This window comes from Coregonus lavaretus (assembly GCF_964263955.1).
Source record: "Coregonus lavaretus genome assembly, chromosome: 23".
Classification (NCBI taxonomy): domain Eukaryota; kingdom Metazoa; phylum Chordata; class Actinopteri; order Salmoniformes; family Salmonidae; genus Coregonus; species Coregonus lavaretus.
Window position 1 is genome coordinate 12,448,327 of NC_140010.1, and position 104,407 is coordinate 12,552,733.

General features: G+C 43.6%; 7 protein-coding genes and 1 pseudogene across 14 annotated transcripts; 6 read left to right on the top strand and 2 right to left on the bottom strand.

The window, feature by feature from the left end:
- Positions 1-5,017: 5,017 nt before the first annotated feature.
- bcl10 (BCL10 immune signaling adaptor) lies at positions 5,018-10,200 on the top strand. The gene is made up of 3 exons (XM_084188349.1): positions 5,018-5,389; positions 8,403-8,691; positions 8,898-10,200. The coding sequence occupies exons 1-3, from the start codon at positions 5,339-5,341 to the stop codon at positions 9,344-9,346; spliced, it is 789 nt and encodes a 262-aa protein (XP_084044475.1). The 5' UTR covers positions 5,018-5,338; the 3' UTR covers positions 9,347-10,200.
- Positions 10,201-19,553: 9,353 nt separating this feature from the next.
- Positions 19,554-38,501, top strand: LOC311150803 (afadin- and alpha-actinin-binding protein-like). 3 transcript variants are annotated; one of them, XM_084188336.1, is made up of 14 exons: positions 19,554-19,743; positions 23,559-23,677; positions 23,847-24,019; positions 24,269-24,481; positions 24,774-24,884; positions 25,144-25,279; positions 25,438-25,513; positions 25,638-25,830; positions 26,681-26,852; positions 27,110-27,249; positions 28,112-28,285; positions 32,880-32,997; positions 33,105-33,261; positions 36,819-38,501. In XM_084188336.1, the coding sequence occupies exons 2-14, from the start codon at positions 23,635-23,637 to the stop codon at positions 36,985-36,987; spliced, it is 1,875 nt and encodes a 624-aa protein (XP_084044462.1). In that variant the 5' UTR covers positions 19,554-19,743; positions 23,559-23,634; the 3' UTR covers positions 36,988-38,501. The 3 variants fall into 3 exon arrangements, with proteins under 3 accessions (XP_084044462.1, XP_084044461.1, XP_084044463.1); XM_084188335.1 differs by having other exon boundaries at positions 19,596-19,743; positions 28,109-28,285; XM_084188337.1 differs by having other exon boundaries at positions 19,596-19,743; positions 28,109-28,285; positions 36,828-38,501.
- A 4,402-nt stretch (positions 38,502-42,903) lies between these two features.
- On the top strand, positions 42,904-44,127 carry LOC311150820 (guanine nucleotide-binding protein G(I)/G(S)/G(O) subunit gamma-5-like). The gene is made up of 3 exons (XM_084188357.1): positions 42,904-43,046; positions 43,484-43,647; positions 43,854-44,127. The coding sequence occupies exons 1-2, from the start codon at positions 42,912-42,914 to the stop codon at positions 43,607-43,609; spliced, it is 261 nt and encodes an 86-aa protein (XP_084044483.1). The 5' UTR covers positions 42,904-42,911; the 3' UTR covers positions 43,610-43,647; positions 43,854-44,127.
- Positions 44,128-44,185: 58 nt separating this feature from the next.
- On the bottom strand, positions 44,186-47,173 carry LOC311150819 (sterile alpha motif domain-containing protein 13-like). Of its 3 annotated transcripts, none has more exons than XM_084188354.1 (5): positions 47,112-47,173; positions 46,504-46,601; positions 45,709-45,751; positions 45,492-45,603; positions 44,186-45,382 (listed from the first exon to the last, which is right to left on the bottom strand). In XM_084188354.1, the coding sequence occupies exons 3-5, from the start codon at positions 45,744-45,746 to the stop codon at positions 45,233-45,235; spliced, it is 300 nt and encodes a 99-aa protein (XP_084044480.1). In that variant the 5' UTR covers positions 45,747-45,751; positions 46,504-46,601; positions 47,112-47,173; the 3' UTR covers positions 44,186-45,232. The 3 variants fall into 3 exon arrangements, with proteins under 3 accessions (XP_084044480.1, XP_084044481.1, XP_084044482.1); XM_084188355.1 differs by having other exon boundaries at positions 46,500-46,601; positions 47,112-47,151; XM_084188356.1 differs by lacking the exon at positions 46,504-46,601 and having other exon boundaries at positions 47,112-47,161.
- A 1,087-nt stretch (positions 47,174-48,260) lies between these two features.
- On the top strand, positions 48,261-49,601 carry fuz (fuzzy planar cell polarity protein; the record flags this gene model as incomplete). The annotated part of the gene is made up of 1 exon (XM_084188346.1): positions 48,261-49,601. The coding sequence occupies one exon, from the start codon at positions 48,261-48,263 to the stop codon at positions 49,599-49,601; it is 1,341 nt and encodes a 446-aa protein (XP_084044472.1).
- Positions 49,602-64,191: 14,590 nt separating this feature from the next.
- Positions 64,192-82,301, top strand: LOC311150806 (alanine aminotransferase 2-like). Of its 3 annotated transcripts, none has more exons than XM_084188340.1 (12): positions 64,192-64,337; positions 64,847-65,038; positions 74,143-74,232; positions 74,468-74,576; positions 74,805-74,938; positions 75,160-75,403; positions 76,400-76,479; positions 76,585-76,721; positions 76,878-77,052; positions 77,766-77,921; positions 79,610-79,722; positions 79,999-82,301. In XM_084188340.1, the coding sequence occupies exons 2-12, from the start codon at positions 64,901-64,903 to the stop codon at positions 80,087-80,089; spliced, it is 1,467 nt and encodes a 488-aa protein (XP_084044466.1). In that variant the 5' UTR covers positions 64,192-64,337; positions 64,847-64,900; the 3' UTR covers positions 80,090-82,301. The 3 variants fall into 3 exon arrangements, with proteins under 3 accessions (XP_084044466.1, XP_084044467.1, XP_084044465.1); XM_084188341.1 differs by having other exon boundaries at positions 64,852-65,038; XM_084188339.1 differs by having other exon boundaries at positions 64,192-65,038.
- A 7,189-nt stretch (positions 82,302-89,490) lies between these two features.
- Positions 89,491-90,610, top strand: LOC311150813 (complement C1q-like protein 3; the record flags this gene model as incomplete). The annotated part of the gene is made up of 2 exons (XM_084188348.1): positions 89,491-90,108; positions 90,431-90,610. The coding sequence occupies 2 exons, from the start codon at positions 89,491-89,493 to the stop codon at positions 90,608-90,610; spliced, it is 798 nt and encodes a 265-aa protein (XP_084044474.1).
- A 2,059-nt stretch (positions 90,611-92,669) lies between these two features.
- Positions 92,670-95,583, bottom strand: LOC311098877 (N-acetyltaurine hydrolase-like; annotated as a pseudogene). The gene is made up of 4 exons: positions 95,308-95,583; positions 93,721-93,947; positions 93,294-93,432; positions 92,670-92,880 (listed from the first exon to the last, which is right to left on the bottom strand). The product of its transcript is annotated as an N-acetyltaurine hydrolase-like (transcript).
- Positions 95,584-104,407: the final 8,824 nt, after the last annotated feature.

Genomic DNA, 104,407 nt, shown 5'->3' on the forward strand with positions numbered 1-104,407 from the left:
TGGCGACGCGCACCGTAGTCTTGGTGCGGGGAGCAGGAACAGGCTGGGCCGGGCTGGCGACGCGCACCATAGGCTTGGTGCGGGGAGCAGGAACAGACCGGGCCGGGCTGGCGACGCGCACCATAGGCTTGGTGCGGGGAACAGGAACAGGCCGGACCGGGCTGTGGAGACGGACATGGAGGTCTGGAGCGAAGAGCTGACACAACCCGTCCTGGCTGAATGCCTATTTTTACACACTCTGTGTGAGGCATCAGCACAGGACGTACAGGGCTGTGTACTCGTACTGGCACAACAGCACGTGACACTGGCGCAGGATATCCGGGACCGAGGAGGGGTACTGGAGGCCACGAGCGTTGAGCCGGCACACTCCGTCCTGGCTGCATGCCCACCTTAGCACGACACATGCGTGGTGCTCGCACAGGACGTACCGGACTGTGCCGGACCACTCGCGGCACAGTACGCAGCTCTGCATACCTCGGAACCTGCCCAGTCTCACGCTGCCTAGCCTGAGTACGGGGAGTTGGCTCTGCTCTACCTCTAGGCTCCGCCAGCCTCCCTTCCAGCCCCCCAAACCCGGTGGCCTCCTCTCCTAATCCCCAAACTCGCCCCGTAGCTGCCTCCAGCAGCCCCGTCGTCCATGCCGTGTGCCCCCCCTAAAATTTTTTATTGGGGGTGCCTCTCGTCTGTCCGACGACGACACTGTTGGCGCCGTACCTCCTCTCTCACCAGGGCTTTAACTTTAGCCCATGGCCCTTTGCCCGCGAACATATCCTCCCAGGACCACCATTGACCCACCTGGGGCATCGCCAACCTCTCCATCTCCTTACCCGGCGTTTGCTCCTGGAAACGCTGCTTGGTCCTGTTTTGGTGGGATCTTCTGTCACGATCGTCATAATGATTGGACCAAGGCGCAGCGTGATATGCGTACATCTTTTTAATAGTGTACTGGCAACACGATACAAAATACAAAACAACCAAACGAAACGTGAAGTCCTCGGTTAACAACACAAACCAACACGGAACAAGATCCCACAAAACACAAGTGCACAACAGGCTGCCTAAGTATGGTTCCCAATCAGAGACAACAAGCAACAGCTGATTCTCGTTGCCTCTGATTGAGAACCACCCCGGCCAACCTAGAAAACACATGAACTAGAAACTGAACATAGAACACAAAACATAGACCCTACACACCCTGGCTCAACATATAAGAGTCCCCAGAGCCAGGGCGTGACAGCTACGCCCATCACCCCACTGGGAATCGTCAATACGGCTGGCTAGTCTATCTTCAAAGAAGCATCGTCAAGAGCGAATGGAAGGAAAATCAACTCTGTAGTTCTGTTCAGGACTACACGACAAGTCATCGGAGACCGGGCAACTACGAAGAAGAGATCAACAGTAGAAGACTTGTTGGAACCTTTTTGAACAATCATAGCCTTACAAGCGTGCAGCGAGAAGGCCCAACTTCCTTTCATTGCCACATTCATGATTTCTTACTCAAAGAGGGTGGCGGTTCGTGTGCAAAGTATATGGTTACTATAGAGGAGAGTAGTTTCCGAATGTGGCAATGTTAAGTGTATCTCTCTCTCTTCCTCTCTTCTTTAACAAGCATCAATGTTGTTGTCATTCCGCTAGGGACCTGTTTTCTCCAGTCAATAACCGGTGCAGAGTGTGGATGTTTATCCTGTGTTCGCATTTAATTAGCTAGTAAATAAATAATTAAACCAATTTGTGAAGTGCTGAATCATAAGTAAGGCTCTGGTTTTTGCAGATGCAAGGAGGTTACGACTGTTCAGAATGATGATATTATACGAGGTTATGATTAATAAGTTGACTGTTAATAGATGTGATAGGTAAAGACCTTTTAGAGTTTAATTCAGGAGATGGTAACTCTTTAAATAACTGCTCTCGTGGTGCCCCGGATCCTAATTAGTTAATTGTTACAACAATTAAACATAGTTAGTTAAATAGAGATAACAGTCTTGAGATTAATGTTAAAGTCACGTCATGACAGCTGTTTGTATGTGGCTGCTATGATAGTGAACTGTGTTTGCGTCTGATCAGGGGTGTATTCATTCTGCCGATTCTGTTGAAAAACATTTCTTAAATGGAAGCAAATGGAACGAAACTGGGATAAACTTACCTGAATTTGTCCAATAGAAACTTGTTTGCAACTGTTGGACTACTGATTACACCCTAGATCAGCTAGATGCAGGCAAGATTGTGCAAGGCGGTATTGAATGTGTCAATGTCTGTCACCTTTATTACTCAAATTTATCTCAACCTGTGCACCTACATTGTAAACTTTCATTCATAGGCTAGGTTGCAGCAACCTCATGATGGGTATAGGGAACATGTGAGTATTATGTAGTAGCTTAAACCTATCGATGTTACATTGAGCTGGGTGAATGGAATATGAATGACAGTCATCCAACAAGCTGTAATAGAAATAAGGACATGCTCATACATTATTTTTAAAAATCCTCCCTCATCTTAAATGTCACCGACCGCCACTGGACCATAGGTAGTGAGAAGGTGGCTTGAACATACTGAACATTTTTATGGGTCAGACTGACACCTTTTATAAGGTACACAGGAATGTCTGGAGTGGCTTTGCATCCGTTTTCAAGATGTGATTGCAAATCCAGTTTTATTACATAATTTCTATAAATGAGTTTTCCCCATTTTGGGTCCCTTTCCTTTCGCTGCATGCAATGGGCACTCAGAACAGGAACATAGTGTTCGTCTGGTCTGACATTCCCCATTGCTGACTCGTCAGTAAACATGGTCTGCCGCTAAACACATGCTGCTAATCACAATACATTCTGGTCTCTAGGCTGTTACCTAATACAGAGAAGAGAGCTAGTTGTGTTTTGAGGGAGTTTAGTTTGTTCACATTTTTATAACCCTTCCCTGGTTTGTTCCTGTGAGGACTGTAAATTGTACTGCTCTCATGTCATGGAGGAACACATTTTCACACCAAGCCTGTACTGTACTTAGAGTACATAAAGACAGTACTACATGCAGTGAAGCTGCCCACCTATTTGTTTTACTTCATGGATAAAAGTACCCAAAATGGATTGAGGGCAGATTCCCTCACTCAAATTATTCTGTGAAGAGTTGGAGGAACATCAACCTACCGCAACAGTGACAGACAAACATTACATTTCAGGGCATGACACAACAAGCCTAACAACAATAACCTCAGGTAATAGGTCCTCAAAGGAGTACTGTAATATCATGATTAAAGAGAACTGGCAGCTGAAAGCTGAGAAGGCACAAGTTGTGCCATTTTGGAATTTATTTTTTGCCTTCTGGAATGTTATGTTTGGCTTCTCATGCAAAGCGGTTCACCTGCAATAAAAGTTGAGGAAACACCACTGTCCTCTGCCAATACCTGCTCTTGTTGGCTTCCTTCAACCTGGTCAGAGCTGTAGCCTACCCACTCTTTGTGGGCCCTATAGTAAACAATTATATTTGTTTTTTGGTTGGGTTCTGAAATAAATATATTTTAACACAAATTATATTTTCTACATGACTGCTTAGTCAATCTGGCATGTGTTTTCATGTTGCCAAGGCAAATTAGATGTATACCAAGCCTAGATGTGTTCTCATAGCCCTAGAATAGCCTCAGACAATTAATAATCTCCTCATAATGTGTTGAGCAGCCTTTTGATATTAGACCTCAGGCGCGCTGTGTCATCATAACTAAATACATAAACAGTTATGAAGACAGGCACCCTCTCAGCAACTAAGCAACAATAATACATATAAATCTATTAAGTAGGCTACACATGTATTAAGACTTAATTAATGATGCATGTATTAAATGAGTTGAAGTATATAATGGTGTTATGATGACAATAATATTGCCTAGTCATATCAAGGTGCAGCAGCTAAGCTACTCTATATATACTAAACAAAAATATAAACGCAACATGTAATGTGTTGGTCCCATGTTTCATGAGCTGAAATAAAAGATCCCATAAATGTTCGATACACACAAAAAACGTATTTCTCTCAAATTTTGTGCACACATTTCTTTACATCCCTGTTTGTGAGCATTTCCCTTTTGCCAAGATAATCCATCCAACTGACAGGTGTGGCATATCAAGAAGCTGATTAAACAGCATGATCATTATACAGGTGCACCTTGTGCTGGGGACAATAAAAGGCCACTAAAATGTGCAGTTTTGCTGTTGGCAGAGCATTGAATGTTAATTTCTCTACCATAAGCCGCCTCCAACATCGTTTTAGAGAATTTGGCAGTATGTCTAACCGGCCTCACAACCGCAGACAACTTGTAACCACGCCAGCCCAGGACCTCCACATCTGGCTTCTTCACCTGCGGGATCGTCTGAGACCAGCCACCCAGACAGCTGATGAAACTGTGGGTTTGCACAACCAAAAAATTTTTGCACAAACTGTCAGAAACCATCTCAGGGAAACTCATCTGCGTGCTCTTCGTCCTCACCAGGGTCTTGACCTGACTGCAGTTCGGCGTTGTAATCGACTTCAGAGGGCAAATGCTCACCTTCAATGGCCACCAGCACGCTGGAGAAGTGTGCTCTTCACCAGATACTGACTGTTTTTCTAAAGGTTTCTGTGACCAACAGATGCATGTCTGTATTCCCAGTCATGTGAAATCCATAGATTAGGGCCTAATGAATTTATTTCAATTGACTGATTTCCTTTATATGAACTGTAACTCAGTAAAATCTTTTAAAAGGTTGCATGTTGCGTTTATATTTTTGGTCAGTGTAGAATAAACCTACCGGCACTTATCTCAGTGGCACTGATATGATAGCATATTGCTTAGTGTTATAGCCCCATCCCAAGGTCTCTTTATGAAATAAAATTATATTTATTTATTTTTTTGCAAATGTTTAGTAAAAAATATAATGATAATAAAATAATTAATTAAATCGAACCGCACATAAATGTTTATGGTAATTACATTACATTATTTGAACACTCGAATATGCTGTTTATCACCAGGGGAATGAACTGTTGTGTTGCGCTAGTTCTAGTATCGTTACTGAATGGAAAGCACTCATTGTTCACTTGCACATACATGACTTGCGTAAACCCGTCCATTGAATCAGGAAGTAATAATTTGCAGCGGTTCCTTGATGAGAAATGTTAATGTACTAGGGCAGTCTAGAATCTTTTGTTTTGTATCGGCAAATATAGGCTATTAGAGTTGCGCACTGGAAAATATAATATTCGTGGACGGGAGCCTATCTTTTGGTGTAAGTCTTTTTAGTGCGCCTTTTTATTCTCGGAAAGTACCCGGAAGACTTGAATTTGACACCTTGGCTAAGGTAGGGTAAGTAGAATGGATGTTCCTCACCTGACAGAAGATGAAATGGCAGATATTAAAAAAGAGGTAAGTTGCCTTTTTGTCTGACTGTCAATTCAACTGTCAGGGAGGCTGTTTTACAAGAATGATTTGCCAGAATGTTGTTAACTTATAGAGATGGGAACTTTAAACGTAGAAATGCGCAAAATGAAGAAGTGAAAGTAACCAACTTATGCCACACCCTAGCAGGGCCGACCAAACTGGGGCACTAGGGGGGCCCCGAACCCAAATTAGTTTGAATTTTTTTTATATATATATATTTTTTGGAAGTCAGTCAGGGTCTCAAATTAATGTTGAGAGATATCATAGTAGAACACACAACATGCAATTTCGAAATTTGGTAGTTCATTAGCAGTTTTCCTCTTGTTATTTCAGTCACAGACAGTCAATCAATTAGCCCCTGTCAGCTAACATGTTATAGATTGCTAAGTAAGTTAGTGTAAACATCTATCTAAACCTTGTAGTAATCATGGCCAAATTACTGACCGGGAACCCAAGGCACGTGCCCAGGAGCCCTGACCTCCAGTGGGCCCCCATTGATTTAGTTAGTCACTCTCACTCGTTTAGGGCCCCCAAAGCCCTGCACATATTCAAGTTATTAGCCTTCCCACTGGGCACAGATGTCAGTTCAATGTCTAGATTTGATTTACATTTGGTTGAGTTGTCAACCAACGAGAATTCAATGGGAAATCATCAAAAAATGTCACCATGTCATTGGATTTAGATTAAAAGTTGGGGGAAGAAGACTAAATTACCTTACATTGATGGATTTTTAAAAAAATAATCCGTTTTCCACGAAGATTCAACATCTTCACATAGATCTTTTTGGTTGAAATGACGTGGAAACAACAATGGTAAATGTTTTAATAAATCTTGAATATGGGTAATCAGAATGTGTTCTTAGGTGTCAAATTATATGGCTACGATTGGATTAACGTTTGAAGTGTAATTTTATGATTACTTTAAAAATATATATATATATATATATTTCAAGACCCTAAAAAGCTATTGTTTACCTTTTATATTTCTAAATAAATAATGTCTATTTGTCCGGCCCGTGGCCCATAACTCAAATGATGTACGAAGCCCAAAGGTTTGAGCACCCATGCTCTATAGGCTACCCCATTTTTACAGAAGCCTATATGTGTGTATAGTGTAAAAAAGTTATTAATGTGCATATTATACCTAACCCCTTTCTCATAATGATCAACAAAGGCATACAGTGAGGGAAAAAAGTATTTGATCCCCTGCTGATTTTGTACGTTTGCCCACTGACAAAGAAATGATCAGTCTATAATTTTAATGGTAGGTTTATTTGAACAGTGAGAGACAGAATAACAACAAAAAAATCCAGAAAAATGCATGTCAAAAATGTTATAAATTGATTTGCATTTTAATGAGGGAAATAAGTATTTGACCCCCTCTCAATCAGAAAGATTTCTGGCTCCCAGGTGTCTTTTATACAGGTAACAAGCAGAGATTAGGAGCACACTCTTAAAGGGAGTGCTCCTAATCTCAGTTTGTTACCTGTATAAAAGACACCTATCCACAGAAGCAATCAATCAATCAGATTCCAAACTCTCCACCATGGCCAAGACCAAAGAGCTCTCCAAGGATGTCAGGGACAAGATTGTAGACCTACACAAGGCTGGAATGGGCTACAAGACCATCGCCAAGCAGCTTGGTGAGAAGGTGACAACAGTTGGTGCGATTATTCGCAAATGGAAGAAACACAAAATAACTGTCAATCTCCCTCGGCCTGGGGCTCCATGCAAGATCTCACCTCGTGGAGTTGCAATGATCATGAGAACGGTGAGGAATCAGCCCAAAACTACATGGGAGGATCTTGTCAAGGATCTCAAGGCAGCTGGGACCATAGTCAACAAGAAAACAATTGGTAACACACTACACTGTGAAGGACTGAAATCCTGCAGCGCCCGCAAGGTCCCCCTGCTCAAGAAAGCACATATACAGGCCTGTCTGAAGTTTACCAATGAACATCTGAATGATTCAGAGGAGAACTGGGTGAAAGTGTTGTGGTCAGATGAGACCAAAATCGAGCTCTTTGGCATCAACTCAACTCACCATGTTTGGAGGAGGAGGAATGCTGCCTATGACCCCAAGAACACCATCTCCACCGTCAAACATGGAGGTGGAAACATTATGCTTTTGGGGTGTTTTTCTGCTAAGGGGACAGGACAACTTCACCGCATCAAAGGGACGATGGACGGGGCCATGTACCGTCAAATCTTGGGTGAGAACCTCCTTCCCTCAGCCAGGGCATTGAAAATGGGTCGTGGATGGGTATTCCAGCATGACAATGACCCAAAACACACGGCCAAGGCAACAAAGGAGTGGCTCAAGAAGCAGCACATTAAGGTCCTGGAGTGGCCTAGCCAGTCTCCAGACCTTAATCCCATAGAACATCTGTGGAGGGAGCTAAAGGTTCGAGTTGCCAAACGTCAGCCTCGAAACCTTAATGACTTGGAGAAGATCTGCAAAGAGGAGTGGGACAAAATCCCTCCTGAGATGTGTGCAAACCTGGTCGCCAGCTACAAGAAACGTCTGACCTCTGTGATTGCCAACAAGGGTTTTGCCACCAAGTACTAAGTCACATTTTGCAGAGGGGTCAAATACTTATTTCCCTCATTAAAATGCAAATCAATTTATAACATTTTTGACATGCGTTTTTCTGGATTTTTTTGTTATTATTCTGTCTCTCACTGTTCAAATAAACCAACCATTAAAATTATAGACTGATAATTTCTTTGTCAGTGGGCAAACGTACAAAATCAGCAGGGGATCAAATACTTTTTTCCCTCACTGTACCCTTCATCTAATTATTCTTTGTCCACACATGTTTACCTGTCCTTCAGTACAGTTACAGTATTGTCATCAGCAGTCAGTCCTCTGGTCACACACACTTGATAAAACACATATCAACTAATTGTGTCCCTATATAACATACAGATTGTCCAGAACCCAACCCTCAACACTACACAAAACACCCACAGTTTCCATCTTGCTCTTCTCTGTCCAGGTCCTAACGAGGATGCGACCGTACCTCTGTGATAAGATCCGGGTCGACCGCCATTTTGACTACCTGCGCTCGCGTAAGATCCTGACGCGGGACGACACAGAGGAGATCAGCTGCAGGAGCACGCAGCGCAAGCGGACGGGCATGCTGCTGGACTACCTGGCTGAGAACCCTCGTGGGCTGGACGCCCTGGTCGAGTCCATCCAGCAAGGACGTACCCTCAACTTCATCATCACCAAGATCACTGATGAGGTGCAGAAAGTGAAGAACGAGAGGATAGAGGCTCTCAGAGGTATGTTGTGTGTCTGTGTGTTGTTGTTTATTCTTTGTTTGAAGTCATATAATGAAGGTACTGCGGTGAACCACACTTGAGTGACGAGTAATCTTGCCTGAGACCTGAAGATTTGTGTTAGCTCCCTGAGCTAATAGGCTTTAGCTCAGTGGGCTAACACAGTCTTAGTACCATTATCATGACCATCTCACATTGGTCCTATACAGCAGGGGCATCCAGTTCCTCCTCGGGCTTCCTGCCGACCCAGGACACATCCGGGGTCACTAAAGACCTCTCCAGGACACTGTCAGATGAGTCCAACCTGACATCCACCATGCCATACAACAGAGAGGGGAGCCCATCCACCTCTGACGCCCTAAGATCCCTCAACCTGCCCACTGCCTCCAGCCAAGGGAAGGAGGTGTCGTCATCCATGGGAGGGGGTAGCATGGCTGTGTCTTCATCCCAGGCCTCGTCCACACTGCCCAGGCCTGGAGACCCAGGGGCTCCTCCCCTGCCGCAGGAGGCCTTATCTAACATGGATGCTGGACCACATGGGAGCACGGCGATCAGCGGAGGGGACGCCAACTTCCAGCCCCTGAGGTCACGCTCAATCACCCCCACTTCCACGTCATACAGGGACTTCTCGCCTCGGCCCCCACCTAAATCTTACTGAGGACCGCCCCTTGCCCTGGAATGCCTCCCATATCATTACTCATCACAAACATTCACTCTTCAATTGTATTGTGTTTGTACAAGTGTATGTGTTTTCTCAATGGTTTTAGTTCAGTGATACATCAAACAAATACCAACTCATAAAGTATGTTCCATGCCTTAAATTTTACTCTGGGTTATTAGAAAGCTGGACAAACTTATTTTGGATTCAATGAAGAACCGTACAAGTAACTACTTACTAATCATGTCTCAAACATAAGCTGTACCTTCATGAATTTTACTCTGCTCCTATCAAGTCCTCTTTCATAAGATGCCCCTTACCCATAGAGAGACGGATTGAGACATAGGTACATTTTATTCTGGACTTGGACTAAAGTTGTAGGTCATCATTCTCCATCGACACTGCTGCTCATCTCCTTTCCTATGAATTATGGGTGTGTGAGTTCTTAATGAGAGACTGGCATCAACATGCCACACCATGGCAGCTACAGTAGAGATGTGTCCTTGTAAGGAGCCCAGAGCACCAGAAGACAACTTCTCTGTATTGACACATAATACGGGAATGAATGGTTCAGCATATGCATTAAGGCACACAAACTGTAGTCACAAACTTTGGTAGGCCTACACTGAAATGGTTAATGTTTTTACTCTAGACTATAGTATTGATATACTATAGATACATTTTCTTATTGTGAAAGTGCATGAATGTGTAATGTGGTGCAACGATGTTACTTACTATCAAAAAGTTCACTTTAATACCTGCTATTTTGATAATTGATGTACCAGTACTTTTTATATTTGAGATCTTGAAAATCTAGGCCTTCTATAAATAAATCAAAGGAATATGAGACACAGGAGACATTTCCTGTAAAGTATGTGATTCATTAATGTTTGTTAAAGATGGATCATAGAAATACATTCTATCCTTATTTTCTTAAGTTTCATCATGATTTTATGAGAATTACATTAGGCAATAACATGAATGAAACTTAAGCTGATCAGTCGCAGACCTCAAAAGTCAGTCATTTTTGTTAACGTAGGCCCACTGTATTAGAGAACTCTGTTTTGTTTTGGAAAAACAGTTAAACCTTAGAATGCTGCTCGAGAATGACAGTCACAGGGATTGAGTGTCTCCTTGCCTGTTCTGTCCGATGTTGACAGAAGAAATTAGCTTTTTCACATGTTAAACAAGCTGCTCTGTATAGCGTGGGCAGGTGCTTCTCTGGAGTACAGTTAAGTAATAAACTGTCGCCATTCCACTTATGTAAAAAAAAAAAAAATGAGTAGGCATAACCTACCAAAGTGTTATGGTGATGATGATGAAGAAAATGATGAAGATGTTGTTTATTTATTATTATAGCTGCTTTCCCAATCAAAAACCCTGTATTAACACTGAGGTTGGCGCTAAACTAAAGGACAGGGCTACGCACACAGGGCTATCGCAGACAACCCTGAGGCTACGGCTGAGGACAGGAACAAGTACAACAAGTCCCAGTATGACCTCCGCAGTCATCAAACGAGCAAAAGGACAATATAGGAATAAGGTGGAATCATATTACACAGGCTCAAATGAAATTGTATTAGTCTCTGAAATTGTATCTGCTAAATATACAGTGGGGAAAAAAAGTATTTAGTCAGCCACCAATTGTGCAAGTTCTCCCACTTAAAAAGATGAGAGAGGCCTGTAATTTTCATCATAGGTACACGTCAACTATGACAGACAAATTGAGAGAAAAAAATTCCAGAAAATCACATTGTAGGATTTTTAATAAATTTATTTGCAAATTATGGTGGAAAATAAGTATTTGGTCACCTACAAACAAGCAAGATTTCTGTCTCTCACAGACCTGTAACTTCTTCTTTAAGAGGCTCCTCTGTCCTCCACTCGTTACCTGTATTAATGGCACCTGTTTGAACTTGTTATCAGTATAAAAGACACCTGTCCACAACCTCAAACAGTCACACTCCAAACTCCACTATGGCCAAGACCAAAGAGCTGTCAAAGGACACCAGAAACAAAATTGTAGACCTGCACCAGGCTGGGAAGACTGCAATAGGTAAGCAGCTTGGTTTGAAGAAATCAACTGTGGGAGCAATTATTAGGAAATGGAAGACATACAAGACCACTGATAATCTCCCTCGATCTGGGGCTCCACGCAAGATCTCACCCCGTGGGGTCAAAATGATCACAAGAACGGTGAGCAAAAATCCCAGAACCACACAGGGGGACCTAGTGAATGACCTGCAGAGAGCTGGGACCAAAGTAACAAAGCCTACCATCAGTAACACACTACGCCGCCAGGGACTCAAATCCTGCAGTGCCAGACGTGTCCCCCTGCTTAAGCCAGTACATGTCCAGGCCCGTCTGAAGTTTGCTAGAGTGCATTTGGATGATCCAGAAGAGGATTGGGAGAATGTCATATGGTCAGATGAAACCAAAATATAACTTTTTGGTAAAAACTCAACTCGTCGTGTTTGGAGGACAAAGAATGCTGAGTTGCTTCCAAAGAACACCATACCTACTGTGAAGCATGGGGGTGGAAACATCATGCTTTGGGGCTGTTTTTCTGCAAAGGGACCAGGACGACTGATCCGTGTAAAGGAAAGAATGAATGGGGCCATGTATCGTGAGATTTTGAGTGAAAACCTCCTTCCATCAGCAAGGGCATTGAAGATGAAACGTGGCTGGGTCTTTCAGCATGACAATGATCCCAAACACACCGCCCGGGCAATGAAGGAGTGGCTTCGTAAGAAGCATTTCAAGGTCCTGGAGTGGCCTAGCCAGTCTCCAGATCTCAACCCCATAGAAAATCTTTGGAGGGAGTTGAAAGTCCGTGTTGCCCAGCGACAGCCCCAAAACATCACTGCTCTAGAGGAGATCTGCATGGAGGAATGGGCCAAAATACCTGCAACAGTGTGTGAAAACCTTGTGAAGACTTACAGAAAACGTTTGACCTGTGTCATTGCCAACAAAGGGTATATAACAAAGTATTGAGAAACTTTTGTTATTGACCAAATACTTATTTTCAACCATAATTTGCAAATAAATTCATTAAAAATCCTACAATGTGATTTTCTGGATTTTTTCTCCTCATTTTGTCTGTCATAGTTGACGTGGACCTATGATGAATATTACAGGCCTCTCTCATCTTTTTAAGTGGGAGAACTTGCACAATTGGTGGCTGACTAAATACTTTTTTCCCCCCACTGTATTACACATATTTAGCAGATGTTATTGCGGGTGTTGCAAAATACTTGTGTTCCTAGCTCCAACAGTGTAGTAATATTTAACAATACACAACAATACACACAAATCTAAAAAGTAAAAGAATGGAATGAAGAAATATAGAAATATTAGGAGGAGTAATGTCGGAGTCCGGAGTATAAAAAGCCTATATATATAAACTACCAGTCAAAAGTTTGGACACACCTACTCATTCAAGGGTTTTTCTTTATTTTTTACATTGTAGAATAATGGTGAAGACATCAAAACTATGAAATAGCACATATAGAATCATGTAGTAACCAAAAAAAAGTGTTAAACAAATCAAAATATATTTTATATTTGAGATTCTTCAAATACCCACCCTTTGCCTTGATGACAGCTTTGCACACGCTTGGCATTCTCTCAACCAGCTTCATGGGGTAGTCACCTGGAATGCATTTCATTTAACAGGTGTGCCTTCTTAAAAGTTAATTTGTGGAATTTCTTTCCTTCTAAATGCATTTGAGCCAATCAGTTGTGTTGTGACAAGATGGGGGGGGGGGGGGGTGAAACTGGCTCTCATGAGGACCGCCACAGGAAAGGAAGACCCAGAGTTACCTCTGCTGCAGAGGATAAGTTCTGTAGCGTTACCAGCCTCAGAAATGCAGCCCAAATAAATGCTTCACAGAGTTCAAGTAACAGACACATCTCAACATCAACTGTTCAGAGGGGACTGTGTGAATCAGGCCTTCATGATCGAATTGCTGCAAAGAAACCACTACTAAAGGACACCAATAAGAAGAAAATACCTGCTTGGGCCAAGAAACACGAGCAATGGACATTAGACCGGTGGAAATTTGTCCTTTGGTCTGGAGTCCAAATTGGAGATTTTTGGTGTCTTTGTGAGACGCGGTGTGGGTGAACAGATTATCTCCGCATGTGTATTTCCCACCGTAAAACATGGAGGAGGAGGTGTTATGGTGTGGGGGTGCTTTGCTGGTGACACTGTCTGTGATTGATTTAGAATTCAAGGCACACTTAACCAGCATGGCTACCACAGCATTCTGCAGTGATACGCCATCCCATCTGGTTTGGGCTTAGTGGGACTATCATTTGTTTTTCAACAGGACAATGACCCAACACACCTCCAGGCTGTGTGAGCGCTATTTTACCAAGAAGGAGAGTGATGGAGTGCTGCATCAGATGACCTGGCCTCCCAATCCCCCGACCTCAACCCAATTGAGATGGTTTGGATTGAGTCGGACGGCAGAGTGAAGGAAAAGCAGCCAACAAGTGCTCAACATATGTGGGAACTCATTCAAGACTGTTGGAAAATCATTCCAGGTGAAGCTGGTTGAGAGAATGCCAAGAGTGTGCAAAGCTGTCATAAAGGCAAAGGGTGGCTATTTGAAGAATGATAAATATAAAATATGTTTTGATTTGTTTAATACTTTTTTGGTTACTACATGATTCCATATGTGTTATTTCGTAGTTTGGATGTCTTCACTATTATTATACAATACAATTATTGCATAATTAGTATACAATTATACAGTGTCCAAACGTTTGACTGGTACTGTATATATATATATATATATATATATATACATACAGTGCATTCGGAAAGTATTCAGACCCCTTGACTTTTTCCATATTTTATTACAGTACAGCCATATTCTAAAATGGATTTTTTTTAAACAATTCCTCATCAATCTACACACAATACCCCATAATGACAACGCAAAAACAGGTTTTTAGACATTCTTCAGTAAAAGGCACATGACAGCCCGCTTGAAGTTTGCCAAAAGGCACCTAAAGGACTCTCAGACCATGAGAAACAAGATTCTCTGGTCTGATGAAACCAAGATTGAACTCTTTGGCCTGAATGCCAAGCATCACGTCTGGAGGAAACCTGGCTGTCACGACTTCCGCCGAGGCTGCCTCCCCTCTTTGTTCGGGCAGGCTTCGGCGTTCGTCGTCACCGGCTTACTAGCCACTGCCGCTCCATATTTCATCATTCCATTTGTCTTGTCTTGTCAATTACACACACCTGGTTCATATCCCCTCATTAGTCTGTGTATAAGTGTTCCCTCTGCCCCCTTGTCCTTGTGGGTGATTGTTATTTGTGAGAGTAGTGTAGCTCGGTGGAGCTACTCTCCCCTTTGTATTGCCGGAGTAGATATTTCCCCTGTGCCTGTATATTGTTGGAGTATCCCATACCGTGTATTGCCAGGGTAGATGGTTTCCCCTGTGTCTGTTTTCGTGTGTCGCTATCCAGCGCATTTGTGTACGACGGAATAAACTCTGTATTCTGTGATTTACCCTCCTGCGCCTGACTCCTTCTATCACACTCAACACACTGGCACCATCCCTACTGTGAAGCATGGTGGTGGCAGCATCATGCTGTGGGGATGTTTTTCAGCGGCAGGGACTGGGAGACTAGTCAGGATCGAGGGAAAGATAAACGAAGCAAAGTACAGAGAGATCCTTGATGAAAACCTGCTCCAGAGCGCTCAGGACCTCAGACTGAGGCGAAGGTTCACCTTCCAGCAGGACAACGACCGTAAGCACACAGCAAAGACAACGCAGGATTGGCTTCGGGACAAGTCTCTAAATGTCCTTGAGTGGCCCAGCCAGAGCCCGGACTTGAACCCGATTGAACATCTCTGGAGAGACCTGAAAATAGCTGTGCAGCGACGCTCCCCATCCAACCTGAAAGAGCAGATCTGCAGAGAAGAATGGGAGAAACTCCCCAAATACAGGTGTGCTAAGCTTGTAGTGTCATACCCAAGAAGACTCAAGGCTGTAATCGCTGCCAATGGTGCTTCAACAAAGTACTGAGTAAAAGGTCTGAATATTTCAGTAAATGTGATATTTCCGTTTTTTTTTTATTGATAAATTTATCAAACATTTCTAAAAACTTGTTTTTGCTTTGTCATTATGGGGTATTGTGTGTAGATTGATGAGGATTTTAATTTTTTTTACATCCATTTTAGAATAACAAATAATAGCAAAATGTAGAAAAAGTCAAGGGGTCTGAATACTTTTCGAATGCACTATATATTCACAGTAATGTTCAACCTCTCCTTGTCCCAGTCTGTAATCCCCACATGTTTTAAGATGACCACCATCATTCCTGTCCCCAAGAACTCTAAGGCTTCATGCCACAATGACTACCGCCCTGTAGCACTCATATCTGTAATCATGATATGTAGAACACATCAAATCCATCATCCCAGACACCTTCCTAGACCCACTCCAATTTGCATCCCGCCCCAACAGATCCATAGACAACGCAATCTCAATTAAGAGGAATAGCTATGTGAGAATGCTGTTCATGACTACAGATCAGTGTTCAACACTATTGTCCCCTCCAAGCTATTCACCAAGCTAAGGACCCTGGGACTGAACACCTCCCTCTGCAACTGGATCCTGGACTTCCTGATGGGCCGACCATAGGTGGTGAGGGTAAGCAACATCACCTCCGCCACGCTGACCCTCAACACGGGGGTGTGTGCTTAGTCCCCTCCTGTACTCCCTGTTCACCCACGACTGCGTGGCCACGCACGACTCCAACTCCATCATCAAGTTTGCTGACGACACGACAGTGGTAGGCCTGATCACCTGCGACGATAAGACAGCCTACACACTATTTCTTTTTTGCACTGTCTATATGCACACTCACAGGGCCCTACACACTACGCACGCTGATACTCCAACACAGATACAAACACTCATCCCATCATTTGCTCACACACATATAATATCCACATACATTTATACTCTACACACACCCACTCACATACAATCTTCATATACGCTTCTGCTACTCAGTTTATCATATATCCTGATGCCTAGTCACCTTACCCCGAAACATATCTACCTCCATCACTCCAGTATCCCTGCACATTGTATATATGGTATTGGAACTGACCCTGTATATAGTATGTTGAATTACTTTATCCTGTTCTTCTTATTATTATTTTTATATCTCATGTTTTTTTGTTCTACCTTGTTATTGTTAGTACTACATTGTTATTGATTCCTGCATTGTTGGGGTTAAAGCTAGCAAGAAAGGCATTTCACTGTACTTGTGCATGTGACATAAAAAATACAAACTTAAAACTGTGAGGCAATGAAGTGGCATTTCACTATTATGGAAGTCTCTAGAATTAGCATGTATAAAATATAAAATATTTTTTTCATATATAATCTGAAATTGTTTGTGTTACGCAGAATTTATATATGTATCTATTACATGCAGTGGCGATTTTAGCATGTAAATCTCTTGGTGGGGCAAACAAACAAAATATGTTGGGGATGCATGCCAGCAAAGCCACTACACAGCACAACACTAAACAATACATTAATTGTACTGTAACGGTGACAAACTGCCCACAAACTGTTAGGGCCTACATAAAGCTGTCTCAACAGCAGAGTCCCAATTGCAGTCCCAACACCTTATCACTGCTACACCTGGCTATCAGCGGAGCCTTGTCTGGCAGCGAAACAGTTAATTCAGCCTCATTTACTGCCTTTTAAATAAACATAGCTGATATGGCTGACTTGCTTAAACAAATGTGGTTTCTACTGACAATTAAGATGTACAAACTATGGCATAAGGGGATGACAAGCAGATAAGAGGAAATCCGTAATTTCGATTAAGACATTAATGAGCGAGCTAAGACGGACATAGTCAATATAACTATTTGTTTAGCACTTTTGCAATGTACAGCGACAGAATTCAGAACATGGGCTGTTCTTACAGTGTTCTCCCTGTACACCAAGTCAGAACCGTAGGATAAATAAATGGGGCATATAAGCAGACAATGAAAGCTCTTACAATATTTGATGATTACATTTCTCTAAAACAGGTTATAGGCTATATGTGCACCACCAAGTCAGAACAGTAGGCGAAATTAAGAGGGGAAAATAGACCAAATTATTAGGGTGAGGCACATGGGCTACTAACAGCTTACTACACAACATACACTTAGCATTACTTTCTTAGCTACAGTATACATATCTCCCTGGCATTTTACATCATTTATACAGTAGCGTACAATATATTTTTGGACTCACCTTGTTGTGCTGTGCTCACTTCAATAGGAAGGTGGCGCGGCAGTCCTTCGTGGGCAAATTTTCTCTTCAAACTTTGTAATCAAAGTCTGGCATTCTCTGGATTGATGGTGCTTTCAAGACAACTGGGAAATCTGAACAAAACTAGGTTGAATCCTGATGACGTCAGTGATCTTCAGGTCGTAGCTCTAGAAAGAGACCAGAGTTCCCGACTTACAATTCCGAGTTGGATGACCATTCAAAACATATTTTCCTAGTTAGAGCTTGTTTTTTCCCGAGTTCCCAGTTGTCTTGAACTCATTGAAATCAGATTTCCCAGTTCCGGGCTGGATTGACAGCATGGCCAATGTTGAATGTTTATCATTTTAAATTTGGAAAAGAGACCCTTAAACCCAGAATTGGGACCACAAACCCACTCCACTGAATAGCAGGCTAGTGATTGCTTTGTAATGCTTGCAGATAGCCACTGATTCCTTCCAAACCACTCATTGTTGAATTTGCCATTTCCAACTTGTTGTGTAATGTTTATGTCCAATGGCCGATGAGCACCGACATGTTTTATCTATAATTTCTCTTCATATGACAAGGATTAAAAAGGATTTGCCAGTAGATTGTCGACTTGATTCATGATGATGACTGCTAGCTAAGATTTTGAAAGTATGATGTTGACATGATCAGTCCAATTAAAGCTACTGTAGATATAACGTGATTTGACGTCATTTTATCTGTGGCCAATGCCCTTGAGCCTTCTTGGACGGGCACTTCTCATGTAACTCTATGGCAGCACCCAAGGGGCTTGCATTTTTCGAGCTCTACTTTTAGATTTGGCAGTAACGTGGTGTCCCCATGAGTGACAGAACACTGTGCCAATCACGGCGCAACTAGAGAACATTACCGACCCCTAAGTTCCGTATTTTCCGCTGGCTGTCCCACCACCACAGAAAGCACTGCGCTAGGCTGAAACACCTGCATTTTGGAGCTGCCTTACTCAAGAAAGCAAAAAAGAGATAATGTTGTATGCGGCTGTATTTATGATTCATCACTCCAGAGAACGCGTTTCCACTGCTCCAGAGTCTTTACACCACTCCAGCCGACGCTTGGCATTGGGCATGGTGATCTTAGGCTTGTGTGCGGCTACTCTGCCATGGAAACCCATTTCATGAAGCTCCTGACCAACAGTTCTTGTGCTGACCTTGCTTCCAGAGACAGTTTGGAACTCTGTGGTGAGTGTTGCAACCGAGGACAGAAGATTTTTACACACTACTTGCTTCAGCACTCGGCAGTCTGGTTCTGTGAGTTTGTGTGGCGCAGCATAGCCGTTGTTGCTCCTAGATGTTTCCACTTCACTATAACAGCACTTACAGTTACCGGGGCAGCGCAGAAATTAAACGAACTGACTTTTTGGAAAGATGCTATCCTATGATGGTGCCACGTTGAAAGTCACAGAGCTCTTCAGTAAGGCCATTCTACTGCCAATGTTTATATTTTGAGATTGCATGGCTGTGTACTACATTTTATACACCTGTCAGCAAGGGGTGTGGCTGAAATAGCCGAATCCACTAATTGAAGGGGTGTCCACATACTTTTGTATATATAGTGTATAATCACTCATAGGTAGGCTAAATGCACCTGACAGCATTCCTAATTTGCATAAATGTCATTGGGACGTCCAACTCTGACGTCACCCCATTGAAGTTGACAGTTAAAACGGTTAAAAAAAACTGTTAAATGTAAAGGTAAGGGTTAAGGTTAGGGTTTAGGTTAGGGACTTCCCAAGGGATCATATATAGCCCTAACCTTTGCATAAATCGTCCGTCAAAGGAACGAGGGTTGTGCGCATGATCCAATACAGCGGATTGATACTGGTTGCTTGACAACGCGCTCGCCAATGACGGTGGTGTTTGTTTTGAAGCTAAGAAGAGGTGGACTTAAAAAAATCAACCTTTGCCAATGTGGGCTAGTTTGGTATTCACTGTCAAGAACTACTTAGTTAGCTAACTATAGCTAGATAGAGACGCATTTCACATTGTAGCCTTCTTGAATTGGCATCGAGTTGGTTTGGCAGGCAGGCTAATCCAATATAATCCATCACTCCACGTCGGACCCAAAATCAAGTGAGTATCCACATTAAATTAACGCCGGCATTCAGCAATGACATGTCATAGCTAGCTAGCTAGCTAGCTAACTTTGTTAGCTACAAAAATATTTTGCATCGTTTCATCAAAACCTAGCTAGCTACTAGTACTCCAGCAGCTAGCTAACGATACTGATACTGTAGTAGCTTTCTACATGGCTAGCAAGCTAGTTAACTAACTTTAGCTAACTCTAACTTAATTTTCTAGCTAGCTAACGTTATCTCGCGAAGTGTTTACGTTTTCAACTGAGCACCTGTTTGTTTACTGATCTCACTTGCAGCATCGCAATAAGATGATAAAAAAATATCGTTTGGTGTGTTGATAGTAACGTTAGGCTATAACTGTATATTCACCCAATGTCTGATAATGTCAACGCTAAAATGTTTGCTTCTTGTCAGTTGCCTGCTCTTATTGAATTCAGATTGCTTTTTGGACATAACATCGGGACATAACTGTCTCTTATCTGCACTCACTCCCATTTAACTTTGCCCTATGTCACACTTTAACCAAAACAAGGGAGTTACAGAGCCACATCCACTCACTGTGCCTCCATCTGAATTTAGCTTTGGGACACAACCAATAATTTTGGACACAACATTGGGAGTCTGTGTATTAGGGAGTCCAACCAACACAGACTCCCAATGTTGTGTCCAAAATTATTGGTTGTGTCCCAAAGCTAAATTCAGATGGAGGCACAGTGAGTGGATGTGGCTCTGTAACTCCCTTGTTTTGGTTAAAGTGTGACATAGGGCAAAGTTAAATGGGAGTGAGTGCAGATAAGAGACAGCTATGCAGCCTGGGTAAATGGATAAGGACGCCACATAGCTACTACCACTGTGGCTCGATTTACCTTCTACTCAGGTGCTATCACATGCAGTAGCAGTGCGTGGTTAAAATCACTGAGGAAGCCAAGCCGGTAAAAAAGCCATATTACACCCTATGTTGTGATAATTGCGTTGTTTGCTCCCATTCGTTCATACACCACCGTGATCAAATCAAATGTATTGGTCACATACACATGGTTAGCAGATGTTATTGCGAGTGTAGCGAAATGATTGTGCTTCTAGTTCCTACAGTGCAGCAATATCTAGCAAGTCATATCTAACAGGTTCTACAACAAAAACCTAATACACACAAATCTAAGTAAAGGAATGGAATAAGAATATATAAATGTATGGATGAGCAATGTCATTATCATTATCAGAGTGGCATAGATAGTTTGATGCAATAGATAGAATACAGTATATACATATGAGTTGGTAATGCAAGATATGTAAACATTAAAGTGGCATTATTAAAGTGACTAGTGTTCCATTTATTAAAGTGGCCAGTGATTTTCTAGTCTGTATGTAGGCAGCAGCCTCTCTGTGCTAGTGATGGCTGTTTAACAGTCTGATGGCCTTGAAATAGAAGCTGTTTTTCAGTCTCTCGGTCCCAGCTTTAATGCACCTGTACTGTCCTCGCCTTCTGGATGATAGCGGGGTGACAGGCAGTGGCTCAGGTGGTAGTTGTCCTTGATTATCTTTTTGGCCTTCCTGTGACATCGGGTGCTGTAGGTGTCCTGGGGGGCAGGTAGTTTGCCCCTGGTGATGTGTTGTGCAGACCGCACCACCCTCTGGAGAGCCCTGTGGTTGTGGGCGGTGCAGTTGCCGTACCAGGCGGTGATACAGCCCGACAGGATGCTCTCAATTGTGCATCTGTAAAAGTTTGTGAGGGTTTTAGGTGACAGGCCAAATTTCTTCAGCCTCCTGAGGTTGAAGAGACACTTGTGCCTTCTTCACAACACTGTCTGTGTGGGTGGACCATTTCAGTTTGTCAGTGATATGTACGCAGAGGAACTTAAAACTTTCCACCTTCTCCACTGCTGTCCCGTCAATTTGGATAGGGGGGTACTCCCTCTGCTGTTTCCTGAAGTCCACGATCATCTCCTTAGTTTTTTTGACGTTGAGTGAGAGGTTATTTTCCTGACACCACACTCCGAGAGCCCTCACCTCCTCCCTGTAGGCTGTCTCATCATTGTTGGTAATCAAGCCTACTACTGTTGTGTCGTCTGCAAACTTGATGATTGAGTTGGAGGCGTGCATGGCTACGCAGTCATGGGTGAACAGGGAGTACAGGAGGGGGCTGAGCACCCACCCTTGTGGGGCCCCAGTGTTGAGGATCAGCGAAGTGAAGATGTTTCCTACCTTCACCACCTGGGGTGGCCCGTCAGGAAGTCCAGGACCCAATTGCACAGGGTGGGGTTGAGACCCAGGGCCTCAAGCTTGATGATGAGCTTGGAGGGTACTATGGTGTTGAATGCTGAGCTATAGGCCTAGTCAATGAACAGCATTCTTACATAGGTATTCCTTTTGTCCAGATGGGATAGGGCAGTGTGATGGCGATTGTATCGTCTGTGGACCTATTGGGGCGATATGCAAATTGAAGAGGGTCTAGGGTGACAGTTAAGGTGGAGGTGATATGATCTTTGACTAGTCTCTCAAAGCACTTCATGATGACAGAAGTGAGTGCTACGGGGCGATAGTCATTTAGTTCAGTTACCTTTGCATTATTGGGTACAGGAACAATGGTGGCCATCTTGAAACATGTGGCCAGCTGGTCTGCGCATGCTCTGAGGACGCGGCTAGGAATGCCGCCTGGGCCGGCAGCCTTGCGAGGGTTAACACGTTTAAATGTCTTACTCACGTTGACCACGGAGAAGGAGAGCCTATAGTCCTTGGTAGCTGGCCGCGGCGGTGGCACTGTGTTATCCTCAAAGCGGGCAAAGAAGGTTTGCTGCACCCGGACAACCCACAGTTGAGCTCAGCTCAACGCTGATTGGCTAATTATTTTATTTAAAAAATGTAACAAGGGAGGCCAAATGCTTGCTGGCATCAATCAATCAAATGCTACGGCGGCAACATGTTATTCTCTTTTGGTCCAGACAGCATCAGATACATGGGCTACACATACTGAGACAGAGGGGCGCTGTTTCCCTCGCGCGGTTGATTTCTCCAGTGAGATTCAGCCACTTGCGAATTGACGGAAAATTCTGAAAACGCAGAGAGAGACGAAAGATACATTATTTTATAATTTACACATTTTTATTGGTCAAATATTTGGGAAAGCCTGGCTTCCCTTGGCATCCATGAATACATGCCACTGATCACGTGTTGCCCAAGACTATCAAGACAGTCGGGTCTACTATACTTAAGTCTACAATGGAATGCACACCATGTTTAAACAGAGCACAAGAACTGCCCCAGGGGCCTATTTAAAGCGGAGTTGCGAGAGTGTAGAATGTGGTTCAGCTTGTTGCACCAGGAAAATCTTAGCATCATATTATAGAGTCAAAGGGATCTGACCAATGGAAGGATCATACTGAGGAGGCCCTCTTGAATAACGTGTCTGCAGTTGCGTCTATTGTTAAAGCTATTTTTCTCAAACTATCTTAGCATTTTGAATTCAGTGACATTGTTAAACCTTGCACACACCACACAATGGCACTCCTGTGTGTGTGTGTGTGTGTGTGTGTGTGTGTGTGTCTAAAAGCCTCCCTCTGGCATACAGTCACACACATTAGCCCAGTTGAAGTTAACATGCAAACCCTCTTTACTCAAGCTCAAAGTATAATTCTACTACAGTCCAGTGTAACAGCCAAGGCCTGAAAGCCCTACCCCACCCACCCCCAACCCGTCCCATGCTGGCACGTCACATGGATGATGTTTAATCCCGCATGGTGTTGAAGAATTGACCCAGATTATCCTGCATTAGACTCTTATGTCATTGGCTTGCTGCTTGATGCTCTATTTTAGGATTGTGTTCCAGTGAGAGGAGCCTCCGGTTGGTCTGTCTCACGGATGATCCCTACTGTCCTGACGCTGTGTTGGCATGGAAGACTGGTGGACTACAGCAACTATAGAGCCATCAATAGGTAAGTTAATTCAAATGGGGTCTCTGATGGGGAATTGTTTGTTTGATTTTATGGGATGTATCTTTGTGCCCTAATTTTAGAACAACATTTTAAGCCTCTTAGGCAGCCTGTTTGCGTCAACTCCTAATGTATCAATTGGTTGTTATCTCCATTTCCCTACTGTGTTTAGAAAACCATGAGATCTCCGGCATAGCAAGACTGATGATGTCCCCCTCGAGGCATCATAAAAACCTTCCTACAATGCACTCCTCCACAATGCCACTGTCTAAGAGTTCCTACAATGTGTTAAGTGCCTTCTGCACTGAGGACAATGTTCCCCAGTGTATCTCTTACATCAATCAGGTACTGCACCATTGAAATGGCTATTATATAGGCTACATTTAGAAAATCAATACTTTCCCAATACTCTGTGAAAGTAGCATTGTGTAATGTGCTGCTTGCTTGTTTATATAGCCAGGTATCACTATTCTTTTTCACTACTTGATTTGAGGTTTTGTGTATCTGAAGCTTCTTCATTTATCTCATGTAGTATGCACTGAATCCTCTAAGCACTAACCTATTTGTCTGCTCTCTTTTTTGGGCCTTGTACAGGAGATGGACTCTCTGGGGTTCTCCTCAGCCTGTATTGAGGCCAGCTCACCAGAGGGAAGCGGGGGGCTGAACACGGTGCCAGCTCTGAACGGCATGTATGAGCTGCTCCAGATGCAGCGCCGCAGCCAACGCAGCCTGCAGGAGCAGGAGACGGAGAGTCTGAAGATCTCCAGCGCCCTGGAACACCTGCAGATCACCAACTCCAGACTCAAGGTCAGGCAGTCTTTCCCATAGATCGTTTTCCAGACAGGGTGTATGTTGTCAATAGAACACTAGCATGGGGAGCTAGGTTGGGGCGCCTATAGAATGATAGGAGAAACACTGAGACGGGGGGTTACCGCAACAACACTGCCAGTCATGTTTCCGATGTACAGTACAGTGACCTTGGGTGAAAGGTGCTTGCTTACTGCTTATAGTAGAACTTGTTATGGTCTTGTCTTAGTCAAGGTGAGCCCATTCACATACACTAGGCTATATAATGTCAGGTACATTTGTTTGTTCCCAGGATCAGCTGGAGCTCTCTAAAAGAGAGAAGTCGGGACTGCACGAGGCAGAGAGGCAGCTGCAACTCAAAATCAAGACTCTGCAGAACTGCCTGAAAACCGAAAAAGATGAGGTAAAAACGTTGTAATAAAATTGTTAATCATTGTACTGTATATTTAATGATGTGCTTATGTAACTGCAAGCATCCATGGGAAATGTAGTTTGTGTGTGAGCCTGTAAAATCATGTCTGACAACCCTAATCAGGGTCGTGTTCAGTAGGGCACACCGTAGCAAAGCATTATGCAATGGAAAAATAATGTGTTCATGTTGGACAAGTTCAGGTAGTACCTCCCTGTTTCAAAATGTTTTCTCCCTACTGAACACACCCCAGGTGCAGAAGCTCCAGAGCATCATCGCCAGCAGAGCCTCTCAGTACAACCATGACACCAAGAGGAAGGAGAGGGAGAGCACCAAGCTCAAAGAACGCCTCAACCAGCTACTGGTGGACAAGAGGGATAAGAAACTAGGTAGGGGTGCTGGAGCATGGTCTCAAGACATAGTTTCCTCCTTATTCCAAAGGTTGTTGGAAATGTGAAAATCTTTGCAACCAAGTATCCTTTATTTTTATTTTTATGATAATGTAGGTCTTTATAACAAGTCCCTCATTTTCCTTTATCTCTACTAGCGATTGATGTATTGAACTACTTGGGACGGGCTGATGGAAAGAGAAGCCAATGGAAGACTGGAAAGGTGGAGGCCAGGTAGCAACACTCATCTATCTGAACCATGTCTGTTTTAAGTGCATTCAACTCTTAATGCAACAAATCCTACATAGCTTTGCAGAAGCCACTTTGATGGGTGTGTGTTTATTTGCCATTACTGTAGACATGAGGGGGAGATGTACAAGTCCCTGCTGAGTGACTATGAGGGTCGTCAGAGAGCCCTGATGCTGGAGAACGCTGAGCTGAAGAAGGTGCTGCAGCAGATGAAGAGGGAGATGGTGTCCATTCTGAGTCCTAGTCCTAGGAAACCCTGCTCCAGCTCCAGAGGAGACCGTGTGGAAGACAGCCTAGAACAGGTACAAACAATATCTGAGTACCAGTAGTCCCCTAGGTTTTTATTTGGGTTTTTTATGTGACAATACAGTGAGCGCCAAAAGTATTGGGACAGAGATACATTTAAATAAGAATAGAATATGTTTCTAAACACTTCTACATTCATGTGGATGTTACCATGATTACGGATAGTCCTGAATTAATTGTGGATAATGATTGAGAAAGTAATGAGTGAGAAAGTTAGACACATAAATATCATATCCGTAATCATGGTAGCATCCATATGAATGTAGAAGTGTTTAGAAACATATTCTATTCTTATTTACAAAATGACACAACATTATTTACCATTAATTTCTATTAGGCACAAAATAATCTGAAACAAACAGCAAATGCATCCAAGAAGTTTGTGGAGTGACAGTCTTGATATAATCATTGCGTGCTAGGAATATGTGACCAAATACTAAACCTTTGACTACTTTAAAACACATAAGTGATTTGTCCCAATGTTTTGGTCCCCTAAAATGGGGGGAGGGAGACTATGTACAACATTTTTTGTAATTTCTAAACGGTTCACCCGATATGGATGGAAAAAATAACCTCTCACTCACTGTTTGCACATTTCAAATTCAAAGTGCTGGAGTACAGAGCCAAAACAACAAAATATGTATCACTGTCCCAATACTTTGGAGCTCACTGTAGATGGATAACCTAATTTATTTTGATAATACTCTTACAAATGTAAATCTTGAATTGCATCTTCAGTTATGTAGTGCCTATCCCAAGCTCTCTAAGCACTTTACATTATGGATGGGAGTGACATCTGGCTAACATTGTGAAGATAAGAAGAAGTGATAATTGTTTTGCCTTCAGGCCGGCTCAGACAGGGATAAGGAAGTTGGCGACTGCAGTAGAGAGACCCTGGACCAGTCATGTGACCACGCCAGGGAACAATCCTGTGAGCACGCCCGGGAGCAGCTGACCAATAGCATCCGGCAGCAATGGAGGAGACTGAAGAGCCACATGGAGAGACTGGACAGCCAGGGTACAGACATCATCACATCACCCATATTATCATAGAAGTTGACAATAAATCTGTAACTCAGTAGTTATCACTGGTTTTCTCTGGGCATTAACTGGTGTTACATGTAGGTACTGTAAATTACCAAATCAATGTATGGCTGACTGCCATAAAATTACTACCAGTACTGCTGCATTTTAAACTATTCTGCTGCCAAAAAATTATATATTTTCTCACAGGGAGCTTTCTTCACCATTGATCATAATGTGTTGTATCATCAGCCTTACTGGTGCAGCAGAGCCAGCAGCGTGCTGGTAAAGAGCTGGTCCCTAGACAGATCCATGAGGAGGAGATGGAGAGGATGAGACTGGAGGTCCAGCAGTGTAAAGACTTCATCCAGACCCAGCAGCAGCTCCTACAGGTTAGTTAAACCCACAACGCAACACAAGGCTCTCTTTTCAAACCGAGCTACAAATATCTACAGTACATCTGTTTTTATTGCCTTGAATTTGAGCCTTACTAATCTTGTTCCCAGACACTTCTGACCAAATGTGTGAAGAGTCTGGTGGACCAACGCGTCGAACTTGGCCTTCGTTAGCCAGTACAGAAAGACCGGGAGAATGTCCTGGTGCATAGGCATTGGCTTAATCTACCAACCAATCATCTCCCACAAACACCTTCACACTAACCCTCCCCCGTACACTAGCACACCACAAGCACAGAGCCACGCCTCGCAGTCGTGTGATTCGCTAAAATTAAATGATGACAAGTACTTTACTCAGTAAGGTCACTTCCATGGAATTCAATGGTATAATATATAATAATATGCCATTTAGCAGACGCTTTTATCCAAAGCGACTTACAGTCATGCGTGCATACATTTTTTTTTGTGTATGGGTGGTCCCGGGGATCGAACCCACTACCTTGGCGTTACAAGCGCCGTGCTCTACCAGTTGAGCTACAGAGGACACTCCCTCTAAGGCCAACTGTGAACCATTGATGTACCAGGGGTGTAATCATTAGTTCAAACAGTCTTGTAACTAAAACGAGAGTTAGTATTGGACAAATTCAGGTAGGTCCCTCTCCATTTCATTAGCTTCCATTTTAAGAAACGTTTTACAACAGAATTGGTGTAATGAATATGCCCAAGGCTTATATGTGCTGTGCGCAATAGCCTGGGATGAGGTTAGTCTAATAGACCCTTACAGGAGTTATTCAGTCAAATGTTATGTCTGTTTCCTCTTCCTCGTGTGTGTCCACGTTTGTCTGTGTGTGTGCAGCAGCAGTTCAACTCTCCCTGCTATGATGATGAGACTGCTGCTCTTCTGAATGACTGCTACACTCTGGAGGAGAAGGAGCGTCTCAAAGAGGAGTGGAGGCTCTTTGACGAGCAGAGGAGGAACTTTGAGAGGGAGAGAAAGAACTTCACTAAAGCTGCCATTCGCCTTGGACATGAGGTATCCATTTTATTTTTGGGAAGTTCTCAAGATGGAAGAATTACACTGCTCAAAAATATTAAGGGAACACTAAAATAACACATCCTAGATCTGAATGAATGAAATAATCTTATTAAATACTTTTTTCTTTACATAGTTGAATGTGCTGACAACAAAATCACACAAATTATCAAATCGAATTTATCAACCCATGGAGGTCTGGATTTGGAGTCACCCTCAAAATTAAAGTGGAAAACCACACTACAGGCTGATCCAACTTTGATGTAATGTCCTTAAAACAAGTCAAAATGAGGCTCAGTAGTGTGTGTGTGGCCTCCACGTGCCTGTATGACCTCCCTACAACGCCTGGGCATGCTCCTGATGAGGTGGTCTCCTGAGGGATCTCCTCCCAGACCTGGACTAAAGCATCCGCCAACTCCTGGACAGTCTGTGGTGCAACGTGGCGTTGGTGGATGGAGCGAGACATGATGTCCCAGATGTGCTCAATTGGATTCAGGTCTGGGGAACGGGCGGGCCAGTCCATAGCATCAATGCCTTCCTCTTGCAGGAACTGCTGACACACTCCAGCCACATGAGGTCTAGCATTGTCTTGCATTAGGAGGAACCCAGGGCCAACCGCACCAGCATATGGTCTCACAAGGGGTCTGAGGATCTCATCTCGGTACCTAATGGCAGTCAGGCTACCTCTGGCGAGCACATGGAGGGCTGTGCGGCCCCCCAAAGAAATGCCACCCCACATCATGACTGACCCACCGCCAAACCGGTCATGCTGGAGGATGTTGCAGGCAGCAGAACGTTCTCCACGGCGTCTCCAGACTCTGTCACGTCTGTCACATGTGCTCAGTGTGAACCTGCTTTCATCTGTGAAGAGCACAGGGCGCCAGTGGCGAATTTGCCAATCTTGGTGTTCTCTGGCAAATGCCAAACGTCCTGCACGGTGTTGGGCTGTAAGCACAACCCCCACCTGTGGACGTCGGGCCCTCATACCACCCTCATGGAGTCTGTTTCTGACCGTTTGAGCAGACACATGCTGGAGGTCATTTTGCAGGGCTCTGGCAGTGCTCCTCCTGCTCCTCCTTGCACAAAGGTGGAGGTAGCAGTCTTGCTGCTGGGTTGTTGCCCTCCTACGGCCTCCTCCACGTCTCCTGAGCCACTTGTTGCCCTCCTACGGCCTCCTCCATGAGCTGCACTACCTGAGCCACTTGTGTGGGTTGTAGACTCCGTCTCATGCTACCACTAGAGTGAAAGCACCGCCAGCATTCAAAAGTTACCAAAACATCAGCCAGGAAGCATAGGAACTGAGACGTGGTCTGTGGTCACCACCTGCAAAACCAGTCCTTTATTGGGGGTGTCTTGCTAATTGCCTATAATTTCCACCTGTTGTCTATTCCATTTGCACAACAGCATGTGACATTTATTGTCAATCAGTGTTGCTTCCTAAGTGGAAGTTTGATTTCACAGAAGTGTGATTGACTTGGAGTTACATTGTGTTGTTTAAGTGTTCCCTTTATTTTTTTTGAGCAGTGTACATTTTGCCAAGTTGTCACTTAAAGGCCCAGTGCAGTCAAATTCAATTTTCCTGTGTTTTATATTATTCCATACTATGAGGTTGGAATTAGGGCTGTGGCGGTCAATACATTTGATTGTCAAGCAAAAACCTGACCGTTAATTAAGATAAACACATTTAGCATCTTCTGGCTTCCACGCATAGCCTACAAGCCACTGATGCAGACCTTTGGAACATCTACCATCTAAGAAATCAATGTAATATAACCTACACCATCACAATAAATCCATTATTTATTTTAGATAGGTCTAAAAAAAACATGAAGCCTGTTTCAGAAAAACAGAATAGCATACTCTGAGTTATTCAACAACCTCTCCCTCAATGTGAGCAAGACAAAGTAGCAGATCGTGGATTACAGGAAAAGGCGGGCCGAACATGCCCCCATTAACATCGATGGGGCTGTAGTGGAGCGGGTCGAGAGCTTCAAGTTCCTTGGTGTCCACATCACCAACAAACTATCATGGTCCAAACACACCAAGACAGTCGTGAAGAGGGCACGACAACACCTTTTCCCCTTCAGGAGACTGAAAAGATTTGGCATGGGTCCACAGATCCTCATAAAGTTCTACAGCTGCACCATCGAGAGCATCCTGACCGGTTGCATCACTGCCTGGTATGGCAACTGCTCGGCATCTGACCGTAAGGCGCTACAGAGGATAGCCCAGGACCTATATACTAGGCGGTGTCAGAGGAAGGCCCAAAAAATGGTCAAAGACTCCAGTCACCCAAGTCATAGACTGTTCTCTCTGCTACCGCACGGTAAGCGGTACTGGAGCGCCAAGTCTAGGACCAAAAGGCTCCTTAACAGCTTCTACCCCCAAGCCATAAGGCTGCTGAACAATTAATCAAATGACCACCTGGACTATTTACATTGACCCCCCCCCCCCCCTCTCCATTTGTTTTTACACTGCTGCTACACGCTGTTTATTATCTATGCATAGTCACTTTACCCCTACCTACATGTACAAATTACCTCGACTAACCTGTACCCCCGCACATTGACTCGGTACCGGTACCCCCTGTATATAGCCTCGTTATTGTTATTTTGTTACTTTTTATAATTTTTTTGTTAAGGGCTTGTAGGTAAGCATTTCTACACCTGTTGTATTCAGCGTATGTAACAAATAACATTTGATTTTAGTTGCCCTGATCTGGCTATGCCATATGGCTGTGGGCTACACTAGTTCATATAGCAGAAAAGATTTGCTTAGAATTCCGTGGCATTAAGCCTCCCAAGTGGCGCAGCGGTCTAAGGCACTGCATCGCAGTGCTTGAGGCATCACTACAGACCCGGGTTCGATCACGGGCTGTGTTGCAGCTGGCCGCGACCGGGAGACCCATGAGGTGGCGCACAATTGGCCCAGCGTCGTCTGGGCCAATTGTGCGCCTCCTCAAGGGGGAGGGTTTGGCCAGCCGGGATGTCCCTGTCCCATCGCGCTCTAGTGATTCCTGTGGCGGGCGCATGCACGCTGACACGGTCACCAGTTGTACGGTGTTTCCTTTGACAAATTGGTGTGGCTGGCTTCCAGGTAAAGCGAGCAGTGTGTCAAGAAGCAGTGCGGCTTGGCAGGGTCGTGTTTCGGAGGGCGCATGACTCTCGACCTTCGCCTCTCCTGAGTCCGTACGGGAGTTGCAGCGATGGGACAAGACTATAACTACCAATTAGATATCACGAAATTGGGGATAAAAAGGTGTTACATTTTTTTTACTAATTCCGTGCCATTATTTTATAGTATGAATAATACAATTGAACAAAGCTGAATAAAATAAAAAGGATATTGTCTCCAAACGATTTGAGGGAGTGCGGACATGCGGCTATTCTGTGTTGAGCGGTTAACCAAGAAATAGGTACTCCTATATGCTTAATTTAGAGTTATTAATGTAACTTTAGTTGTTCTACAAACGTTGGGCTATATGTTTTGATTTTTAATACATTCTAAGGCTGCATGGTGCGACTAATGATGATTTGAAAAAAGTCGCATGAAAGGCATGAGCTCTGTTAAGTTTTTTGCGCTGGCTGTACACACTTCATCAGTCTCTCATTCACAATTTGACAAGCACTTGATAATGCCTTACATTTCCGGCCTGCTAATATATAATTCACAAGTGATATGCTAATATTGTCACCCATCAAACTATTCTTGATTTAATCTTGTCTTTACATAAACCAAATAATATATATATATGTGTGAAATGTGTTTTGATTTAGAATGGACCATTATTATTATGCACGTCTCGAAACGGGCAGGGGAAAAAAGTCATCTATGCACTTAAATAGTAAATGGAGGACGCTATTCCCATGGTTCATTTTCATGCCATCCTGTTGTAAAGAGAAGCAATGTGCTTAATAAACAAATATAGTAGGCCTAGCCTATAGAAAGCTGATGAGATCCTATTTTTAAGAGTCCATCACTCTGTTTTCTCACGTAATTGCATAGCCTATAGAAATGTTGCGCAACATGAGCTCATGGGCTCTCATGAAGTGTTTGATTAGATTTTCAATTACATTTGCATTGATGTCAGAGTGATTAGAGGGACAATAGAGTGCTGAGTACCAGGCAGTTAGCAAGTTTGGTAGGCTACTAATGACCATCAGCAGCATCAGAGCTTGGAGAAGCCTAATTACCGTGACGTGGAATTTGTCTGCCATCAAGACTCGTGACCGCCAGTGTGGCAGTAATACGGTCACCTAACAGCCCTAGTTGGAATAATACTGTAAAATTGTGATGATGCCCTTTTTAGTGTAAGAGCTGTTTGAAAAGACCACCTGAAATTACAGCCTGTTTTGGTGGGATGGTGTAATCACCAGGCGGTAAATGAGTTAATAGACCAATAAAAAATAGTTCCAAAACAGGAACAGGTCATTTTCAGTTTCCCACTCCCAGCCAGTCCTTGCAAAATTCTTGTTTCAGAAATTGCTATTTTTGACCATTTTAATGATTTTGACTTTGAGATTTAAAAAAAAAACATCTGCATTGGACCTTTTTTTAATGCATTTTACCCATTTCCTCCATTGTGTTTCCACAGAAAAAGGCTTTTGAGGAAGACCGTGCCTCGTGGCACAAGAATCAGTTCTTGAACATCACTCCATTTGTGGACCGAAAACGACATTCTGCATCAGAAACTCCACGTGCCTTATCAACCAGTAAGTCATATATTTATGCTGCAGCATAGAAAAAAAAAAGTACATTAATATTCTGATGTGTGGTTTGTTTTATGCATGGTTGGTCACAATTGTGTTTTCCTTTCTAGGTAGTGAGCCCGAGATGAGGATCCCATCCACTCCAGCCAGGCTGACCAAATCCCGGACGTACGCTGCATTCTCCACTCCTAAAGCTGCCCCTGTCGCTGGCATGCCCTCCACAGCTGATCTCTACCGCACACTACGCCTCATACCAGACAGCAGCAGGTGCTCTATCCCAGCTCGCTATTGTCATAAAGTCGGTCATTTAGGTTTTTGACACATTTTAGTGATTTAGCAGACGCTCTTATCCAGAGCGACTTACAGTTAGCGAGTGCATACATTTTCATACTGGCCCCCCGTGGGAAACGAACGGCGTTGCAAGCGCCATGCTCTACCAACTGAGCTACACGGGGCCATACACGTGTTTCAAGTTTTATTAGTCGTATGTATGGGATACGCATGGTATACATCGTTTAACGAAATGCTTACTAGCAAGTTCCTTCTCGAAATTGCAACAACGATAAGAAATAATAAAAGATAAGAATACGAACGTATAGTAAATGGCTTAGTGTCAATCAATCTAATGTATTTATAAAGCCCTTTTTACATCAGCAGATGTTACAAAGTACCCAGCCTAAAACCCCAAACAGCAAGCAATGCAGATGTAGAAGCACGGCGGCTAGGAAAAACTCCCTAGAAAGGCAGAAACCTAGGAAGAAACCTAGAGAGGAACCAGGCTCTGAGGGGTGGCCAGTCCCCTTCTGGCTGTGCCGGGTGGAGATGATAAGAGTACATGGCCATTAAGGCCAGATTTTTCTCCAAGATGTTGCAACAGGTCAGTACATCAGGAGTAAATGTCACTTGGCTTTTCATAGCCGGGCATTTCGAGGTTGAAATAGCAGGTGCGGTAGAGAGAAAGAGTTGAAAACAGCAGATCTGGGACAAGGTTGCACGTCCGGTGAACAGGTCAGGGTTCCATAGCTGAAGGCAGAAGTGTTGAAACTGGAGCAGCAGCACGACCAGGTGGACTGGGGACAGCAAGGAGTCATCAGGCCAGGTAGTCCTGAGGCACTGTCCTATGGCTCAGGTCCTCCGAGAGGTGAGAGAGAATTAGAGGGAGCATACTTAAATTCACACAGGACACCGGATAAAACAGGAGAATAACACCAGATATAACAGACTGACCCTAGCCCCCCGGCACATAGACTATTTCAGCATAGATACTGGAGGCTGAGACGGGTCGGGAGACACTGTGGCCCCGTCCGACTATACCCCCGGACAGGGCCAACCAGGCAGGATATAACCCCACCCACTTTGCCAAAGCACAGCCCCCACACCACTAGAGGGATTTCAACAGACCACCAATCTACTACCCTGAGACAAGGCTGAGTATAGCCCACAAAGATCTCCTCCACTGCACGAGCCCGAGGGGGCGACAAACCGGACCGGAAGATCACGTCAGTGACAACCCTCCTAGGGATGGCATGGAAAGCACCAGTAAGCCAGTGACTCAGCCCCCGTAATAGGGTCAGAGGCAGAGAATCCCAATGGAGAGACGGGAACCGGCCAGGCAGAGACAGCAAGGGCGGTTCGTCGCTCCAATGCCTTTCCGTTCACCTTCGCACCCCTGGGCCAGACTACACTCAATCATAGGACCTACTGAAGAGATGAGTCTTCAGTAAAGACTTAAAGGTCGAGACCGAGTCTGCGTCTCTCACATGGATAGGCAGACCATTCCATAAAAATGGAACTCTATGGGAAAAAGCCCTGCCTCCAGCTGTTTGCGTAGAAATTCAAGGGACAGTAAGGAGGCCTGCGTCTTGTGACCATAGCGTACGTGTAGGTATGTACGGCAGGACGAAATCGGAGAGATAGGTAGGCGCAAGCCCATGTAATGCTTTGTAGGTTAGCAGTAAAACCCTGAAATCAGCCCTAGCCTTAACAGGAAGCCAGTGTTAGAGGCTAGCACTGGAATAATTTACATTTACATTTTACATTTTAGTCATTTAGCAGACGCTCTTATCCAGAGCGACTTACAGTTAGTGAGTGCATACATTATTTCTTTATACTGGCCCCCCGTGGGAATCAAACCCACAACCCTGGCGTTGCAAACACCATGCTCTACCAACTGAGCTACATCCCTGCCGGCCATTCCCTCCCCTACCCTGGACGACGCTAGGCCAATTGTGAGCCGCCCCATGGGTCTCCCGGTCGCAGCCGGCTACGACAGAGCCTGGATTCGAACCAGGATCTCTAGTGGCACAGCTAGCACTGCGATGCAGTGCCTTAGACCACTGCGCCACTCGGGAGGTTATAATATGATCAAATGTTTTGGTTCTAGTCAAGATTCTAGCAGCCGTGTTTAGCACTAACTGAAGTTTATTTAGTGCTTTATCCGGGTAGCGGGAGAGTAGAGCATTGCAGTAGTCTAATCTAGAAGTGACAGAAGCATGGATGAGCTTTTCTGCATCATTTTTGGACACTTTTCTGATTTTTGCAATGTTACAAAGATGGAAAAAAGCTGTCCTTCAAATATTATTGATATTACAATAGAATAAGCTGTGTGTGTGAGAAATGTCAATCAGTGTCTTAAACCAGTGCTGGGAAGTAAATCAAATCAGTAGGATAATCACAAATCAAATTTTATTGGTCGCATACACATATTTAGCAGATGTCATTGCGGGTGTAGTGAAATGATTGTGTTCCTAGCTCCAACAGTGCAGTAGTATCTAACAATTCACAACAATACAAATCTAAAGTAAAATATAGAAATATTAGGATCAGCAACTCGGTAGTGAGTGTTGCAACCGACGACAGACTATTTTTATGCGCTTCAGCACTCGGCGGTCCCGTTCTGTGAGCTTGTGTGGCCTACCACTTCGCGGCTGAGCCATTGTTCCTCCTAGACATTTCCACGTCACAATAACAGCACTTACAGTTGACCGGGGCAGCTCTAGCGGGGCAGAAATTTGATCAACTGACTTGTTGGAAAGGTGGCATCCTATGACAGTGCCACGTTGAAAGTCACTGAGCTCTTCAGTAAAGCCATTTTACTGCCAATGTTTGTCTATGGAGTTTGCATGGCTGTGTTAAAACAGTATGTAAACATTATTAAAGTGACCAGTGTTCTATTATTAAAGTGACCAGTGTTCCATGTCTATGTACATAAGGCAGCAGCCTCTAACATGCAGGGATGAGTAACCAGGTGGTAGCTGGCTAGACAGTGACTAAGTTCAGGGCAGGGTACTTGGTGGAGGCTATTTAACAGTCTGATGTCCTTGAGATAGAAGCTGTTTTTCAGTCTCTCTGTCCCAGCTATGATGTACCTGTACTGACCTCGCCTTCTGGATGATAGCGGGGTGAACAGGCTGTGGCTTAGGTCCTTGATGATCTTCTTGGCCTTCCTGTGACACCGGGTGCTGTAGATGTCTTGAAGGGCAGGCAGTGTGCTCTCGGTGATGCGTTGGGCTGACCGCACCACCCTCTGGAGAGCCCTGCAGTTGGGGACGGTGCAGTTGCGGTAATACAGCCCGACAGGATGCTCTCAATGGTAGATCTGTGTAAGTGTGTGAGGGTCTTAGGGGCCAAGCCGAATTTCTTCAGCCTCCTAAGGTTGAAGAGGCACTATTGAGCCTTCTTCACCACACTGTCTGTGTGAGTGGACCATTTCAAATTGTCAGTGATTTGTACTCCGAAGAACTTGAAGATTTTCACCTTCTCCACTGCAAGGCTCTCTTTCCATGTGTTTTGTGATCAACCCTTGTTTGTGCTTTATTCCTCAGCTCTTCCAGAGGCAGTTCAAAGCGAGGGAGCTGGCAGGAGTTCAACAACTTCCACAGTAGAGAAGATCCTCGGGTCAGGTCCAGGGACAGATACGGAGGTGGAGACTGCTGCAGTATCTTCTCGCTAGGGTCAGAGGAAACAGCCTCACCTGAAGACACACTCCAGTGACATATTACTGTGACTCAACAGACCACTCAGATGGCAGTCCATGGCCGTGTTCATTAGGCACCAAACAGAAGAAAATGGACTGAAACGGAAGGACTACCTTGATTTGTCCAATATGTCGCACTCATTTTCATTTCCCATTGGGTGCCCTAATGAACATGACCTATGTTTCAACGCCACCACTGTCTCAGGATGAACAGTGGTACATCGGTGTTCACCAAAACTCGATTCAATCAGAGAGCACTTTAATGAACATGCTGATTTATTTTTCTTCTTTATTTTATATTTCGATTTTTACTAAGCAAAGCATCTCCAAGTCTCTAAGCTTTTGTGAAGTGGCAGCCAAACCTTAATTTGGGTAAATCAGGGTTCTGCTTCCACCAATTCGGTGCCTTTTGATAACTGTAACTTGGTCAACTTTTGTCACATAACTTTAACATTCTGTCACATGTTAATTTTATTTTTTACACTTTTTCCCATCTCAAGAGGTGTTACATTTTACAAATTATTATAGTAAGTGCTTCAGTGCCAAATAAAGTTACAGGGTTGACGATGTCATCTTATATCAGCCATAAATCCCCTTGTGACGGGGAATGGAAGCTTGTTGTGTGCAACAGGGAGTGGCAATTGAATGCAAGCTTCACAATTTTTTTTATTGTTAAAACATTTCTAGCCTGTATCTATGTGTAACAGGGTTGACTTGTTACGCTCGACCCGCTCAGTCTTCCACTACAAAACACCAGAAAATGGCCAAAAATAATAGAACCAGGCCACCTGCTTTTACACTATGATTACTATTAGATGTTCAATGTTTCTTTAGATCTTTTTTTTTTTTAAGGATTAGTTTCACTATTAAAATGAGTTCAGTTCACATAACAGGGTTGACCTTAAAATGAGGGACAGACAAATGAATCACTAATCACATTAAATAAATAATAATATTCAGAAATGGCTGTCAAAGCAACAATAACTAGGGCTTTACAATGATGGTGAAAACTTGGAGAAATGTTGGGGCTAAATGGGTTAAAATCTTCCGAGAAGTTACTGACGGTGCATGGAGGGATATATCAAAATGCTGAATTTTGGCACTTTAGCAAGTCTTTACTCATATTAAAAATAGCATTTATTTTATTTTCCATGCTATGTTAAAGAGCACTTCATTTAATATAACTGGGTTCTAAAATACAAAATGAGTGCACAATTTCTTCTTAAACAGAAAATCCACTCGAACTATCTTTCTGTATTTTTTTTCATTAGTCGACTGTTGATACGGTCCCAAAATGTTTTGCATGTGAAGTTTAAGATATTGGACTTTCAAGAGACTCAAAAGGCACTATTTTCGTGGAACGACCCAGATATTTTCCAATTTGGGAAAAGCTACTGCCTAGTCATGAATGTTTACACATTGTTTTCTCTCCAGATCATGAATATTATTTTAATGAACTTTATTCTAAATGTTTAAAATGTAAAGTGATATGCTGCTCTGAAACTGCAATAAATGTATTTATTTTTATATATCTGACATCTCTTCAACATCTTGTGCTTGGTGTTTGGCACCCCTTAGCGGTTCATGACAGGAGTCATGAAGATGGCGCCGTACTGTATGGCTGCCGTCTTGCGAGCTCCGACCCAACTTTGCTATTATGTAATTATTTTGGCATTTTATCTTTATCTTTTTTTTGCACTAAATGTATCCGTTATCACTTCTTATGATCGATAACTTTTGAACATCAAATCGTCAGTTACTAACCTAAATTCTGGTTTCAACTTCGACTCATCTGCTCTGGGCTCTTAGTGTAGTTCCGACCAAATTTTCGGGCTACCTAAGAGGAATAGCCGGTGAAAAAGAGGCAGGAGAGGGAGTCCTGGCGAGATTAAGGCAAAGGGAAAACCGGCCACCTCTTCCCTCCATTCTATTGGCCAATAGAGTTAATCTTGATAATAAGATGGATGACCTCCGATTGCGGATTTGCTTTCAACGGGACTCTGGTAACTGCAATATTCTCTGCTTTTCTGAAACATGGCTGTTGTGGAAATTCCTTTAGAGGGACATTCAAAGTCAATCTTAAATTAATCATTGTTTATAGTCAGCGCGCTGGAGAGGTTCCAACCAACTCAATGCACCATATGTACGTACACATGCGATCAGGAGCTCTTCCGGGGCAGTCCCGTTAGATCTCTTGTATACAGACAAGTTATATTTGCATGATGTAGCTTATTCATTCATAATTCATCATTAACGTTTGCTTCATTCATGTGACCGACCAATACTGGGTCATGCATGTGACAGACCAATATCTCACGAGGCTTCTCTCTAAGCTGAGACCTTGAAACTGAGATATTGTTCTCAAAACAAGGGTCTGGGCGTACTGCCAAATTGCAGATACTAATAGTGAGGATTCGTTCAATCAGTCACTTGCATGAACACAGACAACGGTATTAGAAAAGCACAAACATAGAACACAGAAATGTATAAATAGAAAAGCACCAACAATTTTCCATCACATGTTTTTCGGACAAGATACCCCCCATGTTTATCCAACTCAATGGATTCACCGAGCGGACAGGACATTGGATTCAGGGAAATCGAGAGGGGTATGCCTCTTCATCAACAGCAAATGGTTTGCTGTCTCTAGCACAGTGGAATACCTGATGGTCAAATGCCTATCCTTCTACCTTCCGAGAGAGTTTTCAGCTGTTATCGTGACTGCTGTATACACAGAGTATACCAAACATTAGGAACACCTTCCTAATATTGAGTTGCACCCCCCTTTTGCCCTCAGAAAGGTCTAAATTCGTTGGGACATGGACTCTACAAGGTGTCAAGCGTTCCACAGGGATGCTTGCCCATGTTGACTCCAATGCTTCCCACAGTTGTCAAGTTGGCTGGATGTCCTTTGGGTGGTGGACCGTTCTTGATACACATGGGAAACTGTTGAGCTTGGAAAAACCCTGCAGTGTTGCAGTTCTTGACACAAACTGGTGTGCCTGGCACGTACTACCATACCTCGTTCAAAGGCACTTCAATATTTTGTCTAGCACATTCACCCTCTGATTGGCACACATACACAATCCATGTCTCAAGGCTTAATAATCATTCTTTAACCTGTCACCTCCCCTTTCATATACACTGATTTGAAGTGGATTTAACAAGTGACATCAATAAGGGATCATAGCTTTCACCTGGTCAGTCTCATGGAAAGAGCAGGTGTTCATGTTTTGTATACTCTGTATATTCCGCCTCAGGACACGAAAAACAACAAGCTGGCACATAACGAACTGTACAAGGCTATAAACAAGCAGGAAACCATGCACGCGTAGGCTGCTTTTCTGGTTGCCGGTGATTTTAATTCCTCATTATTTAAAGACACGTGATGCCAACTTCCATCCACACGTCTCCTTCGTCACTAGGAGCGATAAAGACCACTGTTATTCTACCCACAAGCAAGCATACAAGCCCCCCTTTGGTAAATCAGATTATGACTCTATACTCCTGCTTCCTTTGAAGTGAAAACGTGTTTTTAGAATTTGTTTGCAAATTTATTGAAAATGAAATACTGATCTAATTTACATAAGTATTCACACCCCTGAGTTATTACTTTGTAAAAGCACCGTTGGCAGCGATTACAGCCTTGTCATCTTGGGTATGTCTATCAGCTTTGCATATCTGGATTTGGGGATTTTCTCTCATTTATCTTTCAAGCTTCCATGAGGCGGCGCACAATTGGCCCAGCGTCGTCCGGGTTAGGGGAGGGTTTGTCCGGCCGGGATGTTCCTTGTCCCATCGCGCTCTAGCGACTCCTTGTGGCGGGCCAGGCACCTGCAAGCTGACTTCGATCGCCAGCTGGACAGTGCTTCCTCCGACACATTGGTGCAGCTGGCTTCCGGGTTAAGCGAGCAGTGTGTCAAGAAGCAGTGCGGCTTGGCAGGGTCGTGTTTCGGAGGACGCATAGCTCTCGACCTTCGCCTCTCCCAAGTCCGTAGGGGACTTGGGAGAGGCGAAGGTCGAGAGCCATGCGTCCTCCAAAAATCAATTTTAGAATAAGGCTGTAACGTAACAAAATGTGGAAAGAGTCAAGGGGTCTGAATACTTTCCGATTGCACTGTATGCCTCATCACAATTGTATCTCGGAGATCTATGGACCATTCCTTGGACTTCATGGTATAGTTTCTGCTCTGACATGCGCTGTCAACTGTGGGACCTTGTATAGACAGGTATTTCTTTAAGTCTTCTATGATATCATGGCGGTCCGCAAACAATCGTTTAAGTGCATGCCGCCACCTACTGTGCTAGAATGTATGATCAATCATGATCTGCCCAATTCTGTACTACCATGAAAAAAAAAAATTCTAAACCAAATAAATCCCTAACTTCTACCACACCCTCCCCCAAAACCATTCAACTTTATATCATGCTGAAACACTCCACCCTTAGGATTGTTCAGCATGTCAACAACCATTTCAACAGTAACATCTGTTACCCCCAATATCGCTTTCGCAGTCTCCACAATAACCTTCAACCTGCCATTTCTTCTTTCCACAACCCGAGTCATATTGATAACCTTACCAATAAAAGCGTCCTTTGACACCACACATTCATGAGCACAAGATTTCTGAACAGGCCTCGAAACCATGCCAAGACCATCAGAAGCACCAGCCCCGACAGTAGGTCCACTTACTACAGGTACATCCATGTAAGCTCCATCAGTCCGCACTGTAGTTCTACCAATCTGTTTTATGGCCTCTGCATATGATACATCATATTGACTGATCCTTTATCTTTGAGCCTCTCTCTTTACCTGGCATCCACCAAATGCTACACTGTTCTCCCCACAATTACAGCACTTAACCTTCACATTGCTTCCACATTCACCGTAATCATGTGCTCCTCCACACTTGGCACATCTTTTCTTTCCTTTACACTGAGCAGCTACATGTCCCATTCTTTGGCATTTCAAACACTGCAGTGCATATGGGACAAATTCTCCAACATTGAAACTAAGGAATCATATCTGTACTTTTCCCGGCAAGACTATCTCAAACCTTAGCATCACTGATAGCTTTCACTTCTTTGACTTTATTTCCTACTGATCAACCTTTTGGCCTCAATCACTCTGCCTCCCTTCACATTTTTCACATTTTCTTTAACCAGGTACATGGCTTTTAATCTTCATCCCATTAAGTTTTTCCATTTTCTAAATCTTCCTTTGCTGAGCCTGGCTACCACACAATATTAACAATCCACCAACTTTTTCTCCATTTCGTCTGCACTACTCGCAGCCATTTCCCATTAACCTCTTACCACATTTATGCAATAGCGAAATAAGATTCAACAATATCAAACAACTCTCACTTGTGGTCAAACAATCGGTCTCATTAGTTTCTAGTTGCCTCCTTACACCGTTCAACCGAGAAGTGTCTTGCTCTCTTCTTTCTAAGTCATGTCCAAACAATTTAATTGACTATAGGTGGACTCCAATCAAGTTGTAGTAATGTCTCAAGGATGATCAAAGGAAATTGGATGCACCTGAGCTCAATTTGGAGCGTCATAGCAAAGGGTGTGAATGCTTATGTAAATTAGATATTTCTGTATTTCATTGTCAATATGTTTGCAAACATTTCTAAAAACATGTTTTCACTTTCATTATGGGGTATTGTGTGTGTGTAGATGGGTGAGAGTAAAACATATATTTAATCAATTTTGAATGCAGGCTGTAACACAACAAAATGTGGAATAAGTCAAGGGGTGTGAATATTTTCTCGTGTTTATGTTCTACTTTAATTTATAGTATATTTTTACTACTGATCTTAATTACTGATTGCAAGAAAGGCGTTTCACTGTCCTTGTGCACGTGACAATATTTTGAAAGTTGAGTCGCGGTCGATTACTGAGCCACACTGCGACTGCGCAGTAGATTCAAAACCGGATGTGTGATCAACTATGCGATTTGTCTCCGCTTCTTTTCTACAAAATAGCAAAGATGTCTGGCTCATCAAATCTCGTTGCGATGAAGAAAGTTGTCCAGCAGCTGCGTTTTGAAGCGAGCATCAACAGAGTGAAGGTAATAATGTATTTCATACTCAAACATACTTGATAAACCTGCTTAGGGAAACTAGTCAGTTGGCATCAGTATCTAGCTAACAGTGGCTAATAGCTAGCTAAGGGCGTGGATCTAGGCACAGAAATTGTGATCTGGCCATGAAAACCTAATATTTTGCTAAATCATCTCCAATGGAATTGTTAGTTGTTGGTTTTAGAGGCTATTGGTCATTACTGAGTGTTGCCTACTGCCCTAGGATCATTCGCCCCAGCACTGCTGGCAGCAGCCAAAGCCTAATTTAAGGGTCTGTGTTCACACCTGATAGCTAATATTGGCAACACCCATTCAAGGAGGATATTGTAGGAGTCTTATAGCTAGCAATGAGTGCCATGTTACCCGTTGCAACAGGCAGACCTTTTTGTTCACAGCTATATTCCTGTATTATGGCATCTGTTCAGGTGTCCCAGGCAGCTGCAGACCTTCAGCAGTTCTGCATGCAGAATGCCCTCCAAGACCCCCTGCTCACCGGGGTCTCCTCCAGCACCAACCCCTTCAGACCACAGAAGGTGTGCTCCTTCTTGTGAGACAGACCCATAGGACAGACCAACCACAGCATTATTTGGTGAGTCTCCTCTCTTGTCAAAACAAAAACGTTATTTTCTGGTTTTGTGTACGTAGTCCTTCATTGGCCTGGAATCCAAACGGAATCAGTGAAAATAAATGATACAGAAACAGATTGTGTGGATTGCAGACTAGTATTTGGTTGCAATTCAGAGAAATGCATGTGTATTGAATGTGCTTATCTCACTGTCTGTTCCTGTCTTGCAGGCCTTCATTTTGATGCTACAGGGAAAAAGTTGACCTCAACACTGCTCCTCATTGCCCACGGCATTCCACTGCCACAGACTCTCATGAAGTGTAGAATAACATGTCAGGAAGACTTGCCATCTATTTTCAGCAAACTACCTTAGAGGAAATGATGAGGTTTATTTTTCATGGCACAGGGTGGTTTTCAAGTAAATTATTGTGCCTTTTCTATTTTATTCATCATTGATCTTGACTTTTTGTATTTAGAAATTAAAACATTCTTCTTTCTCTACTACATGATTGTATTTACTAATCGTTCTTGGGTCGGACTAATAGTGGTATCTCAAATCATTAAAGATGCAAGTTGTTTATTTCATAACAGAATGCAAACCGAGCACCTTAACAATACAAAGGGAAAGAGTACCACTTTTGATAAAAACATTCATATCCAAAACAATTTCTAAAAATACATCCTTTTAAGATGAAAGAATATGGTCTTAATATGGTAATTAAGGAAATCGAAGAACAATTATTAACCTATATTCCCCACCCCCACGTGCTTAAAGATGCAGTCCAGGATCTTAAGCACAACAAATTCGTAACATATGAAATGGATGACGTAGTACCCAAAACGGGGACCCGTTTTGGCTTGTAAGCACCACTTTCAAAACTACAGGCTGAAATTTAACAAAAGTTCCCGAAGTATCACTTTAACTAGATCATTGAAGTACATAATGCTTAAAGATACAGATTTGATCATGTAATATTCATAGTGGCTTATTAGGGAAAAAATTCACAGTGATGGAGGAACAGTAATTCTAAGACTATGGTGCAAACACGTACATTTCCTCCAACTAATTACCATGCAATCTTATCTGAAATCAAACTGTGTTCAAAAGTTTGTATATACTGAAAATATCAATAAGACAAGGTTAGGACATTTATCAGCAAGTCAGACATCTAGTGCACCTTTGCGTCCATATGAAAAGGACCATCCCCTAAATAAATCAATTCGGTTGAATTTGCTTCAGCAGCAAGCTTGATTAGAATATTTTATATTACAATGTACTTTGTAAGACCTGTAAAAAAATCATTTTTTATTCAAATAAAGGATTCAAGTCCTTGTTTACTTTCATAAACCAATACCATCACTCCGTTAACTAAAAACAGTATGATCACTGCCATGTCTTTGTAAATTAACTTCACGGCGCACACCATTTGGCATCGGTCATCACTTCAAGTAAAAGAACATTGACTTTGCATAAGGATGCAAATAAGTTTTCTAAGCACCATCATCCTCTGCTGTCCATAAACGTCTTCGGCCTGGTCTGTCCGTACAGCCTCTCACCCCTCCTCCATAGGTGACTGTCCTGTTGCACATGGAGGAGCATGGAGTGATGCTATGATGCATTAGCATTACTCTTCAGATGCTGGGTCTGGAGTGGCTTCACATGGTACTCGTAGATCTTCAGTGCTGGACCCAGTTTGATGGACAGGCCTGTTAGGACATCGTTCCGCGTCATCAGAAGCAGAGACTTTCCGTCGATTTCCTACGAAAAGAAGAAGGGATTGGGAAGCTCTGACCCACGAGAAAGAGAGAGAAGGAAGGAAGAATGTGCAACTTGCAAGGTTAGTAAATGATATGTTCTGTTCATTTACCTGGTCCTGGAAAGCAGTAGCCTGCTCTTGAAATCCTGCAGCTTTGAAATAGTTAACGACATCAGTAACTGCCCAGTCTGCAGGATCCGGCAGCTGGCCATTCTCCACCTTACTAGAAAGACGGAGCAGACAGGAGAATGGGTATAGGGACAAGGCAAAAGGGCATCAATCTTATCCCTCATCTATAGCCTCGGAGGGAAGAACACCCTCAACTTACGGCTTGGCTTCCACTGATCCATTGGTTTTGTTCTCCATTCCAGCTAGTAAAAGAAAAAGAACAGTTAGATTTGTAGAAAAGAGAAAACACAAGAATCTAATCCAAAACTAGATTAGGTTTATTAAATAAACCCAAGGTCTGTCATGAACTGAATACATTCACTACTTGCATGAAGTTTGTTCAATATAATAGGATGTGTTGAGAGGTTATCTGGAAATGGATAATTGGGTTTCTGAAACCTTCAACTACAGAGCATCTGATGTACTGAGTGTTGAATAGAGATGCCAGAGTTGATTTGGAACAAAACAATTCAATGATGCAATACTGACATGCATGAGTACTCAGTTGCTAAATAACATGGATGTGGAGAACTTGATACTGTTGAAATACTAGGGTAAAAATGCATAGACCATTTAATGATGCCCAAAAAGCAAACAGTCTTCAATGGATGATGGATATGGGCCATAGAGGGTATACATAACAAACATGGAGGATATGATCATCACTTCACAGTAGTGGGCACACTGGAATACAATGAGAGGTCTATGGATTCATTAGTTGTGGATTCTGCCCTGATCAAAAGCCATGGAACCCGTTGCACTCGGATGAGTCAATTTCAAAGACAGAGGAGCCATTTAAAGTCCCCTTATCTGCATTCTTAGAACTTCCCTATTCAGTGAACATCTTCTACATGACCATGTGGTTATATCATGAGCTGAGTAATCCAGAATTTACCCAAAAGCAATCTGGCTGTATTTGTGAAGCATTGTATATACTTTAGTATTAGCTACCTACAGTCTTGGATTTTCAGCAGTTTATCTTTGGAGGGCCAATTTCCACCAGAAACTTCACTCTCACAGTTCTAACTTTAGACACTGCATTTCATTCAGGACCTATGCACATCAGTGGAAAGAAAGATTGCGGATCGTGATGATATTGTGGACATTACAATATAATATTACAATGTGTAACATAAATCAGATGCAGCATGAAATATGCAGTAATTGAAGAATGTGTATTCATTACAATCTTGGAATAAGGAAAGCGTAATTCAGGCTACTTTATCTATTACTATAGCTTGCTACCTTAAATTATATTATTGACACCATTAACCTGAGCATGTCTTACTGACTTTAAATGTTGTTTTTTATCTCAATTCTAACATGTTATTCATTTTGCCAATAATTATGTGTTGCTAACACAGGGTTTCCCAAACTCGGTGCACGTTTTGGTTTTTGCCCTAGCACTACACAGCTGATTAAAATAATCAACTAATCATCAAGCTTTGATAATTTGAATCAGCTGTGTAGTGTTATGGCAAAAACCAAAACGTGCACCCCTTGGGGGTCCGAGTTTGCGAAACCCTGCGCTGTGTTCTGCTTCAGTCTATATTTGACACTTACCTTTTTATTGTTTATTAGTTGGCTTCGTTGATAGTTCTTCTGACAGCGTAAATGAATATCCTGTTTATTCACGAATGTCTGCTTGGCGCTGGGCCGTTTATTTGATCTATAAACCACCTAAACTGCTCAAACTAATTCAATTACTCTGTTCTTATGTTGAAAGGATCTGTGAGTCGGCATGCGCCGCCTAGACAAGACGCTCGTGAACAGGCACAACATTCTCGAACCTGACTGGCCAGTTCACGAGAGGCAAAGCCGGAAATAGGAAGAGGGATTATGCAGCCGTAAACACTGATCTGAAGTCAGTTTATTTTATTTATTCTCCAAGTGGTAAATTCGGATTGGGGTATGGTAAACTGATTTAAGATCTGCTTTAGAGACATCATCTGATTGATTGAATGAATGGATCATGTGAGAGCTGCCAGGGCCAGTTGCTGTGGAAACGTGAATGGAGTCAACTCGTTTCGTGATGGAAGCGATTCAGCAAAGAAAAAGTAAGAGGAAAAATACATTAGATAGCTTGCTAGCTATTTGCCGGCGACACGTTCACATGCGCCCTTTGGTAGAATAGCTAGCTAGCTACCAAGTTTATTTCGATAATTTTGTTCTGTTTATAGTGAAAATGTTATCACTAACGTTAGCTATGTTAGCTAGCTATGTTGCTATCTAGTTGACTTGCAAACAATGAAAAAAAATAGGTAGTATTTTGCTTGTTTGCTTAGTTATAGTAACTAGCTAAATGCTTAAAAGTTGTCTGCAAATACACATCTGCGACATGTTTGCATGACAAGTGATATATTGCCCCGTGTAGCTCAGTTGGTAGAGCATGGCGCTTGCAACGCCAGGGTTGTGGGTTCGATTCCCACGGGGGGCCAGTATAAAAAATAACAAAAATGTATGCACTCACTAACTGTAAGTCGGTCTGGATAAGAGCGTCTGCTAAATGACTAAAATGTAAATGTATATCTGCTTGTGTGCGTTCAGTAATTACTATCTGTTATATACATTCTTGTTGCAGGCAACTGCTCTTGTTTTCTTGCAAGTGTCCCATAACCATGGACTAGAGCTGAATCTTCTCCATCATTAAACCAGAGGGCCAGTCAGTGGACGGTTCAGGAGGACAGCGCCTAGCCTGGCCACCCAAGCCATATGATGCTCCAACAGGCAGGCTCTGCGCAGCTTCTCTGCCTCACTGCCAACAGCGGGGTTCCCCTCTTTACCCGGGGGGCTTCTAAGCAACTCCCCTTCTCCATCATCGGCTCCCTGAACGGTGTGCACATGTTCGGAGCGGGCCAGGGGGTGGTGCTGGCTGGCTGTGAGACTGACCGTGGAGGCCGGGTGGTGTGGAAGGTGTTTCAGGACAGCGTGATGCTCATAGCGGTGAGCAGCGGTGGGCAGGCCCAGCAGGGAGGTGGTGGTGCAGGAGAAGGAGACCTCCACTTGCGGCGCTTGCTGGAGAACGTGTGGAACTGCATGGTGCTGGTGCTGGGGCAGGACGAACTGGCCAGTTTGAGGAACGTGGAGCGGCTGAAGAGGGACCTGCGCTCCTGCTACCGCCTCATCGACCAGCTCCTGGAGGGGGGACAAGGACAGGAGGGCACTATGGGGGACCTGACGCATTGCGCCGACTGCCTACTGCCCCCCAACCCCACCCTGCTTCAGGAGGGCCTGGACGGCTTTACCCAGGCTGCAGATAGCGAGTTTGGCTGCCTGATGGTCCACGGACGGATAGCCACCGCCACTGACAAATGGTGGCGTCTGGCGCCACAGGAAGTGGTTCTCCTATCCTCTCTGGCCCGCTCTCTCTCCCTCTCAGGCTCTGCATCCTGTGACACCCCTGTCTTCCTGCCCCAGGGCAGCCCCACTGTGGCCCATCGCCTGCTCCGCTTTCAGCTGCTCCCGGGGGCGGTCGTGTGCGTGCTGTGCGGCCCCAGTCCCACCCTGCACAGGGCTGAGAGTGAGCTGGTGGGATGTTTCTGGTCTCCTCTACTGGAGGCCCTGAGAGGCAGCCTGGCCGTGGGGGAGCGCTGCCTGCCAGGCTCTGTGATCCTCCGCCCTGATGTCCTGGCTCTGCTGCTCATCAACAGAGAGTCCCGTCGCTCTGTCTCCTGTGTGAAAGGTATCGTTACTAACCCCAACCCTCCTCCCAGTGATCCACCTCTGCCCTCCAAGGCACGCTGCTGGGAGCTGCTCAGGCTCTTCTACACTTTCACCACCACTCGCTACTTCCCTCTGGAGGAGACCCAGGCCCCGCCCCTGACCCCAGGGGAGAAGGCCCAACGTGGGGACTCCCTCCGGGAGGACTTTGCCCTGGGCTTCTCTCACCAGCCGCTGCAGTGCTACCTGGTGACTGAGGAGTGTAAGTGTTTTGGCCTGCAGACTGCCCAGCACCAGCTCTACTTGCTCACCCCTCTCTCAGTGCCTACCTTCGCCCTACGCTCCGTGGCTACACAGACCCTCGCCGCCATCACTTCAGCCACAGGATTTTAGGGCAGCTTTTATAATGGACATGGGCACATTGCTGTGAAACCTAGGGATAGTGTGACACTGTTCACTATATGTACCACTTTCATCATGGCCAGCCATTATGAAGCAAGGAATGCTCCTTTTACCTCAATTTGATACTCCAGAATATTATCCTGTGTGTGTGTGTGTGTGTGTGTGTGTGTGTGTGTGTGTGTGTGTGTGTGTACTTTTTATTTTTTTCTAGAACAGGGGTATTCAACCTTGGGTTCGCAGCCCCCCTAGGGGTCCACAGAGCTGCTGCAGGTGGTGCACGGCGTTACTGCAGGGGGTCCGCATATATACTGAATAAAAATATAAACGCAACAATTTAAAAGATTTTACTGAATTACAGTTCATATAACATTTACATACATTTACGTCATTTAGCAGACGCTCTTATCCAGAGCGACTTACAAATTGGTGCATTCACCTTATAGCCAGTGGGATAACCACTTTACAATGTGTTTTTTTTCCTTTTTTGGGGGGGGGGGTGGGTTGGGGTAAGGGAGGGGTAGAAGGATTACTTTATCCTATCCCAAGTATTCCTTAAAGAGGTGGGGTTTCAAATGTCTCCGGAAGGTGGTGAGTGACTCCGCTGTCCTGGCGTCGTGAGGGAGCTTGTTCCACCATTGGGGTGCCAGAGCAGCGAACAGTTTTGACTGGGCTGAGCGGGAACTATGCTTCCGCAGAGGAAGGGGAGCCAGCAGGCCAGAAGTGGATGAACGCAATGCCCTCGTTTGGGTGTAGGTACTGATCAGAGCCTGAAGGTACGGAGGTGCCGTTCCCCTCACAGCTCCATAGGCAAGCACCATGGTCTTGTAACAGATGCGAGCTTCAACTGGAAGCCAGTGGAGTGTGCGGAGGAGGGGGGTGACGTGAGAGAACTTGGGAAGGTTGAACACCAGACGAGCTGCGGCATTCTGGATGAGTTGTAGGGGTTTAATGGCACAGGCAGGGAGCTCAGCCAACAGCGAGTTGCAGTAATCCAGACGGGAGATGACAAGTGCCTGGATTAGGACCTGTGCCACTTCCTGTGTAAGGCAGGGTCGTACTCTCCGAATGTTGTAGAGCATGAACCTACAGGATCGGGTCACCGCCTTGATGTTAGCGGAGAACGACAGGGTGTTGTCCAGGGTCACGCCAAGGCTCTTCGCACTCTGGGAGGAGGACACAACGGAGTTGTCAACCGTGATGGCGAGATCATGGAACAGGCAGTCCTTCCCCGGGAGGAAGAGCAGCTCCGTCTTGCCAAGGTTCAGCTTGAGGTGGTGATCCGTCATCCATACTGATATGTCTGCCAGACATGCAGAGATGCGATTCGCCACCTGGTTATCAGAAGTGGGAATGGAGAAAATTAGTTGTGTGTCGTCAGCGTAGCAATGATAGGAGAGGCCATGTGAGGATATTACATTTTACATTTACATTTTAGTCATTTAGCAGACGCTCTTATCCAGAGCGACTTACAGTTAGTGAATACATCTTTTTTATTATTTTTATTTTTTTTATACTGGCCCCCCGTGGGAATCAAACCCACAACCCTGGCGTTGCAAACGCCATGCTCTATCAACTGAGCTACATCCCTGCCGGCCATTCCCTCCCCTACCCTGGACGACGCTGGGCCAATTGTGCGCCGCCCATGAGTCTCCCGGTCGCGGCCGGCTGCGACAGAGCCTGGATTCGAACCAGGATCTCTAGTGGCACAGTTAACACTGCGATGCAGTGCCTTAGACCACTGCGCCACTCAGGATATGACAGAGCCAAGTGACTTGGTGTATAGCGAGAATAGGAGAGGGCCTAGAACTGAGCCCTGGGGGACACCAGAGGTGAGAGCACGTGGTGCGGAGACAGCTTCTCGCCACACCACTTGGTAGGAGCGACCGGTCAGGTAGGACGCAATCCAAGAGTGAGCCGCGCCGGAGATGCCAAGCTTGGAGAGGGTGGAGAGGAGGATCTGATGGTTCACAGTATCAAAGGCAGCAGACAGGTCTAGAAGGACAAGAGCAGAGGAGAGAGAGTTAGCTTTAGCAGTGCGGAGAGCCTCCGTGACACAGAGAGGAGCAGTCTCAGTTGAATGACCAGTCTTGAAACCTGACTGGTTTGGATCAAGAAGGTCATTCTGAGAGCGATAGCAAGAGAGTTGGCTAAAGACGGCACGCTCAATAGTTTTGGAGAGAAAAGAAAGAAGGGATACTGGTCTGTAGTTGTTGACATCAGAGGGATCGAGTGTTGGTTTTTTGAGAAGGGGTGCAACTCTCGCTCTCTTGAAGACGGAAGGGACATAGCCAGCGGTCAAGGATGAGTTGATCAGCGAGGTGAGGTAGGGGAGAAGGTCACCGGAGATGGTCTGGAGAAGAGAGGAGGGGATAGGGTCAAGCGGGCAGGTTGTTGGGCGGCCTGCAGTCACAAGTCGCAAGATTTTATCTGGAGAGAGAGGGGAGAAAGAAGTCAAAGCATAGGGTAGGGCAGTGTGATCAGGACCAGCAGTGTCATTTGACTTAACAAACGAGGATCGGATGTCGTCAACCTTGTTTTCAAAGTGGTTGACGAAGTCATCCACAGAGAGGGAGGAGGGGAGAGGATTCAGCAGGGAGGAGAATGTGGCAAAGAGCTTCCTAGGGTTAGAGGCAGATGTTTGGAATTTAGCGTGGTAGAAACTGGCCTTAGCAGCAGAAAAAGATGAAGAAAATGTAGAGAGGAGGGAGTGAAAAGATGCCAGGTCCGCAGGGAGTCTAGTTTTCTTCCATTTCCGCTCAGCTGCTCGGAGCTCTGTTCTGTGAGCTCGCAATGAGTCATCAAGCCACGGAGCTGGAGGGGAGGAACGAGCCGGCCGGGAGGATAGGGGACATAGAGAGTCAAAGGATGCAGAAAGGGAGGAGAGGAGGGTTGAGGAGGCAGAATCAGGAGATTGGAGGGAGAAGGATTGAGTAGAGGGAAGAGATGATAGGATGGAAGAGGAGAGAGTAGCGGGAGAGAGAGCGAAGGTTGCGATGGCGCATTACCATCTGTGTAGGGGCAGAGTGAGTAGTGTTGGAGGAGAGCGAGAGAGAAAAGGATACAAAGTAGTGGTCGGAGACATGGAGGGGAGTTGCAGTGAGATTAGTAGAAGAACAGCATCTAGTAAAGATGAGGTCAAGCGTATTGCCTGCCTTGTGAGTAGGGGGGGACGGTGAGAGGGTGAGGTCAAAAGAGGAGAGGAGTGGAAAGAAGGAGGCAGAGAGAAATGAGTCAAATGTAGACGTAGGGAGGTTGAAATCCCCCAGAACTGTGAGGGGTGAGCCATCCTCAGGAAAGGAACTTATCAAGGCGTCAAGCTCATTGATGAACTATCCAAGGGAACCTGGAGGGCGATAGATGACAAGGATATTAAGCTTAAATGGGCTAGTGACTGTGACAGCATGGAATTCAAATGAGGAGATAGACAGATGGGTTAGGGGAAAAATTGAGAATGTCCACTTGGGAGAGATGAGGATTCCTGTGCCACCACCCCGCTGACCAGATGCTCTCGGGGTATGCGAGAACACATGGTCAGACGAGGAGAGAGCAGTAGGAGTAGCAGTGTTTTCAGTGGTAATCCATGTTTCCGTCAGCGCCAAGAAGTCGAGGGACTGGAGGGTAGCATAGGCTGGGATGAAGTCTGCCTTGTTGGCAGCAGAACGGCAGTTCCAGAGGCTGCCTGAGACCTGGAACTCCAGGTGTGTGGTGCGTGCAGGGACCACCAGGTTAGAGAGGCAGCAGCCACGCGGTGTGAGGCGTTTGTGTAGCCTGTGCGGAGAGGAGAGAACAGGGATAGGCAGAGGCATAGTTGACAGGCTGCAGCAAATGGCTACAATAATGCAGAGGAGATCGGAATGAAATGAACTAAACATCTGGGATACAGATATGCATCTGTTGGTCACAGATACCCCCAAAAAATGGGCCTCACAATGGGCTTCAGGATCTCGTCACGGAATCTCTGTGCATTCAAATTGCCATCGATAAAATGAAATTGTGTTCGTTGTCCGTAGCTTATGCCTGCCCATACCAAAACCCCACCGCCACCATGGGGCACTCTGTTCACAAAGTTGGCATCAGCAAACCGCTCGCCCATACGACGCCATACATGTGGTTGTGAGGCCGGTTGGGCGTACTGCAAAATTCAATTGCTCTGGTGGACATGCCTGCAGTCAGCATGCCAATTGCACGCTCCCTCAAAACTTGATACATCTGTGGCATTGTGTTGTGTGACTACAGCACATTTTAGTGGCCATTTATTGTCCCCAGCACAAGGTGTACCTGTGTAATGATCATGCTGTTCAAATATAATTGTATTTGTCACATGCGCCGAATACAACAGGTGTAGACCTTACTGTGAAATGTTTACTAACAGGCCCTTAACCAACAATGCAGTTTTAAGAAAAATAAGAGTTAATTTATTTAGTAAATATTTTCTTAAAACAGTTCTAAAAAGAACACAATAAAATAACAATCACGAGGCTATATACAGGGGGTACCGGTACCGAGACAATGTGCGGGGGTACAGGTTAGTCGAGGTAATTGAGGTAAAGTGACTGCATAGATAATAAACAGCGAGTAGCAGCAGCGTCTCTGCCCAGTCATGTGAAATCCATAGATTCGGCCCTAATGAATTTATTGCAATTGACAGATTTCCTTATATGAACTGTAACTCAGCAAAATCATTGAAATTGTTGCATGTTGTGTTTATATTTTTGTTCAGTCAGTGTGTGTGTGTGTACAGTGCCTTGCAAAAGTATTCACCCCCCTTGGCGTTTTTCCTATATTGTTTCATTACAACCTGTAATTTAAATAGATTTTTATTTGGATTTCATGTAATGGACATACACAAAATAGTCCAAATTGGTGAAGTGAAATGAAAAAAATAACTTGTTTCAAAGAATTCTAAAAAATAAATAACGGAAAAGTGGTGCGTGCATATGTATTCACCCCCTTTGCTATGAAGCCCCTAAATAAGATCTGGCGCAACCAATTACCTTCAGAAGTCACATAATGAGTTAATAGTGTCCACCTGTGTGCAATCTAAGTGTCACATGATCTCAGTATATATACACCTGTTCTGAAAGGCCCCAGAGTCAACAACACCACTAAGCAAGGGGCACCATGAAGACCAAGGAGCTCTCCAAACAGATCAAGGACAAAGTTGTGGAGAAGTACAGATCAGGGTTGGGTTATAAAAAAATATCTGAAACTTTGAACATCCCACAGAGCACCATTAAATCCATTATTAAAAAATGGAAAGAATATGGCATCACAACAAACCTGCCAAGAGAGGGGCCGCCCACCAAAACTCACGGACCAGGCAAGGAGGGCATTAATCAGAGAGGCAACAAAGAGACCAAATATAACCCTGAAGGAGCTGCAAAGCTCCACAGCGGAGATTGGAGTATCTGTCCATAGGACCACTTTAAGCCGTACACTCCACAGAGCTGGGCTTTACGGAAGAGTGTCCAGAAAAAAGCCATTGCTTAAAGAAAAGAATAAGCAAACACGTTTGGTGTTCGCCAAAAGGCATGTGGGAGACTCCCCAAACATATGGAAGAAGGTACTCTGGTCAGATGAGACTAAAATGGAGCTTTTTGGCCATCAAGGAAAATGTCTGCCGCAAACCCAACACCTCTCATCACCCCGAGAACACCATCCCCACAGTGAAGCATGGTGGTGGCAGCATCATGCTGTGGGGATGTTTTTCATCGGCAGGGACTGGGAAACTGGTCAGAATTGAAGGAATGATGGATGGCGCTAAATACAGGGAAATTCTTGAGGGAAACCTGTTTCAGTCTTCCAGAGATTTGAGACTGGGACGGAGGTTCACCTTCCAGCAGGACAATGACCCTAAGCATACTACTAAAGCAACACTCAAGTGGTTTAAGGGGAAACATTTAAATGTCTTGGATTGGCCTAGTCAAAGCCCAGACCTCAATCCAATTGAAAATCTGTGGTATGACTTAAAGATTGCTGTACACCAGCGGAACCCATCCAACTTGAAGGAGATGGAGCAGTTTTGCCTTGAAGAATGGGCAAAAATCCCAGTGGCTGGATGTGCCAAGCTTATAGAGACATACCCCAACAGACTTGCAGCTGTAATTGCTGCAAAAGGTGGCTCTACAAAGTATTGACTTTGGGGGTTGAATAGTTATACACGCTCAAGTTTTCAGTTTCTTTGTATTTTTCTTGTTTGTTTCACAAAAAAATATATTTTGTATCTTCAAATTGGTAGGCATGTTGTGTAAATCAAATGATACAAACCCCCCAAAAATCCATTTTAATTCCAGGTTGTAAGGCAACAAAATGGGAAAAATGCCAAGGGGGGTGAATACTTTCGCAAGCCACTGTATGTATGTATGTATGTAATTTATGTGTGTGTGTGTAATATATATATATATATATATACACACACACACACACACACACACACACACACTACCGGTCAAAAGTTTTAGAACACCTACTCATTCAAGGGTTTGTCTTTGTTTTTACTATTTTCTACATTGTAGAATAATAGTGAAGACATCAAAACTATAAAATAACACATATGGAATCATGTAGTAACCAAAAAAGTGTTAAACAAATCAAAATATATGTTATATTTGAGATTCTTCACATAGCCACCCTTTGCCTTGATGACAGGTTTGCACACTCTTGGCAAAATAATAAACTATCTACAAAATCTATTCATTTTTAAAACATGATGGGGGTCGCCGGTTTGCCTGGGAGGAAGTCGTTGGGCAAGAAAAGGTTGTTTCCTCTCACCGGCTCCTATACTTGACTACAGAAGTGCTGTTGGAGGACCAAGGGAAAGTGTTCAGCTGACCAGGTCAAACATACCAGCAATGCGGGTTACGCAGGAACATGTCCTAATGGTTTTTGGAGTAGATGCAGAACCACTGTGTATGTTGTTTATCAACATGTCAAGTGCTTGAAACCTAAGTGCTGTTACTGTCTATTTTCTTATGATCATAAATATTTTGTGTTTCAAAAACTCTGTTTCGATTGAGTTACTGCTGATAGAGATTATGGGAATTTTTGACTGTTTTTATACATCTATGTGGATGAATAAGGGATCTACTTTTGAGTTGTCTATTGCATTATTTATTTGTGTGCAATAGTGATAAATGCTTATAACATGGCTAAGGTTGCCTCCTACTGGTAAGAGAAAACATCTTGGTGTTGACCGTGTGAGAAACCAGGACAGTCCACAATCCTGGGTAAGTGTTTTTGCATGGAAAACCTTAGCCATTTTGGGTGATTGACTATTCTTAGACTTCCTATTGATGTTGAAAGTATCCATGGGAGTCTCTCTGAGACGGTGTGAAAGAGGTTTTAGATAACTGAAACGGTCTGGTGTAGGAATCTAAAATGAATGTGCAGCTAATTCTTAATCAAACTTTATCAGTTCCTCAGGTGTGCCAAAATCAAGTCAGGATCAAATAGTTGGAACATCTGGCCCTACTTTTCACAAAATAGTTGATGGTATGTCCTAACTGTTTACTTCAGCTGCAACACTTTCAGCCATCGCTGATACAATGATGACCGCATAGTTCAGTAGATTAACCATGAAGGTTTTCCCCTGCTCTTCCTGATTCCATTTTCTGTTCACTTCAGGCATGGATGAATGGGATGATGACTGAACCTCTGGTTCTTGATGGCAAAATCTCATCATGCCGCAAGAAGGAAACAAATCAAAGTAAGCACTTGAGCCACACTGCTTTTACGTTTCAATAGCTGGTGATAAAAAGATTATGCAATATGAGTACATTGATTATACTCCAACCGTTCCAGTTATTTCTAAAGCTTCAATGGTATGAACTTTCATATCTGCCTTGCTGTGTACTGCTCTGAACCCTTTTCTTGTTTCCATTCAATGTACCTAGTGTCAAAGGCCCAGATGAGTTTACAATAAATTCTTATAAACTGAGAAGGTATGTTATTTTTCTTGTATGTGTACAGAGGAACTGAGGAAGGGGCTATTCAGTATCTGCCACCAGCATATTGAGTCATTATCTCTGAAGCTTTACTTGGTTCATATGACCCATGGTTACATCTGTTAGAGATACCCTATAGTTGCGGTCACACACATTCACACACTCTGCATATTTACATTTTAGTCATTTAGCAGACGCTCTTATCGAGAGCGACTTACAGTTAGTTAGTGCATTAATCTTAAAATAGCTAGGTGAGACAACTACATCTGTTATTTTTCCTCAATAATGTAGCTATCAGCAAAGCCAGTGCTAGTAGGAAAAAGTTCACGAAAGAGACTTGTGTGCAGACACTTGAACTGGAGTACATAAAGGCCCTAGTGGAAATGAGGTAAATGATTTTATTGACCTGATCAAAGTTATGTAGAGGTGAAAATATATTATTGAGAGGACTTTGATTGGGAGGAATAAAACTAATTTTTCCCAAGATGGTAAGCCTATGTAGATAAAAATTATGTTGTGGTGGAGTAATTTGGACTTTATCACTATAGTGAGCAGGGTGCTGAGCAATACTAGGACAAAAGAAACCATTAACATTGTATGCAGACGGTAGCAGGTAATAACTCTATCGTAACATTAGTTAATGATCATATGTTATCCAAAGTTATATAACAACCATTGGGGACAGAGATCAAGCCATTGAGGGAAAGACGAACAGCAAAGCAGGAAAATTGTCTTTAAATAAATCCCCCTGTCTGTAGTGGGTGATTAGGACGGAGTCAGGCACAGGAGGTGGGAATCACAAAATATGGTTTATTAGTCCAATACAGCAGTTTGCAGCAATGCGTAAACCAAATACAGTGCGCCTTAAATGCGTACTGGGAAAACAAAACACGGGTGAATATCCCTGCGATAAAAGCACATAATGATCAACCAAGCTAGCGACACCTCCACATGGAAACAATAACACACAAAGACATGGGGAGCAGAAGGAATACTTATACAGAGACTGATGAGGGGATATGAACCAGGTGTGTGTGAAAACAAGACGAAACAAATGGAATGATGAAAAGAGGAGCGTCAGTGGCTAGAAGGCCGGTGACGATGAACGCCAAAGCCTGCCCGAACAAGGAGAGGAGGCAGCGTCGGAGGACAGTACCCCCACCCCCGACACTGGCCTCGGGGACGGCCAGGAGGACGTGGATCAGGGCGATCCGAATGGCAGCGGTGGAAATCGAGGACATCCTTCACCGGGACCCAGCACCGCTTGAGGTACTGAAGGCCCCCCACCCGACGCCTCGAATCCAGGATGGAACGGACGGAGTACGCTGGTGCCCCCTCGATGTCCAGAGGGGGCGGAGAGACCTCCCGCACCTCAGACTCCTGGAGCGGACCAGCCACCACCGGCCTGAGGAGAGACACATGAAACGAGGGGTTAATACGGTAATCAGGAGGGAGCAGCAACCTATACGTAACTTCGTTCACTCTCCTCAGGACTTTGAATGGCCCCACAAACCGCAGGCTCAGCTTCCGGCAGGGCAGGCGGAGGGGCAGGTTCCGGTTCGAGAGCCAGACCCGAACACCCGGTACAAAGACCGGGGCTTCACTGCGGTGGCGGTCAGCTTTGGCCTTCTGGAGGTGGACGTGGGCGGCGTTCCACGTCTCCTCCGCGCACCGAAACCAGTCGTCCACTGCAGGAGCTGCGGTCTGGCTCTGATGCCACATGCCAGGACCGGCTGATACCCTAAAACACATTGAAATGGTGACAGGTTAGTGGAGGAGTGGCAAAGAAAGTTCTGGGCATATTCGGCCCATGGCAAGAACACCGACCACTCCCCCGGCCGGTCCTGGCAGTAGGACTGCGGGAACCTACCCATATCCTGATTCACCCGTTCCACCTGCCCATTAGATTCGGGGTGAAACCCAGAGGTCAGGCTGACCGAGACCCCTAGACATTCCATGAACGCTTTCCAGACCCTAGACGTAAACTGGGGACCCTGGTCAGACGCTATGTCCTCTGGCACCCCGTAGTGCCGGAAGACGTGAGTAAACAGGGCTTCCACAGTTTGCAGGGTCGTGGGGAGACCGGGCAGAGGAAGGAGGCGGCAGGCTTTAGAGAAGCGGTCCACAATGACCGGGATGGTGGTGTTACCCTGAGAGAGGGGAAGATCAGTTAGAAAATCAATCAATAAATTGGACCATGGCTGTTGTGGAACTGGTAAGGGATGTAACTTGCCCACTGGAAGGTGCCTTACTCTGGGCGCACACCGAGCAGGAGGAGACATACACCCTCACGTCCTTAGCCAAGGAAGGCCACCAGTACTTCCCGGTCAGGCAGCGCACTGTATGGCCGATGCCTGGGTGACCAGAGGAGGGGGACGTGTGTGCCCAATAGACAAGACGATCACGGACACTAGACGGCATGTACCGAAGCCCAGCTGGGCACTGAGGTGGAGATGGCTCAGTGCGTAACGCCCGCTCTATGTCCGCGTCCACCGCCTACACCACTGGCGCCACAATGCAGGAGGCCGGGAGTATGGGGGTGTTGTCAAATCAAATCAAATGTTATTTGCCACATGCGCCAAATACAACAGGTGTAGACATTACAGTGAAATGCAGTTTTTTAAAGAAAAAAATAAGTGTTAAGTAAAAAACGGTGGGCCTCTCCTCTGTGTCGTACAGCCGTGACAGTGCGTCTGCCTTCACGTTCTTAGTGCCTGGTATATAGGACAGCGTGAAATCAAACCGGGTGAAGAACAAGGCCCACCTGGCCTGGCGAGGGTCCAGCCTCCTCGCTGCCTGGATGTATTCCAGGTTACGGTGGTCAGTCCAGACGAGGAAAGGGTGTTTAGCCCCCTCGAGCCAGTGCCTCCACGCTGTCAGGGCTCTGACAACAGCCAACAGCTCCCGATCACCAACGTCATAGTTCTGCTCCCCCGGGCTGAGTTTCTTCAAGAAGAAGGCACAGGGGCGGAGCTTGGGTGGCCTACCCGAGCGTTGGGATAGGACAGCGCCTACCACTACCTCGGACGCGTCCACCTCCACTACGAACGGCAATGATGGATCGGAATGGGCCAGTACCGGGGCTGAGGTGAACAGAGCCCTCAGGTTACTGAAAGCCCTGTCAGACTCAGCAGACCAGCGGAGCTGGGACGGCCCACACTTCAACAGAGAGGTGATGGGGGCTGCAACCATGCCAAAGCCCCGGATAAACCTCCGATAGTAATTGGCAAAGCCAATGAAGCGCTGCACCTTCCGCGTAGCGGAATACACCAGGATGTCATCGATGTAGACCACCACACTGTGACCAAGCATGTCCCGAAACACCTCGATCACAAAGGACAGGAAGACTGATGGAGCATTCATCAACCAGTACGGCATCACCAGGTATTCATAATTCCCCGTGGTTGTGCTAAATGCTGTCTTCCATTCGTCCCCTTCCCGGACACGCACCAGGTTGTACGCACTCCTGAGATCTAATTTTGTGAAGAAGCGTGCCCCATGCATTGATTAGATCACAGAGGAAATGAGGGGTAGAGGGTAACTATAGCGAATGGTAGTTTTATTAAGTGCACTGTAATAAATGCAAGGGCGCAGACCCCCGTCTTTCTTCTTCACGAAAAAGAAACTCGAGGAGGCGGGTGAAGTGGAGGGACGTATGAACCCCTGACGCAGGGACTCGGAGACATATGTCTCCATAGCCTCCGTTTCAGCCTGCGACAGGGGATATACATGACACCTGGGTGGCACAGCGTCTAACCGGAGGTTTATCGCGCAATCCCCCGCCCCATAATTTGGTCGCCTGCGTTTTGGAAAAAGCGTGCACCAAATTGAGGTATTTGGGGGGAATGCGCACGTTGGAGGCATTGTCTGGACTTTCCACCGTGGTCGCATCAACGGAAACAGCTAGACACCTACCCTGACACTCTCGCGACCACCCTGTGAGAACCCTCTGTGGCCATGAAAAGGTGGGGTCGTGTAGTGCTAGCCAGGGAAGGCCCAACACAACAGGGAAATCATGGGATTCAATAATATGAAAGGTGATTTGCTCAAAATGGGTCTCCTGCGTAATCATAGTGTCTGGTGCTGTAACCTCCCTAACAAAACCTGACCCTAATGGTCGACTGTCAAGTGCTTTGATGAGCAATGGAATGGACAGGGGAACCAATGTCATACGTAAAGTGAGGGGAAAAAGTATTTGATCCCCTGCTGATTTTGTACGTTTGCCCACTGACAATGACATGATCAGTCTATAATTTTAATGGTAGGTTTATTTGAACAGTGAGAGACAGAATAACAACAACAAAATCCAGAAAAATGCATGTCAAAAATGTTATAAATTGATTTGCATTTTAATGAGGGAAATAAGTATTTGACCCCCTCTCAATGAGAAAGATTTCTGGCTCCCAGGTGTCTTTTATACAGGTAACAAGCTGAGATTAGGAGCACACTCTTAAAGGGAGTGCTCCTAATATCAGCTTGTTACCTGTATAAAAGACACCTGTCCACAGAAGCAATCAATCAATCAGATTCCAAACTCTCCACCATGGCCAAGACCAAAGAGCTCTCCAAGGATGTCAGGGACAAGATTGTAGACCTACACAAGGCTGGAATGGGCTACAAGACCATCGCCAAGCAGCTTGGTGAGAAGGTGACAACAGTTGGTGCGATTATTCGCAAATGGAAGAAACACAAAAGCACTGTCAATCTCCATCGGCCTGGGGCTCAATGCAAGATCTCACCTTGTGGAGTTGCAATGATCATGAGAACGGTGAGGAATCAGCCCAGAACTACACGGGAGGATCTTGTCAATGATCTCAAGGCAGCTGGGACCATAGTCACCAATAAAACAATGGTAACACACTACGCTGTGAAGGACTGAAATCCTGCAGTGCCCGCAAGGTCCCCCTGCTCAAGAAAGCACATATACATGCCCGTCTGAAGTTTGCCAATGAACATCTGAATGATTCAGAGGAGAACTGTGTGAAAGTGTTGTGGCCAGATGAGACCAAAATCGAGCTCTTTGGCATGAACTGAACTCGCCGTGTTTGGAGGAGGAGGAATACTGCCTATGACCCCAAGAACACCATCCCCACCGTCAAACATGGAGGTGGAAACATTATGCTTTGGGGGTGTTTTTCTGCTAAGGGGACAGGACAACTTCACCGCATCAAAGGGACGATGGACGGGGCCATGTACCGTCAAATCTTGGGTGAGAACCTCCTCCCCTCAGCCAGGGCATTGAAAATGGGTCGTGGATGGGTATTCCAGCATGACAATGACCCAAAACACACGGCCAAGGCAACAAAGGAGTGGCTCAAGAAGAAGCACATTAAGGTCCTGGAGTGGCCTAGCCAGTCTCCAGACCTTAATCCCATAGAAAATCTGTGGAGGGAGCTGAAGGTTCGAGTTGCCAAATGTCAGCCTCGAAACCTGAATGACTTGGAGAAGATCTGCAAAGAGGAGTGGGACAAAATGACAAAATCCCTCCTGAGATGTGTGCAAACCTGGTGGCCAACTACAAGAAACGTCTGACCTCTGTGATTGCCAACAAGGGTTTTGCCACCAAGTACTAAGTCATGTTTTGCAGAGGGGTCAAATACTTATTTCCCTCATTAAAATGCAAATCAATTTATAACATTTTTGACATGCATTTTTCTGGATTTTGTTGTTGTTATTCTGTATCTCACTGTTCAAATAAACCTACCATTAAAATGATAGACTGATTATTTCTTTGTCAGTGGGCAAACATACAAAATCAGCAGGGGATCAAATACATTTTTCCCTCACTGTACAGTATGAAGGGGGATATGGAGAGCAAAGTGTTTGAATTGTGCAATACATTGTGCAATAATAAAGGTGTGTGTGTGTGTGTGTGTGTGTGTGTGTGTGTGTGTGTGTGTGTGTGTGTGTGTGTGTGTGTGTGTGTGTGTGCATGGGCGCGTGTTGCAGAAGGACAGATGCTGTGTTTCCTCAGCAGATAGACAGGTTTGTTTGACAGCTGATATGTGACCCTATTCCTCTTTCAGGTCTGACCTTGTTCCTACACATTCCCAGAATACCACTGGCCTCACGTAACTGGACTCTGGGGGCTCAGAAAGGAAGCCCATCTTAATACAGAACTAAATAACTTTGACTAAATTATGTCCCTTATCAGTCGAATAAGACCACTTTGATACTTGAAACTTTGTCTGACAATGGTTGATCCTGTTCTTTGAGTGAAATCTGTCCACACTGTGGCAATGGAAATCTCCTATCCACTGTCACCATGCTCATCAACCCAATTATGTAATTACGAATATTGCACTGGGGGTAAGGCCTACTGAAAGTAGGCTATATGAATAGTTATTTAGGAATGTTATATCATTTGAAAGTATTATTTATGTTTAAGAACTATCAGCTATAAATAAAGCAACATCTACCACAGTCATTCACACTAAAACTTTACTAGCCTAGTGTGGAGGGCCCTTAAAACTTCAACAGTTGAGCAAACCAGTTGAGCACAGTGCACATTCCGTGTAAATATGCTGGTGCTACAAGCAGTGGGAGAACTGGGCTCGTGTCCAAATAGGAGGAGTTGCGCAACATTTCTGCAGAATTCCCCCGGTCCGCAGTCTCCTCCCAATAGTCTAGCGCACGCCGCCGGGTGTGTGTTGACCAACGAAAAAGAGGGAGTTCCATGGAAAGGGAGCAAGTTTGAAGCTGCGCCGGGTCTCCTCGCATAGGCTTATCGCTTGTGTCTGTCGTCTCGGTAACCGGAGATCCGATCCTGACTGACAACGTATCGGTGTGTAGGCAAATGAGGATGGAGTTTGGATTCAACTCACAAAAGGGGTGTATGCGGGAGTAATGTTACAATGTGTACGCTGTGCAGAAGACATACATTTCAGGTTGAAAAGAGTGGACCAATCTGTGAATAACGGGTTGGAGAAACAGATAGATCTACTATCACTTCCCCTTAACTATGTTTTAAAAACTCACATCATTCTGTCTTAATTATAAGGTTGAAAGCCCTGGGCGTTTTTTTTTTTTTGTCAGTTGCACAACAAACAGTTGTCTGTCTATGTGCATTTATTGAGCGTAGGGGGGTCGCAGCACTTCACAGCTAAAGAGATAGAATATTGTAACATGTCTGCTTCGCGCATAGGACAAATGTTACCATCCAGAAGCGTGAGCGTTTTGAACGGAGGAAATGGACGGTTTTTCGGCTGCGGGGCGCAATACCCCGTGGGGCACCTCGCCTCTGGGGTCCGCTCAATGCTGATTCCCTCTCCGCTGTCCCCTTTTTTCCCCCAGAGTAGAGCACTTTCAGGAGTCAGTGAACGTCGGCGTGGACTTGCCCAAGAGAAAATGACAGAGAATGGAGTGTTCTCCCGGGACAAGGTGTTGACCATCGACACAATGAACCCCACTGTGAAGAAGGTCGAGTATGCGGTGCGCGGACCCATTGTACAGCGCGCCGTGCAGATCGAGAAAGAGCTGAGAGAGGTATGCTTAAAATAAACTGTATTAATTAAATCATATTGTGATTTTGATTAGCTTACATGTTGTTATGTTTACATTTATTTCTTTATTTTTTTTATTGTGTAAATCATTTGTTTCTCTCGGTTTTAAATATATTGCAGTTTGCAAAGTGGGAAAGCAATCTCTCACTGACACTGTGCCATGCACTGACTGTCTCTCAGCTAGACTCATTGCATCAGTCTGACTTTTAACCTAGCTGGACTGTGGCCTCATTGGCTCCGCTTTTCTGAATTTGCAACTGCAGCAGAGTGACACGCAGCAGCTTGTAGGCTTGCGTAATATATGGTGACCAGACAATTTTGGTGGCCTGGCCCCGGCTAAAGATGTCTCCGTAAATGTCCCCGATTAGCCCTCTGAAAGAAAAAAAGCAACTCTGAAGTTAAATTGAGGCTGATTATTTAAATAATCAAACGCTGTATCCAATCAGATTTGCATGTACAAATTATGTATATCACTGTTCCAAGCTCGTTTGCTGTCATGGCTTTGCCACAGACCTATTATGAGAACATTTGATCCATAGCCGAAATTGCCACAAAATATACAGTGCCTTCAGAAAGTATTCACACCCCTTGACTTTTTCCATATTTGGGATTAAAATTGATTTAATTGTACTTTTTTTTGTCAATGATCTACACAAAATACTGTGGAAGAACAAGTCTAACATGTGTAAAAAATAAATAAATATACAGTCAGCCACCAATTGTGCAAGTTCTCCCACTTAAAAAGATGAGAGAGGCCTGTAATTTTCATCATAGGTACACGTCAACTATGACAGACAAAATGAGAAAAAAAATCCAGAAAATCACATTGTAGGACTTAATTAGAAGTTGCAAATAAATTCATTAAAAATTCTACTTTTTCTCTCTGCCCCATGGCAAAATGTGTTGAAATGCAGGAAGTTAGCTGTTTTCCCCAAAAAATATATTTACCCCTACCTACATGTACATATTACCTCAATTACCTCGACTAACCTGTACCCCCGCACATTGACTCGAAAGCCCCTGTATATAGCCTCGTTATTGTTATTTTATTGTGTTACTTTTTGTACTTTAGTCTATTTAGTAAATATTTTCTTAACTAGTATTTTCTTAAAACTGCATTGTTGGTTAAGGGCTTGTAAGTAGCTTAGTGGTTAAGAGCGTAGTGCCAGTAACCGAAAGGTCGCTGGTTCTAATCCCTGAGCCGACTAGGTGAAAAATCTGTCTGTGTCCTTGAGCAAGGCACTTAACCCTAATTGCTCCTGTAAGTCGCTCTGGATAAGAGCGTCTGCTAAATGACTAAAATGTAAATGTAAGTAAGTGTTTCACAGTATTCGGTGCATGTGACAATAAAATGTGATTAGAATTTCTTTGTTGTATTTTACCTCCCTTTTCTATCATATCCAATTACGATCTTGTTTCATCGCTGTAACTCCCCAACGGGCTCAGGAGAGGCGAAGGTCGAGTCATGCGTCCTCCGAAACATGAACCGCCAAACTGCACTCCTTAACACCCGCCCGCACCAATGTGTTGTAGAAAACACTGTTCAACTGACGACCGACGTCAGCCTGCATGCACCCAGCCCGCTACAAGGAGTCTATAGAGCGCGATGAGCCAAGCAAAGTCCCCCCGGCCAAACCGTCCCCTAACCCAGACAACGGTCACAGCCGGTTGTGAAACAGACTGGGATCAAACCCAGGTCTGTAGTGACGCCTCAAGCACTGCGATGCAGTGCCTTAGACCACTGCGCCACTCGGTAGGCCCCTTGATTTGAATTTCTGTTGAGTACTTTTTCTTTCACTGAGACCGGAAGCTCAATAATTACGCACATTTCACTTGGACAAATCCCATTTTGATCTTGTGAATCCCATTTGTGTGTAGCCTTGTACTAATTGTGCACTAACTGGTTTACAATGACTTGAGCAACTCTTGTCATGTGCTTGCACTTCCCTTTCCCTCTAGTCTACTAAATGTTCACAAAAATCTAGACTTTTTGGGTGCGTTTGCTCACACACTCAGTGTGTCACCCACCAGCCAAAGTCTACTACTTTGAACGTTAGATGAAAATTTTGCAGGTTAGTTGAGCCTTCTGTTGGTCATCTGTTGATTTTGAAGGCAAGCAGATTGACCCTCATCGGAAATTAAATGACTGTCTTAAAAAGGCACGGAGCTGATTGCCTATGACACTAGTTATTTGTTCAACAATGAAGAAGACCTTATTTGACATTTTAGTTATTTTGCAGACACTTTTATCCAGAGCGACTTACAGTAGTGAGTGCATACTTTTTCATTTGTACTGTTCCCCCGTGGGAATCAAACCCACAACCCTGGCGTTGCAAGTGCCATGCTCTACCAACTGAGCCACACGGGACCATTTTCTATGCAGTTGAAGATTACTCTCTCCCCAATCTCTCTCTTTCTCTCACTCACTCTCTTGCATTCACTCTCTCACTCATTATCTCCCTCACCCTCTGTCTCTGGGTCTCTCTTTCCCTCACCCTCTGTCTCTGTGTCTCTCTCTCCTTCGCCCTCTGTCTCTGTGTCTCTCTCTCCTTCACCCTCTGCCTCTGTGTGTCTCTCTCCTTCACCCTCTGTCTCTGTGTCTCTCTCTCCTTCGCCCTCTGTCTCTGTGTCTCTCTCTCCTTCACCCTCTGTCTCTGTGTCTCTCTCTCCTTCGCCCTCTGTCTCTGTGTCTCTCTCTCCTTCACCCTCTGTCTCTGTGTCTCTCTCTCCTTTGCCCTCTGTTTCTGTGTCTCTCTCTCCTTCGCCCTCTGTCTCTGTGTCTCTCTCTCTCCTTCGTCCTCTGTCTCTGTGTCTCTCTCTCCCTCGCCCTCTATTTCTGTGTTTCTCTCTCTTTCGCCCTCTGTCTCTGTCTCTCTCTCTCCCTCACCCTCTCCCTCTGTGTCTCTCTCTCCCATGCCCTCTCCCTCTGTCTCTCTCTCCTTCGCTCTCTGTCTCTGTTTCTGTCTCTTTGTCTCTCTCTCCCTCGCCCTCTGCGACTCTTTCTCCCTCGCCCTCTGTGTCTCTCTCGCCCTTGTCACTGTTTGTTCTCTGTTATACAGTATCAAAGTTGTTCTCTGAGCTGAGAAAGATCGAGGTCAAAGTCCACAAGTCAAACAGCAAACTGAGAGATTCAGTTCAGTCTGTGGTCTGTTTTTACATCAGCTCTATTTAAACGTCTGACCTCACAATGATATACAGTATGTCATCTATCATCAGAGGTCAGAGGTCAAATCCTCACTTTACCCCAGACCAATACCACTGTCTCCTTTAACTCTCTTAAAAGCAATAACTCATCACTTCTACAGCCCCCCTCCAGTCCCGTGACATTTGTTATGTGAAATGGGTGAATGATCTAGACCAGAGATGGGAAACATTGATGGGGGTCGTGGCCACAAAAATCTGAACTCATCATTAGGGGCTTTAATTGCCCGTGGGTCTGTGTACCCACATCCATACCCAAACATGCAGTCCGAGCCGGCCCCGCCCCCCAATGGAGAGAGAGAGAGAGAGAGAGAGAGAGAGAGAGAGAGAGAGAGAGAGAGAGAGAGAGAGAGAGAGAGAGAGAGAGAGAGAGAGAGAGAGAGAGAGAGAGAGAGAGAGAGAGAGAGAGAGAGAGAGAGAGAGAGAGAGAGAGAGAGAGAGAGAGAGAGAGAGAGAGAGAGAGAGAGAGAGAGAGAGAGAGAGAGAGAGAGAGAGAGAGAGAGAGAGAGAGAGAGAGAGAGAGAGAGAGAGAGAGAGAGAGAGAGAGAGAGAGAGAGAGAGAGAGAGAGAAAATGCACTCTCTAGCTGGGTAGGGGGGTGGAGGGACTGTCATAGTAAGTCTATGGTGACCTTCACCAGACGGCCCTATGGCTTTACCCAAATGCAAAACGTTGGATTCATGGATCTTCTCTCTACTATTTGTTCTGACTCATCCTCAAACACCCTAGCCAACCAGGAGCCTACCTGGGTTATTCAGCAGTCTACCTCAGGGGTTTCATAAGAAGTTATTACATCCTTATGTCATATTGAGCACCTAGAAATAGAAGCAATGCGTGTTTTGTTATGTATGGAAACATCCACATATCCAACTTCTAACACACAAACCATGTGCTGTATCAGGTGGACTCTATCTGTAGGCTCTTCCAAGTCTAGCTGGGCCAAACCAGTCTTGTCTTTTGTAACTAAGAAAACTTGCTTTTTAAACTGAGCTCTGGTGGGTGTTAGGTTTCTTTGTGAAAACAGGACACAAAGCTTACATTCACTTGCTTGCCTTTGTCTAAAATAGGTAAGGAAAGAACATGCACTTTCAACAAAATACATTCTCTCTTTCTCTGCCCCCTCTCTATCCTCTTTTCACCCTCTACTATTTTCTCTTACTAACACACAAGCCTATTTTGAGGGCTCAGAGGAACTGCAGTATTTCAGGTGCATATAAAGTTCAGAAAAATGTTCTGATACCTGAGACGACTTAAATAGTCATCATTAGTTAATTCCCCTCTTAGCCAAGCAGAAAGAGAAAAACATTTAAAAAGTAGAGTGTGAGCAAAACAAAATCACATCAACAAATCCAGCCCAGTTGTCATGTCAGTCAGAGCTTTTGTTCCTTGCTAATCGGTTTGCTGATGAACGGTGAACAGAAGGCCCACTAGCCTGTTCACAGATCTGTTTTTGCTGTCTTACCAACTCCTAGTCATAACAGATCTAGGACCAGGCTAGAGGCCCACAGAGATGCCTTCTACAGCCTCAGGGGTCTCCATGGAGACTGCGGGAAGATTGCGCAAAAGCACGGCACGCTGTCACTTTCTTTAATGAATGAAAGGCGTCATGTTACATCTCCTGCCTCTGCTACTTCGCTACTTTTGAAGAGTAAACTAGAATCCATAACGATGCAACTTTCTTTGGCCAGACTTCACATTTGTTTTGCCAGACCAATTAGAATGCAACTTATCAGAGACAGAAAAAGAGAGGCAAATAAATGTACACGTGCAGAAAGAGCAAAGAAAACTAGAGAACTGAGTAGAGAGGTAAAGAGAGAGGGCAACATCAACCATAGGCTAGTCTCAATCATCTTACAAAGAACATGCAATAGACAGCACTCTTGACGAGCGATAGGACTTAATCAGTGTACTGTATAAGGGCAGATAAAATGGTACAGACAGCTACCCACTGTTTCTATTGGCCTATAAAAAACTAACTTTTTAGTTTGGATCCCACGACACAGTTGGCATCAGTTGCTGGGATTGCTAGTCTCTGTCCAGTGATGCTGCTGACCAAGGACGGGTCTGAGGAACTATTTGGCGTTGCAGCTAGCCTAGCTGCTAGCTAGCAGCATATCAAGCTAGCTGGGTTTTCTTGAGGGCTTGAACGCAGCCCGCGACGCGGTTAGCCATTGTGTCAGAGACCGCGGATTGTCCCGGGTTTGTGGATGTCTAGATCCCTGCTGTTTGTTGTTTTCAATCTTCCCTGTGACCTGCCCTGTCTGGAAGTGTGAGGAGTAACAGCGTAACCTACGTTGCTAGCTACCATGACAAAGACCAAAGCCGGCGGGAGTACCATTGTCGAGGACAGTGGTGTCTCTCTATCACACGTGAAAGATCTTTTAAACGAACAAGTACACAGCGTTGTACGAGATCTTTCTTGGCAATTTCTCGCATGGAATAGCCTTAATTTCTCAAAACAAGAATAGACTGACGAGTTTCAGAAGAAAGTTATTTGTTTCTGGCCATTTTGAGCCTGTAATCGAACCCACAATTGCTGATGCTCCAGATACTCAACTAGTCTCAAGAAGGCCAGTTTTATTGCTTCTTTAATCAGCACAAGTTTTCAGCTGTGCTAACATAATTGCAAAAGGGTTTTCTAATGATCAATTAGCCTTTTTAAATGATGAACTTGGATTAGCAAACACAACGTGCCATTGGAACACAGGACTGACGGTTGCTGATAATGTGCCTCTGTATGCTTATTTAGATATTCCATAAAAAATCAGCCATTTCCAGCTAAAATAGCCATTTACAACATTAACAATGTCTACACTGTATTTCTGATCAATTTGATGTTATTTTAATGGACAAAAAAAGTGCTTTTCTTTCGAAAACAAGGACATTTCTAAGTGACCCCAAACTTTTGAATGGTAGTGTATGTGTTATGGCTTTTCAACCTCTGCCATATCATGGATTCTATTAGCTATCTATCTAATAGAACTCAAAGAGTTTTCTTTAATGGAAGCTTCTCTAATGTCAAACATGTAAAGTGTGGTGTACCACAGGGCAGCTCGCTAGGCCCTCTACTCTTTTCTATTTTTACCAATGACCTGCCACTGGCATTAAACAAAGCATGTGTGTCCATGTATGCTGATGATTCAACCATATACGCATCAGCAACCACAGCTAATGAAGTCACCGAAACCCTTAACAAAGAGTTGCAGTCTGTTTTGGAATGGGTGACCACTAATAAACTGGTCCTGAACATCTCTAAAACTAAGAGCATTGTATTTGGTACAAATCATTCCCTAAGTTCTAGACCTCAGCTGAATCTGGTAATGAATGGTGTGGCTGTTGAACAAGTTGAGGAGACTAAATTACTTGGCGTTACCGTAGATTGTAAACTATCATGGTCAAAACATATAGATTAAATGGTTGTAAAGATGGGGAGAGGTCTGTCCGTAATAAAGAGATGCTCTGCTTTTTTGACACCACACTCCAAAAAACAAGTTCTTCAGGCTCTAGTTTTGTCTAATCTTGATTATTGTCCAGTTGTGTGGCCCAGTGCTGCAAGGAAAGACCTAGTTAAGCTGCAGCTGGCCCAAAACAGAGCGGCACTTCTTGCTCTTCATTGTAATCAGAGGGCTGATATAAATACTATGCATGCCAGTCTCTCTTGGCTAAGCGTTGAGGACAGACTGACTGTATCACTTCTTATTTTTATAAGAAACATTCATGTGTTGAAAATCCCAAATTGTTTGCATAATCAACTTACACACAGCTCTGACACACACATTTACCCCACCAGACATGCCACCAGGGGTTCTTTTCACAGTCCCCAAATCCAGAACAAATTCAAGAACGCGTACAGTATTATATAGAGCCATTATTGCATGGAACTCATATTGCTCAAATAAACAGCAAACCTGGTTTTAAAAAACAGATAAAGCAACACCTCACGGCACAACGCCTCTCCCCTATTTGACCTAGATAGTTTGTGTGTATGTATTGATATGTAGGCTACGTGTGCCTTTAAATTTTTTTATGTAGTTCTGTCCTTGAGCTGTTCTTGTCTATTAATGCTCTGTATTATGTCATGTTTCATGTTTTGTGTGGACCCCAGGAAGAGAAGCTGCTGCCTTTGCAACAGCTAATGGGGATCCTAATAAAATACCAAATACCAAATACTGTCACCACACTCCCTGACAACCTCCCTAAATTCAGTTTTTACCATTCTCCATGTCTGTTTTGAGTCTGTTTTTTTTTACTCTGCAGTTGACACCTGCTTTACTACTTAACTTCTGTTTGTTTCTACAGCTGGAGTCTAGCTGATGTAACACTTGACAAGCCTTCCAGGCAGCCTGGGAATGTGTATGTCTCCTTTTGTTTTCCAGATAGCATTAATATACACTGAGTGTACAAACCATTATGAACACCTGCTCTTTCCATTATATAGACTGACCAGGTAAATCCAGGTGAAAGCTATGATCCCTTATTGATGTCACTAATTAAATCCACTTCAATCATTGTAGATGAAGGGGAGGAGACAGGTTAAAGAATAATTTTAAGCCTTGAGACAATTGAGACATGGATTGTGTATGTGTGTCATTCAGAGGGTGAATGGGCAAGACAAAATATTTAAGTGCCTTTGAACGGGATATGGTAGTAGGTGCCAGGTGCTCCGGTTTGAGTGTTTCAAAAACTGCAACGCTGCTGGGTTTTTCACACTCAACAGTTTCCCGTGTGTATCAAAAATGGTCCACCACCCAAAGGACATCCAGCCAACTTGACACAACTGTGGGAAGCAATGGAGTCCACATGGGCCAGCATCCCTGTGGAATGATTTCGTCACTGTGTAGAGTCCATGCCCCAACGAATTGAGGCTGTTCTGAGGACAAAAGGGGGTGCATCTCAATATTAGGAAGATGTTCCTAATGTTTTGTACACTTAGTGTGGCATTAGGCTAAAATGTCACATGTTGTTTGGACTCCCTCCACTCTGCAGACATTATGTGTATGTATTTGTAGGTAGGTGTGTCTTATCTTATCTTTTCAGTTGCCAACCCTGCCCCATTTACACATTACACCTTCACAGACTCGGCTAACATTGGATTGTGTTACTCCTGTGTTTTATGTTTTTTAACAGCACTAATGTCCTACATTTTAGGACCAAAGGCAATAGGAGTGGAGAGCACGTATTGAACTAATGTATGTTTGCATTGTGCCAAATCATTTCTCCTGGAAAAGACTATACCTGATTTTGTGTTTGTGCTTTGGAGTTGAATAAGTAAAAACAAATGGTAAAGAAAATTATAAAGAGCTGTTTGGCTGTTACTAAAGGTTGTCTATTTAAGTGCATTTGTTATCGACAAACATTGTTTGAGAGAGAGAGAAGTTGGGAGAGGGGGGTGAGAAAGAGAGAGCAAGACAGAGAGTGTGAGAGTGAGACAGAAAGAGAGTGAGACAGAAAGAGAAATATAGTTGACGCCAACGCCAAACCTTTTCCAGAGCTCTTGTTTGCTCTCATGATAGCATGATTACAGTAGAGGGGCACCTTTAGCTTTACCTGAGGTAGTGGAGACATCTGAGATTAGAGAGTAGAGCCGTGGCTGGAGTCTAGGAGGACGTGACCTCATATTCTAGGAGGACGTGACCTCATATTCCAGAAGGAACTGACCTCATACTCATGTCTTATTTATAGAGTGACACACTCAGATAAGTAGTTATAAATGGTTAATTATGAGTTTATAAAGAATATGGTAAAGTATTGGTCTGCCTTTCTGCCCTGCACACCGCTGGGACCCAGGAAATCATTCTATTCATCCATTACTTTCTTCCTTGCCCTAATCTTTTCATCCTCTCTCAGCCTCTCTCATTGTTTTGTGTCTTGTTTCTCTGTCCTGAAGGGAGTGAAGAAGCCTTTCACTGAGGTTATCAAGGCCAACATCGGTGACGCCCATGCCATGGGCCAGCAGCCAATCACCTTCTTCCGCCAGGTCTGCTTTTATTCCCTAAGTTCCAAACCATTTATCTAAAACCTCAGTTCTCTTTTTGATTACAGGATGTCTTTCATTCTCCTTTATCATTTGAAACCCTTCTGTCTATGGCAAAACCCCATTGTGACCTTTTCATGCAGATTCATGTGGTGTTTCATGCAGATTTGTGTACATAATTCTGCATCAACTCCTGTCTGTTCCTCACTTAACTCTCTGTCCTCTCTTCCTCCTCAAGGTCTTGGCACTCTGCTCCTACCCGGAACTATTGAATGAAAACATGTTTCCAGAGGATGCCAAAAACAGAGCACGCCGCATTCTGCAGGCTTGTGGAGGGAGTAGTGTGGGTATGTTGTTAATTTACTTGATGGATTGTTTATTGGAAGGATGTAAGTTAAGATAGAAGGATTTTTGGGCCAATAGGCCGTGGTAACCTTTTGGTGACCGCATAACCAATGAATTGACCTCCAACTCCGGTCCTGGAGCGCTGTAGTGTATTGAGTTCTCTCTCGCTCTCGCTCTCTCTCTCTCTCTCTCTCTCTCTCTCTCTCGCTCTCTCCCTCTCTCTCTCTCAGGTGCATACAGTGCCAGCCAGGGAATAGACTGCGTGCGGCAGGACGTGGCTCGCTACATCGAGCGTCGGGACATGGGCGTACCCTGTGACCCAGACAATGTCTACCTCACCACCGGCGCAAGCGACGGCATTGTAGTAAGAACTCAGTACAAAATCAAATAATTGTATTTTTCAAGTAACACTGCAGATAAAGAGGAAGGCGGATGGAGAGCGTTGAGGACTATAGACTTGAGATGCACCCATCAGTCGGTCTATCACCCAGCAACGTTATCACCTATTATTCTTGATTGATTGATTGAATGACCTATCATTTGCTCATCCACTCACTCCCTTCTCCTCTCCCCTGTCTCTCCCAGACCATGCTGAAGCTGTTGGTGTGTGGTGAGGGTGCGTCGAGGACAGGGGTGATGATCTCCATCCCTCAGTACCCTTTGTACTCGGCTGCCCTGGCTGAGCTGGGTGCTGTGCAGGTCAACTACTACCTGAACGAGGAGAAGTGCTGGAGCATGGACCTCAGTGAGCTAGAGCGCTCCCTAGCGGAGGCCAGGAAGCACTGCAACCCCAAAGCCCTCTGCATCATCAACCCTGGTAACCCCACTGGTAAGTAAACAAGCTAACGGGGGCTGAACTTCCCGATTTAGCCTTGGTTTCAATTCTCCTCATTAGGAAATGCGACTGAGAACGAGATTTGGGTCTTGGAGGCGTGATTTGATGTGGGTTTCTCTCTTGTGTGTGTTCGACCGTTGGAAGTGTTTGTATTTTCACTCTGCCAAAACAGTACACAGTTACAGTCACTCACCCTTCTAGATAACTTGAAAGTGTCTAACCAGTTATTTATTTTCCCACGGGGGGCCAGTATGAAAAATGTATGCACTCACTAACTGTAAGTCGCTCTGGATAAGAGTGTCTGCTAAATGACTAAAATGTAAATGTAAAATGTCTGGAAGTAGCCTAGACTAGCTAACAAGCTAGCGAACTTCTTTCGCCAATTAACTTCAGCCGGTGTTGTGCGACCATGGCAAAGTTGGTTTGACTTTGGACAGCCTATCTTTGGGGCTAGTTAGGGACCGTCAATATATTACACAATGTAAATGGGACAATATTTCCATGTTGCACATCTTTTAGTTGTCTCATTAAATTAATTCAGTATTTGTTTATGCATTTCTACAATTTATAGTTGGTTTGAGGTTTTAAGTCATTGAAATTGAGAGCTATTGGAATTTAAAAATATTGGCCCATGTACATTGTGTAATTTACTGATTGTCCCTAACTAGCCCCATAGGGATATGGAATGTCAAACCAAATTGACCATGGGCATTATGATCGGGTCTCGTGCAACTGCGCTCCGAATTGATGATTACTTGGGTGCTGCCAGCTGTGGGCATGTGGGCATGATTTAAAAATCCAACCCAAGGAAAACTGTTACGGTACCCTTCATTCTGTGACATCCCATTTATTCCTAATTATCTCGCAAATATCAGTTTTCCTCCCAGTCATGGCACTAGATGGCGCAAGAGGACATAGATCCCACTTTGACAGAAACGAAAATGTCAAGTTCTGCTCATATGAGCCTTTCCCTCTCCTCTTCTGTGATAGGTCAGGTCCAGAGCAGACAGTGTATTGAGGACGTGATCCGATTCGCTGCCAAAGAGCGACTCTTCCTGATGGCTGATGAGGTTAACCAATCAGACCTTTTTGTCATCCTCCACATAAACATAATTTCACCTCTACATTATTGTCTTACCCCCTGACATCCCTCTCTCTCTGTCCCTCTCCTCCAGGTGTACCAGGATAATGTGTATGCGGAGGGTTGCCAATTCCATTCCTTTAAGAAGGTGCTATTTGAGTTGGGACCAGAGTACTCTGACACTGTAGAACTGGCATCATTCCACTCCACCTCCAAGTGCTACATGGGAGAGTAAGATCATTCTCATTAATTTAACATACCCTGAAATATCAACCATTATATGACCTTACTTCTTCAACCAATATATAAATAGCTAGACCTGTAGATATGGTGCAGTTCTGTCTTGCCCCTGTACCTGGTTTCTCTCTCTCTTCCTCTCTCTGCTAGGTGTGGTTTCCGTGGGGGTTATATGGAGGTGATTAACATGGACCCAGAGGTGCAGGCCCAGCTCTCGAAGCTGGTGTCGGTCAGACTGTGTCCCCCCGTCCCTGGTCAGGCTCTGATGGACCTCGTTGTCAACCCTCCCCAGCCTGGAGAACCTTCCCACACCACCTTCATGAAGGTAATAATATTGTCAGTAAGCAGACATTTTCTATCCCAAAATGACTTACCGGACTATCAACATTGACAGTGACACACATTCAATATACACTGAGTATACAAAACATTAAGGACACCTGCTCTTTCCATGACATAGTCTGACCAGGTGAATCCAGGTGAAAGTTATGATCTCTTATTGATGTCACTTGTTAAATCCACTTCAATCAGTGTAGATGAAGGGGAGGAGACAGGTTAAAGAAGGATTTTTAAGCCTTGAGACAATTGAGACATGGATTGTGTATGTGTGCCATTCACAGGGTGAATGGGCAAGACAAAATATTTCAGTGCCTTTGAACGGTATTGTAGTAGGTGTCAGGTGTACCGGTTTGTGTCAAGAACTGCAAAGATGCTGGGTTTTTCACGCTTTTCCCGTGTGTCAAGAATGGTCCACCACCCAAAGGGCATCCAGCCAACTTGACACAACTGTGGGAAGCATTGGAGTCCACATGGGCCAGCCTCCCTGTGTAATGCTTTCAACACCTTGTAGAGTTCATGCCCCGATGAATTGAGGCTGTTCTGAGGGCAAAAGGGGAGGTGCAACTCAATATTAGGAAGGTGTTCCTAATGTGTGGTGTACTCTGTGTATGTGGCCCATATGGAAATCACACACACACTCACACACAACACACACACACACACACACACACACACTCCCACCCTCTTCTCCATGTCCAGGAGCGCACAGCCACCCTCAGTCTCCTGGCAGAGAAGGCTAAGCTGACAGAGCAGATTCTGAACACAGTACCTGGGATCACCTGTAACCCTGTTCAGGGAGCCATGTACTCATTCCCTAACATCAGCCTGCCAGAGAAATCCATCAATGAAGCTAAGGTCAGTCAATACCACAAGAATTTACCATGGTCCTTTTTGTGGGATGAGCCCTGTATACACATCAATAAACAACAATTACACTATACATACAGTGTATTCGGAAAGTATTCAACACCCCTTCACTTTTTCCACATTTTGTTACGTTACAGTCTTATTCTAAAAAAATCCCTTTTCAATCTACACACAATACCCCATAATGACAAAGCGAAAACAGGTTTTTAGAATTTATTTACATAAGTATTCAGACCCTTTGCTATGAGACTCGAAATTGAGCTCAGGTGCATCCTGTTTCCATTGATCATCTTTGAGATGTTTCTACAACTTGATTGGAGTCCACCTGTGGTAAATTCAATTGATTGGACATTATTTGGAAAGGCACACACCTGTCTATGTCAGAGCAAAAACCAAGCCATGAGGTCGAAGGAATTGTCCGTAGAGCTACGAGACAGGATTGTGTCGAGGCACATATCTGGGGAAGTGTACCAAAAAATGTCTGCTGCATTGAAGGTCCCCAAGAACACAGTGGCCTCCGTCATTCTTAAATGGAAGAAGTTTAGTACAACCAAGACCCTTCCTAGAGCTGGCCGCCCAGCCAAACTGAGCAATCGGGGAGAAGGGCCTTGGTCAGGGAGGTGACCAAGAACCCGATGGTCACTCTGACAAAGCTCCAGAGTTCCTCTGTGGAAATGGGAGAACCTTCCAGAAGGACAACCATCTCTGTAGCACTCCACCAATCAGGCCTTTATGGTAGATTGGCCAGACGGAAGCCACTCCTCAGTAAAAGGCACATGAAAGCCTGTTTGGAGTTTGCCAAAAGGCACCTAAAGACTCTCAGACCATGAGGAACAAGATTTTCTGCTCTGATGAAACCAAGATTGAACTCTATGTCCTGAATGCCAAGTGTCACATCTGGAGGAAACGTGGCACCATCCCTATGGTGGTGGCAGCATCATGCTGTGGGAATGTTTTTCAGCAGCAGGGACTGGGAGACTAGTCAGGATCGTGTGAAAGATGGACAGAGCAAAGTACAGAGAGATCCTTGATGAAAACCTGCTCCAGAGTGCTCAGGACCTCAGACTGGGGCGAAGGTTCACCTCCCAACAGGACAACGACCCTAAGCAAACAGCCAATTCAACGCAGGAGTGGCTTCGGGAAAGGTCTCTGAATGTCCTTGAGTGGCCCAGCCAGAGCCCGGACTTGAACCTGATCGAACATCTCTGGAGAGACCTGAAAATAGCTGTGCAGCGACGCTCCCCATCCAACCAGACAGAGCTTGAGAGGATCTGCAGAGAAGAATGAGAGAAACTCCCCAAATACAGGTTTGCCAAGCTTGTAGCGTCATACCAAAGAAGACTCAAGGCTGTAATCGCTTCAACAAAGTACTGAGTAAAGGGTCTGAATACTTATGTAAATGTGATATTTCAGTTTCAAAAAAATTCAAAAAACCTGTTTTTGCTTTGTCATTATGGGATATTGTCTGTAGATTGTTGAGGGAAAAAAACTATTTAATCCATTTTAGAATAAGGCTGTAACATAACAAAATGTGGAAAAAGTCAAGGGGTCTGAATACTTTCCGAATGCACTGTACAACATTTAAGTTGATATATTTGATTGTGAGATGTGTTTCCTGTGTACAGTACTGTAATACCTCTCTCCCTCTCTCTCTCCCTCCCCCACCTCCCCCACAGGCACTTGGCCAGGCTCCAGACATGTTCTACTGTATGAAGCTGTTGGAGGAGACTGGCATCTGTCTGGTCCCAGGGAGTGGCTTCGGACAGAAGGACGGCACCTACCACTTCAGGTCTGGACAACCCAGTTTACTCAAATATGTTATCGCAACCTTTCACATCCTTAGATGGGCATAATTTCCCTTTTTGCTATACCTAACAAGGTGGAAATGTATGCAACAGAAGAAGAGTATATGGCCTTTCATTTCCAATGCACTGCATTTCATTCAAAGTTCAAGATATGTAACAGTTTACCAAGGTGTGGAGTATATGATTTATTTTACTGCTTTTTGACGATGTTCTCTCCCTTTACTTCTTCACTCTCTCCCTTCCTCCTTCCCTCGTTCCAGGATGACCATTCTGCCGCCCACAGACAAGCTAAAGATCTTACTGGCTAAAGTAAAGGAGTTCCATCAGAAATTCACTCAGCAGTACTCTTAACCATCCTCCTTAACTTCCTATCTTTCACCCAATCAGAAGAGAATAGCACACTGACCACTATGCGCACCGTCTACCAGCCAACCTATCAGAATTCATCTGTCACTAAGTGCCTACTGTGCTAGTGGCTCTGTCGCCGGTCGCCTTGATCATGCACTTTAGCCCCTTAGCCTACAAGATTCCAAGAAATGGTGGACTCCGACTGTACATGTAAAACTGTAGTGATTATGAACACCCGGGATATTGGGAGATGTAGTTTTTCGAAATCAGGATAAGAGCTGTAGTTTTTTATTTTGGGACATATCAAATTCAGTTTTATCTGACATACTTGATCATTTTTTATTCATTGTCATCTCAGTTGTGTGTTTGTGCGCGTGCGTGTGTGTGTCATGATCACACAAGTTAAGGCCAGCATGATGGTACAGTAATGTTGTACTGTATGAAGAAACTGAAAGCACTAGTACATTATTTCCAAACTCTGTAGAAATGATTTTGTCAGTATTGTAGACAAAGGCACAGGAAAGTATTATATAATAGAACAACTTTCACAATGATTTTTATATGAAGATGATTTTATTGTATTGAAAATCTCTATCATATAGTCTTTTATATTCATAGTTTCAGTTTGGCAATTTTTTGTGTGGACATTTTCACCATCGTACATTCTTTATAGCAAACTAATGGGAAAACCTGAACATAGAAAAGACAGCAGGAGAAGAATTTAGAATAGCAGGAGTATGAAATTCAAGGTTATTAAAGTGAGCAACGCTGTCAGGGATTTTCAGAATTATGAAGACAACAGCCGTGCATTTCAATTATCATGGGGGTGAGTGAGGAGCTTACTGGACACACACACACACACACACACACACTCCCCTGGGAGAGGCTGTCTGTCCACTTGTCTGTCCCCTGCGGAGTCTGTCAGATCTAGAAGATAAAACACTACCTGCACACAATCACATTACACAGTACACAACAACCACCGTACAATAAACCAGCCAGCACCACATTACAACTATACATCCAACCATACATCCAACCCCTCCTTCCAGCCGTACAGACAGCCCCCCTGAGCCCCTATACCTACAGAGAGGGAGAGGGAGCCCTTACATCTCCCCACACAGCCCTTACAATCTCCCCTCACAGCCCTTACATCTCCTCTCACAGCTAGACACGGCCAGTTGGCGACAAGCCCCCTGTTCTCACTAATTTAAATGGGTGCTGATGTAGAAAAGTTTCTTTGTCCTCAGTAAATCCAATATTCTTCCTGTACACCAAGTCAGAACTGTAAGATAAATAAAGGGGGCATATAAGCAGACAATGAAAGCTCTTACAATATTTGATGATTACATTTCTCTAAAACAGGCTATAGGCTACATGTGCACCACCAAATTAGAACAGTAGGCGAAATTAGGAGGGGAAACGGGACTAGATTATTAGGGTGAGGCACATGGGCTACTAACATCTTACTACACAACATACACTTAGTATTCTTAGCTACAGTATACATATCTACCTGGCATATTACATCATTTATGCAGCACGTACAATATATTTTTGGACTCACCTTGTTGTGCTGTGCTCACTTGAACAGGAAGGTGGCGTGGTGGTCCTTCGTGGGCAAATTTAGTCATCAAACTTTGTCATCAAAGTCTGGCATTCTCTGGGTTTATGGTGCTTTCAAGACAACTGGGAACTCAAAAACAAGGTTGAATCATGATGACATCAGTGATCTTCAGGTCAGAGCTCTAGAAAGAGGCCAGAGTTCCCGACTTGCAATTCTGAGTTGGAAGACTGTTCAAAACTTATTTTCCCAGTCTGAGCCTGTTTTTGTCCGAGTTCCCAGTTGTCTTGAACTCACTAAAATCAGATTTCCCAGTTCTGAGTTTACAGTTGTTTTGAGCTCGGCAGAAGTCATGCTGGATTGACAGCATGGCCAATGTTGAATGTTTATTATTTTAAGCTTGGAAAAGAGACCCTTAAACCCAGACTTGGGACCACACACCCTCTCCACTGAATAGCAGGCTAGTGATTGCTTTGCAATGCTTGCAGTTAGCCACTGATTCCCTCCAAACCACTCATTGATGAATTTGTGATTTCCAACTTGTTGTGTAATGTTTATGTCCAATGGCCGATGAGCACCAATGCATTTTATCTATAATTTCTCTTCATTATTTCTCTTCATATGACAAGGATTAAAAAATATTTGCCAGTAGATTGTCGACTTGATTCATGACAATGGCTGCTAGCTTGCTAGCTAAGATTTTGAAAGTATGATGTTGACATGATCAGTCCAATCAAAGCTGCTGTAGATATAACGTGATTTGACATCATTTTATCGGTGGCCTTCTTGGATGGGCACTTCTAATGTAACTCTATGGCAGCACCCAAGGGGCTTGAATTTTCTAGCTCTACCCCTAGATTTGGCGGTGACGTAGTGTCCCCATGAGTGACAGAACACTGAGCCAATCAAGGCGTAACTAGAGAACATTACCGACCCCTACGCTCTGTATTTTCCGCTGGCTGCACCACCACCACAGAAAGCTCTGAGCTAGGCTGAAACACTTGCATTTTGGAGCTGCCTTACTCAAGAAAGCAAAAAAGAGACCATGTTTGTATGCGGCTTTATTAACTCATTTTTTTATATTGTTTGCAAACTGATATGTGACACGTATTTATGCCAAAATAACATGCAAAACAGGCTCTTTTGTTTTTGCTAGAAAGGTGGAGCTCAAAACAGGCTCTGCCCCACCTGCCCTGAATGACGGGTCGCCACTGAATTCAGATATTCAAGTGGGTGAATAAGTGATTGAAACAATCAAGCCAACAAGTTTGAAATAAATAATTAGAGAGAGAGAGAGAGACTGAGGGGGACCATCTGGCCAGAAAGCCTTTTCTCCGTGTCCAGCAGATGTCCTGATATTGGATGGCATTTAGCTACATGGTATTAACTCACAAGTAGAGCAATGGGATGTCAACAACATGAGTGTCATGATTAATACTTTGATTATTGCTCTGGGAGTACATCATTAGTTGTAATATGAAACACTTTTAGTACTATTGTTCAAATATGACAAATTCAGATAAGGATTGATTGATTCCCAGTGGATTATCTAACCTTTATATCTGACCATAACCTATGTTGCCATACTATCTACATGTATACGTTTGAATAATAACATGTAATAACCATGTAATAATGTTAACTTACAGATGAACTTCAAAACATTTTCACAACCACTACCAAACTATTTTATATAGCCATACAAGATGACAGAAATCCCTATATTGCAGGCTCTTGAACACAAGAAAACACAAGCTTAACTAGCAATTGTCTCTTGATGACACTGTATCGGTTTCTCTGCCCCTAGTACTAGAGCCCTGGTCCAATCTATGATTTCCTCTACTCTCACTGCATGTAGTAATTTTAGTGCAATTAAAGCTGCGCTAAGAGATGTGCTGCCTGTTGCATTGTGGGAACTCAGATCAACTGTTGGACAGAACACTCTCATCTTCAATCAGGGACTCCATTGTGCTCGTCCATGCTTATTCAAGGTCATGTGCGACGGATGATGGTGTAGTTTGCTAAGCGTGACTACTGTCAGAGCTAGGACCTAACCCAAATGTAGACACAACTCATGTTGCAATCAGAGAGGGTGTGGTGGAGCGATTAATGAACTGAACTAAAGTGTAAATGACTTGAAGAGTGAATGAGAGGGGAAAGCAATTAACTTCTGATTGTGATTTGTGTTTTTCCTATAATTGTTGTTTATGTATTATTTGCCACTCTCTCTTTCTTGCGCTCTCACTCTTTCTCTCTCTCTCTCTCTCTCTCTCTCTCTCTCTCTCTCTCTCTCTCTCTCTCTCGTAGATGTAACATAGTAAACGAAAATCTGGGACACTCAAATTAGTATGATATGTTACGTTTGGTATGGTATGTATTAATTTGTGGATGTCCATCATCCATTTTGTATGATGTTACGAATTACAATTCGCATGTTATGTTACAAATTGCAATTCGTACGATATGTTACAAATTTGCTATACGTATGATATGTTACGAATTCCAATTTGTTGAGGCTAACATTAGCTAGGTGGCTAATGCTAACGTTAGCTAGGTGGCTAATGTTAGCTAGGCTAGGGGATAGGGTTAGGGGTTAAGATTAGGGTAAAGGTTAGGGTTAGGCGTTAACGGAAGGGTTAGCTAACATGCTAAGTTGCAAAGTAGCTAAAAAGTAGTTGCAAAGTTGCTAATTAGCTAAAATGCTAAAGTTGTCCATGATGAGATTCAAACACGCAACCTTTGGGTTGCTAGACGTTCGCGTTATACCTCTACCCATCCACTACGACCAACCACCCTTATTTTTCCTTAAGTAACCTTCTGTCTTATGTAACCATACCAAACGTAACATATCATACTAATTTGAGTGTCCCGGATTTTTGGTTACTACGTTACGTCTATGGGACCAGCCTGGAAAGCAACAGGCTTCTTCTCTGACAGTGAAGGACGAGGGCTTGCCTTCAAACCGAGACCTTCATCCACAACTTCTATCATCCCCTCTTTGGCTTTCTCTTTTTAAGTCCAATTTGTGTTTGCCTCTTTCTGTCTTTTCTCTTGCTCTTGCCTCATCTATCCCTCTCACTCTGCATGCTTTCCCCACTCACCTCTGTTCACTCCCCCAGCCACACCCCTCTTGTCATCCTTTTTTGGTAGCATCCCTCCTTCCCTCACTTTTTGTTTTCCTCCTCTCCATTCACACTCATTCATAAACCTCTGCCATCATACGTTAACATGATAGCCCAATGACTCTATATTTTTGAATAACATGTATTATTCTACCTAATCTACCTATCACTCTATAATTCCTCTAATTCTACCTAGAGTTCTACCTAATGAAAGGGGTAAAAAATATAAAGCGTGAGAGAGCTAGTGGAGATTGGTGGGAGGTGATCTATCTTTTTCTGATTGGGTTTCTCTGTCACTCCAGCTGCACCTCAGAAGCTCTCGCAGCCAGAGTAATTAATCAATCCCAGACTGGGCTGATCGATCAGTGTCTCTGTGTTCCCCTGGCGTGTTTACAATCCTCCATCTCATTTGCTACTAAGCTCCTCGCCACCGCTCAATCTCATTGGCAGAGAGTGTGACACCCCGCCTCCCTGATGTCACCAGCAAGCGAAGCATTGATCGGTGCCTCTCTCTAAGAATCCATCCTCTCTTTTTAATTTGGTGGATTTGTTTTTGTCTAGTGTCTACCTGTAACATGCCTTTGCAGTTAGGGTGTGCAAGTTCCTGCTTTAAAGTCTGTGTAGCACCTCATTTTCAATGCCAGAATGCATAATCAGCTAAGACCCCAAAATGCATTCTCTAAATATATTACCAATACCAGTTATTTTGTCTTTGAGATGCTTCTATTTCAGGAGCCTGTCTAAATCAGTGATGAGACTTGATAGGTTCTAGAGGTGACGTAACCACCATTGATCAGCTAGCCTGGTAAGCTACAGGACACACTTTGGTATAGGACACGCTTTGAGGGGGTGGTGGTGTGGTCACGCTTGCTTTTCCTCCCTGCTGAGTTCAACTGTTATCTCTCTGCCATTCACTGTTGTATGGAGGAAAAAAGTTAACATTTACAAAGAGATTCTGCAGAAAGAGCAGAATGTGTGAAAAGCATCCTTTGAAACATGCAGAGATCCAACAAACAGGACAGAGTATTAATTGATCAAATGACTCATTTACTCAATACCTTGACTTTGACACACAGACATTTGTGTCATTGGCATGAGATTCTTAATGGCCCCTTACTTGAAGAATATATTGTATACGATTGTATATTTTGCTATCCAAACATGTAGAATAGTAATTACGAAATTATTTAGACTCCAATGTTATCCACTTGATAATTTTTATAGGCATATAGAGTTGTATTGATTCAGGCAGCATTGAATACTATTTTGCCACTCTAGGCAGGTTATCCACCTGTCATTCATATTTCATGGAACTCTCTCACTAACTGACAAAGAGAAGTTTAGGTGAACTGACAGCGCACCTCATATCTCATTAGAATACTAAAAAGGTCTCGATCTTGGTCAATTGGCTTGATGTTTTATTCATTCATCCTTTGAAGGAGACCTCCCCCACCACTGTCCCAGGCTGATTGTAAATGAACTGCAAATTGCAAAGTCTGAAGTCTCCAAACAACCTGTCAAAGCTCAGCGTTAAGCCTTGTTTTTATATCTTACACACTGAATATTTTAATAGTCTACAGCAAAGGAGTTCTTATGAACTGAACAACATTCTGGGTTGGATACCCTTAGACACATATACATTCTTGCATATAGATGCACATGAACACACACACGTGAGCATGTGCACACACACCCACACACCCACATATAGAGGCTGAGTCAGTGAACACTTGTTGCAGGCTGGCCTCTTCCCCCCGTGCTGGCATGGGCCTTCTGTGACTCAGTGTGACTAAAAGATCATGAGTTTAAATTAGACTATAGTAGGCTACTATATCACTGTAATGTCACTGTGATGTACTGTAATGCAGACCTGGGATAACTATAGTATTAACTATGCTTTTTGGAAAGTAACTATTTTTCCGGTGGAACAAATAGTTACTTTGGAGATTACTATTTGAATACAGATCCCAAAAAAGTACTACTTTTTAAAACTATTTGAATACAGATCCCAAAAAAGTACTACTTTTTAAAACGATTTGAATATAGATCTCAGAAAGTGACTACTTTTCAAAACTATTTGAATACAGATCTCAGAAAGTGACTACTTTTCAATACTATTTGAATACAGATCTCAGAAAGCAACTACTTTTTTTAAATATTTGAATACAGATCTCAGGAAGTGATTAGTTTTCTGAAACGATTTGATTGGCTGCTTTTAACTAATGGCAGGGCTGTATCTGGAACTGCATGTTGAAGACAGAAATATAATGAATAGAGAACACACAATCTCCTATACTATTCCAATCTCCCTGACAGTTATATTTGATCTACACAATAATTTTATATCTGAACATTATCTAAATGGCCATTCTCCTGAATGTCCATTGCCCCAGGTGTACATACTCAAGTCAAACCAATTAACCTATGATATTTTGTCCAGATAAGTATAAATAAGTTGTAACACTCAACTACTGTATGACTCTTTCAACATGCCACTGAAAAGGTTGAAAGCTTAAATTAATTGTATGATGCCTGAAAATACTGCAGAGGGAGGAGGTATCTGAGGGTAAGTGTTCTTGTTTCAAACACACACTATGCCATCTTTAAAGGGATAGTTGACTGAGAATACAAACTAACATGATTTTCAACCTGCCTTAGCTGTAGTTGATTCAAGAATGCAGTTTTGGGATATTTTGTTTCCTTTCGACACTTAACAGCCATATTTTGTTACCATTAGCATTCTCAGTAACACTTAACATTAAATTGTTATTGTGCATGTGTAATCAAACTGTAATTACTTTTGGAACAAGATTTTATTAGCATGTTGTTACATAATACTTCGGTAATTGCATTTTAATTGCATAGAAATTAGCTGTGAGTTTTTGTAACTACTGTACACAAAAGGAATAGTGACTGTTCTTTATTCCACTTATGTAATAACTCCATTATTATGCAATCATAAAACAATTTCTAAAGTCCTATGTAACAACAATGTTGCTATTGCAATAATCACCAAGTTACTACACATGCATAAGAACTGGATGTCAAGTGTTACTGGATTACCTTGTCTCACTCATTATGAACATATATTTGTTTGTCATTTTGAAGCTGCAAAAGTGGTCTACTCTGATGTTGAGGTGATTCCATGTCCCTCATGTATTTAATTCTAGGATAAAGGCTATGTTAAGATTAATATCTAAGAGCCCTCCAAACCATGTGCTTATAATAATATACAGTATTTAGACTAATTCAACTAACTGTTGAAGTTTTTGATTCTTCATTAAATATTTGGCAGCCATCAAGTAAATTTTTTTTTTTTCTTCAAATAACTTGCATTTATTCAAATATGATTTGGTTTTCTGAGAGGTGTTCAAAATACTTTCAAATATATATATATATTTTTTATGAGACCTCTATTTGAATATCAAATAAAAAAGTTGCCTATATTCGACTACCTTGAGTATTTGAAAAGTTACAAAATCAATATCACCCTAACTGCATTGTTGTTGCAATGCCGTTCTTCTCCAAATCTGTCTTTCCTCTGCCTCTCCGCAGCCACAAGACCCATGGTAACCCATGGCAACATCCTATCATCGTCCCTCCCCGACTGCACCAATTAGATCTTCATCAGTCAAACAACACTCCAACCCACCTTTTGTGGTTCTAAAGTTGCCTCACATCCATGCCATGGGATCTTTAATTACCACGGTGAGATAGAACATCGGTTTAACGTCTCATCCCAATACTGAATCTGACATCTGAACAACCTCAATAAATGAAATGTCTCTCAGTTGGTTGCGTTATCATTCAGAGGTATCCCTTCATTTCACCTTTCAATGTGTATGGGGACACATCATCTACGCCCACCCCCAACCCAATGCCCTCCGTCTCTTTGACTTTATTGATTTCCTCCAGAATGATTAATTGGACACAGGGGGAGCTGAGGTGTGACCAGATACTAAGCGTACAGCCTATGTCCTCTGTGGCCATACAGAAAGGCCATTCTACAAACAACATGCCTCTGTTAGTGGACATTCAAATATGAGATTGCAAAAATATCTCTCTCTCTCTCTCTCTCTCTCTCTCTCTCTCTCTCTCTCTCTCTCTCTCTCTCTCTCTCTCTCTCTCTCTCTCTCTCTCTCTCTCTCTCTCTCTCTCTCTCTCTCTCTCTCTCTCTCTCTCTCTCTCCGTTGATGGAGGAGATTACATAATAGATGAATTGGAGTACCTTTCCCTCAACATCCATCTGATATCAGAGCTAGCCTCCTCCCCTCCCCTCTCCAAACACTCACGCACAGGTAATCGCTGTGACCATCTCGAGGACATCGTAGCATGGTGGTAGGTAAACTTGTATGTATGCTTTATCCCAATTGGCGCAAAGCGTAGGCAGCAAGTGGATGCTAAATCTATAAACTATTGCGAGTGTTATTTTAATACAATGTGATGTTATTGAGCCATACCAGCGCGGAGAGGGGAAAAAAGAATGGACTTTGTGGCGCGTAAAAGTTGAATTAATCAATACCACTTCAAGACCAGGACACGGGACAACATTTCAATAGCCCGCCTTGTATAGATTACGCACACAAATTTATTCGTTGTTTTCTTATTTTCTGATCGTTAAAGTGCACCGGCAACAAGAACCCCTCTCATCCGGCAAGATTTCGTCCAGAAGCAGACTGGAAGACCGTCCACTTCGGAGGTTGGCCGGAAGGACGCGGATGATCGTAACAGGTGTTTGTGGAGTAGTCATGGTGCTAGTGTTGGTTATCCTGATTCCGGTGCTGGTCAACTCAGCCGGGACATCCGCGCGCTACGAAATGCTCGGATCCTGTCAGATGGTGTGTGATCCCCACGGGACCAAGTCCACGGCCACGGACAAAGCCAATACTATCAGAGACAGCCGCTTGGTCCAGTCTCTACCAACCTTAATCCAAGGTCCTAAAGGGGAGCCCGGACGCACGGGAAGAATTGGCCCTAGGGGTCCTCTTGGAGAGCCAGGACCACCCGGACCTGTCGGCCCGCCTGGGGAGAGAGGAGAGCCTGGTCCGCCAGGACTACCCGGAACGCCCGGAGATAACGGAGCCACAGGTGCCATAAGCGCAGCCACATACAACACCGTTCCAAAGATAGCTTTCTATGCCGGGCTGAAAAAACAGCATGAGGGCTACGAAGTGCTGAAATTTGACGACGTAGTCACCAACCTTGGCAACCACTACGACCCCACGACCGGGAAATTCACCTGCTCGATACCGGGCATCTACTTCTTCGTTTACCATGTGCTGATGCGAGGCGGGGATGGCACCAGTATGTGGGCTGATCTTTGTAAAAACAACCAGGTGAGCCATATACTGACTTGTGCAATCAAATGAAACTGAAACATAGCACTTCTTTCTCATCTATAATTTGTAATTTTTTATTAAGATTCAAAACATTAGAAAACAGTTTAGGCTACAATTTTAGCACACGTAAACTGCGTTTTACCCACGTACTCCACTTTCATTAAAGCGGCGCTGTCAGTGGTGCTGAAGTTCCAGCCCTGCGCCCCTTTCATTACTGAAACTCCAATTCACTAACATGACTAAATAATACCACATTGATAAAAACATAAATAAAAACGTGGTATCAGAAAGATTGGTGACTAATAATATTGTTCTCCAGGTGCGCGCGAGCGCTATCGCCCAAGACGCCGACCAGAACTACGATTATGCCAGCAACAGTGTTGTCCTGCATCTCGAGCCCGGCGATGAGATCTACATCAAGCTGGACGGGGGCAAGGCGCACGGGGGCAACAACAACAAGTACAGCACCTTCTCCGGCTTCATTGTCTATGCCGATTAACAGAACACCATATATTCTACACTAGGCTGTTCACTGCGTCTTCATCTGCTATTATTCTCTCCTTTGGATTGGTTACACCGCTGTCGTTAAGAAGTGGTTACAGAGAGACTGGGGGATCTTGACGCAGAAGTGAACATTAACATGCGTAAATATATATTTCCTTTCGTGCGTAAAACCCCAAATTATGCAATGTCCAAAGATGAACTTGGAAACATGGAAGGAGATGAGTGAAAGTTGCATGTGTATAAACCCATATTATGTACAACAGGTTAAACAGGAATGGTATTAATGCTTCATTGCTGTTCATTGCTTTTGCCATTGGGTCAATTAATGAATGTTTCAATTGGTCTTGTAATGCATCTCAGTTCATGTTAGAGTCCATGGAATAGGAAAAAATAGGCAACTCATAGAGGTGATTAAAAGTGTACTGTAGGAAGTCATGATTGGTGTGTTTCTGTCTGCATCTTCTTACTTTACCGTGGGTTACTGCAGTGTTTTTCTAACCATTACTACTGTTTTATCAGACTACTGCATGAGTGTAAAAGAGCTATCATGATCATAATGTCTATAAATGTCTTATAAAGCCCCGTGTAGCTCAGTTGGTAGAGCGTGGCGCTTGCAACGCCAGGGTTGTGGGTTCGATTCCCACGGGGGTATGAAAAAAACAAAAATGAAGGAAAATAAAGTATGCACTAACTGTAAGTCGCTCTGGATAAGAGCATCTGCTAAATGACTAAAATGTAAATGTAAAGTCAAATTCAAGATTTTCCTGGAAAAATTAATTAAGTGCTCAGTGCTTGACTAAGACTGATTAGGCCTACAGCCGGTATTTGATATGGAAAATCTATATTATCTGGAAGAAAAACATGCCATCAGAGAAAATGATTTCTGCACAGTATTCCTGTTCTTCAAAAAATAAATAATCAACAGGTCAATTCTAATTTAAACAGAGCTTTGAAAATGGTAAAAATGTTTTCCTTGGTCACATTTTTCATCTGAATGGTAGGCTGCCACTATGTTCCATTTGGTGATGTATCAGAACACAAGACTTTCCTACTGTACCTGCACTTCCTAACTTTTTCATCCTATCACACACTGTCCTGAAGTGACATAATAGTTATGTATTGTCTGCTGTGATGTCATTGCTCATGTGGTGAAGTCACTGTGATGCCACCTGTTCCCAGGAGAGACCATGTCCTTCAGGACGACCCACCAGCCAACCAGCTCCCTCCCATAGCCACCCCACCGTGTGACCTCACAACAACTCTTCTAACAAGCTTTGAGTGCACAGTATACTGATTAAGAAAACCTTGAAAGAGTTAGCTCTTTCAGTGCTCTTTTGGTACCCTAATATCTATTAGCAATTAAAAAATATCAAATAGGAAATATATTTTTTAGTAATGCTACTACTTTTCACAAAGACTGTTTGTGAAATGTCATTACTACTGACAAAGCTGCTACTGCTTTCAATACAACTAATCAGCACCATATTTACAAGTAAAGCACCATGTGCAGACCATGTCGTTGAGTTTGATTGGGCAGAAATTGTTGCTTTACCTTGTTGAATTACATTGGGCTTTTGTGTTGGCGCCGCATTTACATTTAGTATTTTCAAACTGAGAATTTTTGAAGGAAATGTGGCCTTTTGTGCGACCAAGGCTATAGCTATTGAGGAGCACTCTGCCTAGCAGGATGGTTTTGTTAATTTGCTTATGGTATTAATGATTAATTACAAACATTAATTGAAGCTTTGATTCACTCATGGCTCTTATGTGAAATAAATTGAATAACTTCCTCACTCAGCTGTCAGAATATTGTTAGTGTTCAACAATTCAAGTTTTTTCCCTTATTTACTTCTCCATAATACATTTCAATTCAGTACATCACAGCGAAGTAGCAAGAATAAAAAGTGTCAACCTCTGACATCAATTATGTTTGGTGATCTGCAAGTAATATAAAATGTATAAAACATTTTTTTTTTACTGTGTTCAATAGCTGATGCAAAGCTAAAGGCCAAGGAGCAGCCTTCCTCTGTTCTGGGTAATCTGATTCGGATCCTTCATTTGAATGTGAGCCAGCGTTTAGAGTTGTCTATGACGATCTTGTCCACCTGGGTCTGGTTGATCCCTCTGCTCAGCATCTTGGCCACAATGTTCTTCAGGATGTGTAAGTAGCCCTGGCCTCCGTACTTGGTGAGACGGTTCTTGGTGTGGATGTCATGGGCGATGACAATGTTGTCCTCATAACCCTCCTGGACCAGGAACGCCAAGCTGGAGAGAGGGAGGTACACACTCGCACCCACGCACATACACACACATCAAAACAGATCTATGGGTGTTATTTTGCTGTTTACATTTAGTAAAGTATCGTGAATTATATAGAGACAACCACATGGACTTTGTTTAGCTGTGGTTGTCTAGTACATATGTAGGATCTTCATTTGATCACCCTTTTGTTGCAGCAAATGCAAACTTGCAGTGTATTTGAGGTTTTAAAAGGCTTCTAAAGTTTGTAATTTCAACTTTAAATGTTCAGACTTGATTTTCCAATGCCTACAAATATGTCAATTAATTATAATTCACATTTCCTGTTGTTGCAGGATTATGTTCATGCTGTGGGAATCAGGGTCAAATTAAGATCCTAAATCTGTAGGTAGTTTGGTAGCAACATAAAGAGTACTCACACTTTGACTCTGGCTGTCACTGGGCATGTCCATCTCCAGGTTATAGGCATAGTTCAGCATCTCTGTTCCATACAGGTCGTACTCCAGGTTATTCCCCATTTTAGCAAACTCCAGCAGCTCTCCATTGTCAAATATGGTCCTGTGTTAGAAAAAAACCAATATAAATAATTTACAGTCACTCATCACTGAAGCTACTGTACCTTTGAGTCATCAGCAGATTCAAATGCTCCACAATAAGCATTATTACCTTGCTGAACATAACAGCTATATAGAAGCTTGCTTTATAAGTATAATTGTTTATACTATATTATAAACCCATGTAGGGCCCAGAGTTTTTCCAGACTATGTGACTGACCAGGAAAAACTCTTAGCCGTAGTCCTGTCACCACTCCATATCCAGTCCAGTCTGGGTCCTGAGAACCCTCACCTGTCCAGGTGTGACATGACGGTCTTGCTGATGTCACCTCCAGCCTCCTGCAGGAGGTAGACTATTTCAGCGGGGCTCCAGGGTTCCATCCCAGGTGGATGATGACTGGGCAGCCCAGCTTGGTCTGAGCGTGTGCAGTGGCCTGCAGCAACTTCTTCTCACTGTCCATGACTGGCCAGCTGCAGCCGACCTCGGTCCCGTCCGCCCCCTGGAGCACCTCGCTAACGCTGTTGTCTGTGTCATGCCTCGTTCACATTAACCATAGGCACTCAGTTACATTGCGCCAGATGTCATTCATTTCAATGGGGTTGTCCACAACGCAGTGGAATCGTAACGCCCCCTTGAACAAAGTTTGAATTTTTCAAAACTTTGCATTGTCTTCAGTCCAGCTAGAATCCGTTGATAAAATATGTGGTTTTCGGTTTTGGCTTTATGGGATAGCTAGCAGCTTGTAAACAATGACCCATTCCTATAAGTGAGTACTATTTTAATAGTAATGTTAAGTAATACACATTGGCTGGTAAGCCAATTATATGACTGCCTCCCGTTTATGTTTATTGTAATGGTAATGTTGTTTCTTTTTGATGGAGAGAGGACCAGACTTGAATGCAACATTTTAACTACTGTATTTGCCTTGAATGCAGCTCCCTACTAACTTAACAAGCACCTGCTGCTACTAACTGCCAATCAGTTTCCATGCCTTTTGCAACACTTTAACTAGTTGCCGTGAACACAGCTCCTCAACAGCATTAGTTGCAACTCATTGCTAATCAGCCTCGACACCTGTCCTCACTCTCCTTAATCACCACTGCCACCATACTTAAATCTGAACAAACTAATATTCCTCCTCTGTCTTCTGCAGTGCATGTTGCGTTGCACGACACTGTGCATTACTAACCTTATCAAGTTTTGCATCCCCCCTTCTATCTAGTATCTCTTAGGTTCTTCCAAGGATCTCCTGGAAGCAGCCTAACTCCCACAGGCCTGACGATGATGTCTACCTGAGACTCCAAGCCAAACTCTAGAGTCCACCCCCCGGATCCTTCATCTGCAGCCTTCAGCTTCATCCGGCCCATTCCCAATTCCCCTCCTGAATCCATTACATTCCCGCAATAAATATTCTAAAGCGATCTCAATGTCTGGTCCTTAAATTCGTGAAATGATAATTATTAGATGGAGGTCGCTAGGTACAGTGGTATCTTGAACCTAGCCTAGCTTTTAGCTAGCTGCTCTGCAAGCTAGCTTCACGTGCTATGAAGTTAGAGAAACAAGACAATGGACACAAACTGGCCATAACTCCTTCAGGTGGGAGACAGCTGACCAAAGCCACTTGGAAGATTCTTACTGAGACAGTGGCTCCTACAAATAGGCCAGTACACATCAGACACAAACTACACGACACCACCAGGTAGCTTAGTGGTTAAGAGCGTAGTGCCATTAACCGAAAGGTCGCTGGTTCTAGTCCCCGAGCCGACTAGGTGAAAAATCTGTCGATGTGCCCTTGAGCAAGGCACTTAACCCTAATTGCTCCTGTAAGTCGCTCTGGATAAGAGCGTCTGCTAAAAGACTAAAATGTAAAAAATGTAATAAACCTTCCCGACCTTCTCCACTGTCATCTTCCTGATGTCCTCAGAGTGGGTGGCATCCACATAGTCCCCCGCCCCTCCTATGACATGTAGACCTGTATCCTTGGACAGCTGTTTGAGGCTGGGCAATACCCTGGGTAGTGCTTTCTCTGATGGTTCCCCCTCCTGCCTTTTGGTACTCACGCAACGCTTCCCGCACAGCTCTGGTCTCCTGCAGCAGAAGCAGGTTCTCATGGCTAAAGAGGAAGATGATGAAGACGAATACTTTATTGTCCATTGCCACAGAGATTTAACAGGTTCTAGACTGCCTTCTGTATGGGTTCTAGACTACCTGTGTAAGGGTTCTAGAAAACTGCCTACTGTATGGGTTCTGGACTACCTGCTCTATGGGTTCTAGACTACCTGCTGTATTAGTTCTAGATTACCTGCTGTATGGGTTCTAGAAAACTGCCTACTGTATGGGTTCTGGACTACCTGGTCTATGGGTTCTAGACAACCTGCTGTATTAGTTCTAGATTACCTGCTGTACGGGTTCTAGAAAACTGCCTACTGTATGGGTTCTGGACTACCTGCTCTATGGGTTCTACACTACCTGCAGTATGGGTTCTAGACTACCTGCTGTACGGGTTCTAGAACACTTCCTGCTATATGGGTTATAGACTACCTACTGTAACGGTTCTAGACTACCTGCTGTATGGGTTCTAGACTACCTGCCGTAAGTGTTTTAGACTACCTGATGTAGACTACCTGCTGTAAGGGTTCTAGACTACCTGCAGTACAGGTTCTAGACTACCTGCAGTAAAGGTTATAGACTACCTGCTGTATGGGTTCTAGACTACCTGCTGTACAGTTTCTAGACTACCTGTGGTAAAGGTTCTAGACTACCTGCTGTAAAGGTTATATCTGCTGTACAGGTTCTAGACTACCTGCTATAAAGGTTATAGACTACCTGCTGTAAAGGTTCTAGACTACCTGCTGTAAAGGTGGGTCATGGTTCAACCAAGCTGGTCGGGTTCTATCGGACCCAACACTGTCTGGACCTTACAACTCAGTGCTGACATGTTGGAATGGATGAGTCTCTGGGGTTAAGATCCTGCAGAATAGAAGATGTTATTATTACTACATTACACATAACATATTATTATTGAGCTATTCCAGTACTGGAAAAACAAATCCATTTGGTTGATGTATAGTTCCATGGATTGCTGAATTGATTGAGACCAGCAGCAAAATACAGAGATAGCAAGCAACTGTGCATGCATTTAGGACACACCTCTTTCACATGAATATGTATGACTACTCCTAGCTCTCGAGAACCCAATGGGTTCCCTGCCCTTGAGTTCTCAATTGAACATATGGACTACAGCTGGATCAATTAACTACAATTCCGACACTCTGTTTCAACATTTAGAAATGTTAATTATCCTCGCTTGCAATACGGTTTTGAAAACCTTTGGAATACAAAAGATACACTTACTATATGCAGCTTAGCAAAGTTGCATCCTGGTTGCACCCGGCAGAATTGTCAAAAACAGCCCCCAGCCGAGGTATGAAACTTCCTCCCCAGTTACGTTCCATTGGAGACGTTTGAACGGTAACACTTTACTTGACTGACACCCAGCATCATAACATATTATGACACAGTCGTAACCATGTCATAATATGTCATAACACTGTCATGACACGTATTTAGACCTGTTGTGATATATATTCCGTTATTTTATGGCTGGTTATGACACCTACATAAGTGTAAAAACCCACTGAACCTACCACGGTAGTTATTTTATGGCTGGTTATGACATCTACATAAGAGTGCCAAAACGCACAAAACCTACCACAGAAGGCAAAACATTCCATTACACCATAGCATACGTGTCAACAGTACGTTTGTGTTATATTCTTTAGTTTTTTTATTGACCATATTAAATTATCATTGTAATTGCACACATGTCAGACATGTACCGACCCCAATGCTCTGTTGCTTATGCCTGGAATGAACGTAGGAGCAGATTTCAGGAGCAGGACAAGACACCCTCTTTTTGACTGATGACTGATATAAGGGCCTATCTAGCTTATATAATTATGATGGTCATAATGTTTCTTGACAGTGTCATAAAGTGTATTTTCTTAGTCCAAGTAAAGTGACACAGGATGGTCATAATGCTTCATGACAGTGTCATAAAGCATATTTTCATCAAGTTATTTAAAACATGATGAAAAAAACATGACTGTAAAGAATTCATTACAACAATAACAAAGGATTTAAGAAAAAACTTTCAAACGAAAGAAAACTTATTGGCAGGGAAAAACTAATTTGAATAAATGTGGGTTTTGACTATCTTATGTAGGTGTCATAACCATCCATAAAATAACGCAATAGGTCACAACAGGTGTACATATATGGTGACAGGTTATGACAAGTTATGTCAGCTGTTATGACATATTATGACATGGTTATGACCATGTGATAACGTGTTATGACACTGGGTGTCAAGTAAAGTGTTACCATTTGAACTTGAGGGGAGGGGAGGATGTGCAGTCTCGGTTGGATGCGGTGTTCTTGAAAATACAGCCAGGTGCAACTTTCCTAAACTGCATACATTAAGGGTATCTTCAGTATTTGAACAATTATTTCTCGCTTATACTGAGTGTACAAAACCTTAGGAACACCTTCCTAATATTGAGTTACACCCCCTTTTGCCCTCAGAACAGCCTCAATTTGGATGTCTAATCTAATCAAATGTTATTTGTCACATGCTTCGTAAACAACAGGTGTAGACTAAAAGTGAAATGCTTACTTATGGGCCCTTCCCAACAATGCAGAGAACAATTGACAAATAATTGAAAAATAATAACACAAGGAATAAATACACAATGAGTAACGATAACTTGGCTATATACACGAGGTACCAGTACTGAGTCAATGAGAGAGGTGCTGGGGTGCTGCCTTAATCGACATCCACGTCATAATTTCATGTAGATATGTACATATACAGTAGGTAGGGGTAAAGTGACTAGGCAACTGGATTGATAATAAACAGTAGCAGCAGCATATGTGATGAGTCAAAGGGGTCAATGTAGATAGTCCGGGTAGCTATTTGGTTCTGTTGGTTCCAGACTTGGTGCATTGGTACCGCTAGCCATGCAGTAGCAGAGAGAACAGCCTATGACTTGAGTGGCTGGAGTCTTTTTTGGGCCTTCCTCTAGCACCACCCGGTATAGAGGTCCTGGATGGCAGGGAGCTCTGCCCCAGGGATGTACTCGCTAGTATTCCTCGATCAGACAGACATCGTCGTTGCATCAATGCTGCGTAATAAATTCTGCAGTCAAACTTTTTTCTTTATGTAATCCCAATATTTTTGTGGATATGTGTGCAACAAAAGTTCAACATTCACCTTTTGCTACTATTTCTGTCAAATCTATGCATAGAATTTGATGCATACGTTGGATAAATCCAACATATGCACCACACAGAATGCACTGACACTGCCTCTGTAATGCAATGCTGCAAGGCAAACGTAGCATTCCATTGGAAATGAATGTACTTCTGGTGTACCAAAACACAATGACGCTGTCGGTCTGATCAGGGCGTAGACAGGTGCACACTGAAGAGACCTTTGGACCGACCAATGGTTGTATATAAGAGATCAGAGGATGCTGGTGGGAGGAGCTATAGGAGGATGGGCTCATTGTAAAGACTGGAATGGAATAAATGGAACGGAGTCAAACAGATTATAATGAGCCCGTCCTCCTATAGCTCCTCCCACCAGCCTCCTCTGCAAGAGATCAAGCTCCTATTTTGACTCACATGACCTGCTATAGCCTACTGCAGTCTCTGATGTGAGTAAATATCATTGATTGTTTTCAGTTTTGCAAGTGTTATGATATCCCACATCAGTAACATGGCAAAGGAAAAATAATGCTTAGGTTTAAATTTTGCAGCACAATCATATGGTGCTGATCTCAAATAATTTTACTGGCAATCCTTTGGCTGTGATTGAGTTTAGCAAATTTAGCGGGCTGAAACAAGCAACTGTGGTGTCTGCAAATGCAACAGCTATTCAGTTCATTGGTGAAGAATGTGCATCGATTGTTCACGAGATCATGACACTACGATGTATCCAAAATGATACAAGACCTGGAAGTCTTTCTTCGATTCAGCAGTACACGAAACAAGTCCTCTTCTCTGAGGTTTTATGGCATACCACAACAATTGCTGTATTGCTGCCACCAACTGGAAGGGACGGGGGAAAAAGAAAATAATAAAAGTACATTCCATCACGGACAATAAATTATCATAGAAAAAAAAAAAGGTCCTCCCTCATCTTAAACGGCAGCGATCGCCACTGTAGTTCACATATCCCAGCTACACTCGGATAGGGAGAAACTCAAGAACAAACCAACTCTTATCTTTCCTCCCATTTACCACGCGATTCATTCTATGTGCATCGACCACTCCATGAATCTTCTTCAGTAGAGCAATGTCGAATGATTTCGCTACTCCAGATATTACTCCTTTGACAGGTGCCCTGCTTCGTAGATCAAAGCATGACACATCATATCCATCAGTTCGAGTGAGATCTAACACTTTTCTTCTGATCAACAGATACACAACCCAGCAAATCGGAACATTCCCAGAACATAAGCTAAGATTCCCATTAATTTCTAGTTAGGGTTTTATCTAACATTAGGATAACATCCAAACATTCAAATAATGTTTTTGATAACAAAATCTTCTTTTCTTCAACAAATGTTTTAAATGAAATATCTTTTGAATGTTCTCCTACCATTCACTAAAATGCTGTGCACAACATCTGCAACAACAACCACAGAACATTCCCCAAAAGTTATCATTATGTTTACAGGTAATGTAATAATGTACCAGTAAAGTTTTCCTAGCAAACCAAAAGATCCCAGAACATTCGTTAGGTTGTGGCAAATGTTCGTTAAAACACAAAAATTGTCCAGTCTTGCAAGAACGTTCCTAGAACACATTGAATATGTTCTTTAAAGGTTCCCAGAATGTTTCATTAGGTTGTGGGAACAGTCTGGTGAGAACATTGTGGAGACATCACAAAAGATATGTTCCCAAAACACAGTTGTGCAGATTATTCTACAATGTTTCTTTTAGGGTGCAAAAAACATTCACCTGATGTTACAAGAACGTTCCCAGAATTTTTTTCCCCCTGTTCTCTAAAGTTCCCAGAATGCTTCTTAAGGTTGTGAGAACATTGTGGGCATATGACAAGCAATAGGTTCCCAAAACACTAAAACTGTCCAGTTGTGCTGACATTCAGATAATGTTGACAGAACAGCCTTGGAGGTACTCAGAACATTTTCTATTTAAGTTTGACCTAATACTACCACCCCATTCTTAGTATGCAAATGTAAGCTCCTTAAAGCAGATTTGAATACATACCCATTATGTTTCTCTCCAGATATAATGGCAACACACATTTGAGGACTGTATTGTAAGCCCACCACATGGGGATGTAGGCACACAGCATTTTAATTTCATTCATAGGACATTTGAACAGCATTTAATCATACAAACACAACCATATGTTTTACACTTTAACTGTTGACAATCTGCAATGTTTGGTTTCCAAGCCAGGTATTTTATCGTCTGCGCCATCAGGGAAGCGCTCTTACATTTAATTTTTTCAGTGTACAGCTATGGCAGTATGATCAATCGGGAAGTCCATGCTTCCTTTTCAGCCTTCTTAGACATAACTAACCCAGGGATATACTGGTAACTGGGTTATTCGCAATCACTTCACCCATCCTCTTTATATGCTGCATACTTCTGGGCCCATATTTACAAGGTATCCAAGACTATGAGTGCTAATCTAGGATCACTTTTGCTTTTCAGATCGTGAAAAATAAGACAGGGGGGACCATGTCAAGCATCTCAAAGTAGGAATTATATTGGGTGCGTTTAAAAAAAAGTTGAACAGTCAATTAAATGTGTTCTAGGAACGCTCTTCTAACATCAGGCACATTTTTTATACAAACATTCTATAATCATCAACACAGTTGGACAGTTTTTGTGTTATGAGAACATTTGCCACAGCCTAATGAATGTTCTGGAAACTTTCACAGAACCAATCTTGGTTTGCTGGGAAGAAATTAAAAGAAGTCCACTTCTCCTGATTTTCACAGATTTAACTTGACCTATTGCTTTCTCTACCAGTTTTGATATTTCAAATGGATCCACTAAGTTGCCCCAAAAACGCATTACGACTAGATACGATGGGGTATCTGCAGCACTAGACGACTAGATACGATGGGGTGTCTGCAGCACTAGACGACTAGATACGATGGGGTATCTGCAGCACTAGACGACTAGATACGATGGGGTGTCTGCAGCACTAGACGACTAGATACGATGGGGTATCTGCAGCACGAGACGTATTTTCACAAACTATTTTGCTCCTTTTTCATTTTGTTTTGGACAAAAGTCTACACATCCATTTTCCCACCGCTATCGGATTCAAGCTCCACATCCATTTTCCCACCGCTATCGGATTCAAGCTCCACATCCATTTTCCCACCGCTATCGGATTCAAGCTCCACATCTATTTTCCCACCGCTATCGGATTCAAGCTCCACATCCATTTCCGCCATTTTGCAATTTCGAGAATCGGAGTTGTTTACCAAAACCCAGAAGCAACAAGTCGCACCGCCGGCGTGATTAAGTAGTTGTATACTATAGCGAGAATACGACTGATACAAAGTATAATAGGCCACTGCCAGAATATATCATAAGCATATCATTTGATGCAATTTATCATCATAATGACATTGCTCATGAAGTCATTAACATAACACTGCACCCGACAAGAATAGCCTATTTTACCATGGGTTTAAAGAACTAAGTATTAATACCAACAAATGTTTTTCTTTTTTTTAAAGGCGTAATCTTGATAAGAGCCTCAGAAAAGATCTGGTCTCAGTCATAAATTGAGTTGCTTAGCACGCTTCTCTTTCGAGAGTCCACCACAACCCCATCCTGAGAGTAGGCTACTTTGATTTGATCAGATGTGACAAGAGTTCTTCTCCATTATGTTCATTAAACCCTCAGGAGGAGCAACAGATAAGCTATTAACTCACTGCAAATTGTGCCAGAAATATAATTGACCTTCTTGCCTTTAACAGCTCTATGTATGCTATGAGAGAACAAAACACCACAATCTATCTCTAAAGGATTGATTGCAATTTGAGCATGTTTTCACATTGTCCTGGTTGGTGTGTCTCTATTTTTCTCAGACCACCAACATTTCCTCTCTCTATCCCCCCCTTTCATTTTTACATAGCCCATTTCTTGAACAGGCTGAAAGACAGATGGATTAGGTAACCCCAGTTTATCATTCTCCAGCTGTCACTCAGTGACCAGCCCAGTGGATGTGCACTCATACAGCATGTGAGATCATTGCAGAGAGTCTGACATAGGCTACAGTTGGAGTTAGGGCCAACTTCTGTGCTCTCTCCGAACACGCTTTTGCAGAATCTGTTACACTTATGTTCTCCAGCATTTGGTTTTGAGAAATGCCAATAGTTGAGCAAATGATTGACTACGGCTGTTCTCCATCTGTAGGCTATGCAAAATGATGACCTCTCAACAGTGTCATGTAGCAGAAGGGACAGCGAGAGAGAGAGAGAGAGAGAGAGAGAGAGGCTATGATGAGTAATATTTCTGATGTACAATCAAAATAAACGTTTTACCCTGCTTATTGTCTATAACTGGGGCTCAGATCAGAAAAAACTCAAGGCCCTAAAGATGACTGAAAACTTAGACTAGAGGTTCCTTGCCCTGTGCACAGTGTTACAGCAGCTTTACACATGACCCAACATGCTCCTCGCTCCAGGTTCCCTCATTACTGAACCTCTGTCCTGTCACTGTCATCAGTCACCCTGACTCTGCTCTGCTACACACACACACACACACACGCACGCATGCAAGCACACGCATGCACGCATGCACGCATGCACACACACACACACACACACACACACACACACACACACATACACACACTCACACAGAGGCATGGGGGAGTCTGACAAAGAGAGATGACAGAAGCAAGGCCTGATATCCACCGAGACCTCTGTAGACAACTCATTTATTTAGGAGGAATCTCAGTGGGACAGAGAGTCGAGGGTTGGAGGTGATTTGATGATACTAGTCGTTGTTCATTGCCATTTTTGTATTATTGTGAGTTGGGTGTAGGCTGGTGTTGCAACCCATGAGGTCTTGGTTTTCAGACAAAAAGAGGTCAAAAAATATAAAAGACATCAAAACTCATGTTAATATTTTACTGTTATCGTATTTAGCATTTAGATGATTTCCTGCATTACAGTTTTTTTCAATCGCTAACAAGCATCAGTCAATACTGAAGCCACTTTCAAAACTCTTCACACAGTCTGCATTACCAACATGCATCTTGGCCAAACAGTTAATCTCACCTCCAAAACTCACTCAAACCACCAAAACACTTCATACATGTCTCAAAATAAGCCCGTTCGACCATAACACTGGCAGCAATTCTCACTCAGAAAGCATACATTGTCACTCATAACACACTGACCTAAAAAACACTAACAACAGGGAGCATTACATAAATGATTAACTTTTCTCTTTGAAGTTTGAATGATTTTTCACATAAATCAGTATTTCATTATAGAATAAGAATAACACCTTTTCACTTTATCGATTGTACTAAAGTATATGTAACAAGAATGATTCAGAAATGCAGCAATTTACTTCAAAAGCCTTTTTTTCTATATCTTTGCATATAGTCACTTGTGAAAAATAAAAAGTTGAAACAAAAAACAAAATCCTGAAATTCCAGGGCTGCAATAATAATTACAAAAAAAAACATCATCAACATGTATAGTATAATCACTCATACTGTACAGTACTGTGAGGGTTCTAGTCTCCCTCTCTCCTGCATTTGGCCACTAGTTCTCATCAACATCACATCTTATTTCTTCTCTGGCGATGCATCTTGGAAAGTATCTTCTGGAACGTCTAATCCAACCCTGGAATTGTCTCCACACCACGCATTCATGGCATCCAGTAAGGACATCTGGTCATGAAC

What these genes read in the sequence shown, in the direction of transcription:
- bcl10 (XM_084188349.1), top strand. Translation starts at nt 5,339, where the DNA reads ATGGATGTTCCTCACCTGACAGAAGATGAAATGGCAGATATTAAAAAA. An exon ending in TGGCAGATATTAAAAAAGAG is followed by an intron (nt 5,390 to 8,402) that starts GTAAGTTGCCTT and finishes TTCTCTGTCCAG; the next exon opens with GTCCTAACGAGGATGCGACC. An exon ending in GAGGATAGAGGCTCTCAGAG is followed by an intron (nt 8,692 to 8,897) that starts GTATGTTGTGTG and finishes GGTCCTATACAG; the next exon opens with CAGGGGCATCCAGTTCCTCC.
- LOC311150803 (XM_084188335.1), top strand. Translation starts at nt 23,635, where the DNA reads ATGGAAGACTGGTGGACTACAGCAACTATAGAGCCATCAATAG. An exon ending in TGAAAACCGAAAAAGATGAG is followed by an intron (nt 24,885 to 25,143) that starts GTAAAAACGTTG and finishes AACACACCCCAG; the next exon opens with GTGCAGAAGCTCCAGAGCAT. An exon ending in CAAGAGGGATAAGAAACTAG is followed by an intron (nt 25,280 to 25,437) that starts GTAGGGGTGCTG and finishes TATCTCTACTAG; the next exon opens with CGATTGATGTATTGAACTAC.
- LOC311150820 (XM_084188357.1), top strand. Translation starts at nt 42,912, where the DNA reads ATGTGTGATCAACTATGCGATTTGTCTCCGCTTCTTTTCTACAAAATA. An exon ending in CGAGCATCAACAGAGTGAAG is followed by an intron (nt 43,047 to 43,483) that starts GTAATAATGTAT and finishes GCATCTGTTCAG; the next exon opens with GTGTCCCAGGCAGCTGCAGA.
- LOC311150819 (XM_084188354.1), bottom strand. Translation starts at nt 45,746, where the DNA reads ATGGAGAACAAAACCAATGGATCAGTGGAAGCCAAGCC. An exon ending in GGATCAGTGGAAGCCAAGCC is followed by an intron (nt 45,604 to 45,708) that starts GTAAGTTGAGGG and finishes CCGTCTTTCTAG; the next exon opens with TAAGGTGGAGAATGGCCAGC. An exon ending in CTACTGCTTTCCAGGACCAG is followed by an intron (nt 45,383 to 45,491) that starts GTAAATGAACAG and finishes TTCTTTTCGTAG; the next exon opens with GAAATCGACGGAAAGTCTCT.
- LOC311150806 (XM_084188339.1), top strand. Translation starts at nt 64,679, where the DNA reads ATGTCTGCTTCGCGCATAGGACAAATGTTACCATCCAGAAGCGTGAGC. An exon ending in CAACCCTGGTAACCCCACTG is followed by an intron (nt 75,404 to 76,399) that starts GTAAGTAAACAA and finishes CTTCTGTGATAG; the next exon opens with GTCAGGTCCAGAGCAGACAG. An exon ending in AATCCATCAATGAAGCTAAG is followed by an intron (nt 77,922 to 79,609) that starts GTCAGTCAATAC and finishes CCTCCCCCACAG; the next exon opens with GCACTTGGCCAGGCTCCAGA.